The sequence below is a fragment of the Barbus barbus genome (genome assembly GCF_936440315.1).
Source record: "Barbus barbus genome assembly, chromosome: 15".
In the NCBI taxonomy this organism is placed as follows: domain Eukaryota; kingdom Metazoa; phylum Chordata; class Actinopteri; order Cypriniformes; family Cyprinidae; genus Barbus; species Barbus barbus.
Genome location: NC_136743.1, coordinates 32,055,976 through 32,200,154, shown reverse-complemented (window position 1 = coordinate 32,200,154; position 144,179 = coordinate 32,055,976). Strand labels below are relative to the sequence as shown.

At 39.7% G+C, this 144,179-nt stretch overlaps 3 protein-coding genes across 15 annotated transcripts in view; 1 reads left to right on the top strand and 2 right to left on the bottom strand.

The window, feature by feature from the left end:
- Window positions 1-33,036: 33,036 nt before the first annotated feature.
- LOC306881479 (cadherin-2-like) lies at window positions 33,037-109,890 on the bottom strand. 5 transcript variants are annotated; one of them, XM_079435600.1, is made up of 16 exons: window positions 109,692-109,890; window positions 108,551-108,647; window positions 79,837-80,057; window positions 68,096-68,248; window positions 67,236-67,391; window positions 66,293-66,437; window positions 66,041-66,213; window positions 63,527-63,664; window positions 60,622-60,807; window positions 57,586-57,839; window positions 57,196-57,338; window positions 55,271-55,504; window positions 53,046-53,279; window positions 52,449-52,588; window positions 42,880-43,041; window positions 33,037-35,188 (listed from the first exon to the last, which is right to left on the bottom strand). In XM_079435600.1, exons 1-16 carry the CDS (start codon window positions 109,746-109,748, stop codon window positions 34,982-34,984), a joined length of 2,700 nt encoding a protein of 899 aa, XP_079291726.1. In that variant the 5' UTR covers window positions 109,749-109,890; the 3' UTR covers window positions 33,037-34,981. The 5 variants fall into 5 exon arrangements, with proteins under 5 accessions (XP_079291726.1, XP_079291727.1, XP_079291729.1 ...); XM_079435601.1 differs by having other exon boundaries at window positions 53,046-53,204; XM_079435603.1 differs by lacking the exons at window positions 33,037-35,188; window positions 42,880-43,041 and adding an exon at window positions 45,105-45,869.
- Window positions 109,891-123,537: 13,647 nt separating this feature from the next.
- Window positions 123,538-128,927, top strand: LOC306881241 (zinc finger protein 830-like). The gene is made up of 2 exons (XM_079435239.1): window positions 123,538-123,949; window positions 126,737-128,927. The coding sequence occupies exons 1-2, from the start codon at window positions 123,592-123,594 to the stop codon at window positions 127,351-127,353; spliced, it is 975 nt and encodes a 324-aa protein (XP_079291365.1). The 5' UTR covers window positions 123,538-123,591; the 3' UTR covers window positions 127,354-128,927.
- Window positions 128,928-140,309: 11,382 nt separating this feature from the next.
- The window catches only part of LOC306880775 (EF-hand calcium-binding domain-containing protein 14-like), an 11,031-nt gene continuing 7,161 nt past the window's right edge, over window positions 140,310-144,179 (bottom strand). For 2 of the 9 annotated variants that reach the window (XM_079434530.1, XM_079434529.1), the window contains exons 7-10: window positions 143,888-144,043; window positions 143,759-143,810; window positions 142,851-142,931; window positions 140,310-141,464 (exon numbers count right to left, since the gene is read on the bottom strand). In XM_079434530.1, the coding sequence (XP_079290656.1) occupies window positions 141,460-141,464; window positions 142,851-142,931; window positions 143,759-143,810; window positions 143,888-144,043 (294 nt within the window). In that variant the 3' untranslated portion in view covers window positions 140,310-141,459. Of the gene's footprint in view, window positions 141,481-142,158; window positions 142,932-143,758; window positions 143,811-143,887; window positions 144,044-144,179 lie in introns of those variants that run through there. The other 7 variants (XM_079434527.1, XM_079434526.1, XM_079434524.1 and 4 more) reach the window with 6 other exon arrangements.

The window sequence follows — 144,179 nt, the reverse complement described above, 5'->3', positions numbered from 1 at the left end:
CAAATTTTGCAGGAAGTTGCGTCACTTGGCCCTCGACGACATACCGAGAGGGCTAGGTCGGGGGCCGCCAAAAAATATATTTCATTGCTCTCCATACAACTTTCTGTCTTACATAGACCTCTGTGTTGGAGGGCCTGTGCAGCAGCTACTTTCTCGGTGCTTTATTGGCTCGGGAAGCATCTGGGGCCACGAAACTCCAGGACCCGTGTCGGGGGGCCCTGGCGGTCCCCCGTGATGAATCTCGGGGCCCTGCGGCCTTCGTGACCCCTGAGTTTCCGATGTCCCACTGGCAACTTATTCAATGGAAAATTCATAGGTGGTGAGCGGTCAAGGGGGTCTTTTTCGGCCTCCCGTAACTTATTTGACGGGGCCTCCACAAGCTTTCCGTGGACAATGCATTAATAGGTCATATTTCATTTATTATTCATATTTTTATGATTTCATTGCTTAATATCTACAGTACAGTACTCAGGAAACACCCTCCGGCAGTTTCATGTGCATCCGAGCTCGTAAAATGGCTTAATTTGCATAAAAATGCACTGTCCACGGAAAGCCTGTGTAGGCCCCGTCAAATAAGCTGCACGTGGGCACTTCCTGTGATTTTGCCGAGTCATACAGGAACTGCCCACTTGCAACTTATTTGACGCGACCTAAATAAGTGTTCCGTGGACAATGCATTAATAGGTCATATTTTATAAATAAGATGATTTTATTGCGTGATACCGACAGTACAGTGCTCAGGAAACACCGTCAATCTGATTCGTGTACATTGGAGCTCGTAAAATGGCTTATTTGGCATAAACACGCACTGTCCACGGAAAGCATGTTTAGGCCCCGTCAAATAAGTTGCACGTGGGCACTTCCTGTGATTTTGCCGAGTCATACAGGAACTGCCCACCTGTAACTTATTTGACGGAGCCTCCACAGGCTTTCCGTGGACAATGCATTAATAGGTCATATTTTATTAATAAGAACATTTTTTGCATAAAATCTAAAGTACACTGCTCAGTAAACACAGAACAACAGTTTCATGTACATTGTAGCTATTAAAATGGCTTAATTTGCATAAAATTGCACTGTCCACGGAAAGCCTGCACAGGCCCCGTCAAATAAGTTACAGGTGTCACTTTCTGATGTTGGAATGCATTAATAAGTCATATTTTATTAATAAGAACATTTTTTGCATAAAATCTAAAGTACAGTGCTCAGGAAACACCGTCAAGTAGTTTCATGTACATTGGAGCTATTAAAATGGCTTAATTTGCATAAAAATAAACTGTCCACGGAAAGCCTGCATAGGCCCCGTCAAATAAGTTACCGGTGTCACTTTCTAAGAAAGTGACACCTGTAACTTATTTGACGGGGCCTCCACAGGCTTTCCGTGGACAATGCATTAATAAGTCATATTTTATTAATAAGATTATTTTATTGCATAATACCTACAGTACTGTGCTCAGTAAACACCGTACAACAGTTTCATGTACATTGTAGCTATTAAAATGGCTTAATTTGCATAAAAGTGCACTGTCCACGGAAAGCCTGCACAGGCCCCGTCAAATAAGTTACCGGTGTCACTTTCTAAGAAAGTGACACCTGTAACTTATTTGACGGGGCCTCCACAGGCTTTCCGTGGACAATGCATTAATAGGTCATATTTTATTAATAAGAATATTTTTTTGCATAAAATCTAAAGTACTGTGCTCAGTAAACACCGTACAACATTTTCATGTACATTGTAGCTATTAAAATGGCTTAATTTGCATAGAAATGCAACGCAGCACAGTTGCTGCAAATGGACCAATATTCAACCTAAATATGACCAAATCGCAACATATATTTTCTTCATAATCCTGGAAATTTTTATGCTATCATTAAATGCTTACCATTAATAAAAAGCTCCTATTTTTTAATACCAGATATGCAATAAAATAATAAAATATGACTTATTAATGCATTCCAACATAAGAAAGTGACACCTGTAACTTATTTGACGGGGCCTCCACAGGCTTTCCGTGGACAATGCATTAATAATTCATATTTTATTAATAAGATTATTTTATTGCATAATACCTACAGTACAGTGCTCAGGAAACACCGTCAAGTAATTTCATGTACATTGGAGCTATTAAAATGGCTTAATTTGCATAAAAATGCAACGCAGCACATGTGCTGCAAATGGACCAATATTCAACCTAAATATGACCAAATCGCAACATAGATTTTGTTCATAATCCTGGAAATTTTTATGCTATCATTAAATGCTTAACATTAATAAAAAGCTCCTATTTTTTAAATCCAGATATGCAATAAAATAATAAAATATGACTTATTAATGCATTCCAACATAAGAAAGTGACACCTGTAACTTATTTGACGGGGCCTCCACAGGCTTTCCGTGGACAATGCATTAATAATTCATATTTTATTAATAAGATTATTTTATTGCATAATACCTACAGTACAGTGCTCAGGAAACACCGTCAAGTAATTTCATGTACATTGGAGCTATTAAAATGGCTTAATTTGCATAAAAATGCAACGCAGCACATGTGCTGCAAATGGACCAATATTCAACCTAAATATGACCAAATCGCAACATATATTTTGTTCATAATCCTGGAAATTTTTATGCTATCATTAAATGCTTAACATTAATAAAAAGCTCCTATTTTTTAATACCAGATATGCAATAAAATAATAAAATATGACTTATTAATGCATTCCAACATAAGAAAGTGACACCTGTAACTTATTTGACGGGGCCTCCACAGGCTTTCCGTGGACAATGCATTAATAATTCATATTTTATTAAAAAGATTATTTTATTGCATAATACCTACAGTACAGTGCTCAGGAAACACCGTCAAGTAATTTCATGTACATTGGAGCTATTAAAATGGCTTAATTTGCATAAAAATAAACTGTCCACGGAAAGCCTGCATAGGCCCCGTCAAATAAGTTACCGGTGTCACTTTCTAAGAAAGTGACACCTGTAACTTATTTGACGGGGCCTCCACAGGCTTTCCGTGGACAATGCATTAATAGGTCATATTTTATTAATAAGATTATTTTTTTGCATAAAATCTAAAGTACAGTGCTCAGTAAACACCGTACAACAGTTTCATATACATTGTGGCTATTAAAATGGCTTAATTTGCATAAAAATGCAACGCAGCACATGTGCTGCAAATGGACCAATATTCAACCTAAATATGACCAAATTGCAACATATATTTTGTTCATAATCCTGGAAATTTTTATGCTATCATTAAATGATTAACATTAATAAAAAGCTCATATTTTTTTAATACCAGATATGCAATAAAATAATAAAATATGACTTATTAATGCATTCCAACATAAGAAAGTGACACCTGTAACTTATTTGACGGGGCCTCCACAGGCTTTCCGTGGACAATGCATTAATAGGTCATATTTTATTAATAAGATTATTTTTTTGCATAAAATCTAAAGTACAGTGCTCAGTAAACACCGTACAACTGTTTCATGTACATTGTAGCTATTAAAATGGCTTAATTTGCATAAAAATGCAACGCAGCACATGTGCTGCAAATGGACCAATATTCAACCTAAATATGACCAAAACTCAACATAAATTTTGTTCATAATCCTGGAAATTTTTATGCTATCATTAAATGCTTAACATTAATAAAAAGCTCATATTTTGTAATACCAGATATGCAATAAAATAATAAAATATGACTTATTAATGCATTCCAACATAAGAAAGTGACACCTGTAACTTATTTGATGGGGCCTCCACAGGCTTTCCGTGGACAATGCATTAATAGGTCATATTTTATTAATAAGATAATTTTTTTGCATAAAATCTAAAGTACAGTGCTCAGTAAACACCGTACAACAGTTTCATATACATTGTGGCTATTAAAATGGCTTAATTTGCATAAAAATGCAACGCAGCACATGTGCTGCAAATGGACCAATATTCAACCTAAATATGACCAAATCGCAACATAAATTTTGTTCATAATCCTGGAAATTTTTATGCTATCATTAAATGCTTAACATTAATAAAAAGCTCATATTTTGTAATACCAGATATGCAATAAAATAATAAAATATGACTTATTAATGCATTCCAACATAAGAAAGTGACACCTGTAACTTATTTGACGGGGCCTCCACAGGCTTTCCGTGGACAATGCATTTATAGGTCATATTTTATTAATAAGATTATTTTTTGCATAAAATCTAAAGTACAGTGCTCAGTAAACACCGTACAACAGTTTCATATACATTGTGGCTATTAAAATGGTTTAATTTGCATAAAAATGCAACGCAGCACATGTGCTGCAAATGGACCAATATTCAACCTAAATATGACCAAATCGCAACATATATTTTGTTCATAATCCTGGAAATTTTTATGCTATCATTAAATGCTTAACATTAATAAAAAGCTCATATTTTGTAATACCATATATGCAATAAAATAATAAAATATGACTTATTAATGCATTCCAACATAAGAAAGTGACACCTGTAACTTATTTGACGGGGCCTCCACAGGCTTTCCGTGGACAATGCATTAATAGGTCATATTTTATTAATAAGATTATTTTTTTGCATAAAATCTAAAGTACTGTGCTCAGTAAACACCGTACAACTGTTTCATGTACATTGTAGCTAATAAAATGGCTTAATTTGCATACAATTTGACCTGTGCTTTCTCCATTTCTAAACAGGCTATACCAACATATCATATATTTTTGGAAAGCTTAGATAATGAGCTTTACATTGATGGTAACCTTTTAAAATTACCATAAAGATTTCCTGAAATATTAACAAAAAGCTATTGTCAAATTTAAGCACTGCATTCAATAAAAAAAAGCTCTATTTGACCTGTGCTTTCTCCATTTCTAAATAGGCTATACCAACATGTCATATATTTTTGGAAAGCTTAGATAATGTGCTTTACATTGATGGTAACCTTTTAAAAATACCATAAAGATTTCCTGAAATATTAACAAAAAGCTGTTGTCAAATTTAAGCACTGCATTCAATAAAAACAGCTCTATGTGACCTGTGCTTTCTCCATTTCTAAATAGGCTATACCAACATGTCATTTATTTTTGGAAAGCTTAGATAATGAGCTTTACATTGATGGTAACCTTTTAAAAATACCATAAAGATTTCCTGAAATATTAACAAAAAGCTGCTGTCAAATTTAAGCACTGCATTCAATAAAAACAGCTCTATGTGACCTGTGCTTTCTCCATTTCTAAATAGGCTATACCAACATGTCATATATTTTTGGAAAGCTTAGATAATGAGCTTTACATTGATGGTAACCTTTTAAAAATACCATAAAGATTTCCTGAAATATTAACAAAAAGCTACTGTCAAATTTAAGCACTGCATACAATAAAAAAAGCTCTATTTGACCTGTGCTTTCTCCATTTCTAAATAGGCTATACCAACATGTCATATATTTTTGGAAAGCTTAGATAATGAGCTTTACATTGATGGTAACCTTTTAAAAATACCATAAAGATTTCCTGAAATATTAACAAAAAGCTACTGTCAAATTTAAGCACTGCATACAATAAAAACAGCTCTATGTGACCTGTGCTTTCTCCATTTCTAAATAGGCTATACCAACATGTCATATATTTTTGGAAAGCTTAGATAATGAGCTTTACATTGATGGTAACCTTTTAAAAATACCATAAAGATTTCCTGAAATATTAACAAAAAGCTGCTGTCAAATTTCAGCACTGCATTCAATAAAAACAGCTCTATGTGACCTGTGCTTTCTCCATGTCTAAATAGGCTATACCAACATATCATATATTTTTGGAAAGCTTAGATAATGAGCTTTACATTGATGGTAACCTTTTAAAAATACCATAAAGATTTCCTGAAATATTAACAAAAAGCTACTGTCAAATTTAAGCACTGCATACAATAAAAAAAGCTCTATTTGACCTGTGCTTTCTCCATTTCTAAATAGGCTATACACACATATCATATATTTTTGGAAAGCTTAGATAATGATCTTTACATTGATATTAACCTTTTAAAATTACCATAAAGATTTCCTGAAATATTAACAAAAAGCTACTGTCAAATTTCAGCACTGCATTCAATAAAAACAGCTCTATGTGACCTGTGCTTTCTCCATTTCTAAATAGGCTATACACACATATCATATATTTTTGGAAAGCTTAGATAATGTGCTTTCCATTGATGGTAACCTTTTAAAAATACCATAAAGATTTCCTGAAATATTAACAAAAAGCTACTGTCAAATTTCAGCACTGCATTCAATAAAAACAGCTCTATGTGACCTGTGCTTTCTCCATTTCTAAATAGGCTATACACACATATCATATATTTTTGGAAAGCTTAGATAATGTGCTTTCCATTGATGGTAACCTTTTAAAAATACCATAAAGATTTCCTGAAATATTAACAAAAAGCTACTGTCATATTTCAGCACTGCATTCAATAAAAACAGCTCTATTTGACCTGTGCTTTCTCCATTTCTAAATAGGCTATACCAACATGTCATATATTTTTGGAAAGCTTAGATAATGATCTTTACATTGATGGTAACCTTTTAAAAATACCATAAAGATTTCCTGAAATATTAACAAAAAGCTACTGTCAAATTTCAGCACTGCATACAATAAAAAAAGCTCTATTTGACCTGTGCTTTCTCCATTTCTAAATAGGCTATACCAACATATCATATATTTTTGGAAAGCTTAGATAATGATCTTTACATTGATATTAACCTTTTAAAATTACCATAAAGATTTCCTGAAATATTAACAAAAAGCTACTGTCAAATTTCAGCACTGCATTCAATAAAAACAGCTCTATTTGACCTGTGCTTTCTCCATTTCTAAATAGGCTATACCAACATATCATATATTTTTGGAAAGCTTAGATAATGATCTTTACATTGATATTAACCTTTTAAAATTACCATAAAGATTTCCTGAAATATTAACAAAAAGCTACTGTCATATTTCAGCACTGCATTCAATAAAAACAGCTCTATGTGACCTGTGCTTTCTCCATTTCTAAATAGGCTATACACACATATCATATATTTTTGGAAAGCTTAGATAATGAGCTTTACATTGATGGTAACCTTTTAAAAATACCATAAAGATTTCCTGAAATATTAACAAAAAGCTACTTTCAAATTTCAGCACTGCATTCAATAAAAACAGCTCTATTTGACCTGTGCTTTCTCCATTTCTAAATAGGCTATACCAACATGTCATATATTTTTGGAAAGCTTAGATAATGACCTTTACATTGATGGTAACCTTTTAAAAATACCATAAAGATTTCCTGAAATATTAACAAAAAGCTACTGTCAAATTTAAGCACTGCATTCAATAAAAACAGCTCTATGTGACCTGTGCTTTCTCCATTTCTAAATAGGCTATACACACATATCATATATTTTTGGAAAGCTTAGATAATGATCTTTACATTGATGGTAACCTTTTAAAATTACCATAAAGATTTCCTGAAATATTAACAAAAAGCTACTGTCAAATTTCAGCACTGCATTCAATAAAAACAGCTCTATGTGACCTGTGCTTTCTCCATTTCTAAATAGGCTATACACACATATCATATATTTTTGGAAAGCTTAGATAATGTGCTTTCCATTGATGGTAACCTTTTAAAAATACCATAAAGATTTCCTGAAATATTAATAAAAAGCTACTGTCAAATTTAAGCACTGCATTCAATAAAAACAGCTCTATGTGACCTGTGCTTTCTCCATTTCTAAATAGGCTATACCAACATGTCATATATTTTTGGAAAGCTTAGATAATGTGCTTTACATTGATGGTAACCTTTTAAAAATACCATAAAGATTTCCTGAAATATTAACAAAAAGCTACTGTCAAATTTCAGCACTGCATTCAATAAAAACAGCTCTATGTGACCTGTGCTTTCTCCATTTCTAAATAGGCTATACACACATATCATATATTTTTGGAAAGCTTAGATAATGAGCTTTACATTGATGGTAACCTTTTAAAAATACCATAAAGATTTCCTGAAATATTAACAAAAAGCTACTGTCAAATTTAAGCACTGCATACAATAAAAAAAGCTCTATTTGACCTGTGCTTTCTCCATTTCTAAATAGGCTATACCAACATGTCATATATTTTTGGAAAGCTTAGATAATGACCTTTACATTGATGGTAACCTTTTAAAAATACCATAAAGATTTCCTGAAATATTAACAAAAAGCTACTGTCAAATTTCAGCACTGCATTCAATAAAAACAGCTCTATTTGACCTGTGCTTTCTCCATTTCTAAATAGGCTATACACACATATCATATATTTTTGGAAAGCTTAGATAATGAGCTTTACATTGATGGTAACCTTTTAAAAATACCATAAAGATTTCCTGAAATATTAACAAAAAGCTTCTTTCAAATTTCAGCACTGCATTCAATAAAAACAGCTCTATTTGACCTGTGCTTTCTCCATTTCTAAATAGGCTATACCAACATGTCATATATTTTTGGAAAGCTTAGATAATGTGCTTTACATTGATGGTAACCTTTTAAAAATACCATAAAGATTTCCTGAAATATTAACAAAAAGCTACTGTCAAATTTCAGCACTGCATTCAATAAAAACAGCTCTATGTGACCTGTGCTTTCTCCATTTCTAAATAGGCTATACCAACATGTCATATATTTTTGGAAAGCTTAGATAATGTGCTTTACATTGATGGTAACCTTTTAAAAATACCATAAAGATTTCCTGAAATATTAACAAAAAGCTACTGTCAAATTTCAGCACTGCATTCAATAAAAACAGCTCTATGTGACCTGTGCTTTCTCCATTTCTAAATAGGCTATACACACATATCATATATTTTTGGAAAGCTTAGATAATGAGCTTTACATTGATGGTAACCTTTTAAAAATACCATAAAGATTTCCTGAAATATTAACAAAAAGCTACTGTCAAATTTAAGCACTGCATACAATAAAAAAAGCTCTATTTGACCTGTGCTTTCTCCATTTCTAAATAGGCTATACCAACATGTCATATATTTTTGGAAAGCTTAGATAATGAGCTTTACATTGATGGTAACCTTTTAAAAATACCATAAAGATTTCCTGAAATATTAACAAAAAGCTACTTTCAAATTTCAGCACTGCATTCAATAAAAACAGCTCTATTTGACCTGTGCTTTCTCCATTTCTAAATAGGCTATACCAACATGTCATATATTTTTGGAAAGCTTAGATAATGACCTTTACATTGATGGTAACCTTTTAAAAATACCATAAAGATTTCCTGAAATATTAACAAAAAGCTACTGTCAAATTTCAGCACTGCATTCAATAAAAACAGCTCTATGTGACCTGTGCTTTCTCCATTTCTAAATAGGCTATACCAACATGTCATATATTTTTGGAAAGCTTAGATAATGACCTTTACATTGATGGTAACCTTTTAAAAATACCATAAAGATTTCCTGAAATATTAACAAAAAGCTACTGTTAAATTTAAGCACTGCATTCAATAAAAACAGCTCTATGTGACCTGTGCTTTCTCCATTTCTAAATAGGCTATACCAACATGTCATATATTTTTGGAAAGCTTAGATAATGAGCTTTACATTGATGGTAACCTTTTAAAAATACCATAAAGATTTCCTGAAATATTAACAAAAAGCTACTGTCAAATTTAAGCACTGCATACAATAAAAAAAGCTCTATTTGACCTGTGCTTTCTCCATTTCTAAATAGGCTATACCAACATGTCATATATTTTTGGAAAGCTTAGATAATGACCTTTACATTGATGGTAACCTTTTAAAAATACCATAAAGATTTCCTGAAATATTAACAAAAAGCTACTGTCAAATTTCAGCACTGCATTCAATAAAAACAGCTCTATGTGACCTGTGCTTTCTCCATTTCTAAATAGGCTATACCAACATGTCATATATTTTTGGAAAGCTTAGATAATGAGCTTTACATTGATGGTAACCTTTTAAAATTACCATAAAGATTTCCTGAAATATTAACAAAAAGCTACTGTCAAATTTCAGCACTGCATTCAATAAAAACAGCTCTATGTGACCTGTGCTTTCTCCATTTCTAAATAGGCTATACACACATATCATATATTCTTGGAAAGCTTAGATAATGTGCTTTCCATTGATGGTAACCTTTTAAAAATACCATAAAGATTTCCTGAAATATTAACAAAAAGCTACTGTCAAATTTAAGCACTGCATACAATAAAAAAAGCTCTATTTGACCTGTGCTTTCTCCATTTCTAAATAGGCTATACCAACATGTCATATATTTTTGGAAAGCTTAGATAATGACCTTTACATTGATGGTAACCTTTTAAAAATACCATAAAGATTTCCTGAAATATTAACAAAAAGCTACTGTCAAATTTCAGCACTGCATTCAATAAAAACAGCTCTATGTGACCTGTGCTTTCTCCATTTCTAAATAGGCTATACACACATATCATATATTTTTGGAAAGCTTAGATAATGACCTTTACATTGATATTAACCTTTTAAAATTACCATAAAGATTTCCTGAAATATTAACAAAAAGCTACTGTCAAATTTCAGCACTGCATTCAATAAAAACAGCTCTATGTGACCTGTGCTTTCTCCATTTCTAAATAGGCTATACACACATATCATATATTTTTGGAAAGCTTAGATAATGTGCTTTCCATTGATGGTAACCTTTTAAAAATACCATAAAGATTTCCTGAAATATTAACAAAAAGCTACTGTTAAATTTAAGCACTGCATTCAATAAAAACAGCTATATGTGACCTGTGCTTTCTCCATTTCTAAATAGGCTATACCAACATGTCATATATTTTTGGAAAGCTTAGATAATGACCTTTACATTGATGGTAACCTTTTAAAAATACCATAAAGATTTCCTGAAATATTAACAAAAAGCTACTGTCAAATTTCAGCACTGCATTCAATAAAAACAGCTCTATTTGACCTGTGCTTTCTCCATGTCTAAATAGGCTATACCAACATGTCATATATTTTTGGAAAGCTTAGATAATGACCTTTACATTGATGGTAACCTTTTAAAAATACCATAAAGATTTCCTGAAATATTAACAAAAAGCTACTGTCAAATTTCAGCACTGCATTCAATAAAAACAGCTCTATTTGACCTGTGCTTTCTCCATTTCTAAATAGGCTATACACACATATCATATATTTTTGGAAAGCTTAGATAATGAGCTTTACATTGATGGTAACCTTTTAAAAATACCATAAAGATTTCCTGAAATATTAACAAAAAGCTACTGTCAAATTTCAGCACTGCATTCAATAAAAACAGCTCTATGTGACCTGTGCTTTCTCCATTTCTAAATAAGCTATACCAACATGTCATATATTTTTGGAAAGCTTAGATAATGTGCTTTACATTGATGGTAACCTTTTAAAAATACCATAAAGATTTCCTGAAATATTAACAAAAAGCTACTGTCAAATTTAAGCACTGCATTCAATAAAAACAGCTCTATGTGACCTGTGTTTTCTCCATTTCTAAATAGGCTATACCAACATGTCATATATTTTTGGAAAGCTTAGATAATGAGCTTTACATTGATGGTAACCTTTTAAAAATACCATAAAGATTTCCTGAAATATTAACAAAAAGCTACTGTCAAATTTAAGCACTGCATTCAATAAAAACAGCTCTATGTGACCTGTGCTTTCTCCATTTCTAAATAGGCTATACCAACATGTCATATAGTTTTTGGAAAGCTTAGATAATGAGCTTTACATTGATGGTAACCTTTTAAAAATACCATAAAGATTTCCTGAAATATTAAGAAAATGCTACTGTCAAATTTGCATTAATTAAAAACAGCTCTATATAACCTAAATATGGCCAAATCGCAACATATATTTTGTTCATAATCCTGGAAATGTTTATGCTATCATTAAATGCTTAACATTAATAAAAAGCTCATATTTTGTAATACCAGATATGCAATAAAATAATAAAATATGACTTATTAATGCATTCCAACATAAGAAAGTGACACCTGTAACTTATTTGACGGGGCCTCCACAGGCTTTCCGTGGACAATGCATTAATAGGTCATATTTTATTAATAAGATTATTTTTTGCATAAAATCTAAAGTACTGTGCTCAGTAAACACCGTACAACAGTTTCATGTACATTGTAGCTATTAAAATGGCTTAATTTGCATAAAAATGCAACGCAGCACATGTGCTGCAAATGGACCAATATTCAACCTAAATATGACCAAATCGCAACATAAATTTTGTTCATAATCCTGGAAATTTTTATGCTATCATTAAATGCTTAACATTAATAAAAAGCTCATATTTTGTAATACCAGATATGCAATAAAATAATAAAATATGACTTATTAATGCATTCCAACATAAGAAAGTGACACCTGTAACTTATTTGACGGGGCCTCCACAGGCTTTCCGTGGACAATGCATTAATAGGTCATATTTTATTAATAAGAATATTTTTTGCATAAAATCTAAAGTACAGTGCTCAGTAAACACCGTACAACAGTTTCATGTACATTGTGGCTATTAAAATGGCTTAATTTGCATAAAAATGCAACGCAGCACATGTGCTGCAAATGGACCAATATTCAACCTAAATATGACCAAATCGCAACATATATTTTGTTCATAATCCTGGAAATTTTTATGCTATCATTAAATGATTAACATTAATAAAAAGCTCATATTTTTTTAATACCAGATATGCAATAAAATAATAAAATATGACTTATTAATGCATTCCAACATAAGAAAGTGACACCTGTAACTTATTTGACGGGGCCTCCACAGGCTTTCCGTGGACAATGCATTAATAGGTCATATTTTATTAATAAGATTATTTTTTTGCATAAAATCTAAAGTACAGTGCTCAGTAAACACCGTACAACAGTTTCATATACATTGTGGCTATTAAAATGGCTTAATTTGCATAAAAATGCAACGCAGCACATGTGCTGCAAATGGACCAATATTCAACCTAAATATGACCAAAACTCAACATATATTTTGTTCATAATCCTGGAAATTTTTATGCTATCATTAAATGCTTAACATTAATAAAAAGCTCATATTTTGTAATACCAGATATGCAATAAAATAATAAAATATGACTTATTAATGCATTCCAACATAAGAAAGTGACACCTGTAACTTATTTGACGGGGCCTCCACAGGCTTTCCGTGGACAATGCATTAATAGGTCATATTTTATTAATAAGATTATTTTTTTGCATAAAATCTAAAGTACAGTGCTCAGTAAACACCGTACAACAGTTTCATATACATTGTGGCTATTAAAATGGCTTAATTTGCATAAAAATGCAACGCAGCACATGTGCTGCAAATGGACCAATATTCAACCTAAATATGACCAAATCGCAACATATATTTTGTTCATAATCCTGGAAATTTTTATGCTATCATTAAATGATTAACATTAATAAAAAGCTCATATTTTTTTAATACCAGATATGCAATAAAATAATAAAATATGACTTATTAATGCATTCCAACATAAGAAAGTGACACCTGTAACTTATTTGACGGGGCCTCCACAGGCTTTCCGTGGACAATGCATTAATAGGTCATATTTTATTAATAAGATTATTTTTTTCATAAAATCTAAAGTACAGTGCTCAGTAAACACCGTACAACTGTTTCATGTACATTGTAGCTATTAAAATGGCTTAATTTGCATAAAAATGCAACGCAGCACATGTGCTGCAAATGGACCAATATTCAACCTAAATATGACCAAATCGCAACATAAATTTTGTTCATAATCCTGGAAATTTTTATGCTATCATTAAATGCTTAACATTAATAAAAAGCTCATATTTTGTAATACCAGATATGCAATAAAATAATAAAATATGACTTATTAATGCATTCCAACATAAGAAAGTGACACCTGTAACTTATTTGACGGGGCCTCCACAGGCTTTCCGTGGACAATGCATTAATAGGTCATATTTTATTAATAAGATTATTTTTTGCATAAAATCTAAAGTACAGTGCTCAGTAAACACCGTACAACAGTTTCATATACATTGTGGCTATTAAAATGGTTTAATTTGCATAAAAATGCAACGCAGCACATGTGCTGCAAATGGACCAATATTCAACCTAAATATGACCAAATCGCAACATATATTTTGTTCATAATCCTGGAAATTTTTATGCTATCATTAAATGCTTAACATTAATAAAAAGCTCATATTTTGTAATACCAGATATGCAATAAAATAATAAAATATGACTTATTAATGCATTCCAACATAAGAAAGTGACACCTGTAACTTATTTGATGGGGCCTCCACAGGCTTTCCGTGGACAATGCATTAATAGGTCATATTTTATTAATAAGATTATTTTTTTGCATAAAATCTAAAGTACAGTGCTCAGTAAACACCGTACAACTGTTTCATGTACATTGTAGCTAATAAAATGGCTTAATTTGCATACAATTTGACCTGTGCTTTCTCCATTTCTAAACAGGCTATACCAACATATAATATATATTTGGAAAGCTTAGATAATGACCTTTCCATTGATGGTAACCTTTTAAAAATACCATAAAGATTTCCTGAAATATTAACAAAAAGCTACTGTCAAATTTCAGCACTGCATTCAATAAAAACAGCTCTATTTGACCTGTGCTTTCTCCATTTCTAAATAGGCTATACACACATATCATATATTTTTGGAAAGCTTAGATAATGTGCTTTACATTGATGGTAACCTTTTAAAAATACCATAAAGATTTCCTGAAATATTAACAAAAAGCTACTGTCAAATTTAAGCACTGCATTCAATAAAAAAGCTCTATTTGACCTGTGCTTTCTCCATTTCTAAACAGGCTATACCAACATATCATATATCTTTGGAAAGTTTAGATAATGTGCTTTACATTGATGGTAACCTTTTAAAAATACCATAAAGATTTCCTGAAATATTAACAAAAAGCTACTGTCAAATTTCAGCACTGCATTCAATAAAAACAGCTCTATGTGACCTGTGCTTTCTCCATTTCTAAATAGGCTATTCACACATATCATATATTTTTGGAAAGCTTAGATAATGTGCTTTCCATTGATGGTAACCTTTTAAAAATACCATAAAGATTTCCTGAAATATTAACAAAAAGCTACTGTCAAATTTCAGCACTGCATTCAATAAAAACAGCTCTATGTGACCTGTGCTTTCTCCATTTCTAAATAGGCTATACCAACATGTCATATATTTTTGGAAAGCTTAGATAATGTGCTTTACATTGATGGTAACCTTTTAAAAATACCATAAAGATTTCCTGAAATATTAACAAAAAGCTACTGTTAAATTTAAGCACTGCATTCAATAAAAACAGCTCTATGTGACCTGTGCTTTCTCCATTTCTAAATAGGCTATACCAACATGTCATATATTTTTGGAAAGCTTAGATAATGACCTTTACATTGATGGTAACCTTTTAAAAATACCATAAAGATTTCCTGAAATATTAACAAAAAGCTACTGTCAAATTTCAGCACTGCATTCAATAAAAACAGCTCTATTTGACCTGTGCTTTCTCCATGTCTAAATAGGCTATACCAACATGTCATATATTTTTGGAAAGCTTAGATAATGACCTTTACATTGATGGTAACCTTTTAAAAATACCATAAAGATTTCCTGAAATATTAACAAAAAGCTAGTGTTAAATTTCAGCACTGCATTCAATAAAAACAGCTCTATTTGACCTGTGCTTTCTCCATGTCTAAATAGGCTATACCAACATGTCATATATTTTTGGAAAGCTTAGATAATGACCTTTACATTGATGGTAACCTTTTAAAAATACCATAAAGATTTCCTGAAATATTAACAAAAAGCTACTGTTAAATTTAAGCACTGCATTCAATAAAAACAGCTCTATGTGACCTGTGCTTTCTCCATTTCTAAATAGGCTATACCAACATGTCATATATTTTTGGAAAGCTTAGATAATGACCTTTACATTGATGGTAACCTTTTAAAAATATCATAAAGATTTCCTGAAATATTAACAAAAAGCTACTGTCAAATTTCAGCACTGCATTCAATAAAAACAGCTCTATGTGACCTGTGCTTTCTCCATTTCTAAATAGGCTATACCAACATGTCATATATTTTTGGAAAGCTTAGATAATGACCTTTACATTGATGGTAACCTTTTAAAAATACCATAAAGATTTCCTGAAATATTAACAAAAAGCTACTGTCAAATTTCAGCACTGCATTCAATAAAAACAGCTCTATGTGACCTGTGCTTTCTCCATTTCTAAATAGGCTATACACACATGTCATATATTTTTGGAAAGCTTAGATAATGACCTTTACATTGATGGTAACCTTTTAAAAATACCATAAAGATTTCCTGAAATATTAACAAAAAGCTACTGTCAAATTTCAGCACTGCATTCAATAAAAACAGCTCTATGTGACCTGTGCTTTCTCCATTTCTAAATAGGCTATACCAACATGTCATATATTTTTGGAAAGCTTAGATAATGACCTTTACATTGATGGTAACCTTTTAAAAATACCATAAAGATTTCCTGAAATATTAACAAAAAGCTACTGTCAAATTTCAGCACTGCATTCAATAAAAACAGCTCTATGTGACCTGTGCTTTCTCCATTTCTAAATAGGCTATACACACATATCATATATTTTTGGAAAGCTTAGATAATGACCTTTACATTGATGGTAACCTTTTAAAAATACCATAAAGATTTCCTGAAATATTAACAAAAAGCTACTGTCAAATTTCAGCACTGCATTCAATAAAAACAGCTCTATTTGACCTGTGCTTTCTCCATTTCTAAATAGGCTATACCAACATGTCATATATTTTTGGAAAGCTTAGATAATGAGCTTTACATTGATGGTAACCTTTTAAAAATACCATAAAGATTTCCTGAAATATTAACAAAAAGCTACTGTCAAATTTCAGCACTGCATTCAATAAAAACAGCTCTATTTGACCTGTGCTTTCTCCATTTCTAAATAGGCTATACACACATATCATATATTTTTGGAAAGCCTAGATAATGTGCTTTCCATTGATGGTAACCTTTTAAAAATACCATAAAGATTTCCTGAAATATTAACAAAAAGCTACTGTCAAATTTAAGCACTGCATTCAATAAAAAAGCTCTATTTGACCTGTGCTTTCTCCATTTCTAAACAGGCTATACCAACATATCATATATCTTTGGAAAGTTTAGATAATGTGCTTTACATTGATGGTAACCTTTTAAAAATACCATAAAGATTTCCTGAAATATTAACAAAAAGCTACTGTCAAATTTCAGCACTGCATTCAATAAAAACAGCTCTATGTGACCTGTGCTTTCTCCATTTCTAAATAGGCTATACACACATATCATATATTTTTGGAAAGCTTAGATAATGTGCTTTCCATTGATGGTAACCTGTTAAAAATACCATAAAGATTTCCTGAAATATTAACAAAAAGCTACTGTCAAATTTCAGCACTGCATTCAATAAAAACAGCTCTATTTGACCTGTGCTTTCTCCATTTCTAAATAGGCTATACCAACATGTCATATATTTTTGGAAAGCTTAGATAATGACCTTTACATTGATGGTAACCTTTTAAAAATACCATAAAGATTTCCTGAAATATTAACAAAAAGCTACTGTTAAATTTAAGCACTGCATTCAATAAAAACAGCTATATGTGACCTGTGCTTTCTCCATTTCTAAATAGGCTATACCAACATATCATATATTTTTGGAAAGCTTAGATAATGTGCTTTACATTGATGGTAACCTTTTAAAAATACCATAAAGATTTCCTGAAATATTAACAAAAAGCTACTGTCAAATTTCAGCACTGCATTCAATAAAAACAGCTCTATTTGACCTGTGCTTTCTCCATTTCTAAATAGGCTATACCAACATATCATATATTTTTGGAAAGCTTAGATAATGACCTTTACATTGATGGTAACCTTTTAAAAATACCATAAAGATTTCCTGAAATATTAACAAAAAGCTACTGTCAAATTTCAGCACTGCATTCAATAAAAACAGCTCTATTTGACCTGTGCTTTCTCCATTTCTAAACAGGCTATACCAACATATCATATATCTTTGGAAAGTTTAGATAATGTGCTTTACATTGATGGTAACCTTTTAAAAATACCATAAAGATTTCCTGAAATATTAACAAAAAGCTACTGTCAAATTTCAGCACTGTATTCAATAAAAACAGCTCTATGTGACCTGTGCTTTCTCCATTTCTAAATAGGCTATACACACATATCATATATTTTTGGAAAGCTTAGATAATGTGCTTTCCATTGATGGTAACCTTTTAAAAATACCATAAAGATTTCCTGAAATATTAACAAAAAGCTACTGTCAAATTTCAGCACTGCATTCAATAAAAACAGCTCTATTTGACCTGTGCTTTCTCCATTTCTAAATAGGCTATACCAACATGTCATATATTTTTGGAAAGCTTAGCTAATGACCTTTACATTGATGGTAACCTTTTAAAAATACCATAAAGATTTCCTGAAATATTAACAAAAAGCTACTGTTAAATTTAAGCACTGCATTCAATAAAAACAGCTATATGTGACCTGTGCTTTCTCCATTTCTAAATAGGCTATACCAACATGTCATATATTTTTGGAAAGCTTAGATAATGTGCTTTACATTGATGGTAACCTTTTAAAAATACCATAAAGATTTCCTGAAATATTAACAAAAAGCTACTGTCAAATTTCAGCACTGCATTCAATAAAAACAGCTCTATTTGACCTGTGCTTTCTCCATTTCTAAATAGGCTATACCAACATATCATATATTTTTGGAAAGCTTAGATAATGACCTTTACATTGATGGTAACCTTTTAAAAATACCATAAAGATTTCCTGAAATATTAACAAAAAGCTACTGTTAAATTTAAGCACTGCATTCAATAAAAACAGCTATATGTGACCTGTGCTTTCTCCATTTCTAAATAGGCTATACCAACATGTCATATATTTTTGGAAAGCTTAGATAATGACCTTTACATTGATGGTAACCTTTTAAAAATACCATAAAGATTTCCTGAAATATTAACAAAAAGCTACTGTCAAATTTCAGCACTGCATTCAATAAAAACAGCTCTATGTGACCTGTGCTTTCTCCATTTCTAAATAGGCTATACACACATATCATATATTTTTGGAAAGCTTAGATAATGACCTTTACATTGATGGTAACCTTTTAAAAATACCATAAAGATTTCCTGAAATATTAACAAAAAGCTACTGTCAAATTTCAGCACTGCATTCAATAAAAACAGCTCTATTTGACCTGTGCTTTCTCCATGTCTAAATAGGCTATACCAACATATCATATATTTTTGGAAAGCTTAGATAATGACCTTTACATTGATGGTAACCTTTTAAAATTACCATAAAGATTTCCTGAAATATTAACAAAAAGCTACTGTTAAATTTAAGCACTGCATTCAATAAAAACAGCTCTATGTGACCTGTGCTTTCTCCATGTCTAAATAGGCTATACCAACATGTCATATATTTTTGGAAAGCTTAGATAATGAGCTTTACATTGATGGTAACCTTTTAAAAATACCATAAAGATTTCCTGAAATATTAACAAGAAGCTACTGTCAAATTTCAGCACTGCATTCAATAAAAACAGCTCTATGTGACCTGTGCTTTCTCCATGTCTAAATAGGCTATACCAACATATCATATATCTCTGGAAAGCTTAGATAATGAGCTTTACATTGATGGTAACCAATAAAATAATAAAATATGACTTATTAATGCATTCCAACATAAGAAAGTGACACCTGTAACTTATTTGACGGGGCCTCCACAAGCTTTCCGAGGACAATGCATTAATAGGTCATGTTTTATAAATAAGATTATTTTTTTGCATAAAATCTAAAGTACAGTGCTCAGTAAACACCGTACAACAGTTTCATATACATTGTGACTATAAAAATGGCTTAATTTGCATAAAAATGCAACGCAGCACATGTGCTGCAAATGGACCAATATTCAACCTAAATATGACCAAATCGCAACATAAATTTTGTTCATAATGCTGGAAATTTTTATGCTATCATTAAATGCTTAACATTAATAAAAAGCTCATATTTTTTAATACCAGATATGCAATAAAATAATAAAATATGACTTTTTAATGCATTCCAACATAAGAAAGTGACACCTGTAACTTATTTGACGGGGCCTCCACAGGCTTTCCGTGGACAATGCATTAATAGGTAATATTTTATTAATAAGATAATTTTTTTGCATAAAATCTAAAGTACTGTGCTCAGTAAACACTGTACAACTGTTTCGTGTACATTGTAAGTATTAAAATGGCTTAATTTGCATAAAAATGCAACGCAGCACATGTGCTGCAAATGGACCAATATTCAACCTAAATATGACCAAATCACAACATATATTTTGTTCATAATCCTGGAAATTTTTATGCTATCATTAAATGCTTAACATTAATAAAAAGCTCATATTTTTTTTAATACCAGATATGCAATAAAATAATTTTATTAATAAAATATGACTTATTAATGCATTCCAATATAAGAAAGTGACACCTGTAACTTATTTGGCGGGGCCTCCACAGGCTTTCCGTGGACAATGCATTAATAGGTCATATTTTATTAATAAGATAAATTACATGTCCATTGACGTACATGTCCATTTCGGGGCGATCTGACCTTCCTGTCTCACTGTCCGCAAAACACCTAGGAAAATGAATGGAATAAGTTGCGTGTGTCAATGGCTCCCGTTCGGCCCCTGGGGGTCCTAGGGGCCCCAAACTTCACGTGCTGGTAGCCTAGGGGCCCCCGAATACCATATTGAGAGGATGAGCCTCTACCCGAACGCCAAGTTGTTTGTGCACATTTTGGAAAAAATCTCTCATACAGGCCTGTTCCTCACGTAGGGCCTAAAACCCTTTTGATTTAACTGAAGTGACCTGACGTGAAAAGATTTATGAACTGCAGAAACACATGCTTAGAAGTCATCTATACTTCCGAAACTCTGGCCCCCGAGTCGGGGGCCCCTAAGCTACCACCGTACCGAATTTCGAGGTCCTGTGACCTTTTGACCCCTGTATACCCAACATCCCACTTGCAACTTATTTCAATGGAAACTTCATAGGTGGTTTGCGGTCAAGGGGGTCTTTTTCGGCCGATCGAGGCAGATACGGACACGGAACTCCGGACACTGTCCCGGGGGACCGTGACGTGACACACATGTAAATTTCGGGGCGATCTGACCTTCCTGTCTCTCTGTCCACAAAACACCTAAGAAAATGAATGGAATAAGTTCCCTGCGTCAATGGCTCCCGTTCGGCCCCTGGGGGTCCTAGGGGCCCCAAACTTCATGTGCTGGTAGCCTAGGGGCCCCTGAATACCATATTGAGTGGACGAGCGTCTACCCGAACGCCAAGTTGTTTGTGCACATTTTGGAAAAAATCTCTCACACAGGCCTTTTCCTCACATAGGGCCTAAAACCCTTTTGATTTAACTGAAGTGAGCTGACATGAAAAGATTTATGAACTGCAGAAACACATGCTTAGAAGTGATCTATACTTCCGAAACTCTGGCCCCCGAGTCGGGGGCCCCTAGGCTACCACCGTACCGAATTTCGAGGTCCTGTGACCTTTTGACCCCTGTATACCCAAGATCCCACTTGCAACTTATTTCAATGGAAACTTCATAGGTGGTTTGCGGTCAAGGGGTCTTTTTTGGCCGATCGAGGCAGATACGGACACGGAACTCCGGACACTGTCCCGGGGGACCGTGACGTGACACACATGTAAATTTCGGGGCGATCTGACCTTCCTGTCTCTCTGTCCACAAAACACCTAAGAAAATGAATGGAATAAGTTGCCCGTGTCAATGGCTCCCGTTCGGCCCCTGGGGGTCCTAGAGGCCTCAAACTTCACGTGCTGGTAGCCTAGGGGCCCCCGAATACCATATTGAGTGGACGAGCGTCTACCCGAACGCCAAGTTGTTTGTGCACATTTTGGAAAAAATCTCTCACACAGGCCTGTTGCTCACATAGGGCATAAAACCCTTTTGATTTAACTGAAGTGACCTGACGTGAAAAGATTTATGAACTGCAGAAACACATGCTTAGAAGTGATCTATACTTCCGAAACTCTGGCCCCCGAGTCGGGGGCCCCTAGGCTACCACCGTACCGAATTTCGAGGTCCTGTGACCTTTTGACCCCTGTATACCCAACATACCACTTGCAACTTATTTCAATGGAAACTTCACAGGTGGTTTGTGGTCAAGGGTTTTTTTTCGGCCAATTAAGTAGATACGGACACGGAACTCCACACGCTGTCCCAGGGGACCGTGACGTGACATATATATCAATTTCGGGCCGATCGGACACTGTCACATTTTTTGGAACAACGTAGAAACTCGAAACTTTGGATCTCACATCGGGGCCCCCTCGGCTACCCTTGTATAGAATCTCGAGGTTTTATGACCTTTTGAAGCCAAGATATAGATACATCCTGCTTTGACAAAAAAAAAAGTTGTTACGGGTCAAAAAAGGTGTTCCGTGGCACTACGGCGAAGTTTGGGTGGACAGTGGTCAAAATATGCACTTTGCGGTCATTTAGGTGGTTAGTGGTCAAAAAAGGCGTTCCGTGTCAATACGGCGAAGTTTAGGTGGACAGTGGTCAAAATAGGCCCTTTGCGGTCATTTAGGTGGTTAGTGGTCAAAATAGGCGTTCCGTGGCACTGAGGAAGACTATGGTGAAGTTTAGGTGGACAGTGGTCAAAATAGGCACTTTGCGGTCATTTAGGTGGTTATTGGTCAAAATAGGCGTTCCGTGGCACTGAGGAAGACTATGATGAAGTTTAGGTGGACAGTGGTCAAAATAGGCACTTTGCGGTCATTTAGGTGGTTATTGGTCAAAATAGGCGTTCCGTGGCACTGAGGAAGACTATGGTGAAGTTTAGGTGGACAGTGGTCAAAATAGGCACTTTGCGGTCATTTAGGTGGTTATTGGTCAAAATAGGCGTTCCGTGGCACTGAGGAAGACTATGATGAAGTTTAGGTGGACAGTGGTCAAAATAGGCACTTTGCGGTCATTTAGGTGGTTATTGGTCAAAATAGGCGTTCCGTGGCACTGAGGAAGACTATGGTGAAGTTTAGGTGGACAGTGGTCAAAATAGGCACTTTTCGGTCATTTAGGTGGTTATTGGTCAAAATAGGCGTTCCGTGGCACTGAGGAAGACTATGGTGAAGTTTAGGTGGACAGTGGTCAAAATAGGCACTTTGTGGTCATTTAGGTGGTTAGTGGTCAAAATAGGCTTTCCGTGTCACTGAGGAAGACTATGGTGAAGATATTAGGTGGTTATTGGTCAAAATAGGCGTTCCGTGGCACCGAGGAAGACTATGGTGAAGTTTAGGTGGTGAGTGGTCAAAATAGGCGTTCCGTGTCACTGAGGAAGACTACGATGAAGAATAAGGTGCCACGCAGCGCGAGGGCGCCCCCGGAGGCGTCCGTACAGAGCCTTTTGGTGATTTGGCGGCCTTATCAGCGTTTTCGTAAAACGTCCACGCCACCATTAGAATAAGCAGCGAGTGTCGTCCAAATAGTGAGCGCGAGCCCATGTCCAGCCTATGCGTCCGTTGGCAACTAGTTTGCATTGAAAAATTCCCACAAACAGCCTGTATGGCCTTACCCTGTTTCAGATGGACATTTTCATAAATCGTTGTCATAAACCATATATTTCTGATGGAAATTGTATTAAAAAATCATGTGTTTCAGATGGACATTTTCATGAATCATGTGTTTCAGATGGAATTGTTTTTTTAAATCGTGTTTTAGATGGACATTTTCATAAATCATGTATTTCACATTAAAAATTTTTTTTAAAAATCATGTATTTCAGAAGGAAATAATTCTCAAAAATCAAGCATTTCAAATTGAAATTGTTTTAAAAAATCATGACATGACATTTTCATAAATCATGTATTGGAGCAAAACCTGGACCGGATTCTCAGGACGACCGGATTCTTCGTCTCCTGGATCGGAGCAAAACCCCGACCGGATTCTGAGCACGACCGGATTCTGCGGTCTCCTGGATTGGAGCAAAACCCGGACCGGATTCCGAGGACGACCGGATTCTGCGGTCTCCTGGATTGGAGCAAACCCGAACCGGAATCCGAAGAAGACCGGATTCTGCGGTATCCTGGATTGGAGCAAAACCCGGACCGGATTCCGAGGACGACCGGATTCTGCGGTATCCTGGATTGAAGCAAAACCCGGACCGGATTCCTAGGAAAACCGGATTCGACGGTATCCTGGATTGGAGCAAAACCCGGACCGGATTCCGAGAAAAACCGGATTCTGCGGTCTCCTGGATCGGAGCAAAACCCTGACCGGATTCCGAGGACGACCGGATTCTGCGGTATCCTGGATTGGAGCAAAACCCGGACCGGATTCCTAGGAAAACCGGATTCGGCGGTATCCTGGATTGGAGCAAAACCCGGACCGGATTCCGAGAAAAACCGGATTCTGCGGTATCCTGGATTGGAGCAAAACCCGGACCGGATTCTCAGGACGACCGGATTCTGCGGTATCCTGGATTGGAGCAAAACCCGGACCGGATTCCTAGGAAAACCGGATTCGGCGGTATCCTGGATTGGAGCAAAACCCGGACCGGATTCCGAGAAAAACCGGATTCTGCGGTATCCTGGATTGGAGCAAAACCCGGACCGGATTCTCAGGACGACCGGATTCTGCGGTATCCTGGATTGGAGCAAAACCCGGACCGGATTCTCAGGACGACCGGATTCTGCGGTATCCTGGATTGGAGCAAAACCCGGACCGGATTCTCAGGACGACTGGATTCTGCGGTATCCTGGATTGGAGCAAAACCCGGACCGGATTCTCAGGACGACCGGATTCTGAGGTATCCTGGATTGGAGCAAAACCCGGACCGGATTCTGAGGACGACTGGAATTGGACTTTTTTTTTTTTTTTTTTTTTTTTTAAGCCCTAAATCTGTTTCAGATGGACATTTTCATAAATCGTTGTCATAAACCATATATTTCAGATGGAAATTGTTTTCAAAAATCATGTTTTTCAGATGGACATTTTCATGAATCATGTTTCATGAATCATATTTCAGATGGAATTTTTTTTTTAAATCATGTGTTTCAGATGGACATTTTCATAAATCATGTATTTCACATTGGAAATTGTTTTAAAAAAATCATGTGTTTCAGATGGACATTTTCATAAATCATGTACTGGAGCAAAACCCAGACCGGATTTTCAGGACGACCGGATTCTACGGTATTCTGGATTGCAGGAAAACCCGGACCGGATTCTGCGGACGATCGGAATTGGACTTTGTTTTAATTTTTTTTTAAGCCCTAACCCTGTTTCAGATGGACATTTTCATAAATCGTTGTCATAAGCCATATATTTCAGATGGAAATTGTTTTCAAAAATCATGTGTTTCAGATGGACATTTTCATGAATCATGTATTTCAGATGGAATTTTTTTTTTAAATCATATATTTTAGATGGACATTTTCATAAATAATGTATTTCACATTAAAAAATGTTTTAAAAAATCATGTATTTCAGAAGGAAATAATTCTCAAAAATCATGCATTTCAAATTGAAATTGTTTTAAAAAATCATGACATGACATTTTCATAAATCATGTATTGGAGCAAAACCTGGACCGGATTCTCAGGACGACCGGATTCTTCGTCTCCTGGATCGGAGCAAAACCCCGACCGGATTCTGAGCACGACCGGATTCTGCGGTCTCCTGGATTGGAGCAAAACCCGGACCGGATTCCGAGGACGACCGGATTCTGCGGTCTCCTGGATTGGAGCAAACCCGAACCGGAATCCGAAGAAGACCGGATTCTGCGGTATCCTGGATTGGAGCAAAACCTGGACCGGATTCCGAGGAAAACCGGACTCTGCGGTCTCCTGGATCGGAGCAAAACCCGGACCGGATTCCGAGGACGACCGGATTCTGCGGTATCCTGGATTGAAGCAAAACCCGGACCGGATTCCTAGGAAAACCGGATTCGACGGTATCCTGGATTGGAGCAAAACCCGGACCGGATTCCGAGAAAAACCGGATTCTGCGGTCTCCTGGATCGGAGCAAAACCCGGACCGGATTCCGAGGACGACCGGATTCTGCGGTATCCTGGATTGGAGCAAAACCCGGACCGGATTCCTAGGAAAACCGGATTCGGCGGTATCCTGGATTGGAGCAAAACCCGGACCGGATTCCGAGAAAAACCGGATTCTGCGGTCTCCTGGATTGGAGCAAAACCCGGACCGGATTCTCAGGACTACCGGATTCTGCGGTATCCTGGATTGGAGCAAAACCCGGACCGGATTCCTAGGAAAACCGGATTCGGCGGTATCCTGGATTGGAGCAAAACCCGGACCGGATTCTCAGGACGACCGGATTCTGCGGTCTCCTGGATTGGAGCAAAACCCGGACCGGATTCTCAGGACGACCGGATTCTGCGGTATCCTGGATTGGAGCAAAACCCGGACCGGATTCTCAGGACGACTGGATTCTGCGGTATCCTGGATTGGAGCAAAACCCAGACCGGATTCTCAGGACGACCGGATTCTGAGGTATCCTGGATTGGAGCAAAACCCGGACTGGATTCTGAGGACGACTGGAATTGGACTTTTTTTTTTTTTTTTTTTTTTTTTTTAAGCCCTAACTCTGTTTCAGATGGACATTTTCATAAATCGTTGTCATAAACCATATATTTCAGATGGAAATTGTTTTCAAAAATCATGTTTTTCAGATGGACATTTTCATGAATCATGTATTTCAGATGGAATTTTTTTTTAAAATCATGTGTTTCAGATGGACATTTTCATAAATCATGTATTTCACATCGGAAATTGTTTTTAAAAATCATGTGTTTCAGATGGACATTTTCATAAATCATGTACTGGAACAAAACCCAGACCGGATATTCAGGACGACCGAATTCTGCGGTATTCTGGATTGGAGGAAAACCCGGACTGGATTCTGCGGACGATCGGAATTGGACTTTGTTTTAATTTTATTTTAAGCCCTAACCCTGTTTCAGATGGACATTTTCATAAATCGTTGTCATAAACCATATATTTCAGATGGAAATTGTTTTCAAAAATCATGTGTTTCAGATGGACATTTTCATGAATCATGTATTTCAGATGGAATTTTTTTTTTAAATCATATATTTTAGATGGACATTTTCATAAATCATGTATTTCACATTAAAAAAAATTTTTAAAAATCATGTATTTCAGAAGGAAATAATTCTCAAAAATCATGTATTTCAAATTGAAATTGTTTTAAAAAATCATGTGTTTCAGAAGGACATTTTCATAAATCATGTATTGGAGCAAAACCTGGACCGGATTCTCAGGACGACCGGATTCTTCGTCTCCTGGATCGGAGCAAAACCCCGACCAGATTCTGAGCACAACCGGATTCTGCCGTCTCCTAGATCGGAGCAAAGCCCGGACCGGATTCCGAGGACGACCGGATTCTGCGGTCTCCTGGATTGGAGCAAAACCCGGACCGGATTCCGAGGAAAACCGGATTCTGCGGTCTCCTGGATTGGAGCAAAACCCGGACCGGATTCCAAGGATGACCGGATTCTGCGGTATCCTGGATTGGGGCAAAACCCGGACCGGATTCTGATGACGACCGGAATTGGACTTTTTCTTTTTTTTTTTTTTTTTTTTTAATCCCTAACTCTGTTTCAGATGGACATTTTCATAAATCGTTGTCATAAACCATATATTTCAGATGGAAATTGTTTTCAAAAATCATGTGTTTCAGATGGACATTTTCATTAATCATTTATTTCAGATGGAATTTTTTTTTTAAATCATGTGTTTTACATGGACATTTTCATAAATCATGTATTTCACATTGGAAATTGTTTTTAAAAATCATGTGTTTCAGATGGACATTTTCATAAATCATGTACTGGAACAAAACCCAGACCGGATTTTCAGGACGACCGGATTCTACGGTATTCTGGATTGCAGGAAAACCCGGACCGGATTCTGCGGACGATCGGAATTGGACTTTGTTTTAATTTTTTTTTAAGCCCTAACCCTGTTTCAGATGGACATTTTCATAAATCGTTGTCATAAACCATATATTTCAGATGGAAATTGTTTTCAAAAATCATGTGTTTCAGATGGACATTTTCATGAATCATGTATTTCAGATGGAATTTTTTTTTAAATCATATATTTTAGATGGACATTTTCATAAATCATGTATTTCACATTAAATTTTTTTTTTAAAAATCATGTATTTCAGAAGGAAATAATTCTCAAAAATCATGTATTTCAAATTGAAATTGTTTTAAAAAATCATGTGTTTCAGAAGGACATTTTCATAAATCATGTATTGGAGCAAAACCTGGACCGGATTCTCAGGACGACCGGATTCTTCGTCTCCTGGATCGGAGCAAAACCCCGACCAGATTCTGAGCACGACCGGATTCTGCCGTCTCCTGGATTGGAGCAAAGCCCGGACCGGATTCCGAGGACGACCGGATTCTGCGGTCTCCTGGATTGGAGCAAAACCCGGACCGGATTCCGAGGAAAACCGGATTCTGCGGTCTCCTGGATTGGGGCAAAACCCGGACCGGATTCTGATGACGACCGGAATTGGACTTTTTCTTTTTTTTTTTTTTTTTTTTAATCCCTAACTCTGTTTCAGATGGATATTTTCATAAATAGTTGTCATAAACCATATATTTCAGATGGAAATTGTTTTCAAAAATCATGTGTTTCAGATGGACATTTTCATTAATCATTTATTTCAGATGGAATTTTTTTTTTAAATCATGTGTTTTACATGGACATTTTCAGAAATCATGTATTTCACATTGGAAATTGTTTTAAAAAATCATGTGTTTCAGATGGACATTTTCATAAATCATGTACTGGAGCAAAACCCAGACCGGATTTTCAGGACGACCGGATTCTGCGGTATTCTGGATTGCAGGAAAACCCGGACCGGATTCTGCGGACGATCGGAATTGGACTTTGTTTTAATTTTTTTTTTAAGCCCTAACCCTGTTTCAGATGGACATTTTCATAAATCGTTGTCATAAACCATATATTTCTGATGGAAATTGTATTCAAAAATCATGTGTTTCAGATGGACATTTTCATGAATCATGTATTTCAGATGGAATTTTTTTTTTAAATCGTGTTTTAGATGGACATTTTCATAAATCATGTATTTCACATTAAAATTTTTTTAAAAAAATCATGTATTTCAGAAGGAAATAATTCTCAAAAATCAAGCATTTCAAATTGAAATTGTTTTAAAAAATAATGACATGACATTTTCATAAATCATGTATTGGAGCAAAACCTGGACCGGATTCTCAGGACGACCGGATTCTTCGTCTCCTGGATCGGAGCAAAACCCCGACCGGATTCTGAGCACGACCGGATTCTGCGGTCTCCTGGATTGGAGCAAAACCCGGACCGGATTCCGAGGACGACCGGATTCTGCGGTCTCCTGGATTGGAGCAAACCCGAACCGGAATCCGAAGAAGACCGGATTCTGCGGTATCCTGGATTGGAGCAAAACTTGGACCGGATTCCGAGGAAAACCGGACTCTGCGGTCTCCTGGATCGGAGCAAAACCCGGACCGGATTCCGAGGACGACCGGATTCTGCGGTATCCTGGATTGAAGCAAAACCCGGACCGGATTCCTAGGAAAACCGGATTCGACGGTATCCTGGATTGGAGCAAAACCCGGACCGGATTTCGAGAAAAACCGGATTCTGCGGTCTCCTGGATCGGAGCAAAACCCGGACCGGATTCCGAGGACGACCGGATTCTTCGGTATCCTGGATTGGAGCAAAACCCGGACCGGATTCCTAGGAAAACCGGATTCGGCGGTATCCTGGATTGGAGCAAAACCCGGACCGGATTCCGAGAAAAACCGGATTCTGCGGTCTCCTGGATTGGAGCAAAACCCGGACCGGATTCTCAGGACTACCGGATTCTGCGGTATCCTGGATTGGAGCAAAACCCGGACCGGATTCTCAGGACGACCGGATTCTGCGGTATCCTGGATTGGAGCAAAACCCGGACCGGATTCCTAGGAAAACCGGATTCGGCGGTATCCTGGATTGGAGCAAAACCCGGACCGGATTCTCAGGACGACCGGATTCTGCGGTCTCCTGGATTGGAGCAAAACCCGGACCGGATTCTCAGGACGACCGGATTCTGCGGTATCCTGGATTGGAGCAAAACCCGGACCGGATTCTCAGGACGACTGGATTCTGCGGTATCCTGGATTGGAGCAAAACCCGGACCGGATTCTGAGGACGACTGGAATTGGACTTTTTTTTTTTTTTTTTTTTTTTTTTTAAGCCCTAACTCTGTTTCAGATGGACATTTTCATAAATCGTTGTCATAAACCATATATTTCAGATGGAAATTGTTTTCAAAAATCATGTTTTTCAGATGGACATTTTCATGAATCATGTATTTCAGATGGAATTTTTTTTTTAAATCATGTGTTTCAGATGGACATTTTCATAAATCATGTATTTCACATCGGAAATTGTTTTTAAAAATCATGTGTTTCAGATGGACTTTTTCATAAATCATGTACTGGAACAAAACCCAGACCGGATATTCAGGACGACCGAATTCTGCGGTATTCTGGATTGGAGGAAAACCCGGACCGGATTCTGCGGACGATCGGAATTGGACTTTGTTTTAATTTTTTTTTAAGCCCTAACCCTGTTTCAGATGGACATTTTCATAAATCGTTGTCATAAACCATATATTTCAGATGGAAATTGTTTTCAAAAATCATGTGTTTCAGATGGACATTTTCATGAATCATGTATTTCAGATGGAATTTTTTTTTTAAATCATATATTTTAGATGGACATTTTCATAAATCATGTATTTCACATTAAAAAATTTTTTTAAAAATCATGTATTTCAGAAGGAAATAATTCTCAAAAATCATGTATTTCAAATTGAAATTGTTTTAAAAAATCATGTGTTTCAGAAGGACATTTTCATAAATCATGTATTGGAGCAAAACCTGGACCGGATTCTCAGGACGACCGGATTCTTCGTCTCCTGGATCGGAGCAAAACCCCGACCAGATTCTGAGCACAACCGGATTCTGCCGTCTCCTGGATTGGAGCAAAGCCCGGACCGGATTCCGAGGACGACCGGATTCTGCGGTCTCCTGGATTGGAGCAAAACCCGGACCGGATTCCGAGGAAAACCGGATTCTGCGGTCTCCTGGATTGGAGCAAAACCCGGACCGGATTCCAAGGATGACCGGATTCTGCGGTATCCTGGATTGGGGCAAAACCCGGACCGGATTCTGATGACGACCGGAATTGGACTTTTTCTTTTTTTTTTTTTTTTTTTTTAATCCCTAACTCTGTTTCAGATGGACATTTTCATAAATCGTTGTCATAAACCATATATTTCAGATGGAAATTGTTTTCAAAAATCATGTGTTTCAGATGGACATTTTCATTAATCATTTATTTCAGATGGAATTTTTTTTTTAAATCATGTGTTTTACATGGACATTTTCATAAATCATGTATTTCACATTGGAAATTGTTTTTAAAAATCATGTGTTTCAGATGGACATTTTCATAAATCATGTACTGGAACAAAACCCGGACCGGATTCTGCGGACGATCGGAATTGGACTTTGTTTTAATTTTTTTTTTAAGCCCTAACCCTGTTTCAGATGGACATTTTCATAAATCGTTGTCATAAACCATATATTTCTGATGGAAATTGTTTTCAAAAATCATGTGTTTCAGATGGACATTTTCATGAATCATGTATTTCAGATGGAATTTTTTTTTAAATCGTGTTTTAGATGGACATTTTCATAAATCATGTATTTTAGATGGATTTTTTCTTTTAAATCATGTGTTTCAGATGGACATTTTCAGAAATCATGTATTTCACATAAAAAAATTTTTTAAAAAATCATGTATTTCAGAAGGAAATAATTCTCAAAAATCATGCATTTCAAATTGAAATTGTTTTAAAAAATCATGACATGACATTTTCATAAATGATGTATTGGAGCAAAACCTGGACCGGATTCTCAGGACGACCGGATTCTTCGTCTCCTGGATCGGAGCAAAACCCCGACCGGATTCTGAGCGCGACCGGATTCTGCGGTCTCCTGGATTGGAGCAATACCCGGACCAGATTCTGAGGACGACTGGATCGGTTCAAATCCTGAACTGGATTATGATGGGTAACCCATGATTCTTTTTTCTCATTGAAAAGTAATTACGAAGAATATTTTAAAATCTAACCCTCTGAAGCTCCATAGAGTAGCTATCGCTAGGAGAGTGATATACGCTACACAATAAGGCGTGTAATCAGTGCAATCAGCTGTGTGTGTGTGTCATCAGTGCAATGGATGATGGGAATTGTAGTCTGAGGTGACGTGCAACAGTTTGTGTAGTGAAAGAGTCAATGTCAATTTCAGACTACATTTACTACATTTATAGCAGCAATTTTTGAAAGCAGTAATCTGTTTTTTTTAATGTAATTTTAGACCTAATAGGGATTGTTACCATAACTGAGAATACATTTATGTATTCATTAAGTGTGGGCATTAGTACAAAATAAAGCCACCAATTGAAAAATTCTACTCTCTCCCAGGATATAAGTTCATAAAACGTATTCAACCTCCTACAGGGAAAGAAAGGTGATAGAAAGCAGGTCAGGAAAGGCATAAAAGTTTTCAAAATAGCCATTACATTCATACTTCACTGCAACAGTAGGAAGAAAAGGAGATCTGGACACCAGTGTCAACTTGTTTTCCATCATTTTTATGTGAACTGGAATGTGTGGGTGATTGGAGGACCCAAATTAAAATATTCGATGTATCCTGCAAAATGTGAAGGACACGAAATGAAGGTTGCCTTTTAAGGATCCTCCAAATTGAGATGATCTTCAGCAGCGCTTGATGACGAGGCAACCGAGGACTGAATCCTTACAGATATGCACACCTCCGTTTGAGATGCAAACATAATTAAAATGAGAAAACAATCAGTTAAATATGAATTACATCCTAAATTATACTTAGCGTTACTGTGTTTGGAATTGGCTTTATAGTATGCAGAACCACAGAAAGGATTTAAAGCGATGACCAATCAGAGAACTTGCTACTTTTTGGGAAAACTGGAGGATCCTCTGCCTCAGTTTGAACATTAACAATCCATTAAAAACTGAAGTGCATGAAGACCTGAAGGGGTACACGTGTTTTTAGCTTATGTCTGGAACAGCTCCAAACCAGGCTCAGTGGAAATACGTGACTCGAATTTAAACACCCTTCACTGCAGTAGAGAAATGAACAGTAGAGACAGTCAAACACCAACAACTTTTGTTCCTTTTTACACAAATTATGATTCCATGGTCAGAGGATTAATGAGTAAAGGCTTATTTTTGCAAGTTCTCTGCAAAATACTATGTTGTGACCTCAGAACACTTTGACCATAGTGCATTATTTTTTTAACTAATAAAAGTCAAATTTGTATCACATTATCCAGCCCATATGTAAGGATTTATAGCTGGGTAGCTCACCTGATACAGCGTTGCATATTTTGCAGACACATTTTTGAAGACACCGTGCTGTTTCATAAACCTGCATCTGTAATAGAGAAATATATGGATGGATGGATGGATAGCTAATAGCGCCTCTTGAAGATGTATCATCTGAAAAGCGCAGCAAATTATGTATTAATGTATTCCAGGTTTTGCAGAAATATATGCAAAGTCACGTATTTCCAGCGAGCCTGGGTTCTGATTTTTGTAAGAATTTGATTACTTTAATATCAAACTGCAGTATGTAACATCTTTCACAAAACATTGATTTATCCTGGTCTCTTGTCATCATTTCTAGAAAACAATCTGCATATATTTTAAACTAGTAAATAATTACGAGGAAATAAAACTTGGAAATACAAGTGCTGTTAAAATACAGATGCTTGTTGATGTCCTGAGAAGTTCAGAATCAAATCATGCTTAGATAAAGCCTGCATGTTTTCACATACTCCATCAAAGCAAAATGTACACACTCAAGCAAAACTAATTTCCACGTACACATTTAAAAATCCATTCTGACATAAACCTTCCCACTGAACAGAATGCAGCAATTTAGATTGTTTAATGCATAAAGCACATTTTCTTTACTGTGTAGCAACAGCATGTGTACAATGCAACAGTAATTAATGTAGGAAAGTTACAAATGTTTAAGTTATATCTCTTTTTTATTTCAAACTATGTGCATATGTTAAATTGTTGTTGAACAAAATATTTTACTTAGGAATCTAGTGAACTGCATAGTGTACACTTTGTCTGTTCTGTCAGCGAATCTTCACTTTGTGACAAAAATGTGTTAAATAATTTTTTGGAAAAACAGTTTGTAACCAAAAGAGAAAAGCATGATCATTTGTTTCATAGCTGAACACATCCTGAAGTCTCAAATCACTCCTCAAGTCAGTATAATTAAAGCCTTGAACATAAATCAATCAGATCACAAAAATGTACAAAAAGGCACATTAAATCCCTGTGCTTCTATACTGTAAAGTTCAAGTATAGCCGAGCATGTATCATACTCTACAATCTATGTACTATTACTTTAAGCCTTGACATTTAGCCTTGGAAACTTGTGTTTGCTTGTATGATACATATAAACCCCTATCTGCAGCTGTGAAACGAGGAACAAAGCCGTGGCGCTCCTTCTGCTCGTCTTTCACTCGTCTGTTCCGCTATACATGTCAGCTAGTTTGGTGAAGCGAGGACCCCAGTCGTGGAGGTAATCGTAATCCTGGTCTCCATCACTGCTAGATGAGTTGATGGAGCTGAGCGATCCTGCAGTAGATCCGTTACCTTCGTAGTCGAACACTAAGAGGGAGTCGTACGGTGGAGCGCTAGGATCATTATCAGCAGCCCTCAGACCCTGCAAAGACAGTCAGTGTACACATTACACCATCCTTTCATCTAAAACACACAGAAAATGTTCAACTGAGTCCACTAGCAGTGTGTGCTGTAGACTGCGCTTCTGTAGCTGAATGATTTGAATCTGTATTCGGATTAAATCCGGTGCGGGTGGAGTTTAAACTGGAAGTTTGTCAAAACTACACAAAAAGCCCATTTTAAATGTAATCTTATTCCCTTCATAGTTTCCATATAGCAAATACATATAAGTATAAATCAGACAAGTATCTTTTTTATTACAAAAGTTCTGTGAACATTTTATAAACAACCTTCTGATGTTACTTGTGTGGCGGTCAAAAAAATATTTAAATGAAATGAATGTACTATATTTTACTTTGATAATGTTTTTTATTCTTTTTATTATGGGATTTTCTAGTACTTAATGATATTTATAGATCAGTCATGATCCATTTATTACCTGCTAACTACTTGGCTTACCATTCGTTTCCCATATCCAGTCCTTTTTGACTGTGAACAATACAACAATACAACAACCTTTTTTTTCATGACCATTTAACCTTTTCAAATAATGCACCAGAACTGAAGCAGAGGAAGCGTTGAGCAGGAAATGTGTCACGTATGATACGCATGCTGCTGAACATCAGAAACTGCAATGCAGCTATATGATCACGATCACAGAATCAGTCATTTTCAGACAAAGTCAACACTCATTCAGTTTATGCACTCATTATTGCATATTTACAGAGGTGGGTAGTAACGAGTTACATTTACTTCGTTACATTTACTTGAGTAAATTTTTTGAGTAACTAATACTTTTAGAGTATATTTAAAATTGGGTACTTTTACTCTTACTCAAGTACATTTTTAGTGAAAAAACGGTACTTTTACTTAGTTACTGTGGGTGACGCTCCTCTCGTTACTTTATCTTAATGCAATACGTAATAATAAAGACAAAAATGCTTCAATTTATTCCAAACGCGCCGTCTACCTTTCTCTGGGCAACGAGCGATGTCCGTTCGCGAATGATTCATTCTTTTGAGTCAATTCTGTTCGAAGGCTCGATCAACCCAGTTGGCAAACCAGTGAATCGGTTCGCGAATCAGTTTGAATGATTCGTTCAGTTCAACGACTCAGCACGCGCTGAGTCGCTGAAGCGGTTCTCACTCAGATAATAGAAAGTTTAAGAACATCAAGAGCGTTGAAGACGTGCCTTTGGATCTACAGTCAGGTGAAAGCAAATCTGCAAAGGCTATGGTTTGCTAGCTATGAAGATCTTCATTAGATGAACACCGCGTGTGCTGTCGGTTCCACAGGTATAGATTCGTTTACAGTACACAAACCACTATGACATTACCAATTTGTTGTAAATGTACCTTACATTAAATACAATCTAGAATTAATTCATTAAGTTACTAAGCTTTGCTTAGACACAATTAATATTGATATTTTCACAATATTTACGCTTGCAGAAATAAAAGCTACATTTGTTTACATTTTGCGGAACAGACGGAAGAAGATCCATCATATGCATTTATTTCGTTATGTTCAGATGTTCTGTAGCGGTCTTGTGAGGAGATTTCTCTCTTCTCCGTGTTAGAGGTTATATACATACAAAATACATAATTAATAATGAATTAATATACTTAATTAATAACATAATTAATATACTTTAAAATATAATTAATAATTCAGTGATGCAAATCTGAATTTTTATCAGCTGTTACTCCAGTTTTCAGAGTCATATGATCCTTCAGAAATCATTCTAATATATTGATTTATTATCAGTGTTGTTGAAAAAAAAACAGCATATGCTAGTTTGGTATGTTTTGAAGCTGTGATGCTGGTTTATGCTGGTCTTTTGCTGGTTTATGCTGGTCCTTAGCTGGTCATGTGCTGGTCTTAAGCTGGTCAGACCATTTTAGGACCAGCTTGAACCAGCATCCCATGCTTCAAAACATACCTATACCAGCATATGCTGTTTTTTTCAACAGGGTTTTGCTGCTGTTTTTGGAACCTGTGACATTTTGTTCACAATTCTTTTATGAATAGAAAGCTGAAAAGAACAGCATTGATAATAAATCAAGAAATTGGAATGATTTCTGAAGGATTATGTCACACTGAAGACTGGCTTAAAGGCTGATAAAAATTCATTTGCATCACTGAAATAAATTACATTAAAAAAACATCTTTTGAACGGCAGTTGTGTGTGTGTGTGTGTGTGTGTGTGTATAAATTTTATCTAAATATCTATACATCTAAATAAAAATAGACTATATTCAGTATATGATCCTAAGTAACTAGTAGCTAACTACTTGAGTAGTTTTTTTATCTGATACTTTTTTACTCTTACTCAAGTAACTATTCAGACTATTACTTTTACTTTTACTTGAGTAAATATTTCTACAAGTACTTTTACTTTTACTTGAGTACAGTTTTTGGGTACTCTACCCACCTCTGCATATTTAGATATTTATCTAAAATATTGTGCTATTACATCTAATCTGCATCTAACAATGTTGTTTTCCTTTTGTTTATAAGAATTCATCATTTATTTTGTATAAGAATTCATTATTATTTCTGAATAAGGCTTCGGGCACATCCCTACTATCCATGTTTTCAGGGATCATGCATATCCCAGTCACAATACAGAACAGCATTACACACACCAAATAAACTAATAAAAACTAACCTAATATTACTCAACATGTAATTGAAAACAGGTTCTCACATTTTGTTTCCATCAAGTCAAAATTATTTTCTTAGCTAGGGTACATTCAACCTGAGACTCTCCAACAAACCTGCCAGCCTAGCATTGCTGTCCTTAGGTCAGCAGCTAATCATAACTATAGACATTAACAGACTTACATACAACATGTGTGTGAAACAGAACGAGTCTTGTCTCTAAAAGCATTTCTCTAGTCTAATTTTAAAGAATGATTTAGGCAAAAAAAAAATCCATTACATGATTTAAACAGTAATATCTTAGTCTGAACCAAAAGCAATCTTGACAAACTATATATCCTTTGAAAGCTTAAAGACTCTAGTTTTCATATTTGGTGACGGATTTTTTAAATATTTTACAGGGCAACTGTAATTTGTTAATTTGTAAGAAGAGTACTCATCAGTCAGAGAGAGAGTTCTGACCTTTACTTTGAAATAGTGATACATATATAAAATCATGAAAAATCTCCATTCATGTTCATGTCAAGTGTTCAAAAGATAAAATTGATTCTATTTTTTGAGAAAAAAAGGTCTAAAAGTGTTTCGAATATAAAGAAAAAACAATAGGTTCTCAATTTTTGATGCAGTGTGAACTATATTGTACGTCCAGGGTTCTTGTTGCATGTCTTTTATGTGTTTTTTAGAGGATGAATTGAAATCAAATACTGCCATACCACCCTTAATACTTCTGAATGTGATGTCTACGTCATAAATATTGAGAAAAGAATGGAGAAAACATGTTTCAGATCACTCGAACCATATATGGAAATGGAGCCGCCCTCATATGGTTACTAATGGGGTTTGATGGTCATCTAGTGGAAAGGCTTGGTACTACGCCCAAACAAAATTTCACTGAAAGCTAATTTTTTGAGATATCAACCTCAAATTTGGAACACAACTTTTTCAGATTTTTGGTTTTGATTTTCTAGCTGTTTTAGAGTAAAACATGTTATGTAAAATATATATTTTACAAAAAATATAAATATTAAACATTTTACATTTTATATTTTCATAAACTTAAACTTCCATACCTTTTTTGTAATATAAGTTTTAGAACTTTTTTCACCTCTACAATAATCTGCTAAGTGTCTTCTTTAAAACGAGACCAACCTTAAGTATCTGCTCCAAACCATTCAAAATTTATAACAATTTAAGTTGGAAATGTCATTCTCAGGCCTATACTCAAAAAGTGGAACCGACAGTTAACAGGTTAATTCAACCTATCACTGATACGATGAAGTGATCTCCATCTTTTTAGGTCAGGCTTTACATTATGTAACATACTCTGAAAAAAATAAAAAAATCATTTGCTTTAACCACAGACCATGACAAGTTATCAGGTAAATGTATCAAAAATATCAAAAAGCATTTTCACAAGTCTCTTAATCTAAGAGAAACACTAGATAAAATAATTCATATTCACAGAAGCAAATACAGTATTTAAGAACTTATATGCGTTTGTTATTTAGAACGAATTCAAGCATAAATGTCAAGCCTGCGAGGCTGTGCTTACATTTTACTCTGTGCCGCACAGTATTACACTGTATTTTAGATTTTTACACATTTGCCACTGATTCTTGAGACATGGGACAAAACATGTCCAGCAATTGTAACTGCTATTAGGTTTAAAAATGAAAATGTTTTCAATTGTAAACGTTATGGGGATTAATAACGTTTACGCCATGGCAAGATAGCGCCGGTGAGATCGGCTGCCGTCACGACTGCTCCGACCAAACCTTGTCTTCTTTTGTTATTTTTTCGTATTGTAAACTATAAACACCGGTTTCTTTTTGTAAGATGGCCATTCTTACATACGACAGGGCCACTCTTATTTCTATTGGTGCACAATGCACTCACCTTTCGCCGTTTTTGAACCCGGACCCATCCTGGCCGAGCGAGATCCTGAGGAGGAACAAAGGACGCGACCCGTACCGGCGTCCTCGAGGGAAACGAGCCGGCATCATGAACAGGCTGAGGGCACGCGCACACCGCGCTCCCTTACCAAGTGTCCTGCTCGCCAATGTCCAGTCGCTGGATAACAAACTCGATGACCTCAGGGCAAGAGTCAAGTTCCAGAGGGACATTCGGGACTGCAAACTTCTCTGCTTCACCGAGACATGGCTGAACCCAGCGGTACCAGACCACGCCATCCAGCCGGCCGAGTTCTTCTCGGTTTACCGCATGGACAGAACGCTGGACTCGGGAAAGACTAGGGGAGGTGGAGTATGTCTGATGGTGAACAAACACTGGTGCGACAGCGCGAGCATTGTTCCCCTCTCACGCTCCTGCACACCGAATCTTGAACTTCTGACCATCAAATGTCGCCCTTTTTATCTCCCTCTGGAATTTAGCTCGGTCATCGTCAGTGCCGTTTATATTCCACCTCAAGCGGACACGGACACTGCGATATGGGATTTACATGAAACACTACACCTTCACCAGACACAGCACCGGGACGCCGCATTCATTGTTTTGGGAGATTTCAACAGTGCCAACCTTAAGCGTGCACTGCCGAACTTCCATCAGCACATCGGCTGCCCCACCAGGGGCGAAAGGACATTAGATCATTGTTACACCCCATACAAGAACAGCTACAAGGCACAGTCACAACCACCGTTTGGGAAATGGGACCATGCCGCCATCTTCCTCATGCCTGTTTACAAACAGAGGCTGAAACAGGAAGCCCCGGTGCAGAGGGAGGTCCAACGCTGGACGGACCAATCGGTGGCCGCTCTGCAGGACGCACTAGATGACGCAGACTGGGACATGTTCCGGCGCAGCTCTGATGACGTCAGCTTGTTTACGGAAGCGGTTGTGGGATTTATAGAGAAACTAATGGATGATACGGTGCAGAAAACCATCATCAGGACGTTTCCCAACCAGAAGCCGTGGGTGGATAAAACCATCCGCGACGCCCTGAGATCCCGCTCCGCTGCCTACAACACAGGGTTCATCACCGGGAACATGGATGACTACAAGGCTGCATCTTACAGCGCGCGCAGAGCGGTGAAGGAGGCGAAGCAGCACTACGGGAGGAAACTAGAGTCGCAATTCCAACATTCAGGGTCTCGCCAACAATCCTGAAAACTTTCTATTCAGGGACCATAGAAAGTGTATTGACTCAGTGCATCTCAGTGTGGTATGGAAACAGCTCCAATCAGGACTGCAAAGCACTACAGAGAGTTGTGCGCTTAGGTGAGCACATCTCAGGGTCTGCTCTCCCCTCTCTGCAGGACGTCTACCTCAAACGCTGCAAAAATAAAGCTGTCAAAATCATCAAGGACTCAAATCACCTTGGTAACCGTCTATTCACTTTGCTTCCATCTGGTAAGCGCTTCCGTAGCCTGATGGCAAAAACTGAGAGACTTAGGAGGAGCTTCTTCCCCCAGGCCATCAGGCTCCTAAACTCTAACTCTGTGTCATAACATCACTTGACTCCATGTAAATATCACCATATCAATAAGCTATTCATAATTTTTCTCTACCTCATATTGCTGCTATTTAAATACCCTGTGCAACTTTTTTGCACATTCCTCTTTATTACTATTTAAGTCAACAACATACTGACCAGAACATTTATATTTATATTTTTTATATTTTATTTTATTTATTTTTTTCTACTTTTCTTTTTCTTAATATTTGTATTCTATATAATTGCACTGTCCTTGGAGCGGACCTGACCTGCATTTCACTGCTGGTTATACTCTGTATAATTGTGTATGTGACAAATAAAAATCTTGAATCTTGAATAAAAACTTTATAAACAATCACATACTCACCATTTGTTGTTTTTGTTTTAATACAGTAAGTGATAGATTCAGTGTATTTGATAGTTAAAATGACTACAAATTCAGGTTTTCGTCTCCACCATCAGATGTGTCACCTCCGTCAGATGAATATGTTGATAATATTTGATTATGATATTTTATATTTGTTGAGGAATTGTTGGTCACATATGAAAGTGTAATCTGTCTGCTAACGTGAGAATGTGTTTTGAAATGTTATAAACATCTCGAATGCTGTTAAAGACAAGTTAAAGTTATATTACCCCAGTCCAAGGTAAAAAGCACATTTTGTTAAAAAAAGAGAAAAGTTGGGAGGTTGCATCAAAGCATAGCTCAGTAGCTTATTACATATAAGATACATAAATATAGTTTCATTTGTCTGAGTACAAGGTTTTATTTATTTCAATTTTGCACCCTGTTTTGTCCCACTTCTCAAGAATCAGCGTTAACAGTATTATTTTTATTATTATTACTATCAAATAGTGGTTTATCTTACATTGGGGCATTAAATGTTGTCAAGCCTTGTTTAATACACAGTTTTATACGTATAATGTTAATATTGTCTCATCAATTAAAATCATGGGAATAAAAACAATAAGCAATAAATACAATGATCTTACAACATTTTCTTATTTTGCAGACATTTCTCAGCATGTCATGCAGGACTCTAGTATGGGAATAAAGAATAAGTACTGACATGACCTGCTGAAATGCATCAGTGAATTATTAAATGTAAGTTTCACACCTTTTATTTGTAAACTGGCTAGTACTGTACAATAAAAAGTAAGCAAACTTCGAGCACCGCTGTAACTGTAATATTTCACTGTAAGTGACAGACGTCAAATAGCTGGAACATTAAGCATTTATATGATGAATAATTATCAAGATGAAATGTTATTATTGTTGTTAATACAAGTTTTATTATTTTATCTTAATTTCAATTCAAGCTTTTTCGAGCAATAGTATTAAGCATCCCTTTGCGCCACCTGGTGGTGATTTTGCCAAAGAGTTTCACACGTGACTGGGTTGTTTTTACTTTACTGCAAGCATTTTGCTTGACTACCTACTGTATTTATTCCTGGAGGGCCGTAGCCCATATGCAACATTTATCAACACATTAGTACCACCTGCTGTGTATTCATCTTTTAAACAATGATATTTTACAGTATTTTGTTTGATACTTCACCTCGCTAATGAAGTCTCCAATATCTCCAGGATGGGGTGCGGTGGATCTGACGGGGTAATGGGGCTCAGGGTGCAGAGGTCTCTCATCCATCCGACGTATACCGATGCCCTTGAAGCCATCAGCCTCTATATCTGGCTGCTGCAGCTGACTCAGGTCATAATCCTGTTTAGGTGCAGAAACAAGACTAAAAACACTGCTAGCATTTATAAAACTTCTATTGTCATACGCTGATTTTTACAAAGATCTTTTGCTCCTTACTGATGTGTCAAACGCAGCAGTTTTGAGTGAATGTCAATAACAGTAAAATGTTCTTGAATATGAGAGTCATATTTTAACAGGGACTGAGAAACGATTGTCGACCTGTGATAGGTAGTTATTGCCCATTTTGTTTAGTTGGTGTAATTTGCGGGCTGGGACATGTCCCCACCACTTTTTGACAAAAATCGATTCTGTCTGTCCTCACCAATTTTTGTGAAAACCGTTGAAACAATATAGGATACTTAATGCAAAGTAAAATTATTTCCAATCTGTTTCCAGTCATTCTTCATAATTACTTCATTCATGTAACAAAAAATGCACTTGCAACAATAGTGACCGGTGGGATAATACAGTCAATGCTTACAGATGCAGTTGTTAGTGAAGGTTGCACTAAAATGTTGCAATGACAAAATACTGCACTAGATTCAAAGTAAATTTTTATGATATATATTCCAATTTTAAAAGATGTTTACTGTGATCGACCTTAAATCACAATTTTCAAAAACTAATTATGTATTATTTTAAAGGGTTACTAATGACACATCAAGCTAAATACAAGCGAAATATAGGTGTGAACTGAGTCTAAAGTGTTTTGAGCACTTCCAGAGGTAGTTAAAAACACATTGGACCGGATTACGCTCGTAGTGTTGAACTCATGTGGTTGAACGCGTTCGATCAGCCGCTAAACTCTCAGCTGACTTACCTAATTCTTAAACATTACAATGTTCATTTCCTTTCCGTTAACCAACAAAATTAGAATGTTAAATTAGGTTTACATTAAATTACAATGTTAAAGTGTATATTTTGTATATTGAAAATAGATGTTTTTCTTTTCAGTGGTTTAGTTCTGCATGTGTATAAACAGGAGAAAACAGAAAAACAATAAAATGACAGAAATCGGAATAAAATAAATAGACCTACATGAAATATGTTTCAGTTAAATATTTGAAAAATCAAAACAAACGGAAGGAAAAAAGGTCAGTTTAATTTCATTTTTATGGCAGCACAACAAGTTTAAGAAAATATAAATGGCAAAGTGCGTCCTGTTTATTTTCTTGTTTTTACAAAGGCATAGTTTTTGTTTCTTACATTTATGCATTTAGCAGATGCTTTTATCCAAAGCGACTTACATTGCATTCAAGTTACAGTTTTTACATTTTTATCAGCTCTTGCTTTCCCTGGGAATCGAACCCATGACCTTGCTAGCACCATGCTCTACAATTTGAGCTACAGGAAAGCTTATTAAGCTTCTTATTGTGAATATACATAAAAGTAAACCATTTTCAAATGATGTCTTACAGCTATATTTATGACCAAGAATGACAGAATGTTTTCGTTTTTTCCCGCAGTGATTAGGACAATATCCGCGATTGCCCTCGAGCCTTTCTCAGGCACACATCACAGTCCTCTCATTTATAACATTGCCTATGTTGTTTATAATAAATCCAATTATAATTTGTGTTGTATTTTACATTTAGTCATTTAGCAGACGCTTTTATCCAAAGTAACTTACAAATGAGGACAATAGAATCAAAATCAACAAAAGAGCAATGATACACAAGTGCGATAACAAGCCTCAGTTAGCTTTACAGTAAACGAGCAAGTTTTTTTTAAATTACATAATAAAAAGAAAACCAATAGCTAAAATACAAAAAGAATAGAGAAGTTAGTTTTTTTTTTAAGAAAACAAGCAGTTAGTAAATGAATAGTGCAAGACTAAAAGGGACATGTTTTTTTTTTAAAGAATAGAAAGCACTAGAGTTAGAGGGTCAAATAAAGATGGAAGAGATGTGTTTTTAGCTGATTCTTGAAGATGGCTGAGGACGCTGGGATTGAGTTGGGCAGGTCACCAGGAGGGAACAGTTAATGTGAAAGTGATTTTGTGCCTCTCTGGGATGAACAATAAAGCATTGTTCACTTGCAGAACGCAAGCTTCTTGTTATGGAATGACACTCGGACAAAGGAATAAAAGTATAAGAGGTAAGTTTATTGTCAGCAATAGGTGTGGGTGCAGATGAAAGGCGAGTATCCTGAATAATGAAGGGTTTCTTGACTTGAAGAAACTTGTAACCTTGATTCTTGTTTCGCAGGAGATCGTGGGACGGAGATGGAATTAAGCACACACCTCTGACGATGAGCAGGGAGATGATCCACAATGCGATGGAGACTGGAGGGGATGTTGGAGCTAGGAGCAGAAGGTAATTTTGGAGAAGACACAACAGGTAAGTAAACAATGTAGGTATCTCAATGTATCGACAGGATATCATGGAGAGAGTCCACTACGTATAAACGAGATCAGACATTGAGTGAAGTGAGGTGTGTGCTTATAAGTGCTGGTTGATGAGGGAGTTGATAACTTGCAGGTGCGTGTAGTTAAAACTCAGGTGACAGAGTACGTTGTGATTGGGTGAGTGAGCCTGACCGATCTGTGACAGTACCCCCTCCTCCACAGCCCGCTCCTGAGGGCCGAGGACCCTGACGTCGTGGTGGTCTACCTCTCCCTCGGGGTCCTGGACGATCTGGATGGTTAAAGTGAAAGTAATCCAGTAGCGTGGGATCGAGGATGTCATTTCTGGGGACCCATGACCGTTCCTCTGGTCCATAACCTTCCCAGTCCACAAGATACTCTAAGAGACCACCACGGCGCCGGGAGTCCAGAATCTCGTGGACCGTGTAGATGGCACCTTCCTCCTGGATTACCGGGAGAGGGGGTTCCACTGTCGGGCCCGGCTCTGTGGAAACAGAAACAGGAGGGTGATATGGTTTGATTAGTGAGACATGGAAGGAAGGGTGAATTTTGTAATGTGAGGGAAGTTGGAGTTGATATGTGACTGGGTTGATCTGCTTGGTGATGGTAAAGGGACCAACGTATCTGGGACTAAGTTTCTTGCAGGGCAGGCGCACCCTGATGTCCCGGGTGGACAGCCAGACCTTCTGACCAGGTTGGTATGTGGGAGTTTCAGCCCTACGAAGGTCTGCAGTCATTTTGGTTCTGTGCACTGCCCATTGCAGCTGATGGTGTGCTGCATCCCAGACCCTCTTGCTCTCTCGGAACCAGTAATCGATAGATGGTACCTCAGACGGTTCCCTCGACAAGGGGAACAGGGGAGGCTGGTAACCGAGGACGCACTGGAAAGGAGTGAGTCCAGTGGATTGTTGATGAAGCGATTTCTGTGCGTACTCGGCCCAGCTTAGAAATTGGTTCCAAGAGTCCTGGTGGCTATGGCAGAAGGTTCGCAGGAATTGTCCGATTTCCTGAATCTTCCTTTCCATCTGCCCATTTGACTAACACCTAGGAGCGAGAAGGCCTTCCAGACTCTGGATACAAAGTGGGCCGCGGTCTGAAATAATGTCTTATGGAATTCCATAGTATCTGAAGATGTGGTTAAACATGATCTCAGCGGTCTCCATAGCTGTGGACAGGCCCTTGAGTGGGAGAAGTCAACAGGACTTTGAGAATCGATCAATGACTTCAAGGATACATGCGTTATCATCCGAGGCTGGCAGATCTGTGATGAAATCAACTCCTAGGTGTGACCAGGGGCAATTGGGGATGGGCAGCAGAAGGAGCTTGCTGGATGGAAGATGGCACGGACTCTTGGAGATGGCACAGTCGGAACAGCCTTGGACGAACCTTCTCCCATCCCTAGCCATATTAGGCCACCAGAAGCAGTCCTTTAGCAGCGAGAGGGTGCCGTTGGCCCCTGGGTGGCCAGTGCCCAGCGATATGCGAGTAGAGTGAATCAGAGGGGTGCGTTGTGCTCTGGGGACATACTGCAACCCCTGTGGACAGCCCGGCAGAGTGGCTCTGGAGGCATTGGAGGGAGAAGCTGGGCTGGAGGTCCATTGGATGGGATTGACGAAGATCTTCTTGGGAATGATGTATCCGGTTCCTCACTGACCTCTTCAGGAGCTTGCAGGCGAGACAGCGCATCCGCTTTAACAAAGCGCATCCAGGTTAATTCGCTTGGCATGTCGCAAGTATTGGAGATTCTTGTGGTCAGCGAGTACGATGAATGGGTGTTGAGCACCCTCCAGCCAATGCCTCCACTCCTCTAGGGCTAACTTCATAGCCAGGAGTTCTCTGTTGCCGATGCACTCGTGCACATCGGATGGATAGCTGTATGATTTCCAGATCATAGGAGTCATCGTAGGCTGTGAGTTGGAGCCGCAACCTTGGCTCGAGTCCTTGTCGGTAAGTAGTGAGGAGCAAGCGCTCATTCCAGCCGCTGGCCGCTGCAAGGGTTCTAAATTTCAGAGCATAATCATTAACAGGAAGGGAGCCTTGTCGGAGATGATAGAGTTGTTCACTGACAGTGGTGTCACGTGCCGGTCTGCCAAACACTTCTCTGAAATGAGCAACAAAATTATCAAAGGAAAGGGTAACAGTACCAGCTTGTGCCCAAAAGTTTTTTGACCATTGTAGTGCACGCCCCTTCAATAGGGAAATCAGAAATGCAATCTTGGCTTTTTCGGTTGGATACAGCTGCGGTTGTATCTCTAGGACCAGCGAGCATTGAAGCAGGAATCCGTTGCACTCCTCCGCCGAGCCAGAGAAGGGCGCTGGTTTGGCAATGGGACTGAAAATTACCGGAGGAGAAGGAATGATGTTGTTGGTGTCCGGAGGTACGGGTGATGGTGGAACTGGTGGTGGAGTGAGAACCCGCTGGAGGGCATCCACGATCTCCTGGAATGGGTCGGGTGCACTCATAATGCTGACTCCTTTGTAGGTCCAATCTTCTGTTACGGAATGACACTCGGACAAACGAATAAAAGTATAACAGGTAAGTTATAAAAGTATAACAGGTGCGGGTACAGATGAAAGGTGAGTATACTGAATAATGAAGGGTTTCTTGACTTGAAGAAGCTTGTAACCTTGATTCTTGTTTCGCAGAAGATCGTGGGACGGAGATGGAAGTAAGCACACACCTCTGGTGATGAGCAGGGAGATGATCCACAATGCGATGGAGACTGGAGGGGATGTTGGAGCTAGGAGCAGAAGGTAACTCTGGAGAAGACACAACAGGTAAGTAACCAAAGTAGGTATCTCAATGTATCGGCAGGATATCATGGAGAGAGTCCACTACGTATAAACGTGATCAGACATTGAGTGAAGTGAGGTGTGTGCTTATAAGTGCTGGTTGATGAAGGAGTTGATGAATTGCAGGTGCGTGTAGTTAATACTCAGGTGACGGAGTGCATTGTGATTGGGTGAGTGAGCCTGACCGATCTGTGACACTTCTAGAGGCACATAAGTCTGAAGAACTGAATTTAGGTAAAGGGGTGCAGAGCCAGTGCTGGTTTTGTAGGCAAACATTAATGCCTTGAATTTTACACGAGCAGGTATTAGTAGCCAGTGCAAACTGATGAACAGAGGTGTGACATTCATTTTATAATTGTATATAAAAAAATTTTTTTTACTAAAACTTTTATTGCTACTTATATTTTCTGATTTTCATCTTATTCTATTCTGAATACCGGTAAAATATCTCTCAGTGCAATTTGACTGATATGTGTAGCAGAATTTTTAAAACTTTTAAAAATAGCTTTGGAAAAAAAATGCATTTGGCTCAGAGGCCTATGTGAATTGTGCGAGCTTATTTCACAACATTAGATCAAAAGATTAAACTAAGTACATTGGCCCAAAGACCCTCCCCTCAAAAGAAATCAGGACAGAAGTGGTGGAAATTGAACAGAAGAGACAGATTAAAACAGCAGGTGTGAACGGGAACGTGTCTCCCTCATATACTTGAGATCCAACTGACCAAAACCCATCTTAATACCAGGTGTTAACAGGGCAACGCGATCTCTTACATCAAGTTTACGCTTTGATTGTTATAATCAGAGGATTCGCAAGTGTGCAGATCTCAGCACTGACCAAAACGAAGTGATTTCTAACTTTAACATCTCTGAATGGCCACACTCTTCACTGAGCGCTCACACAGACACGGGAGTGTTTGAAAGCCACGTCTATCAGAGGATCAAACATTTGAGCCGGGGACCTCTGGTTGAGCTGACACGGAATGACCCAGCAGTACTTTCCAATATTGCTTTGAAATGAATGTTAAGTAGAAACGGCGTGAAATCAGAAATTGTGAAGCCTTAAATGGAGTACTGTTATCAGTCCAGACACATGGGTTAGCGGCAGGCATTAATTAGTGATTCACTAAAACTGGGCTAATGCTTTTTGGCCCACTTGGCCACCGAGATCTGCTTTACAAAGGGCTTGTGTTCTTCCCTACATGACACCTACACCTCTCACAGCACTTTCAAGAAAGAAAAGCTATTGCTGACTGAAAAATCATCACATCTGTTACAAAATGTAATATGATGATTTGTAATATGAAGCATGAGTTTTGTGATCCTACGATGCTGTGAACGCTGCTCACGTAGTCAGTCACTGTCACGGTTTAGTTTACTTTCAGTTCTGTTTTGACCTTATTTGGTAGTTCCTGTTCTGGTTTAGTTAATTAGTAATCATCGTCTAGTCCTGTCACCTGTCTTCAGTTAATTATCTTGTTTGCTTGTTTGTTCCCGGTTTCTTTAAATAGTCCTGAGTTCTATCCTGTGGTTGTCAGCTCTTGAGTTACTTCAATGTATTTACGTGTTCGATGCTATTTAATAAAGAAGAAGCCTTTCTGTTAAACTCCTGGATCGTGTACTTGTCTCTACAACACCATATACTATAACAGAAGAGCTGACCTTAACTGAAGATGAGGAGGCGGCTGGTTTTGGTTCCTCACGGGGGAGGTTCGGGGATGTTCCGCGAACTTCCTCCGCTCGTGGTGAGGATGATGCCGCCGCCCACGATGTTTCCGCCGTCCAGGGCGATGATGGTTCCGCCCGCGGCGAAGACAGTTCCGCCGACAGAAAACGCAGGGCTACTGGATGAGGCTCTGCCCCCGGAGTTCTCGGCTCCCGTACTCTCTGCAGTGCCTGCTCCTCGCCAGTGCCCTCCAGTGCCTGCGCCTCGCAAGTGCCCTCCAGTGCCTGCGCCTCGCAAGTGCCCTCCAGTGCCTGCGCCTCGCAAGTGCCCTCCAGTGCCTGCGCCTCGCAAGTGCCCTCCAGTGCCCTCCAGTGCCTGCGCCTCGCAAGTGCCCTCCAGTGCCTGCTCCTCGCAAGTACCCTCCTTCTTCTCTGCTGGTGCCGCCCAGCTCTCCTGCGTCTTTGCTGGTTCCGCCCAGCTCTCCTGCGTCTTTGCTGGTTCCGCCCAGCTCTCCTGCGTCTTTGCTGGTTCCGCCCAGCTCTCCTGCGTCTTTGCTGGTTCCGCCCAGCTCTCCTGCGTCTTTGCTGGTTCCGCCCAGCTCTCCTGCGTCTTCGCTGGTTCCGCCCAGCTCTCCTGCGTCTTCGCTGGTTCCACCCAGCTCTCCTGCATCCCCGCTGGTCCCGTACGGATCCGCGCACCCAGAGTACACCCGAGAAGTCGCACTTCCAGAGCACCCCCGAGAATTCGCGTTGTCAGAGCGCCGCCAAGAGTCTGCGCTGCAAGAGCGCCCTCCTGCGTCTCCGCTGGTCCCGTCCAGCTCTCCTGCGTCTCCGCTGGTCCCGTCCAGCTCCGCGCCTCCCGAGCGCCCTCAAGTATCCGCGCTGCAAGAGCACCCCCAAGTATCCGCGCTGCAAGAGCGCCCCCAAGTATCCACGCTGCAAGAGCGCCCCCAAGTATCTACGCTGCAAGAGCGCCCTCAAGTGTCCGCGCTTCGAGCGCCCCCTACAGCTTGCTCATCCAGGGCATTCCCCAGAGCTCGCTCCTCCAGAGCGCTCCCTAGAATCCGCTCCTCCAGAGCGCCCTCCAGTGTCCGCTCCTCCTGAGCGCCCCACAGAACCCGCATCTCCAGTTTGGCCCCTTGAAGGGAACATTCCCAAATAAATTTTTTGGGGGGCTATATACCCCTGGCCTGCGTGGCCGGGCCGAAGGCAAAGGCCATGGAGCTCCCTGTGCTGTCTCGGCCAACCCAAAAAATAGTCCCTCCAGGGCCTCCCATGTCTCCTGATCCATCATGGCCTCCCGTGTCTCCTGATCCACCATGGCCTCCCGTGTCCCCGGATCCGCCATGGCCTCCCGTGTCTCCTGATCTGCCATGGCCTCCCAAGGCCCCTGATCCGCCCTGGAGGCTTCCCTGGTCTCCTCCCTGTCCTGGCCCGGCTCCAGCCTCCAGAGCGCCCGCCCCCCGCCCGTTATGTGTATCTTACGGTGCGGGACGCACCTTCCGGGAAGGGGGCGATATCTGTCACGGTTTAGTTTTCTTTCAGTTCTGTTTTGACCTTATTTGGTAGTTTCTGTTCTGGTTTAGTTAATTAGTAATCATCGTCTAGTCCTGTCACCTGTCTTCAGTTAATTATCTTGTTTGCTCGTTTGTTCCCGGTTTCTTTAAATAGTCCTGAGTTCTACCCTGTGGTTGTCAGCTCTTGAGTTACTTCAATGTATTTACGTGTTGATGCTATTTAATAAAGAAGCCTTTCTGTTAAACTCCTGGATCGTGCACTTGTCTCTACAACACCATATACTATAACAGTCACATGAACGTCTGCTAATTGTCTGTAAATAAAGCCTCCATTTAAACACAGCAAAACAGACATGTTGTAGTTGAAATAGTAAACAAAGCTGCTTACTTGATGTTTTAATGTATTTTTATATTGTATATAATAAATATTTTAAAATTGTATTGCATCGCTGCCATAATAACGGCCCATTTCAAATGTTTGCATGCTTTTTTTTTTGTTTCTTCTTGTTGTTCTTAAAAGCTCCCACTCGCTGTGGTGGAGTGATGATGAAATATAATTCCTGCAAATTCCCTTCAGCCTTTCAGTAATGAAAGTGTTCATCTTTAAAATACACGCTAATTACAGCGAAGTGCGAAAGGTAGTGTTCAGTGCTCAGCAGTGGTCATAAAAGATTGAAAGAGTAAATTTAAAATTAATGTCTTCTTGTAAACTCAGAGGTATGTATTCAGACGTCAATTAAATTGTCATATGACCCTGGTGTTTGTCAAAAAAAACTTGGTGTTTGAGAAAAGCACTGACATTCTGGAATCAGACAGCCATAAAATCATCGAATAACCCCTGTAAATCTTAAAAAATTACATCCCCATGAGAAACAATTACCATCCGAACAGGTCGTAAAGTGCACTGTGAAGAGAGCTGATGACATTTAAAATAAACTAATGCTGAAGAGTTCGCTCTGGTGTCTATCTTTACTGTACAATCTAAAAAAGGGGGCAACACATTCATTTTTAATTAAAATCCTAAGACAACGTTGAGCTTGTTATAGACCAATACAAGCTAAAGTTTGAGTTAAGGTTCTTGGACAGTACCTGGTCTTCCTCCCCTCCTCCCTCTTCATCATATTTCAGTATGTTGTCTCTTATGTCCTCCTCTGGGTCGATCAGCAGCTGCTTGGCCAGCCGTTCTTTATCTCTCCTTTTCATCCACATGACAAACAACAACACCAGGACTACACAGAGAGAGTTATTATTACGAATATAAAACGACCAGTTTTCCTTATCAGCACTGATTTCTGAAAGGGTCAATATCAAGAAAGGTGTTATGCAGGTACCTTCGGGAAGTATTCGTTTCTAGCCCTTACTGTTATTATCATAAATGTAAGACCAACTTTTACATGTTCAGATTTCATAAATCTTGTGTACAGTTCCAGAGGCTGCCATAGACTTCAAGAGCAGAAACAGAAGAAGAATACTGATACAATAGGTGCCTTTATTACTTTTGTGCTTGTTGCCTAAATAAAGGCTGAATAAACATTGCGATCCTGTATAAATACTTTACCATTTATATTTCCTTTTTGCATTACAGAAATGAGAATGAGATTTTTTAAAGAAAACTATCATTTGAATTCTCAACATTGGAGCATGATCTGGACATGTTCTTGAGATGGAGCTGTATATGTGACTCACTGAGGAGGGTGATGACACACAGCAGCAGGGTGATGATCGCTCCTGTGCCGAGTCCAGCGCTCATGATAGGCTCCTGATCTGTGCAGTCGCTGTTATGATCACACGGACACACCTTCACTCGCAAGTACGAGGTGTTGGACAGCGGCGTGTCACCGGAGTCTGTGATTATAATGGGAATCTGATAGATTCCACTCTCCAGAAAGTCAATCTTAAGAGAAAGTTGTGCATATTCACCTAGGAAATGGATTAAACACTATTAAAGCAATACTTAGAATTATTCACATGTATTTACCTGCAGGTGTGTGATTTGAGTTCTCGAATCAGTATGAAAATAAGAAATTTTAAGAAAGTGTAAACACTGGAAGTATCCAGACCACTGCAACAGTTTTTACTGTTTGGCAGTTTCACCGAAGTGCAATATTTATATAATTTACTTTAGTGTGTCTGTAGTCACCTGCGTGTCACTGAAGCCTGTAGTTGGCGCTAGTGAGCATCCGATATAATGTCACTTTTCAAGAGAAGTCAAGCTGTTAAGACTGTTCCAAAGTGCTCTGTAGCAAAATTTTAATCTCACATAATGTTTACTGATTTTGTGAGCTAACAGTGAGGTGTCATCGCAGACTGTGTTTTTCAAGTGTTTATGTGTGTAATCGCTTAGTTAGTCCAATTAACTCATTACCACACAAATAAATAACTTCAATGGCGCTCTCGCAGACGGTTCACACAGGTACTGCAAGTGTGGATGAACAAACACTCAAGTTACAGTGGGCTTTATCATGATATCAAAAATCATTTCTGACTGCTTATTAATACGTCAATGTACGGTAAGAATGCTTTCGGTCATTGATTAATTCATTATTACAAAATGGTTAAATTAGATAAAATGTAAATATTTAGGTGAATAGGGTTGGGTACCAAAACCCAGTGCCTTATTTTGGTGCCACATAAATGCCTGAGCAATCGGTTGAAATATTTGTCCTCTGCTTCTCTGAAACGGATGTAAGAAGCTTCATCACCATGTGTGTGAAAAATAATTTCCCGACTGAGAAAATGTATGTGAATGCAAGTCGGACAGCTCTATTAATACAATTCCAACAAATCTTTGTAGTAACACAAGTGTCCATGTAGTTGTCAGTCCTGTGTCTTGTTTCCCCCTCCTCTCGTGCCCATATTTGGTTAGTTCCTGTTCTGGTTTGTTCTCATTAGTTTATTAGTCCCCAGCCCTGTGTCATTAATTATCTAGTTTCTCCTGTGTTCATAAGCCCTGTGTTTTCCTGCCTCTGTGTTTGGTCTGATTGTCTTCATGTTGCTTTCCATGTCTCTAGTGATCCCTGAGTTTTGTTAAAGAAAAGTCTAAGTTGGTTGAAAGAAGTTCCTCGCCTCTGCGTTTCCCTTCTCCTGAGTGTGTTGTGACAGTAGTAGGGTATGTCTAGTCCACTTTCATTTTTAAAAAGTATCTCACGAATGATAAAAAGGTTGGAGACTCCTGCATTACATGCTGATTTCCTATACGAATGACCCTGAAAAGGTCGCTCGAAGCATACAAATAAGCAGACGCCTCATTACTGCGCATTATACTGCGCATATTGGGACTTTTTTCATTTTATTTCCTATTTACTTTGTTTTAGTTATGTTTAGATGTCATTCTGTTCCCTTCATACAAATTTCATGCAAACCACCTAGCAGCCCTTTTGCAGCCCTAGAGCCCAGCTGAAAACTCCTGTGTTGTAAGTTCTGCAAGCCTTTACCTCAGAAACTTCGTAAACATCAGAGAGAAATGGAACATTATTTTGCGCTGGAGAGACTCAACTTTTCCTCATTTCAAAGGTCTGTCACTGCTCGCAAAAGGCCAGCTGTGAGCTAGAATCTAGACTTCAACAACAGTAATATAGTTGAATTAGAATAGCAAAGTAATATTATTAGTATTATGCAAAATATATGGTTAAAAACTGATTGTATTTTAATCATCCAAAGACCAGAAACACCACAAGCTAGCTTTGATGTAACATTCAAATAGATTTAAAAATAAAATGCATGGCAACCAATTCAGATGTACTGAAATTCAGTATGTCAAAAAAGGAATGTGGAACCAGCTGAAGATGTGCTGTGATGCGTCGTGTGCTTGCAGTGTAGATGGTTAGTGAACATTAGAATGAAAATCTCATTGCACACATCTGGTGTTCAAGAGGCTGATGAGATATTTCTGCTTGTGTGTATTTTCTCACCAGTGAGACGCATGATTGTCCAGTTCTTCCTGACATCGCTGGGTTGTAAAGGCAGCTCAAAGGAGAAGGGTCCAGCATTGGGATCCATGTCTGCATCCAGTGCTGTGATATTAATGCCGTTGTTCTCAGGTTTTTCACACATCTCTGCCTCTGGCGGGAACACCTCCGGAGCATTATCATTTATGTCCAAGAGAAGGATCTGCAGAGTCCCGGTGCTGCTGGCCGGAGGAATTCCTGGAGACCAAACAGACTCATGATGAGCAACACTGAGAACAGGAACATCAACAAACTACCAGCAAACTCAAGATGCCATGCATATCAAGATAAGGAGGGTGACATATGTATTGCAATATGGGTCAATGCTGAACTAAATTTCTCCTCAGCAGTATTTAGTATAGTATTGAATATATATATATGGAATACACATCAGGGAATTAACTGGTTGAAACTGGTTCTTTAGTTAAAAAACTCAGTTTCGATTGATACTTAGACTTGAGAATGGATTCTTTCTATACAACACCAGCAGGGCTGTCAAATTTCTTTTTTTGAATTTCAGCTATTTGTCTAATTTAAAATAAAATCCACATTCAAATGCAAAATCGTTGCATTTTAATTTTAGGTGTGTGTCAGGCAGCTTTATCAGTGGCACACGAGATGCGACGACGATGTAGGTGTCATTGCATTTTAATGCTTTTGTTAGCATATGCAGTTAAACCCACCAGATGAGGCACTGCTCATTCAAAATATTGCAGAAAAAGAGAACATCAATGCGGAGATGTTGTTTACAGCAAAACTGGAACCAAGCCGTTCACACAGAATGCATACTTATTGCATGTTCTATAGAGACATCTATCATTGTTACATTTGTGTCTCGCACAAGAGAGCCACACGTTTAGAAAACCATATAACATTAATGTAAGTTCAAGGTAACACTTTATTTTAAGGTGTCCTTGCTACACACGTTACATGTACTTACTATTATATTAACAATAGGTTGTGCATAATTACATGCAAGTAACCCTAAGCCAAACCCTAATCCTAACAACTTAAGTAATTATATTTGATTCGTAAACATTATTTAAAACGTTATGCACTGTCCAAAGATAGTCACGTTATTTTATTGCTTTAATAAATGTGCATTGGTAATATTTTGCGCCCTTTTGTGGCCTCAGGAGAGAAGCCAAAGGCTTTTTTTCCCCCCGCAACTGAAATTATGCCTTTTAAATTCAAATATAATTTGAATATTGATAATATTCAAATACAAAATTCGGATTTATTGTAGTTTTCCAGCCGTTTTGACAGCCCTAAACACCAGTATCAACAATATTGATTCCTTTGGATCGATTCGTCCAGAATCACTCAATAAGAGCAAGAATATGAATTAAGAAAGTAAAAAGTCCATTCTGATTTCTTGTTTACTTTAAATGATGCCATAAAAATCAGTACATTTTCTTGGTGTGGGTTAGTGTTAAAAGTTATTACTAAATCAAATGAGTTGTTTTCACTATTCAACTGAAATATTCAACACAATGGTCATGTTAAAGTGTCATGAAACCCTGGTCATTCACACCTCAGATTTGAAAAAGACTCAAGAAACTGGAGTGGAGTAAAAAATATGGAAAAGCGGGAGTATAGAAGGTGGGAAACGTGGAAAAACTTGACGACAAACTTCCCAGCATTTTACTACTCCTACTACTTTAGTTTCATATTGACAGTATTCATGAAAAAAAAATCTAATTTTACCATTTATTATCATTATTTATGCAGTGTTGAATGAAAATATTTATTTCTAAACCTGCTTTTTGTAAATGTCTTTTCAATGCTTTTTTTTACATCTAATCCAATAATGACTTCATTTTTTTTGGGGGGGGGGGGGGGAATACAAACAAGAAAACAAATGTCATTTTGTCGGTCAGCAAACATACCGCTGTCAATGGCGAGGAACATAGCTGTGTAGATATTGTCTTGAACAAACGGAGACTCTCTGTCTAAAACAGCGATGGTTGTGATCTGTCCGCTCATGGGATCGATTCTCAGCCAGTTCGCAGGGTCAGACAGTGTGCTGTACCTAAGAAGAGCATAAAAGTGTTAAGATATACTAAAATCAAGGTTACATAAGATTTATATTCATTACATGTAATTTATATTACTGTTTTATACCAAAGTTAGTGTTGGTCCTTAAATGCGACTGGTTGGACACATCTATAAGATACCAAATTATCTCTTAAAAGAGGTGTACAGTTCTTGGTTATCTCTCCAGTATGTGTTGTTAATGATACTCGTGACTGATGCTTCACTCAGCGGTTAGTGTGCACCTGAGGCTCTGCTGCTCGAAGCGGTCTGGATCCTGAGCGGTGAAGGTCGTGATCTCAGACTCGGCCAGCATGCCCTCCTGCAGACGGAGCACTTTAGGGTTGGGCTGGAAATACGGGCTCTCGTTGACGTCCGTGACACCAATAGAGACGGTGGCTGAGGACTGACGGGGCAGACGGATGCCTTTGTCCAGAGGAACCTCATTCAGTGCCACCACCATCAGCACAAATGATCTGTTGATCTCATAGTCAATGGACTGAAATAAAGATGGAAAAGAATGTGTAATAAATAAATTGAATTGTATGAATCAGCAATGTAGTGTGTATCCATCTAAAATTTGGAAAATTATATTCTATTCTTGCCGTAGTTGTGTCACTTCTGAGAGTTTATGTCTAGCAGCTGACGCTCGTGCCATGGTTTGGTGTTTTGTGTCTGAGCACATGGGTTTTTCTAAATCCTGATCATGTGCTCTTGGTCTTGTCTTTTTGTAAGCAAACAGCAATTACACAAAAACATGAACTGTATCACTCACCATCTGTCCTTATGTTAATGCTGTTTTTATGAAATGCTCTGCACACCTAGTGAAATGACCATTGGTTCCACTGTATATGGCTGGAATGTCAAGAAACTCTCTTTTGGTTTCGTGTACCTTGTCATGTGCTCATAACTCTTATGTGTGTTAAGCTCATGGTGTTGAGATCCTGACACTTGTTTCGGTGTTTCAGTGTTGGGATCCTGACATCCGTGATCTGTACACTTCTGTCACTTTGTTTGAACACATAAATTATGCTAAACTCACCATCCCTCACCTGATTATTCGGTTTAATTATGTGTGGTTTTCTTGGATGTAAAACTGCTCTGATGGCTTTGCACAAATGGGGTACACATACAATTTTGTTTGGGTTGCCAATGTATTTACAGCTTTAAATTGCACACAGTTATATGCATCTTTAGAACCACAGCATGCAGTCCATTTAGCCTGCCAATGCTCAGCATACATGAACCATTCAAGAGTAAAAGTATGGAGATTGTGAGCCAGCTGTTTCGACAGTGTGTACATTTTTGGATGAAAGGGCAGCTCTCCACAAAACATAGTCTTTTCTATAGTCTTTGGTTAGCTAGCTGTTGTGTGTGTGTGTGTGTGTGTGTGTGTGTAGTTTAATTAACATAACGTTAGGCACTTACATAAAATACATACCCGCGATTGTACCGTATTTTTCCTTTCTGAAGTTGGCAGACACACACACACAAAACAGCTAGCTAACCAAAGACTATAGAAACTTGTAGCTAAGGTACTGTTGTCTAATCAAATCTATTCAGCGGTATCACCAACTACATACAGGCTTAGCTAACGTTATGTATTTAGGTGGGGGAGCATGAGAAGAGAGAATAATTCAGTTCACTAGTCACTGAATTTAAGATGTTACATTAGTTAACTAACCCAGTAAAGGAGCGGTTGCTGGCCATTGCTGCTTTTTTGTGTCATAACATCACTTGACTCCATGTTAACATCACCATATCAATAAGCTATTCATAATTTTTTCTACCTCATATGCTGCCATTTAAATACCCTGTACAACTTTTTTGCACATTCCTGTTATATTACTATTTATGTCAACAACATACTGACCTTGCACATTTATATTTTTTTTATCTTTTATTTTTCTTAATATTTGTCTATACAATTGCACTGTCCTTGGAGCGGAACTGACTTATATTTCACTGCTGGTTATACTCTGTATAATTGTGTATGTGACGAATAAAAATCTTGAATCTTGAATTAGAAGCTCACTCTTCTGTCAGACTGGCGTCAGTGGCTGGAAAGCGTAGTGGGCGTGGTCAACCTGTCACTTCAATCGAGAGTGGCCAATAGAAAAGGGCGTTTCATCCTGGTGCGTAGAGACCGCCCACTGACACACAGCTTCACTCGCATGCAAAACTTTTCAACTCGCAAACAAAAGTTTTAGACCCGCAAAAAAAGAAGGCAGGAAAGAGAGCAACATTTGTGGATTAGTGATGAAAAGTTTTTGAAGTGCACAAAGAAAAATATATATTTTTTAAAGATTTACACGCACTGCAAATTATTTTGTTTTCAATTACTTTAATTTTGAACCTTAAGAAGACTTTTTTTGCAAACTTTTATTTTTTAATTACAAAATAATTAGTTTTGCTCTCAAATACAGAATTTTTGTTTGAATAATAAAGACACAAAAATAATTCCATACTTTTTTAGTTTAGTTTTTTTAAACACCAAACTTCAAACTCATCTATGTCACATTGGTTATTTTTGAAGTAAACTTTTGCCCATTTGTTGAACTGTTTTAGACTGCCGCTTGAATTGAACTCAGCGTCCAGTATGTGTGTGTGAGTGTGTGTGTGTGTGTGTGTGTGTGTGAGTGAGTGAGTTGAGTGAGTGCGTGTGAGTGCGTGGTGTGTGTGTGGTGTGGTGTGTGTGTGGTGTGGTGTATGTGTGAGTCCATTTGCAGCTTGATGTTGTGTGAAGTGTTTAGTGGACTGTGTAAATCATCCAGCTGCTGATCTGTACTGTAGTGCACTGTCAAACATACAGATCTGCAAAGAACGCTGAAGACGTGCAAAGCCGCTCATCTATTCTTGTTCTGACCGAGATCTACTCGTTGAATAGACAGATGTGATCGTTATAATGTCTCTCAACCTTTCGTCCTCCACAATATGAACTGAGCTCTCCATTTAGCCACAGCTGGACTGGTGATTTGTCTATTGGTCTTTCTGTCATATTGTCAAGCGGGGTCTGTCACAGATGAAGCACTGTTTGTGTTAGCTGTATGCTTTGATTGGAAATGGTATTTCAGACTGCATGTACAACAGTGGTAAGTAAAAACCACAGAAGAGGGAGCCCTCAAGCAAAGATTTGTAATGGAATTGTCCATTCAGAAAACCTTTCTCAGTTTTTTTTATTTATTATTATTGCAGGCTTAGAATTAGATCATCTTCTTGGGAAATGTAGGTGATTCACAACTGTGTTTTTTCAAATGTGACAGTGCTCAGTATTCTCCTACCTTGACGACAGTCACCAGGCCTTCATTAGAAACGGGATCAGTGGGCACAGAGAAATGGCCCATGGGGTCACCAGCCGTTATCTTGTAGACGGTCTTCCATGCTCTTGTGTTGGGCTGGTCTTTGTCTGTTACTGTCAGGTTGGCCACAATAACATTGACCTGGTTCTCTGGTACCGTGCCAAAGAACTACATAACATAACATGTACATGACAGAGACAAAACAGAGAACATGTAATGTTATTATTTATATGTCATATGCTGATACTGCATTATTACTCAGTGGACCTCTTCTTCATCTGGCCAGGATTTCTACATTTGCAAAAATGTCCTTAATTCAGTTTTTGTTTCATTATAAGGTGCCTATAGTCTAGTACTCAATATTTGCATTGCTTTGACCAGGGGCGGAGCCAGACGATGTGAACATTCGGGGCTTAGCCGAAACCTAGGGGGGTCCGGGGGCATGCTCCCCCGGGGAGATGTTTTTCCATTTACGTCAGCTAAATGCACTATTTTTCAGGCTGTTTGAGATAATAGAATGCCTAAAAATCTATACACTATATGGGAAAATGATGAATGTTACTCAGTAAAATAAAAAATCACCCAGTAGAGCCTATAGCCTATTTTGTATTTAATTGTTCTCCAGCTGTAGTGAATCCAAAACACCAAAAATGTTAAGGATGACTCATTTTCATCCAAGTATAATTATAAACGCAGGGCTCTATACACTTATATTTTTGAAGGAGCACTTACAAATTGCATAAATAATCTTATGAGGCTAATGTATCAAATATAAAATTTGGAATACAGAAATATGAAATGATGAAACAAATTAGAATGGTACTTTGCCACTAGGTGGCGGCAAGCCACTGCCTTAATGAGTGAGTCAGTCAGTCATTTAATCAATCGATTTGTTCGAAACAGATGATTCATTCAGAAAAAAAGTAAGCAACTGTTTTTATGAATGGGTCAGTGAATCATTTACTCACGCAAATTTATTCAGTAAACACCGCTGTGTGTTGCTGCAGAGCACAACAACATGCTTTGTTTGGAACCATTTCCTTAGCGAAATATGTCTTTTTTTATTATCTTGTTTATTGAATTGTTGCCCTGACACGAAAAGTCTGCCACAGACCATGCTAACCCAACAATATAACCGCTCTGTGTGTGTGTGTGTGTGTGAGTGTGTGTGTGTGTGTGTGTGTGTGAGTGTGTGTGTGTGTGTGTGTGTGTGTCTTAAAGACTGTGCTGCGCAACCGTTAACTGTTAGATGTTCAAAATGTAACGTTAAATCAGACACAATTTAAAACCGAATAAGAAATATAATACTATGATTAAAAGTTACAGATACCTGAAGCTGTTGTATCTTGGCGTTCAAGTGTTGGCTGGGGGTGTGTTACTTCCTTTTTTTTTGAAGAATTTTGAAATATCCATTTTATTTTTCAAATAAATTGATCTAGTAAAATACTACACGCTAACAAACCGCCTGGCTCCAAAAGATCTAATTTCATTGGCTGGATCGTACAGACGCTCATCGATGGTTGGCCAGTTTACATGTCAGTCAGAAGCACTAGACTCAGTGGGCGGTTTTTGTCGGGTGTGAATGACAACGCGTAAATTGACAGACACTGTAGACGTGAGAGTCGAGAGATATTTATTTATTTGTTTATTTATTTATTTAAATTCTAATATAAATTACTTTATTGGGCATGGAAACTCATTGATGGCATAGTAATAAAAACATTCGGGGCTTTACTGAAAACATTCGGGGCTCCAGCCCCCTTAGCCCACCCCTAACGCCGCCCCTGGCTTTGACCCTCTCCATAATTTTGATTCTCTTTGTACACAGAACAGTAACAGTTCTACAGTCTACAAGTGGCAAAACATTTAAACTTGTCTTTTCCTTTGTTTTTAAATCTTTATACAAGAAATCTTGCGAGTCATAAAGAACATGGTGTTTTCCACCTCCACGAAGAGACGAGTGCAATCCATTACGTCTCCTCGTTTATCTAAATGTGAGGTACAGGGTAGTTTTCCTTGCTTCTGGATAAAAAGCCATGTGTTGACCGTGAAACACATTAGACTTTAAATTATATTAACCTATGGTGAAATTACTACATTTTCATGTCAATACATGTATATTTTAATGCGAACAATGCGCTGTAGCTTTAATCCAGCGCAGTACAGCACACCGAAAATAAAGTGTGTGAACCTGGCATCAGTACAATCGCCAAATCAAAGCGCAAATTTACAGAGGAATTGCACAAAAAATCCTAGTGTTAAATGTTATAAATATAAGGACTTGTTAATGTATGTTAGACATGTATACCTGTCATCTTGCAAAATTACTTTTTCCAGAATAAATTGTGTGTGTGTGTGTGTACCTGGTATTTATCATGTTATGGGGACCAAATGTCCCCACAAGGATACTAATACTGGTAAATTTTTACATTTTTTTTTGAAAATCTAAAAATGCAGAAAGTTTCCTGTAAGGGGTAGGTTTAGGTGTAGGGTGATAGAAAATACAGTTTGTACAGTATAAAAACCATTACGCCTATGGAATGAACCATAAAACATGGAAACACAACTGTGTGTGTGCGTGTGCGTGTGTGTTTTTGTGACAAATGAGGACATAAATTTGTATAATGACAGGTATGACACAGGTATTACAAGGTGAAGGTGACTTTTCAGGACATTGACCCATGTCCCCACTTTTCAAAATCATACAGAGTGAGTTTTTTGGGGGGAAAGTAGAAATGCACAAAGTCTCCTGTGAGGGCTAAGTTTAGGTGTAGGGTAGGTGTAGGGCAATAGCACATACAGTTTATACAGTATAAAAACCATTACGCCTATGGAGAGTCCCCACTTTTCACAAAAAACAAACATGAGTGTGTGTGTGAGATCTTACGGTCTCAGAGGTAAACTCCGGAGGGTTGTCGTTGATGTCTGTGATGGTGATAACAGCAGTTCCTGTGTTAGAAAGACCATACATGGGGTTTCCTTCCATGTCAGTGGCTTGAATAATCAGTGTGTACTGAGCCACTTTCTGCAGAGAGAGACCACATCAATGCTCACATTTAACTCATAAATCCAACTAATCATGGCTGAGAAAGTCAAATCTTTCTTGCAAAGGTGAATACTACGAAAACATTTACATTTCAGAAAATGGAAGCAGAGAATGAAGTGTTTTGCTTTCAGGGTCACGTTTTATTTCCACCTGTGTCTAATTCACTAATTAGCATCCTGTATGATTGTCTTTGCTTATGTTTGGGTGGATGATTATGTAAGATGGTGTTTCATTTCTACTGAATTTTTATGGTGATGTTCATGGTAAATGAATTAAATTAACTGCGTTGGAATTGATTTGCACCAGTATGTTGCACAATCTAACAGTGTCTTTGTGCACTTTCAGTCTGTTCCTGTTTCCCTCGTTACTGTCAGACTGAAAAATTGAAAAGAAATTGAAAGTGTTCGCATTCTTTAAGTGATTTTGGTTGCATTGCTCCAGCGATCAGACAAGACATTCGACGGTTGCACTCACACAGGAATTTCACATAATCACACAATTAATTAGTTAGCCAATTAGGTGAATGTGAAAATAAATAGAATTGTTTTTTTTTTTCACCCAAGTAGTCAGTAGGTTTTATGACTAGGAAAGTTTTGAGGAAAGGACTGTTTTACCTGCAAATGACTCAGAACTGAATCTTATTAATGAAGATTTAATGATGAAGCCCTTATGTTTTCTATCTTGATGTTCAGGTCTTGTCAATGTCTGGCTGTTTGTGAGGTGAGCTTAGCTCTGTTTCCAGGAGCGGCTCCTGAACATAAATTCAGGTGGGGCAGATTCTGGGTCGTAGCGCTAGTTCATAATAAACTGAAGCAAGCTCATAATCTTTATATTCTAATGGCTGAAAACATGCACACACACCTTTGGCAGAGATCTAATGTCCTTGTGTTAATCAGCCTGTGTATGGCACGCTAATGACAGGCTCGAAGTACACACACATAGAATGCTGTAGAATTATTGCCTTAATATTGTCTCTGAATATGGATGTAGAATGCTAAAAGTTGTAGAGGAAACAAAAATTATGTCTCATCTCAAAATAAATGAACAACTAAACTAGATAAAGGCTTTTCACATTAGTACATTTAAACTAAAGGATTAACACTTTTATTAATTTAAAACACTACTCCACATGGGAAAACCAGACATGCCAGCTAGTTTCTGACCTGATGCAGACACATATAGCTGAAGCTGACTGATATCATCATGGTCTGGAGCAAGATAAGGTGAAGTGGAAATAATATAAGCGGGGCAGTCTCAAAACAGCCCAAATGACTCTCAATTAGAGCATGCTGCAGTTCCAATTTTTGGAAACTGTTGAGCTCAGGAGGGCACCGGTGCCACTGCCCCACTTACTACATTTTACCTTGCGATGAATTTGAATACATCCTATGCCAGGGGTCACCAAACTTGATCCTGGAGGGCCGGTGTCCTGCAGAGTTTAACGCCAACTTGCCTCAACACACTTCCCTGGAAGTTTCAAGTATACCTAGTAAGACACCGATTAGCTGTTTCAGGTGTGGTTCATTAGGGTTGGAGCTAAACTCTGCAGGACACCGGCCCTCCAGGACCGTGTGAGGTGACCCCTGTCCTATGCACTTTACTACTTAAAATTGTCAAGGAAAAAAAGATGAGCCATGCCTGTCTGTTTCAGTTTTTTCATTTTGTTATTAGATTATTAAAGTCTGTGATGTTCAGTGATGTTTTCTAAAGCCCATGACTCTCTGAGCTCACCCTTGATTACAAATGATAAATTCTTAAAGTCAAGTAAAGTCACTTCAGTTTGGAATCCTTCTTGATAGCATGCTTTGTTGTCACTGTGTTGCTTCTTTTGAAATAAGTGCATATCTGTGTTCTCATATTGAGCTATAGTTCTTACATTAACACGTTAGTTCTGGTCCTGGAATCTGGTGGAGCGAGGTTCAAGAGTGCAGATGCAGATGTTTGACTGTTTGTGTTGTTCTATGTGTTAGTGCTAGGGATTTTACACTCTTTCTGCAGTTACAGCATTACACCAGCAGGTGGCACTGAGTGATAAAAAAAATAAAAACATTCATCAAGCAAAATGTTCTGTTGTGCTATGCGAAATTTATCATCCATTTAAACTGCAGAGAAACTGGGAATTTCTGTATGTCTAGTGTTTCTACAAAAGGGGCTTCTGAGCAGCCCGGGCCTGTTTGGGTTTTGTTTGTTTTGTTCCTTTTTGTTAAAGTTGTGATATAAGCTTCTTGATGTGTTTCTTAATATGAGATTTGGCCCCACATCTAAAAACTGTTGGGACCAGTTGGACTAATGAAGATTTGTTTGTAGAGGTCAAGGTTTATCAGTCAGATAATGTGGGACAGATGGATGCTGTACCTCTCGGTCCAGACCAGCAGCTACAGTGATGATGCTTCCGGTGCTGTTGTTAATGGTGAACATGTTTGGACTGGGGACCTCGGGGTTCTGAGACACAATCTTATAGCGCAGCTGGCCGTTTAGAGTCGCGGGATCATCCTTGTCCACCGCTGTCACGGTCATTACTGACGTGCCTATAGAAATCAAAGACAAAATATAAGACACTCAGCAAAACCCAGTTTTATTGAATTGAAAACTCTGAGATGGTTTAACCTGGTTTAGAGCCTTCAGGAACACTTCCGTTCCAGATCTGCTGGATGAACTCTGGTCGGTTGTCATTCATATCAATAACGTTGACTATGACATCAACAGGGTTTTCCACCTGATTACCGTTCAGATCCACAGCATGAGCCCTCAACTGATGCCATAACACACAGAGTACTGTATGAATAAACCAATAAATACAGGGCATGCACAACACATACTTCAATGAAGCAAGAAGAGTAATTACTTTTACTTTGCTCACTGACTTTATGACAACACATTTATTACATACATAGTATCAAGATTTTCAAAAGTAATATTTTAAATGTTTTTGAAACATTGACTGCATTTATTTAAATAAAAATACAGCAAAAGCAATGAAATTGTGAAATCTTATTACATTACAAAGCAGCTGTTTTCTGTGTGAATATGTGTTAAACTGTCATTTATTTCTGTGATCAAAGCTGTATTTTCAGCATCATTACTCCAGTCTTCAGTGTCACAAGATCCTTCAGAAATCATTCTAATATGCTGATTCACTGCTCAAGAAACATTTCTGATTATTCTTTTCTGATTTGCTTTTTTAAGGTGACAGTTTTTGTCTGGATTTGTTGATGACCATTTCAGACAAGTGAAAAACACTTCTGATCAGCGTCTGCATGACATGAACTTATTTCAGCTAAATAATACAGGGCTTAAGCTCCTGATTTTGGAAATATGTCGTTTTGCACAGTCTAAATAATTCGCCCTTTTTACAGTTCTTACAATCAAATGTTTCACTCAATCACTGTGTTTTATTACTCCGCATACAGAGAGAGATCGATACTTTAACTCTACTGTGAAATGCTTCAGCTGAATACAGTCAAACATGGACAGCTATTTCAGTTTCACAGAGCGCTTTCTTAAAAACAACAGAACATCTAGAGTTTGGAGCGGATGATGATGAACTCACGTTGAAGCTGGGCAGGTGCTCGCGGTCCAGGGGCTTGAGGACCGTCACGAGGCCTGAGATGGGGTCAATGGAGAAGACTCCGGTGGGTGGCTGGTCAGCACCGGGACCCGTCACGCTGTACCGCAAACTCACCTTCTCATCATTATCTGAGCGAATCTACACCACAGCAGAGAGCACAACACAAACATCTCAATGCCTGAACCGCAATTCAATTCAGTTCAATTAAATTCAATAGCTTTATTGTCTTTCTCCAAAGGGGATAGGCTCAAACACATGAACAGAACAAATAATCAGTCATCACAGCAACACATTACATACATAAAAAAAACACTATATTAATACATAAATTATTTTAAAGATCCTATTTAAAATACCAATCGAGCAATGTACTTGTGCAATAAACATCTGTCCTGACACAGAACTCTTAATTAAAATCTGAGAAGGACATGATTTACTCCAATGAATTTATTGGATGGTCAGAAATCAGAGTTTTCAGTTATTGTGTTAACAGTTGGCAAGATTGCAGAAGGGCTGCTTTATCAGTAACCTATAACACTGACTGCTTTTTGGCAACTGTATTTGGACATAAGTTGATATTAACCAATGGCTGATGTGAGATCAGTCATGAAGGAATGTCTATTCAGAGGCAGAACGGAAAAAAAAAGAGAACCAGAGAAAGAGAGAGAAAAGAGACCATTTTGATTCCATGTTAACACATGCTTTACCATCACAGCAGAATAATTCATATGCATAAGTATATTAATATTTATAACAAAATATTTAGAATGTGTGCATGTGCATACATATGGAATATTGTGAGGTCATATATTTCCGTAATTGTGTGTAAGTGTTGATCTTACCCTTGTCAGCTTCATTGGGAAAGGCCCTCTTGAGTTTTCTGGCACATTAATAGGAGGAATAACCCAATCTCTCCTGGTGCGTTTGAGAGACACGTCTATCTGACGGGAAGGAAACACTATTTCTGGCACATCTCCCCTGAGCACATCTCCATCCTGCAGATACACAGGTCACGTGAAGAAATAGGTTAAATCTGTATTACTGTATCGCGTTTCTTGTCAGTGTCTGCACTTGCTTGGCCATTTTTTGTGATAAACAGGAAAGTGGGTCCAGCTGAATTCAAATAGTGATTTGTTAGGTATAAAAAAGGTTATTATACCGTGGTAGCCGTCGTGTAAAGCCCTCCTCGTGTGAAGACCGAGAGTGTAAAGACCATTGACTCTACAGTGCGACTCAACCGGACAGGGACACCGGCAAAGGATATAAGTATCGCTTTTTAATTTTCCTACTACGTTTCACTTCTGTTTCAGTTTTTATGATATCTGTATAGGTTGTTTATTCAGTTTTAGCTTTATTTAAAATTTTAGTTATTTTAGTACTTCATACTATATGGAAATGAAATAATATATAGAATTTATTTTTATATGTATATGTATGTGTGTCAGGACACAGGCTAGGAGACACAGAGGTATAATCAGACAGGGAGCTTTATTGATGTAATCAGAGGTGAAACCAGGGAGTTACGTGAAGGCTGATCCAGTGGACTGAGTGCAGGGAGGCAGGCTAGCCGGTGCCTGGGCAGGTAAGGTGAACACAGGGAGGAATCCAAGGAGCGGTGGAACACAGGAGAATCATCGGGATATCTGAGGTGGGTAAATCACAAAGGTAAGTACAGAGGATCTGGCTTTGTTCCTGTAGTGAACGGTAGACCGGACGATCAGTGAGTGAGTGAAGCGTGGCTTTATAGGTGGTTTGATTGGGGATCGACACGTGCAGGTGATCAGAACACAGGTGAATGTGATCGTGGGTAAGTGGTGGCTGATGACTGCGGTGACTGGGACTCACTGACATTACCCCCCCCCCCCCTCCAGGGGCGGCTCCTGACACCCTCACACGACGACGGGGACGGCCACGGCCTCTGGGTGCAGGACGATTGGGGTGACTCCGATGGAACTCCTCCAGGAGTAAGGGATCCAGGATATCGTCCCGGGCCACCCAGGATCTTTCCTCTGGTCCGTACCCTTCCCAATCCACCAGGTACTCGAGCTGGGCGCCCCGTCGCCGCGAGTCTAGGATCTCTTGGACCAGATAGACCTCGGCCCCGTCTATCATCTCCGGAGGGGGAGACGCGTCCGGTGCAGTGTGTCCTGTGGTGGAATGAGAGAAGGGTTTGAGGAGTGAGACGTGGAAAGTGGAATGAATGCGGTACCTTGGGGGAAGCTGGAGTTGGTAAGTTACATCCTTAACCTGCCTCTGCACTTCGAAGGGACCTATGTAGCGGGGACTCAGCTTTTTGCAGGGCAGGCGGAGACGGAGGTCACGGGTGGACAGCCAGACCCGATCGCCTGGTTGATACTGTGGGGTGGCTGACCGTTGAGTGTCTGCGAAGTGTTTGTCTCCGCACTGCTCGCTGGAGATGGATGTGTGCCGAGTCCCATACCCTCTCACTCTCTCGGAACCAGTAGTCCACAGCTGGAACCTCCGAGGGCTCTTCTGTCCAGGGGAAGAGCGGGGGCTGGAAACCGAGTATGCATTGGAATGGTGTTAGTCCGGTGGTGGATTGACGAAGGGAGCTCTGGGCATACTCAGCCCAGGGGAGGAATCGGCTCCAGCTGTGCTGGTTGGAGGAGCAGTATGACCGAAGGTACCGCCCGAGCTCCTGGATCTTCCGCTCAGTCTGGCTGTTGGTCTGTGGATGGTACCCAGAGGACAAGCTGACAGTTACCCCAAGTAATTGGAAGGCCTTCCAGACCCGCGAGATGAATTGGGGACCCTGGTCTGATACAATGTCTTCTGGTAGACCATAATTCCGGAACACATGGTGGAAGAGACTTTCTGCGGTCTCGAGTGCCGTGGGCAGACCCTTGAGGGGGAATTAATTTGCAGGCTTTGGAGAAACAGTCCACAACCACCAGCACACATGTATACCCGGGGTTCGGTGAGGGTGGCATCCCGAAGGTGTTCTGTGAGGTCCCACTGTATGGGACTGACGACTAGGGCTGGAGGGAGAATGGGCTCGGGTTCGACAGGTTTGTCAGGGGCATGCAAGCGGGAGAGTGCTTCAGCCTTGGGGTTCTGGCTACCTGGGCGGTAGGTGATGGTGATGAAGGTGAAACGGGTGAAGAACAGAGCCCAGCGGGCTTGTCGGGGATTCAGCCGTTTCGCATCTCGGAGGTATTGAAGGTTCTTGTGGTCAGTTATCACAGTGAATGGTGAGAAAGATCCCTCCAGCCAGTGACGCCACTTCTCCAGGACGAGTTTGATGGCTAGCACTTCCCGATTCCCGATGTCATAGTTCTGCTCCGCAGGGGTCAGTTTCCACGAGAAGTATGTGCAAGGATGGAGGCGGGGAGGCTCGCCGTGATACTGAGACAGCACGGCCCCAACTCCTGTGGTTGAAGCGTCCACCTCAACCACGAAGGGGACCTGAGGATCAGGGTGACGAAGGATGGGGGCCTCTATTCAGGACAGAGACTTGGGCTTGCCACGCAGCATGGAGGTGAGGGGTGCTGCGAGCCGACTGACCAGATGGATGAACCGCCGATAGAAGTTGGCAAATCCAAGTATTCTTTGCAGTTCCTTCACCGATTCGGGAAGAGGCCAGTCCAGAATGGTTTTCTCCTTCCCCTGGTCCATCTGGATACCATAGGAGCTGATGGAGTACCCGAGGAACGATGCGAGCGATGGAACTCGCACTTCTCCAACTTCAGGTGTAGCTGGTGTTCTCTAAGCCGCTGGAGGACCTGCTTCACGTGGTGGCGATGTTCGGCCAGGTTCCGGGAGTATATTAGAATGTCGTCGATGTAAACGATCACAAATCGATGGAGAAACTCCCAGAGCACCTCGTTCATGAAGCCTTGGAAGACGCCATATGGCATAACCCGGTAGTCATAGTGGCCGGAGGGTGTGATAAATGCCGTCTTCCACTTGTCGCCCGCCCGGATCCGAACGAGGTTATAAGCGCTCTGCAGGTCCAACTTGGAGAAGATGCGGGCTCCACGGAGTTCCTCGAGGGCAGCCAGGACCAGGGGAAGAGGGTTTGGCAACTTGACCATCTGGGAGTTCAGGGCTCGATAGTCAATGCAAAGCCTCAAGTTTCCGTCCTTCTTGCCAACGAAGAAGCTGGATGTGGCAGGAGAAGTGGATGGTTGAATGAATCCTTGTTGGAGAGCCTCCTTGATGTACTCCTCCATGGCCTTGCGCTCCGGGATGGACAATGGGTATACTCTACCCTTAGGGAGTTTGGCTTCAGGCAGCAGGTCGATGGCACAGTCCCATGGCTGATGTGGTGGAAGGCGGGTGGCTGCCTGCTTGCTGAATACATCCTGGAACGCCTGGTAGTCAGATGGGATCGTGCATTTCACCAGAGGCTCAGGACTTTCGACCAGGGTGGAACAAACTTGGGAGGATACGAGTTTCTGGGGTGGCTTAGGAATCGATGATAGGCAGTTTTGGAAACAGGACTCGCTCCAGTGAGTGACTCCGCAGGGATCCCATCTGACCACGGGAGCATGTTGGTTGAGCCAAGGGCATCCCAGGATTATATCCACCGTGGGTCCCGCCAGTACCAGAAATGAGATCATCTCCTCATGTAAACATCCGACCCGGAGCCTTAAAGGGGGAGCTCGGTACTTAATCCTTCCACGCCCAAGTGGCTTTCCCTGAATGGTCTCGACTCGGAGCTCCTGGGGTTGCTGCTTCCATGGTAGATTGAGGTGGTTTAGGAGGGCTTGTGATATGAAGTTCCCCGAGGAGCCAGAGTCGACCAGGGCAGAGACTGAAACAGAGGATAGTTGTACTGGTAGTAAAGACAAAGAGGAAACATCGGGTTCAAGTTGGAGTGTACTCACTGCTGGGCGTGGAGGTCTCGTTGGGCAGTCACTGATGTAATGATCGGGGGAAGCACAATACAGACACAACCTGGCCGCAATGCGGCGAGCACGCTCCATGCGAGACAAACGGGCAGAATCCACAACCATGGGGTCTGGTACTGGAGGGCCGGTGGCAGGTGAGGCTAGCTGGGGTGTGGATGAGGCGGTGTCCTCGTCACACGCGGCGAGACGCTGTGAGATGCGAGAGGCGCGCTGCATGAAACTCTCTAATCCCACGTTGTTGTCTAATCCCACGTTGTCGTCTGAGCGCGTAGGCGCGGATTCAACCCCAGGCGATAGGCACTCAGCAGAGCGACCTCATTCCATCCGCTGGTGGCGGCAAGCGTGCGGAACTCCAGAGTGTAGTCGTCCACTGATGACTCTCCTTGACAGAGGCGAAGCAGTCAATCCTGTACTGAAATCTTTCCCACGGATACTCCGAAAACTTCTTTGAAGTGAATAGCGAAAGCGTCGAAGCAGTTGATAATGACACTCTGGGCATCCCAAATTGCCTTGGCCCACATCAGCGCTTTGCCTGCTAACAGAGAGGTGAGAAACGCTACCTTTGAGCGGTCAGAGACAAACTTCTGTGGTTGCACCTCGATGTATAGAGAGACTTGCAGAAGGAATCCGCCACACCCCGCTGCGTCACCCACGAAGGTAGAAGGAATGGCCATGGGACTCGCAGAGGCAGGTGGAGGAGCTGGCGCCGGCAGGAGGGAGGCGCAAATGGTGTTAACCAGCTACTCCAGTGTGTCTACAGCCGACGGCGGCCGGGGTTCCATGACACGCTGCTGTCCTGGTCCGGTCTTCTGTCAGGACACAGGCTAGGAGACACAGAGGTATAATCAGACAGGGAGCGGTGGAGATCGGGAATGGTGGAGAATCGTCGGGATATCTGAGGTGGGTAAATCACAACGGTAAGTACAGAGGGTCTGGCTTTGTTCCTGTAGTGAACGGTAGACCGGACGATCAGTGAGTGAGTGAAGCGTGGCTTTATAGGTGGTTTGATTGGGGATCGACAGGTGCAGGTGATCAGAACACAGGTGATTGTGATCGTGGGTAAGAGGTGGCTGGTGACTGCGGTGACTGGGACTCACTGACAATATGTGTGTGGCTGTACATACACATGTAGTTGTTTTTTGGTGTTTAGCTTAGTGTTATGTTAGAAGCATTATTATGCTCATACCTTTTGTTGTTTTAATATTTTGAATTGTTTTCATTTAAATGTTTAGTATTGAAATGTTGTTGTATGCATTTGTCAATTTTATTTAATTTCTTTATTTTCTTAAATGTGTGTATATAGTATTTACAGAGTTTTGACTTTTAGTTTTAGTTACTTTTTCTTATTTGTAAGTCGCTTTGGATAAAAACGTCTGCTAAATGACTAAAAGTAAAGTAAAAGTATATCTGTGCAACAATGAACTCCTGCATTTCACAGCCAATCACAGGCATTGATCAGTTATAATATCAGGAACGACCAATGGCAATGAAGCACCTGTTCAACTTTTTTTTTAAAAACATTTCTCTTTGTGTAAAACACCACAGTCTCTCTCCCCTCCAAATGTCTTTAGGAGTTCATCTGCTTTACATAACATTCTGAAAAACAATAAATCAAACAAACAGGGAGCGATTACTGAAAACACGCCTACATTGTTATCATTTACCAGCATGAACAGTTTCTAAGACAGAAGTCGTACCTTTTCTTTTTAAAGAATTTTATCTTTTTGGCACATATCTCTTCTTAATAGAGCCTTGACCGATGAGTATGAAACCTCTGGAGAAACACTTCTGCTGCTGTTTGTGAGGTGTTTTATGAACCGTACAGAAAATAAATGAACATCTATTGTGTAACTTCACCCATCTTGTTAACCCATTACTGGTTCATTTGCTCCACCTGCCTTCCCTCGTTACTCTCCTTGTTTGCCTCCCTATTTATTCTCCCATTCTTTTCTGCCCTTTGCCAGTGTGTCATCTAAATTTCCCTTGTTTTTGTTTTATTTTATTATTTAATTTAAAGCCCATAGCAGTTTCTGTGTTTGAGTCCTCACCTCATCTCTAACCCAAACATGATGCCTCAGTGTTATTTTCTTTGCGTTTATCAGATTCTGCAGCAGTCTGATACACAATGATATTTAACATTCTTCAGTAAGAATTACCCCCACAAAAAGAGTCAAACTGATTCAAGTATAAGCATACTTTTTAAAATGAAAATTTGAGAGTATACTTTGTACGTACATATCAGCAATAATTTTTAGGTATTATATTATCTATATATGAAGAGTTCATTTTTCAAAACCGATTTACATTTTTTTTCAGAAATCACATTTTTTTATTGCGCATTCCAAGTAATATCAATCAAACTGCAGTTGGGTTGTTTTGATTAAGTAATAATAACTAAAGAAATACAGGTAATTTACAAATTTAAAGTTCATTGAAAGTATGGGGTTTTTTACATATTAAAAGTTTGTTTTATAGCAAAAGCAGATAACTCCAACAATCGTTCTTGGCAAAAGCAGAAAACTGCCCAGATAGCACACGTACGTCTGCAAGATGTCTGTTAAAGATCTCTTGATCTGGAAAGCATCTGCTGTCTACAAACGTCTGGCAGACATCTTTCAGATGTCAGTTTTACATACATTCTAAATCATAAACATCTTAAAGACATCTAATAGACGTCTATTTGACATCTAAAAGGAAAGGAAGGTCCTATTAGGGCTGGGCCGATAAACGATATCATATCGAATCGCGATAAAATTTATGTCGATAACGATGATGAGGTCTGGACATTTTTACTCGATATGGATTGATCTAAGAGCCAATCACACAGCAGTAAATATGCGATAACAGCCAATCAGCGTGCAGCGTGCACGTCAAAGTACAAAGTCTATTTCCTACCGCACTTTGCGAAGCAAGCTCGACACGAGGACGACAAAAAAAAATGAGTGGAACCAGCGACAAAAGTGAAACTAACCTCGAGTTATTATCCAAAGATGATGAAATTGTTGACAAAAAAGGTAGCACGAATTCCGTCATATGGAAGTGGTTTGGCTATCTAAAAAGTGACGAGGAGTAGACTAAAACGATCTGTAAAATATGTCGTTGGTTTGTGAAAACCAAGACTGGTAACACAACCAACCTATTCCATCACCTAAAAAAGTATCACCCAAACGATCACACTGAAAGCATGAAAATGCGTGCTGATGCTACTCCGTCAACAAGCAGGGCTAGCATCGGGGCTGTACCAAAGCAGAAATCGATCGTGTCGTCCTTCGTGGCCATTACCCCTTATGAAAACTGTTCCAAAAGGAGCAAGGATATAACCAGGGCCGTTTCTTACTTTATAGCAAAAGATATGATGCCCCTAAGCACAGTGGAAAGAGACGGGTTTAGGAAATTAGTTAAAGTGCTTGACTCCAGGTACGAACTCCCTGGCAGAAAATACTTTTCCAAAACTGCACTGCCTCAGCTATATGAAGAGTGCCGCGGAAAGCTGGAAAATAATTGAAGGAATGTGAGATACTTTGCCACTACCACCGACCTATGGTCCAGCCGCACATCCGAGCCATATATGAGCCTCACCATTCATTACATCGACAAGGAGTGGGGTCTGCAATCAAGATGCTTGCAGACTGCATATTTTCCGGACGACCATACTGCGGAAATACTTTCTGCGGGTCTGGAGGATGCACTCGCATCTTGGGGCCTTAGCGAGGATCGTCATGTGTGCATCACAACGGACAACGGCGCAAACATTGTCAAGGCTGTCTCACTTAAAAACTGGACTCGCCTACAGTGTTTTGGTCACCGGCTGCATCTAGCCATTGCTAAGTTAAGCATCTAAGAAAAGGTCAAGTTTTCAGTGCTAAAAACAGCATATGAGGATTTATAACATATCCTAATAGATTTCACAGCATTTAAGGCTATCACGTTTGACTGCATAATTTAGAAAATGCTGTCGTATTCACACTGCCCTAACAAACACCAACTCGCATGTGGTTGTGCGCTGTATAGGCAGGGATAAATAAATAAATGATCGTCTAGCCCTATTTGATAAAAATGCATATTAAGCATGTTAAATGTCATTAATGTTTTAAAATGTGAGTAATGCATCTATTCCACAATAATAACGTGATAATTTCTCATAATTCATTAAATTTTGATTCAGATACGTTTCTGTCGGCATTGAAGTTGTCATGGCATGCTTAAGCCATTATGTCAGTTTATTGGGACAGTGTGAACTAGCCTTTAACTCAGAATTGTGGGATAAAAAGACAGCCCTAGTGTATGTAGTCTAAATGTAGTTTCTCATTATTGATTGAAAATATCATAACATTGTAATTTATCATCACAAAATACATTTTATCATCACAAACAAGTAATTTTTATAATCATCTTTGCCTTGTAAAGATTCTAAACATATGCCTACACTGTTTTCTTCATCATCAGAGGGGAGTATGAGAGATCAGAGAATCCAGAGAGCCATGGGTGTGTGCAAAAAAGTGGTCAGTGCTTTTTCTTTCTCATGGAAAAAGAAACGAGAACTAGCGGCCACTCAAGAGGAGCTCAAGCTGCCAAAGCACAAATTGATCACAGAATCACCCACTAGGTGGGGGTCACGCCATGCAATGATAGCACGAGTGCTAGAGCAGGAGAAGGCCATTGCAAAAGTTTTATCAGCTGATAAAAAAACAAGGCACTTGGCTCCTTCATGGCAGGACATTGACGTTCTGGAGTCTGTTTGCAAGGCTCTAAACCCACTTGCTGATTTCACTGATGCCCTTTCTGTTGAAGAATATGTGAGTGTTTCGTACCTGAAACCTGTACTGCATCTTTTCAGTGAGGAGCTCTTGAAACCTGTAGCTGATGACTCAGAGCTCACCAAGACTATCAAGGCTTCTGTCATCAGCTATCTGAATGAGAAATATGACAATGCTGCCACTGATGACCTTCTGAGCATAGCATGCCATGTTGATCCTCGTTTTAAGACACGCTACATCAAAGATGACAAGGTTGAGGCTGTAAAATCCAGAGCCGTGGCTCAGATGCTGGATGAATGTCAGAGCACATCGCAAGCTACTCCTGCATTCCCATCCACTGCACTGGGAGGAGGCAAAGGTGATGGTGCTGATGCTACACCAGCCAAATTGCAGAAGACGACACTGGGCAGCTTTTTCAAGAAGTCCTACACTAAGTCTGCTGCAACATCTGATCTCACAGAACAGCAGGCTATTGAAGCTAAACTAAACAGCTACCTGCAAGCTCCTGATGCAGACAGTGAGACCAACCCCCTGGCATGGTGGAAGATCAATTCAGCAACATACCCCAGAGTGAGCATCCTGGCAAAACGTTACCTGTGTATTCCTGCCACAAGCTCACCCTCAGAGCGTGCTTTTAGCACAGGTGGTAATATTGTATGCTCCAACAGGGCAGCTTTAAAGCCAGACACAGTGGACAGACTAGTCTTTTTTGGCAAAAAACACACAAAACAGAGCACCTGATGTCAAAGCAATTCCAGGTACCAAGAATTACTCATTATATAAATTACATCGTTTAAATGTCAAGTAATACCTGGTAGAGAATTACTTCCATCATAAAAGCAGTTTTTAAGACATACATATGTATTGTATTTTATATATGACTCACAGAGAGCATCAGAAATTACAAGCATAGGAGAAATTATTGTGAGGGACCTCCAGCCAATCTGATTGTAGAAGGCCGAGGTTTAATTGCAGGCATCAAGACCCTTGATCAATGTTACTAAAACCCTATTAAAAAAAAAAAGCTGGTGGAGGGTATAATTAACGAAATGTATGCTGCCTGTAAAGCCAAAGTAACGGCAACATTACAACAGGCAAAGCATGGGATTCTCACATCAGACATGTGGACCTCAAGCTCCACAGAGGAATATTTAACTGTCCTGTCATTTTACTGTCACAGCTGACAATACTAGTTTATAGCTGAAAAATACCTTACGAATGGGGCACAAATCAAAACACGCTTGCATTAGCCACAGTCACTGATGCTAATATGGTGTCTGCAGTGTGTAAGACTGTGCTTGCACACCTAGTGAACAACGATGCGATAAAAGCCTTCTGAGATCTTTCACCTGCTGGGAAAACGCACAAGATTTACATTTTTCCTCCACAGCACACAAGCCACAGAGAAGCTTAAACAGATACATAAACTGATTATTTCAGTTGAAACCAAGTGGAATTGCTTTCTACATGCTGGAGAAACTCTATGAACAAATCCAGTTAGCACAGTCTACCTGGGAAGAGTGACCCGTGCTTCACAAATGAAGAGCGTGTTTGCGTTCACACAGAGGGCACTCCGGCAATGTTCCGGTGTTCTGACGATTTGTGCTACCCTGGCAGATTTTCCTACCTCCCATTAAAACAGTAGGTAGTACAATTCGACAACGAAAAATGCTACCTGTTAAATTATGATTTATTAATGTCTACACCCACCACACCCTTAACCTACCCTTACAGTAGTGTATATACAGTAATTATGTTTTATATTCGCGGTTGTGGCTAGAAGGGATACAGCTACCGGAAACCAACAATAAATAATTTTTTCTACCTATTAGATTGTGTTTTATTAACGTCTACACCTACCCCAACCCTAAACCTACCCCTTACAGTAATGCAGATGCATTAAATATTGTTGTTCAGCGTGAGAAAAAGGACAAAATATTGATGTGCGCATGCGCAGTAAGCCCCGGTAGGAAAATCTGACGGGTAGGATAAAATGTCAGGACACCGGCAATTTTCCGGGACCAACATGCAGTGTGAAATGGGCTTTAGAAATACTTGACAATGCGTTGTGTGACGTGTTATTTATTTACAATTTTTTACAAGTTTGTTTGTTTACAGTTTTTCCCTTTTGTTTACACGTTTGCTGAATCTTTGGCCCATTGTCCCAAAACTTTAAACTCTAAACACAAAATGCACAACTCTACAAACTACAACAAACTACAAATCTCCAACAAAAGCAAACACTGCATCCAAAACTTTTTTAATTCTTTTTTTTTATTTCTGTTCAAAATAGTTTTTTGGCACCAAACTTGTCTGACTGAGAGTCACTGAGGGCCACTGATTACATATCTTCATCAGCCAATGAACAGCCCTGATTCTATACTGACCCGTCCAGTTCAGATAGCTTTAAATGAAGATCAGCTGAGGCAACAGCAGAAGCAACAAAATGGTGCCTATATCCAGGTCTCAAAAAGGTCTCATGCCCAATGTATAAATCTTCCTGTAGAATCATGCATATGCACAAAAGGCATAACAGCAGTGTATGCTCACAAATTTAGCAGATTTATAAAACAATACACCAGAATCTGTGCAAAATTCCATTCATAAATCCCAGTCAGTGCAAGATGCAACTTTATTTTACATAGACCGGGTCAGCGCATGAGGAGAGACATGCAGAGATCAAATGACCAGCTAATCTCTTCTCACTTCATCACAGCAGCCCCGTTAATGGATTAATCATTGCTGCTGCTGCAAATAGTGCATTTCTTACTGAAACCTTACTGCATCCATGCCACACTATAGGGCCAGATGAGCGTCAGCCAGAACAGACAAATATCTGTCTAAATGGACAACAGAAGCTCACTTAACGGCTACTAAAGTACAGTCCAGAAGAGAGCTCCAGTTTATACATGATCACTGTTCCAGCTGTGCCGTATGATGCACATGTCGTACCGTTGCTGGATGGTCTCTGGCTGGAAGCAGTCTGACCTGCGTCTGCCACTGTTGCTGAGTGGCTTCATCCTGGGCTTTGATGAGCAGAGGTGATGTCCAGGAGCAGGACCGGAGCAGCGGCCGCAGGGCGAACACAACCCCATCCATCGATATCCCAAAGTCTCCAGGCTGACTGCATTCAAACTTCACATGAGCTCCTCTGCCACAGTCCACATACTTCACTGCAAGACAAATAAAAACCATATCATATATCCAAGATACAGCCCAGAGGAGAGGAAACATAAAAAATTAGATCTCTTTGACATAGCATTTACATTTAGCAGACGCTTTTATCCAAAGCGAATTACATTGCATTCAAGTTACAGTTTTTACATTTTACCAGCTCTTGCTTTCCCTGGGAATCAAACTCATGACCTTGGCGTTGCTAGCGCCATGCTCTACTATTTGAGCTACAGGAAAGTCATAGCAAGTGTTTCTCCTAGACAGAAATGGTGTTTTTTTATTATTATTATTATTATTATTATTATTATAAAGTCTACTGCTTATTATATTTGTCTCCTTAAAAAATAAGGTCATATCTAGGAATGCACAATATTAGATTTTTGCTGATATATATATTTCCTATTGTTTTGAAACAACACCAAATCTCTCCTGGCAGAAATGATAAACCTTTTTTTTTTTTTTAAGCAAAAATATACTTGCAAAAATGCACCAGTTTGCATACCGGGAGAACAGATCAGCGGAGGATGCCATTGCTATTGTGCTTCACATACTTCTGGAACACCTGGAGCTCAAAAACGCCTATGCTAGGCTGCTTTTCATTGACTTTAGTTCAGCTTTTAATACAATCCGGCCAAACACACTCCTGCTGAAACTGAGCAATGTACTATGTAATTGGATTTTTAACCAATCGTTCTCAATGTGTGAAAACGGGTGAGCACATTTCAAACACCACATACATCAACATTGGTGCCCCTCAGGGTTGTGTGCTCAGTCCACTACTCTACACACTTTACACACATGACTGTTCTGCCTCCTTCCCCACTAGCCACATCGTTAAATTTGCAGACGACACAACTGTGCTCGGCCTCATAACAAACAACAAGACGGCATACAGGGAGGAGACTGAACTACTGGCAGAGTGGTGTAAAAAGCATAACCTGGCTCTTAACATTAAAAAGACTAAATAAATTATAGTGGATTTTCGTGGATTACATCATCCTGGACATTCACCTCTCTACATTAACGGAGAGACTGTAGAAAGGGTGAACAGTTTTAAATTCCTGGCTCTCACTGTGTCGGAGGATTTATCCTGGGGCAATAACATCATCTTAGCTGTAGGGAAGGCCCAGCAGCGTCTCTTTTACCTGAGGAAGCTGAAAAAAGCCAAATTGCCCCAGAACCTCATGTTTAATTTCTACAATTGTGCAGTTCACAGTGTGCTGACCTATGGGCTGCTAGTGTGGTTTTCCAGCTGCACTGCAGCTGAACAGCAGATGATTCAGAGGGTGGTGAAAACTGCTGGTAAAATCATCGGGACCGTCCTCCCGGAGGTTTCTACTGTGTATACCTCCCGCTGCCTGCGTAGGACACATAACATCATAAGAGACCGGTTTCATCCAGCACACTTTTTGTTCCACATTTTGCCCTCTGGTAAGAGGTACAGGTCTCTTAAGGCCAGGACCACCAGAATGGCCAACAGCCTTTATCCCCAGGCAGTTAGACTGCTGAACAAACACTGTTCCCCTCTCCCCTGACCACCCACTTAAATTTGGATTCATCATGTTCCACTCTTCAACAATAGCATTAACTGTGAACTGGACTTTGCATTGCTGCAGCACACACAACAATACACATCATTATTGGCTATTACTGTTTCTCTACCTCATACCCTTATTCCTTGTCAATGTCGTACTGTCCGGTTTACATACTGAGCTATTGCTGATCATGTTGGACCTTATTATGTTTACATTCTATGTATTTGCACTTTAAGAAACTGCACTGTCGATTGAGGCTCTAATGTAATCTCATTGTTTTACAATAATGACAATAAATTAAATTATTTATTCATCATTTATTCATTATTCGTTAAAACTAATAATCATTATTAAAGTTCTTTTGTTAATAAGAGTACATTGAAAACTTTGAAAATAGCTATAATAAAATCAATCTGCTGTTTTTTTCCCAGAAAAATGCAGTTGAAACTAATATTTTATTTGTGGATTTAATAGTAATAGATGGAATAAAGCAAAAGAGCAGTAAAAATTCTAAAAATCTTTTATCTTTTTGAAAAAAAATATTACATGTTAATTAATAAATCTGTACATATTAAATTATTTAATTTACAAGTTCCATGTTTATGATTTTATTCATGTAAGCTACAGATTCTGACTTTTAAATCAAAACAGACTTGTGATTTATGACATCAATTACTGATTTATTTATTCAGAAACACAAGTATCTTAATGTTATTTGTGTATTTTATTTTCATTTTATTGCAAGTAGGCCAGCAGCGCCACCTAAGTAAATAACACGCTTTACTGGACGGGCATTAGACTGGACCTGTGCTGCTGTTGACTCTGTTGCACACTGGACATGTCATTCCATTCATTCTCAAATTAAATGGGGCGATACAAAACAATGAAACTAATCCTCATTCAGGCAAAAGTTCGCTTCAAAAATGACCACACTGCCACACTGACGTGAGGTTTGATCATAGCCACTGCTCATATTGCGTTCCATATTGATTAGTTTTGTGTATGAATGACGGTACGGCAAATTTTCTGTTCATTTCATAAATGAGGCCCTATCGACATATAATATGTTGGACATGTGACTTCTTAAATTCATTTCCCCCTAAAAGGCAATAGCAAAATGTTTCACGTATTTCTAACATGCAAAAATGCTACTCATACTTTTACCATGAGCAGGGGCACAACTGCACATTTGCTGAGGGGTATGCAAGACCAGTGTGTATTCTAGCCCCTAACACAGAAAAAAATCTGTAAGTCAGTGACCATAAGCCCAATAACTAGCTTGTTGTAACGGACAGGGCATGACAATGGAGGTGTAGATCCAAACGTGAGCTTTATTGTACAGATCGTAGTCAAAACAGGCAGGGTCCAACACCATCAAACAACAGTATCCAAGGCAAGACAAAGAGTAATCCAAAAACAGGCAATAGTCAAGGCAGGCTACAAAAAATCACAAAAACAAGGAAACAGTCCAAGGTCAAAAACAAGACAAGGCAATGAAAACAAGGAGAAACGCTTAAAAATGTCCACTAACAGTGGAACAAGGCTTCACCAAGTGTGTGTGTGTGTTTGAGTGCAGCTTAAATAGTCCTCCTGACAGGAAACAGGGAAACAGTATGCAAACAGTTCCTAGGCATGGGGTGTTATGGGAAATGGAGTCCAAGAGATAGTGGCAAAGGTCTGGAATGGAGTGCCCTCTAGAGGAGCTCATGGGCACTCCAGCTGGACATCGAGACACTTGGAAGGCTTGCATGGAAGGACACAAACTTATATGGAGTGAAGAAATTCCACCCCCCCCCCCCTCCATTTTCAATACCACAGCAAAAACAAAAGCACGGACAGTAGAACACAATTTTTTCAAGCACATGTATTGCTCACTTTTTTAATTTTAATAGGAATTCATGTTACATTTTTATTATTTATTTGCCTCAAAGTTATTAATATTTTTATATAAAATGAGAACATTATATGTACATTTCACTTTAAAGAACATCTGCATTTTTAACATTTTTACTTATAGAGATAATTCATGGAAATTTTGCCATGCTTATGTGGAAGATTTCTGCAACCTGGTGGAAAACAAACACTATTAAAATGAAAATGTTATGATATTTCCATTATAACCATGAATAAATTTAAAGTTGAATAAAGTCATTATATTTGTTTTCTTTGTACACAAGAAGTATTCTTGTAGCTTCATAAAATTACGGTTGAACCACTGATGTCACATGGACCATTTTAGTGATGTTTCTGTGCCTTGAACGTGGTAGTTCTGTCTATGGAGGGTCAGAAAGCGCTCGGATTTCATCAAAAATATCTTAATTTGTGTTCTGAAGATGAACGAAGGTCTTACGGGTTTGGAACGACATGAGGGTGAGTAATTAATGACAGAATTTTCATTGTGTGAACTAACCCTCTAATAGATGATATAATCAGACTTTAGCTAGCATGTGTCATCACAAACACACTGAGCGATGAATGACAGGAATGGTGGATAATGTGAGAGAAATGCTTTCAGAAGGGCTGATACAGCAGCAGAGAGGATCCAGTCAGCAGAGAGACGCCACACTAATGCCTGAACCACACAACACATTACATCCACCTCAATACACCCATTCAACGCACACACACACAGACTACCAGACTACACACTACCACAGCAACCCCAGAGACAGACATGTACATCTAAATGTCTCTGGACAGAGGAAATTAAGGAGTCTGACTTCAGCATGAGCAAGAACACTGATATAGATAACTCAATTCAAGTTGTGAACTCAAGGGACAATTTATTTATCAAAAATATTACATGTACCTATAACTGTAATTGTCCACCGTCACACCAGCATCTCATGTTTGTCTCAGCGTGTAAAACACACCTTGCGCAGGTGAGCAGTGGAGCTGGATTTATTCAGCAGGGCTCTAACAGTCTGACAGTCAGTCTGGAACAAACACTGGAGTGCTTTTGATATCAGTACTCTTGGAACGCCGCTTCACCAATCAAAATTCAAGGGCCGAAACTGTTTTGTAATACAGCTGAGAATGAACACTGAACCCAGGCACAATGATTCGCTAAAACCAGGGGAAAGTACCAGCTGATGACCAATTAGCCATTGCACAGATAACCACCAAATAAATGCCTTTAAGTAATTTCTCCTGTGAGTGACTCTGGAGAGAGCCATCTCACAACAGCAAGCCTGCACTCTGTAATCATCAGTCAGCAGCAGCAGCAGCAGCAGGTGAAGATACAGAGCAGGTCACAGGTTAACCCTAACCCTGCCACCAATAATCATACTGGTCTCTGAATGTCAGGCAGAAAAAATCTCTATCATATTTCCTTTAAGAGAACAAGACACTGATGACTTTTTAAAAAAAAATATCTTGTAGATGAATAAACTTGTACTTCTAATAAATTTCAAATATGTCATCCCTGCCTATGACCTAAAATGTGGAGATCCAGCATGGCCATGACCCTACACACTGTAGGACAAGCAGTTTGGAAAATGGATGGATAGAAATATATTTATAGAATGTTTACACTACCATAAACTAGGGGTGTGCGATATTGACAAAAAATATAATCTCGATATTTTCTGGAATTTTATCGATAATGATAATCAGACAATATTTTGCAAGGTGTGTTATTGTGCTGGTATCTTAACTAAGGACTGCAGTGGACAGCTGACTCCTACAGTTGTTGATATTCTTCATATTCTGTGTTCTGGTCAGTTCACACTGATAGAAATTCATCTTTTACAACAAGTTTAAACTGATTTTTTTTACATTTTATGGCCATTTTTACCTTTATAAAGCCATTTTTTTCTAAAAGTGTCCATTATGTTTTGAGTTAAATTCTTACATTTAATCATTGAATTAGAATAATAAGACATTTGGGCTGTTACCAAGCAAATTAAATTAGTATCAACAAAATTTGCAATGCAGAGGAAACACAGAAGCTGCGTCTGAAGTGGCATTTAGATGTGTTTACAGACTGTTTAACGCAAGACATGAATGCATTTAACCTGCAATTACAAATTCAGAAATAATGTTTTGATATTAAACATAAAATGTTGAATACTGACATTTGAAATTATTTAAATAATAAAAAGAGAAATTAAAACTGCCAGTAGGTGGCAGAAAGTCACTGTTATTTAGTGAGTCATTGCAATTGAACCAAATCATTTAAACTGTTGATTCATTCAGGAACGAAACATTGTCATGTTCCTCAGAGACCCAAAACAGCGCTGTGGCTGTGTTTGGAATGATTTTTGTTGGCAAAAACAGGAAATACGGTGTCTAAAACATAAGTCTCTTAATTAACTTCTTGGTAATTTTTGGAGAAAACTCTTTGTGTGAAATGGATTAACTAAGCTATATAAAGTGGTATAAATATATACGTTTTCTGCCCCCATATCTTGAATTTGTGATCATTCTAAATGCATTTTATTAAACTGAATCATGCAGTGAAAGAAATGCGCACGCGCACTAGTCTAGACTTCACGTAATGTTTGTGTGCACTCTGTAGGGATGTTTTGAATGGGTTTTTGCAAAATACTCGATAATGTCAAATCGCACATTGTTAAAACAACAATTACGATATTATCGCAGATGATATATATCGCAGTCCTCACTAATCACCGTATGTGATTCTGTCATCCCTCCCCTGTCCAGATCCAGATGGGCTGTTTCTCTGAACACATAAAACCAGGCCCACTGCTGGCCAAATGGGTGCCCTAAGCAGGATTGTATTGTTGTTCCCCCTTCCACAAATATTATGGAAGTAAAAAAAAAAAAAGAACCTACTATAGGGCTAAAAATAGAACTTTAATAACATATAAAAGCAAATAAATAAATAGTAATTAAATTGCATTATTTACAAATTACAATTTAAGCTCTAGACAGTTACATATGGCTATTATTTTATTAATACAGTTGTCTGATTGATGTTATGGTCTCAAGCATTCAGGAATCACACAAAAGAAAATTAATCAGTTTTACTATGAAAACCATGGTTAATTTGTGTAAGGATTGTGATTTCCACATGTTTTTTGTTGAAGAAATTATAGAGGCTGTGTCATCTATAGCAAAAAGGTGGCCAAAAATGAAAGATTAAGTGAATATTTTAATTAAATGTTTGGTCAATAGCCTATTAAACAAAGATTTGATCGTCCTGTAAGTGTAACAGCAGCAATTACCAGGCCTTTGGCTCCCTTTGCAGGCATTTGTAATAACATGTCATGTTGAAAAAAACAATAGACACCATCACAAAATTTGTAATGGTTTTACTGGATGTAATGGAAACCATAATGGACCCTGCTGGTCTTTACTGGTAAATGGCCACCTTCTATTGGTGGCTTGTTAAAACCAATAAATCCTAAAGGAATATGTCCCATTTTTTAATGGTTTTAATGATTAAAAGTAGATGGTTTGTAATGTTTGTGATGGTATTTGTGATGGTATTAGAATTTTCTGTGATATTGTTTTTTTTTCAGCAGGGTTGTCTATATATAATGCATTTTAAGCTATTTTAAAGGCTGTTGTCGGCTTAGGTTTGATTTTATAACCACAAACAAATATTATCTTAATACTTCTTTGTAAATTATTATTTGAAGTCACAAAACCATGGTTAATTTGCGGTTACCATGGCTACAAGAACCGTGAATTGTGTTAAAACCATGGCTAACTTTTCTAAGTGAACACGGAAACTCAGAGAGAATATTAGATGCGTTGGACATTATTAACATCAACACCCAAAGAAGTTTCACAGGATAATGAATGTAGCCTACCTGAAAGTGATGCACAGGCTTCGTTTTAATCTTTTTTTTTTTCTTGGCTTTTCACGGGCATAGTTGTCCATCAATTGTGATCATTTACATTCAGCCGCAAACAGAAGGAGTGAGCGGTCACAGATGCTGGAATGGCGAGTCACTTTTTTTTTTTTTTTTTTGAGCAACTGGGATGGTGCCCCCCTGGGAGTTGGTGCTCTACGCAAACTGCATACTCTGCGTATAGGGAGCCGCAGTACTACATAAAACTCACTGCAATATATAAAACATGCACTGCTCACTTCTGTGAGTTGTGGCTCAGAGCAAAACAGCTAACACAAATATTACTTCTGCAGACACTGCGTCTCATTCAGTTCTCACGAAAGATTTCAAACTAATTCACAAAAAATTATTTGTCTTAATCGTCTTCCAGTGTTAATGAATTTGGAGTACTCTGAATAGCTTGATGTTGCTTTCTGTATAACCTTTCCGTTACAGACTTTTATGATTCCCAGCAAACATACACTGCTCTGGAAAGCAAGATTCTCAAGCAATGGCATCCTCAAAACCAGCTCAAACACAACAAACACCTGTAACACAGACATTTTTAAAGAACATCTTCCCAGCACTGGACCGGCCCTCATCCCTTGACTCCCTCGTACAGACCTTCATCTCCTCCACAAGCCTGCAGCACTTCACGGTACCATCAGAGACAGGCACAAAATCACACAACCTTCAACTTCATTCATCTTCTCTTAACTTAAGGATGCACCAATGTATAAACAGACTTGTACACATTTTCACAAAAAAATGACATGACACATAATTAAGCTTTAACATTATATGCACGGCATCGTAAAGCCACGACAGAATTTCTTGCATTAGGCTTTGATGCAGTAGTCAGTGTACTGCTGTTAAACTTGTACTCTTGTATGAGAATACTTGTACTCAAAAAAACTTGTGTATCAGACAAAATGTGACAATCTGAGAGCTATAAAAACACTGAGGTTCTTATTAATTCATTGTGCCTGGCGATCAGTCAGTCACCTGTTGATAATCTGGGTTTTCGTCAATGTTTTGGAGCTGAAGAATGACATTCGGACAGCAGTGAGTCCAGTGTGTCTTTAGCTCAGCGGCACATTGGATAGATGGCAATTTCACTCTGCGACAGGTCTTCAGGACACGGGTCAAGTAAGAGTGTGCATATTTGAGGAAGTGCTTGAGATAATTCCCAGAATTTCTGTCCATGTTGTGTTCTGTGATTAAGGGCATGGATGATGCTGAACTCCCTATTCTTTCCTGTGTGTGTGTGTGTACTGTGGGTTACTTTCTCATCTGAAGAGGTTGGTCGGTCAGTACTGGGCAGTTAATAAGCTATGATCTCTGCTCAGAAATATCTTTCAGCTGCATGCAGTAGTGTGGAAAGTGAAAGACCACTCAGTGTCATGGGTTCTGAAGGAAAGCACAAACAAACTCACAGTAAACCTGCAGACGCTTCTGTTCCTTGAAGAAACTGTCACTTACGTTTGAAAATGACTAATTAACAGGCAGTCTTCTATTGTCACGAAGAGGCTAGGAGACACGGAGGAGTATAGTCAATACAAAGGCTTTATTGAGTAGGTGCAAGTGAGAATACTGAGAGGAGAAGCAGGGGCTGGATCCAGGAGGCGATGTCGGCGGTGCGCACTGCCGCGGGGAGGATCAGGGCTTGGAAGTTCCAGGAGCGGTGGAGAACAGGAGTTCTGGATGTAGGCAACACAAGGTTAGTAGTCAGGCTAGGTTCGGGTAATGAACGATAGACCAGACGAGGAAGGAGTGCTGGCAGTGAGTAGATATAGTGCTGGTGATTAGTCGGTGACAGGTGCGGGGAATTAGAACACAGGTGACTGTGATCTGGGTAATGTAGGTGCAGATGACTGTGATTCGCTGACATCTATACTTCTCATCAGCAAAATTACCTTCAGAAATACTGTGCTAACTGCTCTAAGATCATCCTTAGCTTATGTACTTTAATTCCCATCAATATTTCCTGATAACAAGTATAGTATGGTTCTCCAATGATTACACACTGTGTATTATTACACTCTTGGATGTGATTACATTGTTGCACAGTCTTATGCTTAAGTATTTGTTCTTGTCAATGTTATGACAGGCAGATAAAAAAAACAACAACCATGTTTTTTTATTTTTTATTTTTTTATTTATTTATTTGCTTTCGAAACATGCCCTTGGTTTGGCAGTGGAGGTTATTAGATTTATTTATTAGGCTATTTTTGAGTAACAGTTGTTCATAAAATCATAATTCTTACTGTATTGCACAGGTATCTGTAAATCATGTTATCAGTACATCCCCATTTTTCATCTCTATTGTTTTCTATACTTCCATAATTTCTTCCTCTTATCTCTATTCTAGGCTGAACTCCTCTGCGCAATCTTGATATTACAGCACTTCTCGTGTTACGGACTCCTTAGGATGTTTTATATTCCTTTTTTGTAAGTCACCTTAAACAAAAGCATCTGGTTCCCCTTCTAAGGAACACCACACTGTGAAGTCTGAAGCACATGTGAAACCATGCCCATAGACAAGATCAGAAGTCCAGCATTGCTAACTGCGCCCCTCCTCCCTCTAGCAGTGGGCGAGGAAAGTCTACCGTTAACAAGGGAAGAGATGATCTCAGGGATGTGCTGAATAAGAGGCACAGTTGTCCTCTGCATCCTAAGCCCGACGCATGCTGATCATCTTTCTCCCTCAACTTTCCACCTATGGACCTATGTATCATGGCTATCTGAGGGTGGTTATATTCCAGTCTTTGCTATGGCAGGATGGGGCTTAATTAACTACAGCTACCTGAGGCTAGCTGTGTTTTACTGCAGTTGCACTGAGCACTCTCCTGGGGTGGTCCCCTTTCGAGCTATCTGAGGATGGCTATGTGCTAGCTCAATAGTTGCTCCCCTGTTCAGCGTTTAAGTAGCGGTCTTTGAGCTCTTACCTAGACAGTGTTGTCTCCCCTCTTTGGGTCGTAAGTAGACAGTCCACACTTGGTGGTCGGGGTAGTTTTTCAGTTGGTTCCCCTTCTTATACCTTCCTAAGTACATAGCTATCTGAGGATATCTGTGTGCTAGCTTAGTGACTACTCCCCTTTTTAGGGTCTTTAAGTAATGGTCTCTTTAAGCCCTTGTCTAGACAATGCTATCTCCTCTGCTAGGGTAGTAAGTAGATAGCCCACTCTCTGTGGTTTTGGCAACTCTGTAGGAAGGCTATCTAGGCGCTGACACGGATTTGGTGCCTCCTTAGTGTAGCCATCTGAGGGTGGTTATATTCTATCCATTGGTATGACGGGATGGGCTTCCTGGGAACATAGTTATCTGCAGAGGTGGGTAGTAACGAGTTACATTTACTTCGTTACATTTACTTGAGTAAATTTTCTGAGTAACATACTTTTAGAGTATATTTAAAATTGGGTACTTTTACGCTTACTCAAGTACATTTTTAGTGAAAAAACAGTACTTTTACTTAGTTACTGTGGGTGACGCTCCTCCCGTTACTTTATCTTAATGCAATACGTAATAATAAAGACAAAAATGCTTCAATTTATTCCAAACGCGCCGTCTACCTTTCTCTGGGCAACGAGCGATGTCCGTTCGCGAATGATTCATTCTTTTGAGTCAATTCTGTTCGAAGGCTCGATCAAACCAGTTGGCAAACCAGTGAATCGGTTCGTGAATCAGTTTGAATGATTCGTTCAGTTCAACGACTCAGCACACGCTGAGTCGCTGAAGCGGTTCTCACTCAGATAACAGAGAGTTTAAGAACATCAAGAGCGTTGAAGACGTGCCTTTGGATCTACAGTCAGGTGAAAGCAAATCTGCAAAGGCTATGGTTTGCTAGCTATGAAGATCTTCATTAGATGAACACCGCGTGTGCTGTCGGTTCCACAGGTATAGATTCGTTTACAGTAGAGGGCTGCATTGGGATTGGGACCCGCAGGACCCAACGCAAATCTCGCGGGAGCGGGCGGTTTGAACTTTGCTGCGGGCAGGAATGGGCGGCTTAAAAAAAAAAACACTGAGGGATCGGGAGGTAGCCTAGCGACATGATGTCATTGTCAACAAAATCAAAGTACTAGAAGTCTAAAGAAACGCGCGGTGGCCTAAGCGTTTTAGATGTCCCTGATAGCCCAGGCTATATTCATCTTCCCTACCAGTGCGTCAGAATACATGCAGGTCAGGGAAAGAAACAAACATGAATCTCTTTAATAATAGCAATACAATACGTTTTTTTTTTTTTCCTGCGGGACGGGAGAAGACACAAAATCAATGCATCTCTATTATCGTGCGGGAATAAATTCTCAGAGTTTTGCGGGTGCGGGCGGGAGTGGACATACATATTGCGGGAGCGGGTGGGAGTGTAACACACACGTTGCGGGAGCGGGCGGTAATGGTCAGAAATTTGGCGGGCGCAGGCGGGAGCGGGATGAAGAAAACAGTCCCGCGCAGGGCTCTAGTTTACAGTACACGAACCACTATGACATTACCAATTTGTTGTAAATGTACCTTACATTAAATACAATCTAGAATTAATTCATAAGTTACTAAGCTTTGCTTAGACACAATTAATATTGATATTTTCACAATATTTACGCTTGCAGAAATAAAAGCTACATTTGTTTACATTTTGCGGAACAGACGGAAGAAGATTCATCATATGCATTTATTTCGTTATGTTCAGATGTTCTGTAGCGGTCTTGTGAGGAGATTTCTCTCTTCTCCGTGTTAGAGGTTATATACATAATAATGAATTAATATACTTAATTAATAACAATATACTTTAAAATATAATTTAATTCAGTGATGCAAATCTGAATTTTTAATCAGCTGTTACTCCAGTTTTCAGAGTCATATGATCCTTCAGAAATCATTCTAATATATTGATTTATTATCAGTGTTGTTGAAAAAAAAACAGCATATGCTAGTTTGGTATGTTTTGAAGCTGTGATGCTGGTTTATGCTGGTCTTTTGCTGGTTTATGCTGGTCCTTAGCTGGTCATGTGCTGGTCAGACCATTTTAGGACCAGCTTAAACCAGCATCCCATGCTTCAAAACATACCTATATCAGCATATGCTGGTTTTTTCAACAGGGTTTTGCTGCTTTTTTTGGAACCTGTGACATTTTGTTCACAATTCTTTTATGAATAGAAAGCTGAAAAGAACAGCATTGATAATAAATCAAGATATTGGAATGATTTCTGAAGGATTATGTCACACTGAAGACTGACTTAAAGGCTGATAAAAATTCATTTGCATCACTGAAATAAATTACATTAAAAGAACATCTTTTGAACGGCAGTTGTGTGTGTGTGTGTGTGTGTGTGTGTGTGTGTGTGTGTGTGTGTATATATATATATATATATATATATATATATATATATATATATATATATATCTAAATATCTATACATCTAAATAAAAATAGACTATATTCAGTATATGATCCAAAGTAGCGAGTAACTAACTACTTGAGTAGTTTTTTTTATCCGATACTTTTTTACTCTTACTCAAGTAACTATTCAGACTATTACTTTTACTTTAGTAAATATTTCTACAAGGACTTTTACTTTTACTTGAGTACAGTTTTTGGGTACTCTACCCACCTCTGGTTATCTGAGGATTACTGTGTGATAGTTCAGTGACTGCTCCCCTTCTTAGGGTTGTTAAGTAGTGGTCTCTTTGGGCCTTTGCCTGGACAGTGCTATCTCCCCTGTTAGGGTAGTAAGTAGATGGCCACTCTCTTTGGTCTGGGCAGCTCTGTAGGGAGGTTATCTTGATATATCATTTTGGTCCACAAGTCTTCATAAGACCTTAAGGCATAGCTATCCGAGGATAGCCATGTTCCAGCTCAGCAGTTACTCTCCTTTGGGATCTCTGAGCTCCTTTGGAGGTTTTTTGTTAGCCTCTTCAGTGGTCTTGTGTATCCAGGCTAGCTCTGCACTTATAGCATAGCCATCTGTGATAGCTGTGCTCTTAACTTGGGTGGGATGCTCCCCTTGATCTATTCGGGTTCCCCCATCTCTGCCAAGCTGTGTGAGCAGCCCGTGGCATCAGTGGCATTTCCCCTTTCTGAGGAGAGGCTTGGCGTATGTATGTCGGTTCCGTGGTGCTCCTCCACCAGGTGGACAGGCATGTGCCTCGGCACGGCTTGGTTGGATTGCGTTCCCCATAGTGCACCCTAGGGCGTGCAGTGTGGGGTTCCCTAGAATGGGAACGTCTCGGGTTACGCATGTAACCATGGTTCCCCGAGAGGAAACGAGACGCTGTGCCCCCTTGCCGTGCCTTCGGCCGGTCTGTTTACATCTCCATCAGACAGCTAAGTGGATGACGTACTCGGCAGGTGCCCTTTTACACTTCCGGGAATCCCGCCTATGACATCATGGGCCAGATGGGTCAACAGATTGGTGTGGTTTCACACGTGCTTCAGACACTGGTCATGCAGACTGCATTCCCCATAGTGCTCCCTAGGGGGTGCAGGGTGGAGTTCCCTCTCGGGGAACCATGGTTACATGCGTAACCCGAGACGTTTTAAGTGACTATACATGAGAACAACTTTAACATATGTAACAATATCGCAACATTTTAAAAATTCAAATGTTGCCATATTTCCAAGGTAGCTTGAGGTTGGTTAAACAGAATGTGATTTTATGAGTTACAGAAAGTGTTTCTTTAGAATCTTTAGTTGCAAGAACTAGAGATCTTCAGGGATTGACTTTAGTTAGTTTAGGACATGAACGTGTATGTTGTTTTCATATTGACTAATGATTTGAGGTCTTCATTGTTGTATAGCCAGTGTAAAATGTAACAAGCCCTCAACAAATTATTCTAACTGCCTGAGGACTGACGCTCGCCTCCAAAGAACACAGATTAACGGATCACAAGTCTCACCAATGTGCCAAAGCAAACGAGCCAGACTAAACACTTCTCTCAGTCTCTCTTCTTTCTTTCTTGCACTTTTAAAACAGATTCATATCAATGAAAGTCTTCAAATTAGCAAATTCTGGGGCTAAAAGAAGTAAACGAGGAGAGGTTTAAATGCTGCTGTACAGTAAATCAGTGTCTCACACAGTCAGCCATGGATGTGCAGTGCTTGTGTCCTGTTAGCTGAGAAATCGCAGGCATTTGCAGCCTCCTGCTGAGAAGAATGTGGTCAGTTTGGTTAGAGCCAATGGAACAGCAGCAGCTCAGCTGGGGTCAAATTCTTCTGCTAATCCGCTGAAACTGGCTGGGTACTGTTATTCTCTTCCAAATCAGGAATCCTTCAGACTTACAGTAAGACAAGGGCATGAAACTGTTTCAATCAGCTGTCAATATAATAAAACAAGGATCACTGTCATAGTGACATGCTTTGAGTGGAAACAGCAATATGATAAAAGCACCAACATTTATAATGAATAATAAAGTGATGCACTAAATTGAAAAAAAAAAATAGCTCATGAAATATTCAGCAAACAGCAATGTGCTTATGAACACTCAACAAAGGACAAACTCTTTTTGTGGCAGGTTATTTAGTATCAGAAAGCCTTCTCACATGGGAGATGGTTTCTCTTGTTATTTACCATCAGCTATTGCGCTACATATACTCACAACACAACCATAACTTCTCTGAATCACTTCTGGCCATGTGAAAATAAATATGAACTAAATTTGCACTTTTGTCTACGTTGTGCTTCCCTCAGATTTCAGACTTATTGTGCCGCTCGATTCCTCCACAGAGCCACAGAGTCTGTCACATCAACTGTTAATGTAAAACTTTACATTTCTAAAGTTTCCTGTGACATTTAACACTGTTTCTTTCATATAAACAATTATTATAAATTTTTTTAGTGCCAGATTTACTAAACAGGCCAAATGAGCAGGAGAGTGATATAATCCCATAAAAATTCTGCTGATCTACTGAGCAAATTAAAGAACACAGACACAGATAATTTCCATAATGACCAACACAATCTACCAAGAGCAGCACAAATTAGTGTCGCAAATGAGCAGAGCCGGTGATAATCAGGTATGTGACCGACTAACAACACAGGTGAATGAGTTAAAGGTGCGGTAAGGCATTTCTGACCAATTCTGTTGAAAGTGGATCGGATCAAGCACAACACACTTGTGGCCAATCAGCAGTAAGGGGCGTGTCCTCTCATGATATGGGAGGTGTCTGTGTTGCATAGCATGTTCATAAATTTGGGGCGGAGCCATAAAAATGAGGTGTGATCCTTTTGAGTATAGGGACATGTTTTGGTGATTTGAAATATCAACTGTGTTTCTCAGAAATCACTTACTGCACCTTTAAGACATGCTTTTCTGGCACAAATCAAAGTAAACTGACTAGCACAAACCTTAGTAAATCATGATTGATTTAAATCCTCTCTTCACATTAATTTTGGCTCTGAAAGGGAAACTCCTACAAATGCATATGCAATAAAATCAGCCACTACAATAACTGCACATGCACGTCTTTTCATCGCTACTGTGTCACTGCATGTCTTCAGTCAATCCTGACTGTAGTTTCTTAAAACCAGAAAAGGTTTGCGCTGCTGCAAGCTTTTAATAAATTTGTCCCTTTGTCGTTTAAAGCTGCAGTATGTGATTTTTGCCTCTCTATTGGCATCTGTGTTTGAAAAATAAAAATGCAAGTAACTTGCAGTTTTTTTTTTTTTTTTATGATGAATCTGTGATCGCAGATCTGTCACTGCACATCATACATCTTTCTAGGAGTTAAAGCTGTTACAGTAATACAGGCTATAGTTGTCATGCTAGAAAATACACTGACATTACCTAACTCTCGTAACTGAGCTGAAATCCATAATGTTTGTAATACTGTCTGTCCAGTGTGTTATCAGAAGAAGTGATGAAGGTATGACAACCACGAGATGTTGTAAAGAGCAGAGTTTAATACAGTAAATGTTCTCGCTGTACCATATGACTGAATCTCTACTGTAACTGATCTGTTCAGATGAAGGGTTGGTGACCGTAATCTGTCAGTCTCCACCAGGCCTCTGTTTACAGTATGTGAGCTGTATTTGACTCCATATGTCTCCCTTCTTCTCATGTATCTCTGAATTGTCTGATAGACATACAGTCACTGACTGTTTCCTCCTTCTCCATCCTGCTCTGTTAATAAATTGCAAATTCTTTCTTTCTCTTTCTTTCTCTCTTTCTCTCTCTCACACACTTTCAACATTGGTTATTATTTGAAACAATTTGCTTTTTAACAAGAAATCAATGTGGGGCAGTTGTGGCCTAATGGTATGAGTGTCAGACTTGTAAGCCGAAGGTTGTGGGTTCGATTCCCAGCACAAGCAGGAATGAACAGTGCTGTCTTCCACCTTCAGTACCGAGGAGCTGTGTGTGTTCACTTGGATGGGTTAAATGCAGAGGACAAAATCTGAGTACGGGTTAGCATACTAGACTACATGTAACGTTCATTACATTTGGTTATCTGTTACTGAAATGGCAAACAAGCTTTATAAAGTACAATAAATTGTGTTACTATGTTGAGTAGCCATCAAAAAAAATAGAGAAGTTACACAATTGAGCATTTAGAGTTGTAAAATATCCAGCATCCTCTGTTTCAGGACACATATGTATGTACTCGTGGCTCACCTGTGTGACTGACCAGCAGGAGCTGGCTATGGTGGAAACGGTCAGGAATGACATACGGCTGTGTGAAAGAAAGCATGTTATCCAGGAGAGCAATGAAACACAATCAGCCTTCTGAAGAACCACCAGGTTTCTATGAAACAAAGCCATGCTCAGTTTGGACGACTGTGTGCAGAATAAGTTCAGGTACAACACTATGAAAGAGGAAAGGATGGTTATTTCACCAGGGTCAAATACTATCAGCCTTTCTCTGATTTGCCACAAAGCACACAACACACGTCACGTCTGGAGGTGCGACTCTGATGTATTACACCGGTCTCTGAGCGGCTAGGATCCTAAACTCAGAGACAGGCAGTGCCAGCCATGAAACCTGACACCACGCTGAAATAACACACAGCCGTGCCAAGAGGACCCACACCCTCCAGCATCAGAGAAAACAAAGAGAGATCTGACGGACAACAGTGGGCCTGCTGGAGAATGTGTTTTTCCGTTCTCTGTGATGAATATGAGGATGATTCTCAGTGCATTCGGCCTCTATAATGAGCAAAACAAGCCCGGGGGAGAGACAGAGAGCGAGGGAGGACCAGGACTCAATAAAAGAGGTATTGAATGCTGCTTAGTGAACTGGCAGCCCGAATACAAACAGGCCCCCCTTTGTAGTGAGAAAGACAGTGATCCACACCTCAAATTCCACCAGAAAGGGAAGCGAAAAATTCAAAGAGAAGAATAAAGACAAGAAACGGCAGGGATGATGTGCACTTCACACTGTACTGATGAAATATTATCTGTCAGACACACACTACTGCTGTAAAGCAAGGTTAAAACCAGCAGCTGTTAAAAGGTACTCTAGGGTTAGACTTGATTTTATCTGTAAGAAAATGGAATGTGAGAAGTATGCTAACAACTGTGCAGGAAAATTCCCCTCCTGAACACCCACAAGAACAATTAAAGTTCACATGAACATTTTTTTTGGCTGCTAGTATGAATTTGTTAGTTTTAAGGTTTTCTATGAGCTAGTGTGCTCCAAAACAATAACAAAATTCCCATTTAGAAGCTATTTGCATTCAAACATACAGCATCTTTCTAACACCATGCATTTTGATGACATCACAAAAGGTTAGACATCCTCAACATTATCACAGTCGAATAGAATAGATAACAGCAGTGCCAACATAAATTACATGCTTTCAAACTACACAAATGACAAACGCTCACTGTTTTGTTAGTTTCATATCAAATCTATAGGCCATAGGCACAATTTAATATATTGATGCACCAAAATAAAATATTAAGTGACGGAAGAGCATGGTGCAAATGGCTTTGCACCAATTTGACTTTCTTCCACCACAGATTCAAATCCCAGTTTGACAGTGTAACAGCTGAGCCCAAGCCTCCGTTACTTATTCCAAAACATCACTTTAGAACTAGTAATGAAGGAATGTTGAGTTTCTTCATTAAAAGCTTGTTGTATTACTGTATTAAAAGCTGTGTATTATGTGTAGTAGAAAAATGGACTAAGCGAGTGTGATTACCTGCATCTGATACAGCATTCATTCTTTTGCGCTCAATCTCATATTCACAATAAAACATTCGTTTGAATGTCCGCTGAGGAAAGCAATATCTTTGTCGTACTATCCTTTTGTCTGTTAAACATGATTTCCGATGACAGCGCTGCTCAGTGCATTTGCTGGCTGTGGACAAGCTGTTGTTGAAAGTAAAAATAACTTCCTTGTTTACAACAGTGTTTCAGTCTCTTTCAACATAAGTCTATAAGTGTCTTTCAATATAAGGCAGAACAATGCAACTAAAAATCACCATCACAAACACACACCTAAACACTAATACTAAACACTATTATTAAATGCTACTATTATTTATATAGAAGTATTATTTATTGAATAATAATATTTAATACAAACAACAACAGCCATCATAAATGTTGTGAGGCAATTCAGTTGAAAAAAAGTCCCCATAGTCTTTGGTCAAAAGTACAAAGGCAGTGCTCTGATATACAGCATTAAAGTGATATAAAATATAATGTGATGGAATTTTGCCCTCAGCCAGAACTATTTGCTCTGGATCAAATAGTAGATTAATGAGACCAAAGACTGCTCATTAGATTTACCCATAACAAATTATCCACCATGACACTAACCCTAACTGTGAGAAATACTGCAAACAGAGTGATACATGACACAAACGGTGAAGCGATTCTCATCACCATACTGGGAGAATATCTCATCAAGAACCAGAAACAACTGTGTGTGTGTGTGTGTGTGTCAAGAACTTTGAATCTATTAGCTTTGTCGTCATTTATACTGTACTCCTGAAAACCAGAGAATAATATTACTTACTTTAACTTTTGTCATTTAGCAGACGCTTTTGTCCAAAGCGACTTACAAATAAGAAAAAGTAACTAAAACTAAAAAGTTACAACTCTATAAATACTATATACCCACATATTAAGAAAATAAAGAAATTAAATAAAATTGACACATGCATATAACAACATTTCAATAATAAACATATAAATGAAAAAATTAAATAAAAAGCGATACTACTATCCCTTGCCGGTGTCCCTGCCCGGTGGAGTTGATGGTCTTTACACTCTTCGGTCTTCACACTAAGAGGGCTTCACATGACGACTGCCGCGACCGCTGCCGCGGTATAATAACCTTTTTTATACCAATCCAACAAATCATCATTTCAATTCAGCTGGACCCACTTTCCTGTTTATCAACTACAAATGGCCAAGCAAGTGCACACTAGAGATGGGGAGTCGACTCCAAAAGAGTCGATTCCTCGACTCTCACTAGCCCTAGTGTCGGAATCGACTCCAGGTCAGGAATCGACTCCCAGTGTCGAGTGTTTTTTTCAAGTTCAACACAGCAACAGTTAATTATAACGAAAAGATTATAATGAATGTAAAGATACAGAAATTAAAACAAAAAGATAAAGAAATGAGAGGAAAAAATAAGTAATGCCAGGAAAACAAAGAACAATAATGTAGTTTTTTTCTGTTGGGTCTGTTTTGCGGCTCAATCAATCATGATGTGGTTCAATACAGCCAATTGGTTGTGATTTGACTGTATTGAACCGAAGACAAAACTAAAGTTCGTTGTGATATTTGTAAACGTTGTTTAAAATTCAACAGTTCAACGTTGTGCATGTGGAAACACTTGAAAGCGTTTCATCGAACAGAAGTCGCATATTTATGAATAATATATGATGTATTATAGTATGTGTAGCAACGCTGTGTTTATGAAATGCAAAAACGGCAATAAAACTGGTAATGTGTTGCAATCAGTCATTAAATATACTTTTTATTTCATATAGGCATTCTTAGAGGTGATTTTTGTTTCTTGTCTGTGTTGATTAATTTTTCAATATTAAACATTTTAATAATGACCTTTACTTATTTGTATACAAAATTAGACGTTTTCTACAGAAGAGCTTTGATATCTATAATTTCCAGGTAATGTATGTAATCATGTAGGTTATCCCTAAATAAGACATTAAAAGACAAGTGCTGTGTAAATAAGAGTATAGTGTTTAGTGTTGTACTTCTGAAAACTGAAGGGAGTAAATTAAGTGTATAACAAAAACTATGTAATGCTTTGTGTGCTTGTCAATTCTTATATATGCATCCTTGTTTCCTTTCCTCTTACCTCCATCCCCTTAGGATGCGAGGATGGAACATTAACATTAGTGAAATGGCATGTACTCACTCTATATGAAGTTCATTTTCTATTATTAAATGACAAGTGCATTAAAAACTATTATTAAACAACAGTTATTATTGGTAATAATATAACTAATATTTTTCAATGTTAAACAAAAAAAGTTAAAAAATAAAGTTAAACAATGCTTAAGCTAAAGTTCATAGCTTCACTACATTAAAATTATATAAAATAATATACAAAATAAATAGATAAATACACTGTCTAAAACAAGTCTGCTTTTACAAGTTTAATGATTAATACTAACATATTGCACACTTAAATATGATTTGAAGAAGCTGCGATGTGAAAAGGAGGGGGATTTATAAGGTTTAGTTGATTAAACATTTTAGTATAGGAAACATTTGTATCCTCGTTCTGGACTCCTCAGGAAGCCTCCTCGTTCCTCGCCCTCCTCCCGGTGGAATTAAAGAATTTAGATGTCCTACATGAGAGCGGAGCTCGATCGGTTTCAGGGTCGTAGGACATATGAGCGAGAAGTGAGGAAACGAGGAAGCATATTGAGACGCACCTTCTGAATCCTGACCCTATTTTAATTCAAAGTAAATGGAGTCGAGGAGTCGATTCCACCGACTCCAAAATTAGGAGTCGGGAGTCGGAGTCGACTCCAAAAAAACCGGAACCGAACACCCCTAGTGCACACACTGACAAGATACGCGATACAGTACGAGACCAAACGCGATTTCAGCAACTCTCACCCCAGTAAACAAAATAAGCGTTTCCTAGCAACGGCAAATGCGCTAAACACTGAGACAAGTAAACACACTTACGAGCTGATTTTAAACTTCCGCTGATAGACTGCTTCTCTTAAAGACCACTTCATTACACTGCCTTCTGCTAGTACTTTCCTGTTTATCAACTACAAATGGCCAAGCAAGTGCACACACTGACAAGATACGCGATACAGTAAATAAATCTCATAACACATAGTAATATACAATATAGGCCTATTACATTTCTAAATAAAGCTGTAAATAAAATGTATACCACCCCAAATGTATGCCTAAATGTGCCCTATAATCCATAAAATATATTGGAATCTACAAAACTACTAACTTTAGTAATGTAATGTCAGTATCAAGACAAGTAGGCCTACCTTGTCTATTAAAAAGAGTCTGGTAACATTTATAGTAATAGTGTAATTACTATGTCCAAAATTCCCCACCACAGTTCTAGGCTGTTATGAATGGTTGTTATGCAGTTGTTGAGTAAAGCTGAAAGTGTTACTAGCTGTTTAAGCTGGTCAGAACTATTAAGGGATCAACTTTGTACTTTATCTACTGTTAAAAGGTTGAAAATTAGTACCTTAGAGTAGTAATATGTACCCTTAAGATGCTAATATAAACCATTCAGGGGTGAATAAGACACAAAGTTGTCCCTTAAACGGATCTGTTGTGCCACTAACGGTGAAGCTGTTGCACTTCCTGACCTTCAGGTCTGTGGATGTGACTCAGGTTCCTCATACAGTGTGTGTCTGTGGGGGGTATCAGCTGTTTTTTTTTTTTGGGGGGGGGGGGGGGGGGGTATTTTATTGAAAATATATAACAAATGTATATATTTTATTATTTATTTATAATGATTAAGAACACTTCTAGCACTTTAATTTGGTAGGATATTGGTAAGATCAGTTTTCTTATATTTGTTTGACAGATAGGACAACTGGTTGATGCAGGGAAGAGCAGAGGCAGGATCCAAGTGCAAGCACTGTAGTTTATTAATAAAACATAGGGTAATCCAAACACAGAGAGCACAAAGTAAACACAACCAAACCAAAGACAACGACTGACAAAGGCTGACTAAGGCTGCGTTTACACTTGGCATTAACATGCGACCTGTATCCAGATGCGGTCCACATACACATTGAAAAGACAAGTGTAAACGTGCTTCTGATAGGAATGATATCCATTCAGCGTGTCCTGGTCCAGAGGTAGTCGAGGACGCATTGTGATTGGATCTCAGTGTAATGTAAATGCAATCAAGCCATTGTGCCTGCATTGTGCAAAACTCTGCCCCTCTCTCGTGAACTGACAACACAGCGGTGGTCTCTTATATCAACCACCAAAGAGGTCAGCGGTCGCACCCCCTGAACAGGTTGGCGCACAAGATCCTTGTGTGGTCCCAGGGCAAACTTCTCTCATTAAGAGCAGTTTACATCCCTGGCCATCTCAATGTGGGAGCAGACATCCTGTCGAGACAGGGGCCGTGGCCCGGGGAATGGATGCTTCACACCGAGGTGGTGAAGCAGATCTGGAGAGTGTTTGGCCAGGCTCAGGTGGACCTCTTCGCCACTCAGGAGACAGTGCAATGTCCCCTCTAGTACATCCAGCTCCACTGGGGCTGGATGCCATGGTACAGAGGTAGCTGAGGCTTCGTATGTACGCCTTCCCCCCCGATTGCTCTGTTTCCCGGGGTTCTGGAGAGAGTGCGTCGGGACAGGGTCCGGCTGCTGCTAGTAGCCTCCGTTCTGGCCGGGCCGAGTATGGTTCTCGGACCTGATTTCCCTCCTCGACGGCTCTCCATGGGAGATTCCCGTCAGGAGGGATCTCCTCTCACAGGCAGGAGGCACCCTTGTGCACCCCCGCCCGTAGTTATGGAGGCTGTGGGTGTGGCCCCTGAGGGGGCACGGCTCATAGCTTCCGGTCTCTCAACCGAGGTTGTTGAGACCATCCTCCAATCCAGAGCTCCCTCAACGAGGAAACTGTATGCCCTGAAGTGGAGACTCTTCACTTCATGGTGCAAAGATCGCCAGCTCGACCCAGTTAACTGCCCGGTTGGTACAGTGCTGGAGTTCCTGCAGGCTCGACTCTCCGCAGGGTTAACCCACTCCACCTTGAAGGTCTTTGTGGCGACGATTTCGGCATACCACGCCTCTCTTGGTGGACAGTCAGTGGGTAGACACCCCCTAGTTACATGTTTCCTCCGTGGTGCACTGAGGCTAAGGCCCCCAGTACGGTCCTGGATTCCTCCTTGGGACCTGGCTGTGGTGTTGGATGCTCTCTGTAGGCCTCCCTTCGAGCCTATTGAGGAGATCTTGGATCGCCATCTCACCCTGAAGACTGTGTTTCTTCTGGCGATTTCTTCTCTGAATAGAGTTGGGGATCTGCAGGCCCTGTCAGTGGCCCCTACTCACTTGGACTTTGCGCCTGGCATGGCCAAAGCCTTTTTGTACCCTCGTGCAGGGTACGTCCCCAAAGTTCCTTCCATCACGCCACAGCCTGCAGGCCTTCAGTCCTCCTCGCTTTTGGGAGCCTGACCAGCAAAGGCTTAACTGTATGTGTCCAGTGCGAGCACTGGACGCATACGTCCACAGAGCTGCCCTGTGGAGAAGGGCGGACCAACTGCTGATTTGCTATGGTCCCCCTAAGAGAGGTCTTCCTGCTTCAAAGCAGGCCCTCAGTCGGGGGATTGTCGATGCCATTCACATTGCCTACGAGTCATCTGACCTCCCCTCGCCGATGGGAGTCAAGGCTCATTCCACTAGGAGTGTGGTGGCCTCCAAGGCCTTCCTCGCAGGTGTCCCAATACAGGACATCTGCAACGCTGCGGGATGGTCTACGCCCCTGACCTTTGTCAGGTTCTATGGCCTGGACATGCGGGCCACTCCAGGCTCTTCTGTCCTCTTGCCCTAGATGTGCTCCGCATAGATACACACTGGGCAGGGATTGGTAAGTCTGGCAGCGTGGATATCTCGTTCCCCAAAGCGTCTCCAGACGCAGCTCGAGTTCCTGAAGAGGAAAGTCTTAGGTTATGTATGTAACCCCAGTTCCTCGAGGGAACGAGACACTGCGTCTCGAGGCCACACTTCCGGCATCCCTGCCAGCACTTGCTTCATTCTAGAAGCTGATACCGGTTTCACCGCACGTGCTTTTATACCAGCTGGTCATTACGTCACCTCGCCCGTGACGTCTCTCCCATCCTTTGGACAGATTTCACTTGTATTTAGAGCAGGTTAGGCTGAAGGCGTTCCCCAAAGCGTCTCCAGCCGCAGCATCTCGTTCCCTCGAGGAACTGGGGTTACATACGTAACCTAAGATGACTCCTACACTTATGTCTTTCATTTGTGAAATGTCCCTCGACTGAACATGGTTTTCAAAAGAAAACCCAACACTTCAGGTTGACTTTGCACAGGGGCCATTCTCTAATTTATTTAAATATTGCGCGGGAAAGACCGATCCGATTGGTTATCCAGATACAGAAGTCAGTTGATGTTGCCAAGTGTAAACGCTCCGTGTCCTGATTGATCAGATCACAGTGATCACATGTTAATGCCACGTGTCAACACAGCCTAATGCTACATTCACGCCATATCATAATTACTGTAATTTTGAGATGACAACACGTGACGTTCTACTCTGATCTGTTCACGTCCTCGGACTTATGCTTTTCTATGGCAGCACTATCAACGCCTAAACAGAGCCTGCGGTGGTCATGTGGTGCAGCGGTCACGAGGTACAAGTCGTAGCTCTCAGAAAACTCCCAGTTCACAAGTTGTAATTACGAGTTCTACGAGGACGTGAATGCTTTTTACAAGTTGGAATCTTGTAATTACGGGAATTCCAATATGGCGTGAACGCACCTTTAAACACTGGGGTATTTAACTACAGGGATGCTAACAAGCTAACAAGACACACCTGAAGAAACAAGCAAGGGGACCAATGAATCAACAAGACTACAGATTGACTACAAATGGCACACGAGGCAGGAAATGAGACAAAAGTCCAAACATAAGACAGGTAACATGTGACAGGTAGGGTTTTGTCTTTTTCTCTTCTTCAATTGTGTTTGTGAGGGGCTTGTTTTCAAAGCACAATAACTGGGGTTTCTGCATGTATTCAGACTGCCCAAGTGAAAAAACAGTGCACTTCCATAATGTACTTAAAGTGCTCGATTTTTGTGCAATAATTTTGTCCTTAATATACTAAAAATTATTCTTTAGTACTTCTTAAAATAATCTTAAGAACACCAAAGTGTACTCAACTGTGCTATTTTAGGACACAATGAATATAAACTAAAATGCACTTTTAACACTTTCTATGCATCTAAAAAATGTATTTAGTTACCACTTGTAGTACACTTGAATTTTTCATACACTAGTGGGTTCAAGTGTACTACAAGTGGTGACTAAATAAAAAAAATTAAATATGGAGAAAGTATGTTAAAATCACATTTAAGTTCATATTCAAGTTTAACTTGAGAAGTACTAAAGAATAATTTTTAGTATATTGAGTGGAAAATTCTTGGCTATACAGTATATCACCACAGCTGTATGCCAGCTCATTTCTGATGAGTTTAGCATGTTCCACCACAGAACGCAGCAACTTCACCAAATCTCAAATCACTGATACGGTGCGTTTTTGTCAGACATGTAAGATATGTTTGTATAATAGCCTGAATGAATGTCCGCGTCTGCACTGATACCAAGGGCTCTTCTTCAGACATGGTCTAGGCAAACACACTGAATAATCACTCTGTGATATGTTTTGACATTGGCTAGTTGGCATACTGCCTCCCTCACAAAGAGAACAAGAGACCAATTAATGAGGTGACCACCATGCTGGGAGAAGTAAGGATTACTGAGGAGATTTGAGGAAGAGAAAAGGAGGAGAACAGCTGCAAATGAGATAACTGGTCACAATGATCTCTGTATAAAAGTGTAAACTGTGAGTGTCCTGCCAGCAAACACACTCTCAGTTGGTCGGGTCTTTAACAGGAATAGTAGTGGAATAATAGTCCGACCATCCTGAGAAATACCGTAACTCCAGCATCTCTGTTTGATTCAGCGTCACATTTCACTCTCGTGTCCACCCACACCCACTTACTGAGAGCGCTGCGTTATCAGCTCCGTGTCAGATTAATAACCACCTCTCTGCGATAAACTAATGAGCCATTAGATAAGCTGTTATTTCTGAGACTGACCAGCACATTCTCCAGTGATAGCACACACGGCTGCCACATATTTATAGAGTCACGTCTCACTGAGCACATGAACATGGAGTGAGACTCAAAAAACCACAGCAGGAATTCATCAGACCCACTTTATTAACGTCCCTCGAGCAACAATTAAACAAACAAACACAAACAGACAGGACCACACATGCTCAACAATCCTGCAGTGAAAACCAGCTTCACCTGCGGTGACTATCACTGCATCAAATTATAGAGCACAGACGCAGATCATTCCCATAAACACAATCTACTGAGCGTGGCAAACGAGCATAGCCGATGATAATCAGGTGTGTGACACAGACGCAAATAATGAGCTAAAACATGCTTTACTGGGCTTTAAATAATGACACAAATACTAATAAACTGACTAGAGTAGACCTTAGTAAATCACACTGTGATTGATTTAACTCCTCTTCTCTCATAAATGCTGGCTCTGAAAGAGAAACTCCTACAGATGCATATGCAATAATATCAGCCACAAAAATAACCATCGCTAATGTTTCACTGCCTTTAGTGTGTTTAGTCAATCCTGACAGCAGATGTTTAATGCCAAAAGAGGGTTTGTAAGCTGTTAGTAACTCTGGCACTAATCTTTATGATTGATCACTGCTGTCATTTACAAATACTCACACCAGTTATGTCACAATTTCACAGGTAATGAGTTCAAAATAGTACGAGTAGCATGCAAATATGGAGCATACAGCCAGAATTTTTACCAAAAATCTGAACAGAAGAAATGCTGTGTGTATGAAAATAATGTCTATTCAGAGAATACAGGTTTACAGATGAGACACGACAGACTCATAACGTCCAACACAATCACTCAACGGATCCACAAATCCACTCGAATCCACTCGAATGAACACATGCAGCAGATCCACACATGCACTCTGCACTGAAAAATAACTCAAATATTATCTAGAAAATACTATTACTAATGAAAAATAATTATTGATCATTGTTAAAAACTATATAGATGCCTTCACAATAAATATGAATCCAAAGAGTTTTTTTTTAAATTTTCCTTAAAATTTCCATGCACCTCCTAGAATCAGCCCACTGGACCTGAAGCCCAGTTTGAACATCCTTCATTTACAGGAGACAGAAATAAACATAGCGTCACTATCTATTACTATATAGACTATTATAGAGGCATTTATATTTGAACAGATCCAGTGAACCACAGCTATTTCCACGACTGTATGCAGAAGATACCACAGCATGGTTAATAAGAGTGTCTACACACTTCCAATCTTGTGTTCACAGCAGACACTCATATATGTTTGCATTGCAAATATAAATCCACAAGAAACATCTATAGAGCAAAATCAAACTCAGTGACTGTAAAATCAGTGATGAACATAATAAATTAGAAGTAAATTACTGTAATCAGGTTGATCAAATGCTTTTATAAAGCAATAGCATTAGCCAAACTACAGTGTTGTTTAGCCACTTAATCACATGAAACAAAACCCCACACACACACACACATACTCACTCACTCACATGGTGCAAACACATTTGTATACGGTAGATATCTCGTCCTATAGACAGTCACCCAGAAGCAGATCACAGTTTCTGAACTGAGAGCGTCTGACACCCTACAGTATGATGTGAGATACTACAAACTACAAAAACCGTTTGCTTGAGAAAACAGATCCCAAAAAAAAAAAAAAAACTAATACATTTGAATTTATTATTTATATTTGTATTTCTGTTTTTCTATTATTTTAGGAGCTGCTTTTCCATGTATAATTTGGCAGTTTTAGAATTCATCATTTTAATTTTTTCTCTACATTGTGTTCACTTTGGCACTGAGTAAGCATGCAGACAGTGTTGTGTGTGAGCGGGTCCGGATCTGTACCGGTAATCAGGGGCCGGCCCGGCAGAACTCTCTCAGGCATCACTGCGGTGTAAAGGTCCTCGGAGAAGCCCGGCCTGCAGACGCTCGCTGAGCCCGACTGCAAGACCAGAACACAAGCATCAGCACACACAGAACCACAATCACTTCCACACACACACACACACACACACATATGTTGGTTTTTGTGGTTTATGGGGACTCTCCATAGGCGTAAAGGTTTTTATACTGAACAAACTGTGTGTGCTATTGCCCTACACCAACCCTACACCTAAACTTAGCCCTCACAGGAGACTTTGTGCATCTTTAGATTTTCAAAAAAACACCATTTAGTATGTTTTTTAAGCCTTTTGAATTACGGGGACATAGGCAGTGTCCTCATAAACCACCTTCATATTGTAATACCTCTGTCATACCCATGTCATTTTACAAATTTGTGTCCTCATAAACCACATAAACATGCACACACACACACACACACACATACACACACACACACGCCTTAGTCTCTGCTGTTCACCTACTCCGTTATAAACACAAAGACATTAAACAATATTAGACTACCGCTCCTGCTTCTGGATAAAGTAGTAAATAAATGAATATAGGATCTCCTTCAGACCAGCAAACTTGTTTTTATTGAATAACTGACTGTCTGAATGACTGACTGATGACAGGTTTTCTTTTCATCACTTTGTTATAACAGCATTCTCATGTAACCTGTGACAATCATTTCTGTCACGTTAACTCCAAAAAAAACACTCAAGTAATAACGATTCAAAGTGCTTGAAAAATGTGATAAACTTGAAAACGTGATTGTAACTGATTTTACGTTCAAATTTTCAGACAGCAATGAAAGTAAAGGTACAGTTTACCAAATCTAAAATGACCCCAGATCTACTCTAAGCCTGATAAATGTGACGCGAATAAGCTCTGGAGGCCCAAACCAGCGGATGTTTCGCATTAAAGTGAAAGAACTGATTTCAGGGTAAAGTGCGGATCAGATGTAAGTTCCGCACTCTTCTGATAATAATATTTCCACGAGGAGATAATAACCGAACTTCCCTCAGCGGTGTCTGTCGGTCCTCACGGAACAGCACCGTCACTAACGCTACACGCGTGTATCTCTGCGTCTGTGAAGCGTTACCTGCGGAGCCTCCAGCAGCAGAGCCAGCAGCAGAGCCCGGCTCAGGAGCAGCAGCATCGTGTCCGTGTCAGCGCTTATACCGGGGTCTCTGTGGAACACTGCAGCAGTGCTGTGTGTGAGGACTGAAGCTCAAACTCGCTCAGAATCACTCAGTCTCTCTCTAACTCTCCCTACCGGCCACACCGAGCACATCTTCATCAGCAGCAGCATCATCAGCATCATCATCATCATCCCGGCACAGAGAGCTCAGGCTTACACTTCAAGCGCTGTCCAGGGAAAAATTATAAATGGGTCATTCTTCATTTGTGGTGGCCGTCTGCTTTACAACAGTTGAAATAAACTTTAAATTCCAATAAATCATAAAATGTTGTGTTTGTGTTTTACTAAACACAATTTGTGCACTGTTAATAGTTTCCTTTTTTTTTTTTTTTTGCTTAAAATACATTTAATTGAGTTTTAGAGATTGCATTTGTAACAAAATATGCATGTTCCCACCAGACCTTAGAGAGGTATCATGGAATGTAATTGCAACAATATAAAATTTTTAACACAAATAAAGTGGCTATATTGTGAATATAGATTTCATTTAACATATACAATTTTATTAAATTATAAAAAAAAAAAAAAAAAAAAATTAAAGTTGTGTCCCCCAAATTCATGTCTGTGGTGTTACAACAATGGATGTTGCCTCTTTAAGAAAAGGGGGGTAATTATATTTGGACTACTTCCTGTGTGTAAAGGTCACTGCAGGTGCTGGCTGATCTGAGGGGTGCATGGGGAGTACATTCAAAATCTTGATAAATACATACTTATTAATATTTCCAAATTGTCCCCTGATCTTGAAATCATCATGATGGCAGCCAATATTTGAGAAAAGTCTGGATTTAGGCTGATTGTTCTGTGGTGTTACTGTCTTTCCTGGTAACACCTCAGAGCCTATAGTAACTTGCAATATAAAGTCTGTGGTGGTATCTGAAATTTATTTCCTTCAGAGCCATTTAATCTAATAATCTAAAGTTTTTAGACTATAAAGTGTTTTAATCGTTTAGAATAAAGACTATAATGGTACCACAGACCATTTTGCTGTCTTTTTTTGTATGTATATCCCATTTTGTTTTACAAATAAACTATTCTCCTTTGGCGGAAATAGGGGCCAAGATGAACAATTGAACATTTATTTTAAAAACTGAAATTTAAATGATCATTGAAACTGATCCTTAAAGTAATTAATTAATTTATGAATTATTACCTAAAGTTGCATATCCCTGCTCATTTTAGAACAAACCAAAAATTTACTTCAAATATTAGACATAAGTGGCTGTCACCAGTGTTTGATTGAAATTATTTAAAAATCAAAATGTTTTTAAGCTTCTATTTTAATAGATATAGCATATTAAACTAATTTTAAATGCATAGCAATAACTTTTATTAGAAAAAAACAAACAAGCATTTTTACAAATTCTGCCTCTCATTTGCCACCCCAATTGAAGAATGACCCAAAAATAAAAAACAAACAAACACCGTTTCACAAAAGCAGGCCAGGCCAGACCAGACCAGATCAGACCTCCAGCACCGGCCAGCCCAGCAGGAAGTGGACTAGAACAGGAAGTTAAAATCAAAGAAAGTAATGAAATAAACAGCATGAAAGTTCATGGGTTTTCTCCATGACAGATCTGCTCTAATGACCATCAGGGGTTTTTAATGAACAAGACGTCCAGCTATGAGTGGTCTATATCCATACTGAATATAGTGGTCTATATTCAAATTCAAGGTTCCATGAAACAATAAAAACTAAGACATTATTTTATGTTCACTATGGAACAAATAGATCATAAAGCAGCCTTCACAGGTCATGAAGCACTCGTAGACCTCGTAGGACAAACCCTGCCCTGCCGTTTCAACTAAACTGAAGATGAGATCTCCAGATAAACTTACTGCTATCAGTCACTTCAGAGTCTTTGCTGAAAAATTGCTCATTTACAGCAAGTCAAACAAAAACCAGGGAGAGTTTTCTGAATCTGTCTGAATCCTAGATGTTGGATGGGTTGGCATCAGTCTGTCCTGGATGTCTGGACTTCTTTTACTGCCCTTGTCAGACACTCGAAGCCTCCAGTGATGACCAGAGGAACTGCATACAGAGACTGACAGTGACCGGAGGAAAGTCCAGGATTACTCTGAGACCTTGGCTTGATGTGTGATAACAGTCCATCGGCTCTGAAGAACTCTTCTCAGAAAAGAGCAGTCAGGGTTTAGCATCATTTATCATCAAACTCATCCAGGGGAGAAATGTTCAGATCAAACCCTAAGATTTGTTCCATTATACAGAGATGCCCTCCCTTTGAAACAGAGACTCACAGGATCTGTTTTCATTTGTGTCCTGAGCAGGTCAACAGAAAATCAGAATTTGAAACCCCTTACGATCTGAATGAAGACCTTTCCTGAATGTGAAAGTCTTCTGAACGGCATCATGACTAACAAGAGCTCTGCGCTTCCTGATCCAAACATTTCGAGTTTGATGATGAACAACCACCAGTTTCACTGTTCATCCCAGAGAAATATGTAAGTCCTGGTCAAGACATCAAGTGCACTGCACATCTTCAGGACTACACAACCGCTAATAACCCCGGGACCAGCCGAGGACAGAAGACATATGAGGAGACAGGCATAAACCCATAACAAGACACTTTCTGTGACTCTGTGGAGCTCACCAACTTCAAAACTGAAAACTGAAGCTTCAATGATGAATGTGTCAGAGGACTACAGTTGAATCATGTGCCTTTACTGAGACATAAAGATTGTTCTGACTAAGTGCTTTATATATATCAGGGCGGTGTTGTCTGAAAACCTTAGGTTCTTGTATGGATCTTGTTTCAAGATTAGGAGCAGAGATGCAGAACAGACAGTCATATGATAAAATGTTCCAGGTGGGAGCATCATGATACTGTTTTTTCATGGGATAACAATTCAGAAATACTATTTTTACATGTCCCTATACTCAGATGGCTTTTCCAGGTGGCTATCTGAAGTCCAAAGGCCGTCTCATCACTGGATCATATACATGATATATGAGGAACTTCATGAATCTAAGATCAAAGGATATTCTCAAAAGAAGCTGGTTCCAGAGCTACAAGGTTGCCTGAATAGTCAAACTGCAGTTTTTTGCAAGCTTACAAAAGAAAGAAAAAAAATGCTTTTTCCTCAACTATATGGCAGCTTCGACCTGTATCTTTATGATTTGCAACATCATTCATCACAAGAACACACACCAGAAGCTTCTAATGTGGTCATCACAGTATTGTGAATATGATCCTGTCTGAATCTGGACAAGTGGTCACACTTTATATTAGGTGGCCTTAACTACTGTGTACTTACATAAAAAAATAAGTAAAATGTACTTATTGTGTTCATAATGTATTGCAAAACACTATTGCGGTTATTGAGGTGGATGCGGGTGAGGTTAGGGACAGGTTTGGTGGTATGGGTAGGTTAAGGTGTAAGGGATGGGTCAACAGTGTAATTATAAATGTAATTACAGTTGTAACTACATATAGGTATGTTTAAAAATAGAGTATTAGAGTAAAGTAGAGTATTTACAGTACATGTTTTGAATGACATCTTCACAATATCCTTCAGGTCACTTACAGAGTTGATCTTAATGTTGTCCTGAGGTTTCTGCCATCAGACCGCTGATCGATTGTTGAGTTTACCTGTGAATATATGCTGTTCTGTTCTCTGTTATGATGCTTGCATAAGTTTTCTGAAATGAAGATTCTCATTAAAGCACAGTGACTGCAGCACACTATCAGCTGTGTGTGTGTGTGTGTGTGTGTGTGAGTGAATAAACAGTGTTTTCTTATCATGAATCACACATATCACATAGCGCATATTATACCTGTATACCGAATTTGTCCTTTTTATACAGTATCACTGTAAGGTGTGGACTGAGTTTAGCTTTTTAAAATTATTTCTTAATCTTTAAATTTTCATTATAATGGTTTTCTATGGGAGTAAAATGCTTAACATGTTGTTTAGCATGTTTGCATATATATTCTGGTCTCAGCTGCTTGCAACATATTATATTTTATTAACAAGCTGTATACCGAATTTAGTTTATTAATTTATTTGGTCTTTATCACTGTCTTCCTCCATTCATTAATTGCACCATATTAAATGTTTTTATATTGCAATTAGAGAAAATGAAATTCAGCGTGTTGCATTCATGTTCTGGGTTCATCTGCTTACCTGTACATACATAGTAGGCCTATATATTTTTATAAACCATACCAAATTTGCCTTTTCATATCACAGTTTTGTTTTATTGCGATAATAACAAACAAATATTACAGTATGTATAAAACACACAGAAAATACAGTACGTACATAACATACTAAAATCCTTTCAATAATAAACGAGTTATGGTTTAATAGTTCTTTTTCATATCAATGTCTTCATTCAATAAGCGACTTACGTTAAACTTTTCTTTATAATGTTTTTTTATGGGAGGAAAATACATAATGTGAAAACTTTGAGCGTTGCTTTCATATTCTGGGCACATCTGCTTACTTGTATATCTAGTTTGCAACATTAATAAGGTGTATACTGAGTTTTGTCTTTTAATATTACGTTCTTAATTTATTAAGCCACATTAATTATTTTTATAGATCTTTTCTTTGTGAGGAAAATACTTAACATGAAACTGTTTATTGCTTTCATGTTCTGGGCTCCTCTGCCTGCAAAGTCCTTTTAGAAAGGCAAATAATATCCACGTAGCTTTAAGGTGAATATAATATTAGTCATAACATTAGTATTGTTAATTTTTTTTTATTGTTGTTGGTCATTTAAATTTATGTTTTTTTACATGACAAGTATCGGAATCGGTATCGGTATTGGCGATACTGGCCCTGTATTTACTCGGTATCAGATCGATACCAAAATTTGCAGTATCGCACACCCCTAGTGAATGGACTCAAAAGTCCAAGTGGATCATATATGGAGCTTACAATTGACAGTAGGTCTCTTCCGGTGTGGGATCTGCACTTAACCGTAATATTGAACTTAAACATTCTCCACGCACCACAATAATCCAAGTGCTCTTTCAGTGGGAAGACTTTCCCTGTCAAGATCCAATTCCTTTACATTCTGAGCTCTGTCTTCCTTTGGAATATGTGCAAGCACAGTGCGACTGTTACTCACCCATTTTGTGAGATGGAAACCTCCTGTTTGACAGAGAGATGTAAGGTCTTTTACCATCTCTACTGCTTCATGCTCTGTTGGAAGTGATTTTAAACAATCATCCACATAGAAGTTGTTCTCAATAGTGCTTGTTACCCTAGATCGAAAACAGTCAATGTTATCTTTGGCTGTTTGTCTTAGAGCAAAGTTAGCACAACTGGGGGATGATACTGCCCCAAAAAGATGTACTAGCATCCGATGTTCCACAGCAGGCATACTGGCATCACCATCTGGCCACCAGAGGAATCGCAAAAAGTCAAGATCTGCCTTTGACACTCTGACCTGATGAAACATTGCTTTAATGTCTGTCATAACTGCTGCAGGTTCTTGGCGAAATCTGGTGAGGACATCAAAAAGTGTGCTGGTCAAATCAGGACCCTGAAGAAGTTCTGAGTTGAGGGATTTACCTTGAAAGTTAACACCACAGTCAAAGACAACTCTTATGGTCTGTTTTTGTGGATGGTATACACCATGATGTGGGATGTACCATAATTTACCGTCTGTTCTTTTCAACTCTTGTTGTGGTACTACTTCAGCATAGCCCTTATTTATGACTTCAGTAAGAAATTCAGTATAGTCTGTTTTGAATAGTTCATTCCTCTTGAATTTTCTTTTCAGACTTTGAAGTCGCTGTTCTGCCACTTGGTAATTGTTAGGTAACACTGTGTCATCCCTCCTAAACGGTAAATCAAGAGTGTAATGTCCATCTTTCAACTTGATTGACCGTTCTGCAATCTTGATGAACCTTTTGTCTTCTACAGACATTTCAGCCTTGTCTTCTCTTGACCTCTCATTGAAATCATGGTTGTATTGTTGTTTCAACATTTCTTGTAGGTTTGAGACAGAAATTCTGTTAACAAAAACAACATCACAGCTATACCTGTTTGTTGTGGCTTTGCCTTTTAAAGGACCATTAACAACCCACCCTAGCAGGGTCTTAACTGCATATGGCCCATCCCCTTGGCTATTAAAGACTTCCCAAGGTTCAATGGCTTTGGGAATATTGCCTCCAATCAGCAGCTCCACCTTGGATGGAATCCTAAGAATCTGTACCTTATTCAGGTAAGGCCATTTAGACAGTTCTTCCTTTGTGGGAATGTTAGAGGTGTCGACGGGCATGCTCTGTTGTGTGTAGATTTCTGGCAATGGAATAAAGTCATTTTCTTCCAGTGAAGAAACTTCCAACCCACTGACAATATAAGAGGGCACAGACTTATCCTGGCTCATCGTTTGAAGCAGAATGTTAGTCTTTCTTCCAGTAATGTTGAGCTTCCTCATAAGCTCCTCTGTACAGAAGCTTGCCGAACTTCCAGGATCAAGAAAGGCATGTGTGTGCAGAATCTTACTTCCTTTTGAGCTTTTAATCTGGACTGGTACAATCAACAGCAGGCACTCTGTGTAGCTCTGTGGTTTCCTGACTCCTGTATGCTTACCATCATGAAGAGATACCCGTGTGCTACTCGCAGGCGTTTTCTTAAGTTGTTTGGATGATTCTGGTGGTTTGATGTGTAGTACACTCGGATGCTGCTTGTTGCATATGGTGCAGGAAAGATGCTTTGTGCAGTCTTTACTCCCATGTCCTTCTTTGGTCAAACACCCAAAGCAGATTCCATTCTGTCTTATGAAATTTATCTTTTCCCTGTGTGGCTGCTTTCCAAATTGCAAGCATGACATCAGTTCATGTGCATTGTTACAGTAGAGGCATGATGATGAGGGTGAACCCGTAGTTTGTGTCTGTGGTTGTTTCACTTGCACATTGGTGGCAAAACTGCCTTTGGATTTGGGTTTCAGTAACACTTTGAGCCCTCCTTTACTTGGGCCAGAGTCTTGGATATCACCAAATATTGGGTCTGAGACAATGTTAGCTTGTTTTTCAATAAAGCTGACAAGATCTACCATCTTTACCTTGTGACTCCTTTGTTCTTGTAATTCGAATGCCTTTATACACCACCTCTCTCTGAGCTTGTATGGGAGCTTGAGAGCGATACTCCTCATATTGGCGACTGTGTCCAATTCTCCCATGAACTGCAAGTCTTCCATGCCATTGCAGCAGCTTCTAAGAAACAATGCGAAGGCTTGTAAAGCCTTTGGATCCTCTGATTTAATTGAAGGCCAGGAGAGTGCTTTCTCTATATAAGCACATGAGATTCTATATTCGTTACCAAAGTGTTTTTTCAACAGTTGCTTTGCCTTTTGGTAGCCTCTGCTTGGAGTCATGTGTTGGCAACTTCTTACAAGTTCCTGTGGTAGCCCTCTTGTGTACTGACTGAGAAAGTACAATCTGTCTTCATTGTCATCCGTTTTACATTCTATGATGTGCTCAAAAGAATGAAGGAATGCCCTGTACTGCAAAATAGCTTCATTAAAAACTGGAATTTCTCCCGTTGGTAACGTGGAGAGAAGTTGTTGTTTCACAAGCATGTCTGTCAGGTTATTTTGGTTTTGAAAAATTGTAGCAAGATCATGCCCTTGAATGATACTAGATGAAGACGATTCTCTACCTCTAGCTGAATGAAAGATTTGTGCAGATGATTTGGAATCGATATTCACAGTAGTGGGTTGTTGAACTGCATTATTGTTCTTTGGATAAGAATGTCTTGAAGTCACAGTCACACTTGGTGCTGTTGGTGCTGTAGAAAGTTGTGCATGAGAAGTCTCTTTTGGCCTTACTACCTGTGTGTTTGTAGCACTTAGTGGGGTTTTATTCAACATTTCCTCACAATACACATTCATGGGATCTTTGGTGACCACATTGTCATTTGTTACAGAGTTTTCAGCATTCTTGAGATACTCAATTTTAGCTGTGGTGGCTGCAATTTCTGCTTGAACTTCCCATACCTCCTTCATCTTCCTAACTTCTTCCTTTTCTATAGCATGCTTTCGTTGCAGTTCATTGGCTTTTGTAAGTAATGCTGCTCTCTCTGCCTCTGCAGAAATACGTGCTGAAGTTGTTGACTCGCTTGTTCTGCTTGATCTTGATCTGCTGGACCTGCCAGATCTACTACTACTCACAGACGAAACCACTGAGGCATTATCTTCATTTAGCTGGTCAGACACCTTTGGAGCAAAAGAAACTTGAGTACTTGATTGAGAGTCAGGTTCTTGAACATTAGACATCCACCTTTCAACAGTAGAAACAAACGCATCAACTTGCTTCATCCTTGGTTCATACCAGGTTTTCAAGTCTTCAGCCTTATCCTCTTCCCTTAACACTTGAACATAGGACTCTTGAAGAGACTTGAATTCAACAAGCTGTTCACTGAACTTCAACATGTTCCCTTTTACTTCTCCCAAATATTCAGCATCAGCCATCAAAGAATTAACAATATTCATTCGCCTTGTAAGATGTGCCATCTTGCCTGCTCTGGAGGCTTTTAAACCAGCAGCAACCTCATTCCCATCCTTCTGAGCTGAGCTAGGGGCTTGTTCTACATCAGACTCCTCCATTTGCCTCAAACAAGCCAATATCTTCTTTTCAAAGACAAAACCCCTTTTTTTCAAATCTCCTCTGATTCTTCTTTAAAATCACACACATCAAGATCTTTAAATTCTTCACTGTCTGCAGTACCAAACTTGAAAGTCTTTCCAATAACATTCAAATTTAACTTAGCATTAGCTCAGCTAATTGCATCCTCAAGCACATACCTCTTTGAGAAGTTTTCTTTGTTTGCTGCCTAAAATGCCATGTGGTCTCAAACAGTCTATCCACTCCAATATTAGTCCTCTTCTCAAACAAATTCCATTTTCAAAGCAAAGTCTTTCGACATGTTGTAGTGGTTAAAAACAAGCTTCAACTTTCCAATCTTTGTCCCTTGTTTCTTGGCCACTGTAGGAGGTGTTGATACAACATTCCGACGCGTGCAGAGCACAATGGATCCAGAAAGACTTGTTGAAGTTCCAAACAATAACTGAAGTTTCAAAATTAGCTTGAATTGTAACATTAAACAAACAACTTAAAGGCTAATTGCTGGCTTGTTGCACCATGCCGTCTTAGCTCCATGCGCACGGTCGAAAGACTGTATGCTCTCGCACCAGCGCCCCCCTCCTGTCAGGGGTGGTATATCCTTTTAAACATTCTCCCTTCACACCTATAGAGGGCACACACTCAGAGAAATAAACATTAACAATAAAGTAGCAAACTAACATTTAAATGAACATAGAAATATTAAATAAGATTGTAAGCATGGCTCCTACACAGTCTGTCTGGAATGACATGAAGAAACAGAATAAACTGAGACAGACTAAATCCAGAAGAGCTGTGTCTCCAAGATGCTTCTTGTCCTCCAGAGAGAAGAGTCTGAGTTTATCGCAGTGTAAGCTGCAGATCTCCTCAGATCCTGATGAATGCCGCTCGCTTCTCTCCTTGAGGAACGACTCTCACAGGTTTTTAACACCAGATTCACTGGAGGATCGTGTTTGAGGATCTTCTCCTGCAGACGGGACACTCCTGAGTTCTCTTGGTTCTCAAGAAGCGCTGCAGACACTACAGACGCTGTGACTGCAGGACAACAGAACCAGAGCCTTGAAGATTTCACACGGGGCAAGAAACACTCTTCTGCAGACACATCTCCAGTGTTTGAGCTCTAGCTATCCAAACTGATCTTTCACTTTCTGAAGGATCAAGAATGAATAATCACGTAAATCACAAACATCTGTCATCTGTTCTGAAACAAACATCTCAAATCCCTCTTAAAGATGTTTCTCTTCATTCTCAACTGATTACTGATCCCCTTTTGCTTTAGTCTTCATAAATAATAATCTGTCAGTCACTTCCTGATAGAAACAGAGTACTTCCTGTAGCTTTGCTGAAGAATGATCACCTGTCATGTCTTAAACCTCCGTGACACGAGACATGAGTTCCTGGCAATCAACACTAAATATCTGAACATCATTCTCTCATGCATTTCTACTCTAAAATCCAACAAGGTCTTTTGTAATTGTCTTTAATTACTTCAGTCATTCATGAGCAGAAACAGCGATAAATTCTGAATCAAACAGTTTAGTGTGTTTAGACTTGAAATATAAAGCTGACAAATAAAATCAGGAGCACAGGTGATAAGGAGAATAAATACATTATATTTATTATATTTATTTACATCTAGGCTACTGATGTTAATAAATCTTAATGAAGAGGTGTCCATATAAAGGTTTTTCAGGATTTTCATCACAACTAATCAATCAATCAAAAAAAAAACAAATAAATAGCACCATTCTGTTGAATTACAGCAGGACAGAGAGCGGTACAGCACTGTCACGAAGCGCTTCATCTTCGATAAAAACATTAACCCATCTGAAATCACCTTCCTCGACAGATCAAATATAGATCAAATACAGATCAAATATAGATCAAATACAGATCAAATATAGATCTAATACAGATCAAATATAGATCAAATACAGATCAAATACAGATCAAATACAGATCTAATACAGATCAAATACAGATCAAATACAGATCTAATACAGATCTAATACAGATCAAATACAGATCTAATATAGATCTAATACAGATCAAATACAGATCAAATACAGATCAAATACAGATCAAATACAGATCTAATACAGATCAAATACAGATCAAATACAGATCAAATACAGATCTAATACAGATCAAATACAGATCAAATACAGATCTAATATAGATTAAATACAGATCAAATACAGATCAAATATAGATCAAATACAGATCAAATATAGATTAAATACAGATCTAATATAGATCAAATACAGATCAAATACAGATCTAATATAGATCAAATACAGATCAAATACAGATTAAATACAGATCAAATACAGATCAAATACAGATCAAATACAGATCAAATACAGATCAAATATAGATCAAATACAGATCAAATACAGATCAAATATAGATCAAATACAGATCAAATATAGATCTAATACAGATCAAATACAGATCAAATACAGATCTAATATAGATTAAATACAGATCAAATACAGATCAAATATAGATCAAATACAGATCAAATATAGATCAAATATAGATCAAATACAGATCAAATACAGATCAAATATAGATCAAATACAGATCAAATATAGATCTAATACAGATCAAATATAGATCAAATACAGATCAAATACAGATCAAATACAGATCTAATATAGATCTAATACAGATCTAATACAGATCAAATACAGATCAAATACAGATCTAATATAGATTAAATACAGATCAAATACAGATCAAATACAGATCTAATACAGATCAAATACAGATCTAATATAGATCTAATACAGATCAAATACAGATCAAATACAGATCAAATACAGATCAAATATAGATCAAATACAGATCTAATACAGATCAAATACAGATCTAATATAGATCTAATACAGATCAAATACAGATCAAATACAGATCAAATATAGATCAAATACAGATCAAATACAGATCTAATATAGATCAAATACAGATCAAATACAGATCTAATATAGATTAAATACAGATCAAATACAGATCAAATATAGATCAAATACAGATCAAATATAGATCAAATACAGATCAAATACAGATCTAATATAGATCAAATACAGATCAAATACAGATCTAATACAGATCAAATACAGATCTAATATAGATCAAATACAGATCAAATATAGATCAAATACAGATCAAATATAGATCTAATTGGGGTGGTGATGGCGCAGTGGATAAGACACATGCCTTTGGTGTGAGAGACCCGGGTTTGAATCCACTGTGAGACACCAATGTGTCCCTGAGCAAGACACTTAACCCCTAGTTGCTCCAGAGGCGTGCCACCTCTGACATATATAGCAATTGTAAGTCGCTTTGGATAAAAGCGTCAGCTAAATGAATAAATGTAAATGTAATGTAATGTAAATGTAGATCTAATATAGATCTAGTTGACAGTCAGGTATTATATTTCTGTAATACAGCCAGAGGAGAAATGTCCAATCACAAAAAACAGCGTAAACCGTTCATAAACATCATAAACATACAACCTAGTTTCATCCCTTATGTGGACGCTCTTCACTGTTTGATCTGTGTAAATGCTATAAATGAAGAGTTTATTTGCAGTTAACTACCTTTTTAAAAAAATTCTAAAAACATATTTGTATTGTTTTATTGTGTTAGTTAGCTGTATATTTTAAAGTTATTATTAGTTTATTCAAAACAACCCAACTGCAGTTTGATTGATATTAATTGGAATGCAGAATTTAAAAAAAACAACAAAAACAAAAGAGTTTTGTGTTTTTGCAAATAAACTCTTCAAATGTTTGCGGCGCGCCGGGTGAATCAGGTGGCAACAACTTAAAATGGTTTACTGGGTATCAGTAAAAGGACAGAAGAGTAGTCACCCTGTAAAAGAAATCCTTAAGAATTGTTGGGAGTATGAACATATAGCAGTTTTGGGTGGGAGGCTAATGATGATGCAAAGAAGAGTGGAATCAATGATTATGAAATTAGTCCAACAGTAGCCATATCAGCTATATCTCCCTGGTGTTTCCAGATGCCTTCAGTTAATTTGCAATTACTGGAAGAAATTAATAATCTTCAAAGAAGGATATCAAAAGATTTGTTGGTGAATCAGTATTTACATCAAGAGTATCAGAAATGTACTCAGATATATACTGATGGCTCAAAAGATCCGGAATCTGGGAATACAGCTGTAGTTATTCCAGAATTGGACGTTAAAATAAGTAAAAGAACATCTAACTTTTTATCTGTGTATTCCTCTGAATTGATTGCAATTCATCTGGCTCTTCAATGGGTAGAAGAGGCTCGTTTAAATAAAGTTGTTATCTGTTCTGACTCTTTATCGAGCCTTGTTAGTTTAAAAAATGGAAAATCTTATTCAAGACAGGACATTCTAATAGAAATATTCCAAACTCTGTACAGAATTCACCGCCTGGGAGTTGAAGTATTGTTTTTATGGATCCCTGCACATGTGGGGGTTGTGGGAAATGAGATAGCAGATGAGTTGGCAAAGAAAGCTCTTAAGTGTTCTAGAATAAATGTTAATGTCCCATTGGGGAAATCTGAAATGAAGGGGTTAATTAAAAAGATAGTAAAGAAAAGATGGCAAATGATATGGACTCAGGAAGAAAAGGGAAGACATTTGTTTGAAATAAATAACGAAGTAGGAAGTATGAGAAATGTTTGTGGCAAAAGAAGGGCTGACACAGTAATTTCACGCTCAGTATTGGGTTAGCTAACTGCATTAAATCAATCACTTCTTATAATTGGCAAACACCATACAGGTTTGTGCAATATATGTGGAAATTATGGTTATAATGAAGAAAGATCTCAGCTTATGGAGGAAATTAAGAAAGCAGGAATCAAAGAGTTAACATTAAAGAGCTTGCTAGATGGTATTTAACAATAATTAAAGCGTCATTAGAGTATTTAAAAAAGACCAATTTAATTAGACGAATTTAATCGATGTAGTAAATTTAAGAAATGTAGGAAATAATCTTAGTAAGAAAAGGAGGTGTTTTTTTTGTTGTTGTTGTTTGTTTTTTCCCCTCCTCCTCTCTGTGTGTGGTTTATTTATTTCCTTCTATCACTGCCTCACACTCCACCCCAGTAGGTGGCGGAAATGCACCAAAGCTGGTTTGCCAACCGCCATTAAGTTAAAGAAGAAGAAGGCGCGTCGGGTGTGACGTCACTCTCCCGCGACGAAGATGGCTTCGCAACAGAAGAGGAAGAAGGTGGTGAATCAAGAGGATTTGCGGCGCTTAATGAAGGAGAAGAAGCAGTCCAGCGAGCGTCAGAAGCGCGTTGATTCTCCGTACGCCAAATACAGCAGCGAGGGTCAGCTGAGCTGCGCGCTGTGTAACGCGCCGCTGAAGAGCGCGCTGCTGTGGCAGACACATGTGCTGGGAAAACAACACAGAGATAAAGTGATCGAGCTGAAGAGCAGAGACAGCACGAACACACCTTCCTCCTCCTCCTCCTCCTCCTCCTCCTCCGCGCTGAAGAGGCCCGCGGCGGACAGCGCGTCTGTGTCCGGGAAGCGCGCGAGGCCGGCGGTCAGCGCAGGTGTGTGTGTGTGTGTGTGTGTGTGTGTGTGATGACTGTGAGAGGTGTGTGTGTGTGTGTGTGTGTGTGTGATGACTGAGAGGTTGTGTGTGTGTGTGTGTGTGTGTGTGTGTGTGTGATGACTGTGAGAGGTGTGTGTGTGTGTGTGTGTGTGTGTGTGTGTGATGACTGTGAGGTTGTGTGTGTGTGTGTGTGTGTGTGTGATGACTGTGAGGTTGTGTGTGTGTGTGTGATGTGTGTGTGTGTGTGTGTGTGTGTGTGATGTGTGTGTGTGTGTGATGACTGTGTGTGTGTGTGTGTGTGATGACTGTGTGTGTGTGTGTGTGTGTGTGTGTGTGTGTGATGACTGTGTGTGTGTGTGTGTGTGTGTGTGTGTGATGACTGTGTGTGTGTGTGTGTGTGTGTGTGTGTGTGTGTGTGATGACTGTGTGTGTGTGTGTGTGTGTGTGTGTGATGACTGTGTGTGTGTGTGTGTGTGTGTATGTGTGTGTGTGTGTGTGTGTGTGTGTGTGTGTGTGTGTGTGTGTGTGTGATGACTGTGAGGTTGTGTGTGTGTGTGATGACTGTGAGGTTGTGTGTGTGTGTGTGTGTGATGACTGTGAGGTTGTGTGTGTGTGTGTGTGTGATGACTGTGAGGTTGTGTGTGTGTGTGTGTGTGTGTGTGATGACTGTGAGAGGTTGTGTGTGTGTGTGTGTGTGTGTGTGATGACTGTGAGAGGTTGTGTGTGTGTGTGTGTGTGTGTGTGTGTGTGTGTGTGTGTGATGACTGTGAGAGGTTGTGTGTGTGTGTGTGTGTGATGACTGTGAGAGGTTGTGTGTGTGTGTGTGTGATGACTGTGAGGTTGTGTGTGTGTGTGATGACTGTGAGGTTGTGTGTGTGTGTGATGACTGTGAGGTTGTGTGTGTGTGTGTGATGACTGTGAGGTTGTGTGTGTGTGATGACTGTGAGGTTGTGTGTGTGTGTGTGTGTGTGTGTGTGTGATGACTGTGAGGTTGTGTGTGTGTGTGTGTGTGTGATGACTGTGTGTGTGTGTGTGATGACTGTGAGGTTGTGTGTGTGTGTGTGTGTGTGATGACTGTGAGAGGTTGTGTGTGTGTGTGTGTGTGTGTGTGTGATGACTGTGAGAGGTTGTGTGTGTGTGTGTGTGTGTGTGATGACTGTGAGAGGTTGTGTGTGTGTGTGTGTGTGTGTGTGTGTGTGTGATGACTGTGAGAGGTTGTGTGTGTGTGTGTGTGTGTGTGTGTGTGTGATGACTGTGAGGTTGTGTGTGTGTGTGATGACTGTGAGGTTGTGTGTGTGTGTGTGATGACTGTGAGGTTGTGTGTGTGTGTGTGTGATGACTGTGAGGTTGTGTGTGTGTGTGTGTGATGACTGTGAGGTTGTGTGTGTGTGTGTGTGATGACTGTGAGGTTGTGTGTGTGATGACTGTGAGGTTGTGTGTGTGTGTGTGTGATGACTGTGAGGTTGTGTGTGTGTGTGTGATGACTGTGAGGTTGTGTGTGTGTGTGTGTGTGTGTGATGACTGTGAGGTTGTGTGTGTGTGTGTGATGACTGTGAGAGGTTGTGTGTGTGTCTGTGTGTGTGTGTGTGTGTGATGACTGTGAGAGGTTGTGTGTGTGTGTGTGTGTGATGTGTGTGTGTGATGACTGTGTGTGTGTGTGTGTGTGTGTGATGACTGTGAGGTTGTGTGTGTGTGTGATGACTGTGAGGTTGTGTGTGTGTGTGATGACTGTGAGGTTGTGTGTGTGTGTGATGACTGTGAGGTTGTGTGTGTGTGTGTGTGTGTGTGATGACTGTGAGGTTGTGTGTGTGTGATGACTGTGAGGTTGTGTGTGTGTGTGTGTGTGATGACTGAGAGGTTGTGTGTGTGTGTGTGTGTGTGTGTGTGTGTGTGATGACTGTGAGAGGTTGTGTGTGTGTGTGTGTGTGTGTGTGTGTGTGTGATTGTGAGGTTGTGTGTGTGTGTGATGACTGTGAGGTTGTGTGTGTGTGTGATGACTGTGAGGTTGTGTGTGTGTGTGTGTGTGTGTGTGTGTGTGTGATGACTGTGAGGTTGTGTGTGTGTGATGACTGTGAGAGGTTGTGTGTGTGTGTGTGTGTGTGTGTGTGTGTGTGTGTGTGTGATGACTGTGAGAGGTTGTGTGTGTGTGTGTGTGTGTGTGTGTGTGTGATGACTGTGTGTGTGTGTGTGTGTGTGTGATGACTGTGAGGTTGTGTGTGTGTGTGATGACTGTGAGGTTGTGTGTGTGTGTGATGACTGTGAGGTTGTGTGTGTGTGTGTGTGTGTGTGTTGACTGTGAGGGTGTGTGTGTGTGTGATGACTGTGAGGTTGTGTGTGTGATGACTGTGAGAGGTTGGTTGTGTGTGTGATTGTGTGAGGTGTGTGATGACTGTGTGAGGTTGTGTGTGTGTGATGACTGTGAGAGGTTTTGTGTGTGTGTGTGTGTGATGACTGTGAGGTTGTGTGTGTGTGTGTGTGTGTGTGTGTGTGTGTGATGACTGTGAGGTTGTGTGTGTGTGTGATGACTGTGAGGTGTGTGTGTGTGTGTGTGTGTGTGTGTGTGATGACTGTGTGAGGTTTTGTGTGTGTGTGTGATGACTGATGTTTGAGTGTGTGTGTGTCTGATGAGTGTGTGTGTGATGACTGTGTGAGTTTGTGTTGTGTGTGTGTTTGATGACTGATGAGTGAGTTTGAGTGTGTGTGTCTCTGATGAGTGAGTTTGAGTGTGTGTCTGATGACTGATGAGTGTGTGTGTGTGATGACTGATCTGTGTGTGATGTCTCAGGAGCTGCAGGAGGTCATCGGGAGCAGTCTGGAGGTCTGGGGCTCCTCGCTGGACACTATGATGATGATGAAGGTGGAGACTCCAGCTGTAAAGCTGAAGACGCTGCTGGTCTCCCGCTGGATTTCTTCGATTCCTCGGCTCCGCCGACCGTGTCTCACTCCGGCTCCGTCTCCAAAGCGGACGAGGAGGAGAGCGCAGCGGAGAGGAAGGACAGCGCGGCCGAGGCACTGCCCGAGGGCTTTTTCGACGACCCGGTGCGCGACGCTAAAGTGAGGAATGTGGACACACCGCGGGATCAGATGGACCGGGAGTGGGAGGAGTTCCAGAAGGAGCTGCGGCAGGTTAGCAGCGCGTCAGAGGCCATCGTGGCGGAGGAGGACGAGGAGGGTCGGCTGGAGCGGCAGATCGACGAGATCGACGAGCAGATCCAGTGCTTCCGGCGCGTGGAGGCGCTGCGCTCCAGACAGGAGGAGGTGAGGAGCGTGATGATGAGAGCGAGACGCCGGACAGAGGAGACGCAGACACACGCCAGCGCGGAGGAGGTGGATGAGGAGGAGGAAGAAGAGCTGGTGCATGTGCTGACGCAGGACTGGAGGGCCAAAGGAGCTCTCGCCTAACACTGATCAACAGACGTCCAGCTGTGTTCGACCACAAGAGCTTCTCTCGTGTTTGTTTGTTTGTTACTGTCATTTCTGTAGAGAGTTATTAAATCAGAATGCTTTCTGAACTTTTTCTAAAGTACATCTGGTTCCCTCGGTCTCTTTAGTTGGTCTGTAGTTCTGCAGGTGGTTTTTCTCAGATTCCTCACTGTTGTAATTGTTTATAATCCTCCTCTGACGCTCTACAGTAAGCGTTCAGTCAGCTTGATTTCCGTCGCTCTTATTTATGACAGGAATTCATGATGCTCATGTATATTATAGCTGTCTAATTAGCAGCTCAGAGCTGGACAAGGACAGTTCACAGTTGATGTTTGAGGTGTGCAATGAAAGATGATAAAACAGAAGACTTATGTATACACATTTCATATATGCCATTTGTTTTATTTAATTGACAGCCTGTACTATACTGTACAAACGGTGCATTAAGAAACGGGGGTTGTAAACTTTTGAACAGGATGATGTGATCATTTTTCACATTTTGTTTTTTAAAGATACTTTTCATGCAGTTCTGCCTTTCAAAAGACCAACTTGCATGTTTCACAAAAGACAAAAAGGCCCAGTGTTTGATTAAAAACAGATCTAGACTTACAACCTGAATTCCGGAAATGTTGGGACGTTTTTTAAATTTGAATAAAATGAAAACTAAAAGATTTTCAAATCACATGAGCCAATATTTTATTCACAATAGAACATGGATAACATAACAAATGTTGAAACTGAGAAATGTTACCATTTTATGCACAAAATGAGCTCCTTTCAAATTTGATGCCTGCTACAGGTCTCAGAATATTTGGGACGGGGGCATGTTTACCATGGTGTAGCATCTCCTCTTCTTTTCAAAACAGTTTGAAGACGTCTGGGCATCGAGGTTACGAGTTTCTGGAGTTTTGGTGTTGGAATTTGGTCCCATTCTTGCCTGATATAGGTTTCCAGCTGCTGAAGAGTTTCCATTTCATTGTCCTGCTGAAATACACATCATCTGGAGGGGAGCATATGTTGCTCCCAAACCTGTACATAGCTTTCAGCATTCATAGTGCCTTCCAAAACATGCAAGCTTCCCATACCGTATGCACTTATGCACCCCCATACCATCAGAGATGCTGGCTTCTGAACTGAACGCTGATAACATGCTGGAAGGTCTCCCTCCTCTTTAGCCCGGAGGACACAGCGTCCGTGATTTACAACAAGAATGTTAAATTTGGACTCGTCTGACCATAGAACACTTCTCCACTTTGAAACAGTCCATTTTAAATGAGCCTTGGCCCACAGGACACGACAGCGCTTCTGGACCATGTTCACATATGGCTTCCTTTTTGCATGATAGAGCTTTCAGGTTGGATATACTCTGTAGATATACGTGTCCCTCAAGATCTTCAGGTGTTTATTAAGGGCTGGAGGAAAGCAGATCTTCAGGAACAGGTAAAACTCCTGACCTGTGATTATTTCCCAGCACAGTCACTAAATGTGATGAACCATTTCATGCTTTGAAACTTTGTTAAATAAACAGTCAGAAGCTAAGAAGAATGATCACCAAACTCTGTGTTCCTCAAGTTCTTCCTCGGTCTCTCTGCAGGGTTCTACATCACTCATGTCTTCACACTCCATTTTAATAAACATCTTTACAATAGTCACACATGTATAAGTTATTAAATCCGGAGTTTTCCCAGAGTTTAAAGTCCAAAGACAAAAGCTCAAACAAATCCAAACAGGTAATTTTGATGTGAGAGACAACAGCAGATGCACTTTTTCACTGGAGGAAGAGTTATTATAGATTATGTACTCTATGGTATTTGAGTTAAAAACGTCTTGATGGATGTGTTTCATCTTTAGTCTTCTCCAGATGTTATCTGATGGACTGGAGTGGTGTGGATTATTGTGATGTTTTTATCAGCTGTTTGGACTCTCATTCTGACGGCACCCATTCACTGCAGAGCATCCATTGCTGAGACACTGATGCAGAGACACATTTCTACAAACCTGATGAAGAAACACTCATCCTGATCTTGGATTTTACATTTTTAATGAACTCCTCTTTGTAGGATATTAATGCAGATATAATGTTATTTAAATTAAATATTCTAAAAGCATCCATGCAAGAATAGTGACATTCACTTCGTCAGCTTGGGACAGTGCTTCTTCTTATGAGTGAGCAGCGTACTCAACACAGTGGGTCCTCCTTCCTCGAAAAGAGAGACTTTCTCATACAAGAAAGCTCACAGTGCACACAGATTGCCCCTCGAGGACATCGCTCCTCGTCCCAACAAAAGACACAAAGATCGTGTGTGTCATCAGGTGTCAAATAACGAGGACACGGATGCACACATCTCTTAAACGCCTTGCTAGTGCTCGTCATGGTAAATGTAGAAAATCGTTCTTACCACTGTAATGCACTCTTCAAACAAAACAGTCACTGCCGGCGTTATGGATCAACTGGGGATCGTGTTAACTGGGGACATGCGCGTGCACGCTAATAGTTTTACCTGAGTTTCCAGCAGACGTTGGACCTCCACAGATTCGTCACAGGGAATTTTCAACGGAACAGATTTCAAAGCTTTCCACATTATTTGTGAATGTTTTGTATTATTGTATTATGTTCCCCTGTCCATGTTAAAATGTATCTGACGCGGTTTAAGGGAAGTCTTAATGCGTTTTCAGGTCACGTCTCAGACCACGCCCAGATTAATTTGTTTAGGCTATCTTAAATTCGTTTCAATATATATATATACAGTGTATATATATATATTCTAATGACAATTGTACATTCATTAAATAAGGTGTTACTTTGTTTCTTTGCAACGCGTGTGTAGGCAGTTGTTCAAAAATATTACTTAATTTGTGTAAATGAATTCGAGCATCAATATTGCTGTGGTCAAAGGAATGTCAAGCATTTCATTTTCTTTCTTTTTATATTGCTAAAGAATGAGCGATAAACAAGCTATAGTTTTGCATTATGCATATAATTTCGAATTAGTGACAGATAAAAATGCAGTGAATTATGCTGAATAGGGAATGTTCAACAAACGTATATACATAGTTAGGTGTTGAGGCAAACACACACACACTTTTACATTTATTCATTTAGCTGGCGCTTTTATCCAAAGCGACTTACAATTGCTATATATGTCAGAGGTGGCACGCCTCTGGAGCAACTAGGGGTTAAGTGTCTTGCTCAGGGACACATTGGTGTCTCACAGTGGATTCGAACCCGGGTCTCTCACACCAAAGGCATGTGTCTTATCCACTGCGCCATCACCACCCCACTTTTAATAATACATAGCTTAAAGCATCTTTACATAAAATGCTTTTTCTTTTTTTTTACTATGAAGAGAAATCTGCTGTCAGAAATGACTGTTGATGTAATGTCCATATTGCAGAAATGTACAGTTTTATAATAGAGGTCTGTCAAGTCAAGTGAGGTCACCTTTATTTATATAGCACTTTATACAATACATATCGTGTCAAAGGAGCTTAACAGTGTTAAATACTGAAATAGTGTGTCAATGCAAAGAAAGTTCAATTCAGCTAAAGCAGCTCTAATATGAGGACAATAGTAAACAGTCAGTTTCTCAGTTAAAGTCAGTTCATCGTTGATTCAGTGCTCAGTTTAGTTGTGCTGATGACTACCGAGGTGAAGAGGTCTTCGCAGGGGATCTGTCTGTAGGGCACATCTAGTTGACATGGTCTCCACTGACATTCAGAGATGTCGTGGTCTTCTCTAGGAGCTGATCCACCATCTGGACTGGAAACGGGCTGGATCTGGGTAGTGAACATCATTCAGTTAAGCACAAACATGTTTAGGCAATGATTGTGATCATAATGATTGCAATATAAGGATAATTTAGCAGTTTTGCATGTTGATTCGGAGTTGGGATCATAAGTTTTTTTGCAGGGGTTGTTATCTCTTCACAGGTGTTAGTGTCATCTAAAATCTTCAGAAAGGCTGAATCCAAATGTTAGTGAGGTTCTTACCACTGAAATGAAGATAACTGGCATAATTCAAAATTATGTATATATATATATATATATATATATATATATATATATATAAAGAGGCCCACACTCATTATTTATGAAACTGACAGACTTCTTTGTCATATTTTTAGTTCAAGAAGTCTGCAATAAAGTAAATATTGGTTTTCCTATTCTAAATAATGTTTGGGAGAGAGGTATCATATTTGTGTACGATGCCAAATGATTATGAGGTTAGTGATGTATACTGTCTTTTGCAATATTAGCCATATATGTAATTATTCATCATCAGAGTATCATGCTCTGCCTGTCAGTCATGAAAAAGTTGTGGCTGTTGAGTGATTGTCACAGGACTTTCATAAAAAAGACAGTATGGAAAATAGAAAAATAAGATATGAGGCAGTAAGAAAGATCCTACAGCATGGCTCACTTTTATTAGACGCCTGTCAATCACTTTGTCACCTTAAAAATGTAAACATTCCATACATGTGACATATCGCTCACACATATTGTGGAAAAATGCCTTCCTGTGTTCATCACACATACAGTATTAAAGAGTTTGGCTTGAATCCTGCTCTGCTCATAACATGTTTTCTCTACGGTCGGAAACACAAGCATAGTCTGGCAAGAGACCAGGCCTATATGTAAAATGAAAAGCAGGAGTCGTGAACTTAGAATTAACTTTAGACAAAGTGTTCTCTACATGTTCAATGAAACAGAGTCACAACATTTATATTCAAACACCTAACTGAGCATAATATACAGTACAGACAAACGTATATAAAATGAAGTTAATTTAATTGATTATATTACTATAAGAAACTGAATACAGCATTGTTCTGAAAAGAGTTGTAAGCCAATGCAAAATGTTGATTTCAGATCAGTCACAAATCCACGATGAAACTTTATGTCCAGGGAAGAGTATACAGAGGCACCAGAGCTGACTGTACAAGAGATCTCAGATAATAAAATCAGCAGAGCAAAATCACACAAACTCAAGCCAAAGTAGCTTATCTCTGTTTTTTTCTTCACACCCCTCCCCCCTCTCTATATAATCACTCAGAAAAGAAATAATTTGATTAAGAACAATCGTAAACTCAATGAACAGGCTTGTCAATAAAAAAAAAAAATATTGACTTTGCAATTCATGTTTGTTTTAGGTCTACTGCTAATTTTAACTTAATCTAGGCCCATATCTGTTCATTATAACACATGACAACACACTACAGACACAATGTGATCCAGTAATATTGAAAAGAAAATACTTCCATTTGTATTTCAGTTCGTAGTAGAGTTTGATCATCCATTGAAACTAATGTCCCATGTTAAAGTGGGCGTGGTTGTGAGCGTGACTCCGGAGCATGGTAAACTTCCCAAAAACCGCGGGACATACACAGGTACGGACATCGCGGAATCAAAACGCTTTATTATGCTTGATGCCAATGTATACAACTGGTGAAAAACGTTTTTTAGTCTATGATCCGTAGAATATCTCAGTGACGAATCTGTCGCCGTCTAACATCTGCTGGAAATCCAGGTAAACATTTTAGCGTGCACGCGCACACCCCCAGTTAACACGATCCCCAGTTGATCCATAACACCGGCCAACATGTGGTGTTTTTGTATGTATGCTTCAGACACAGGTCACGCTGACGGCGTTCCCTCATAGCGACCCCTAGAGGACGCAATTCAAAACTGACGTTCTTCAAAAAGTTCAGGAGATGGATCTGAAGCATACTATCAGTAAGCGCTATAGAGTTAGATATTTCTTTAAGACGTCTTTTCTTCTCTTGATTTTTATGGGATGAATAAGAAATTATTAGACCACGCAAAAAACATTTCAGGCATTCCCAAATAGTACAGTATGGCACGCCTTGCGTATTATTGACCTCCATAAAACTTGATATATTGGAAGAGATCAATTCAATCAAATCCTTGTCAGATTGGAGACCTGGATTAAGACGCCACTGACCGTATTTAGGTGTTTGATATGGAATCTGAAGATCTAATATAATTGATGCATGATCTGAAATTACAATACTTTGGTAAGAACAGTTCTGTAAGTATGGAAGAAATGTATGGTCCATCCAAAAAGAAATAATCAATGCGAGAATACATCTGGTGAACATGAGAAAAAAAAAAAAGAATACTTCCTTTAAGAGGGATGTAAATGACAAAATGCATCACATATACCATACTTTTGCATGAATGAGTGGATAACTGAGGCACATTTTGATAGAGCTGTGATTTTTGGCAGTGGTGGAAAGAGCGTACTGAAAAATTGTACTCAAGTAAAAGTACTGTTACATTGCTGAAATAATACTCAATTACAAGTAAAAGTACTGGTGTCAAAACGGTACTTAAGTAAAAGTACAAATTACTCAAAAACTACTCAGAGTACTAGTTACTAGTTACTTTTTACCAAAAAATATTAATTCATATCTTCGCTTCTGGGTCCTAACGCTCTGCTACAAACTGTGCTAATATACACCCACGATGTCATGTAATACTGAAAAATGATAACCCTGTCCCTAACCTTTATCTCCATACTGAAACCCCAGATGGCCAGACAGTGATTCAGCTAAAATATTCGTGTCTGAGACACTGTGAGCACAGCTGTGAGACTGTAGGGTGCACAGCACATTTTTAAATATGTAATATGAATTAAATAGTGCTCATAAAGGGCTGTTGAGATAGTATTCTCAAACGAAATGAGTAGAGGCATGGACCCCAGAAACAGCAGTCCTTACATCAGACTTAACAAGAGGATTCTCCCCAAGCCTTCAAACTGCTGTCATCAGAGAGAGAACGCCATTCCAGAGCGGAAGAGAAGTTTCAATTTTTTATTAAATATGACAGCAGACTATTTTTTCCCCAGTGTATTGACTTGCACGGTTTAATTATTCACCACAAGACTAGTCATGTGCACTAAAAAAGTAAGTAGGGTTGTTTTTGATTTCATGACGACTTCATGACATCATTTTCAATACCATTGGCAAAACTACCACACTGCCATATATTTTAATATTTCAAATTGTTTCGTCCATCCATTTTTTCAAGGCAAGCATTATTTCAAGCTTTGAGTGGTTTAATCCAAGTCTTCTAAAAAAGACACGTTCGTTTTATATGATGAACAGATTTTAATACAGGCTTTTATTTACATATAAACATATAAACATTGATTAATTACCATTACAAAAATCTCAATCTTAAACATTTGCTCATACTGTGTATTTGTGTCTTTAAAACAGGGTAACTTTGTTGCAAAAGCTCACAGCACAAGGAAGCTTGATTTCAAATTTGATTTCAAACTGAACTGAATTTACAAAAAAAAAAAAAAAAGCAGTCAGTAATAAAATTCTAAAACAGGCTATTCGAAATATAACGCTATATTTTCATAAGCAGTGATTTAAGTGCCATATATGTTATTTATTTAGAACATCAGATGGCTTGGACCTGTACTGTCTGTACAATGTAGTGATGCAGTTAGACAGACCAGGATATTTATACAAATCAGACAAATATCCCATTCCCAAACATGTCTAGCATAAACTTACATTGTAAAGAAATTAAAGTTCCATCTTTCATATTGAAAGACTTTCTGGTGCATTTCACTTACAGTCAATAAAACTTCCAGTAGCATATTCATCAGTCAGGCGTGGATCTATTCTGAATGATAACTTTTGACAAAGTTTAATCTAGGAGCAAAGAGAAATAATTTCTACTTTAAAGCACGGAGAGATGGCGATTGCACACAGTCTGAGAGGACAGGCAGCTCATTTGTATAAGTCAGGCCTATTTGAGAGCTGGCATCCAGTTTTCTGCGATTACATGATTGTGTTGTCATGTTACAGAAAAGCACTCGCCACATTTGCACAGGAACGATTAAAATTAAACGGAATACATTCAGACTCTGTAACTGACCGGAGGCCATGCGTGTATCGGCAGGCTATATACTGCGGGAAATGAGTAATGGAACCGTGTCAGATATTTCAGTATCAAAATATAGATATTTATGACAACACTACCATGTTGTACCAAACTTTGACTCCAGTCACAGCTCTTCACCTCTTCACGTCAGATATCAGGGCTTTTATCGGTCCGTTCATAATCGGATCTCTTTATTGGCTACTGGTCAAAGCTTTTTGTCAATTCAAATTGGCCATATTTCATAACTAACTATGATTTAAATGTAACCAAGTAGATTATTTTGCTTAATTTGTACTTAAGTACAAGTAAAAATACAGCTTTAAAAATTTACTCAAAAAAGTACAAGTACCTGAAAAAACTACTTAATTACAGTAACGTGATTAGTTGCAATTCGTTACCTCCACCACTGCTTTCTGGAAGATCTATCAGGAACAGGAGATATAACGCAATTAAAGTCCCCAGCCAAAATAAGTGGGTGTGAATGAATATTAGAAATACACGACAAAAAAGAGGAAATAAAAGTAGGATCATCGTAATTAGGAGTGTAAACATTTGCAAGGGTCAAGGGGGTCGAGAAAAGTGTTCCTGATACAATAATGTATCTTCCTTTATGATCTACAATAGTATCAGAGGCTACAAGCGGAACAGATTTATGCTCTAAAATTGCACAACCTTTAGATTTAGAGTGAATTATTGAATGGAAAACCTGTCCAACCCAATCCCTTTTTAATCTAAAGTGCTCAACAGAACAGAGATGCATTTCTTGCAACAAAAAAACAAACAAACAAGGTTTGCCCTTAAGCTCTTCTGATGGTTTAAGACTCGGTTGCACTTAACAGCATCGTTGATAGCCTTACAGTTCCAGCTGACATATCTCAAAGAGTTTACCATATGAGAGTGTTTGTTACAAACTTTTCCTTTATAGTCTAGAGATAGAAGTAACATTGAGATTGTGACCAGCCTTGTGGCAATGCAAAGCACCACCAGAAGTATCAATAGAAGATAGTTTATTTTACAAAATGAAGGAAAACGTAAATATTACTGTAAATATAAACAATATTAATGGCAACAACAATAATATAATTAAATATAGATAAGTTATGACAATAAAGAAAACAGAATAAACAAAAACCCTCAGAGGAGAAAAGGACACAAGTGGCGCTAAAGAAAATAAAGGAACAGAACAAAACCAATCTAACTCAAGATTTTTTATGTCACATATACAATTATACAGAGTATAACCAGCAGTGAAATGTAGGGAATACTCAATTTCAACCTCTAACCTAACTAAAGAGAAACAAAACACTGAAAGCAAATCTTCGGCATTTACACGCCCTTACTTTCCTACCCTGGACTAACCAAACAAAGACATACATGAACAGCGCTCACTTCTAACCTGATGTATCTATACACTGGGATCAGGTGTGTGTAGAGTGTACGTCACGTGACATATTACCTGTCCGGCGAGCGAAGGTTGTCATCAGCTAATAACAAAGCAAGCTAAAGGAAAAGTAATCACAACAGTTAACAAGATGACACCTTAAATAATAACAAGAAAAAAAACCAAGAGAGGCAAATTAACAATCACTAAACCGGAGCGGAAAACCAAAAGTTGCTTCTGCTTGGCGTTCATCTAGACGTCTCTTTTAAAGACTAGCGATGGCCCGGATTGGCAGCGAAGGCCATGACGTCACTTGAGTTAATGAAGATTGACAGCCTCCTAAGCCAATAACAGTCCCGAGGGGTTGATCCTAAGAAAATGACAGGGAGGGAGAGAGAAGCGAGAGAGAAAAACGAAGGCACACCTGCCGGGACGTAACAGTGTTAAATGGAAGGTACATCATATTTGGAGAAAGAATGAAAACAACAAAAAAGAGCCCAACAAAATGTAAAATGCAAAAAAAAGAAACCACCATGAAGAATGAATGAACTTATAAATGAACTCAGCTTTGAAACTGAAATCCAAAGCCTCCCTCCCTGCCCACCCTTACTTCCCTGACTCACTCTTACTCCCCTGACCCACCGACCCACCCTTACTCTCCTGGCCCACCCTTACACCCCTGACCCACCCTTACTCCCCTGACCCACCCTTACTCCCCTGACCCACTCTTACTCCCCTGACCCACTCTTACTCCCCTGACCCACTCTTACTCCCCTGACCCACCGACCCACCCTTACTCCCCTGACCCACCCTTACTCCCCTGACCCACTCTTACTCCCCTGACCCACTCTTACTCCCCTGACCCACCCTTACTCCCCTGACCCACTCTTACTCCCCTGACCCACTCTTACTCCCCTGACCCACCGACCCACCCTTACTCTCCTGACCCACCGACCCACTCTTACTCCCCTGACCCACCGACCCACCCTTACTCTCCTGACCCACCGACCCACCCTTACTCCCCTGACTCACTCTTACTCCCCTGACCCACCGACCCACCCTTACTCTCCTGACTCACTCTTACTCCCCTGACCCACCGACCCACCCTTACTCTCCTGGCCCACCCTTACACCCCTGACCCACTCTTACTCCCCTGACCCACTCTTACTCCCCTGACCCACTCTTACGCCCCTGACCCACCGACCCACCCTTACTCTCCTGACCCACCGACCCACCCTTACTCTCCTGACCCACTCTTACTCCCCTGACCCACCGACCCACCCTTACTCTCCTGACCCACCCTTACTCCCCTGACCCACCCTTACTCCCCTGACCCACTCTTACTCTCCTGACCCACTCTTACTCCCCTGACCCACCGACCCACCCTTACTCTCCTGACCCACCCTTACTCCCCTGACCCACCCTTACTCCCCTGACCCACCCTTACTCCCCTGACCCACTCTTACTCTCCTGACCCACTCTTACTCCCCTGACCCACCGACCCACCCTTACTCTCCTGACCCACCCTTACTCCCCTGACCCACTCTTACTCCCCTGACCCACTCTTACTCTCCTGACCCACTCTTACTCTCCTGACCCACTCTTACTCCCCTGACCCACCGACCCACCCTTACTCCCCTGACCCACCGACCCACTCTTACTCCCCTGACCCACTCTTACTCCCCTTACTCCCCTGACCCACCCTTACTCCCCTGACCCACTCTTATGCCCCTGACCCACCGACCCACCCTTACTCCCCTGACCCACTCTTACTCCCCTGACCCACCGACCCACCCTTACTCCCCTGACCCACCCTTACTCCCCTGACCCACCGACCCACTCTTACTCCCCTGACCCACCCTTACTCTCCTGACCCACTCTTACTCCCCTGACCCACTCTTACTCCCCTGACCCACTCTTACTCCCCTTACTCCCCTGACCCACCCTTACTCCCCTGACCCACTCTTACTCCCCTGACCCACCGACCCACCCTTACTCCCCTGACCCACCAACCCACCCTTACTCTCCTGACCCACTCTTACTCCCCTGACCCACCGACCCACCCTTACTCCCCTGACCCACCGACCCACCCTTACTCTCCTGACCCACTCTTACTCCCCTGACCCACTCTTACTCCCCTGACCCACCGACCCACCCTTACTCCCCTGACCCACCGACCCACTCTTACTCCCCTGACCCACCCTTACTCTCCTGACCCACTCTTACTCCCCTGACCCACCGACCCACCCTTACTCCCCAGACCCACAGACCCACTCTTACTCCCCTGACCCACCGACCCACCCTTACTCCCCTGACCCACCCTTACTCCCCTTACTCCCCTGACCCACTCTTACTCCCCTGACCCACCCTTACTCCCCTTACTCCCCTGACCCACCCTTACTCCCCTGACCCACTCTTATGCCCCTGACCCACCGACCCACCCTTACTCCCCTGACCCACTCTTACTCCCCTGACCCACCGACCCACCCTTACTCCCCTGACCCACCCTTACTCCCCTGACCCACCGACCCACTCTTACTCCCCTGACCCACCCTTACTCTCCTGACCCACCCTTACTCTGCTGACCCACTCTTACTCCCCTGACCCACTCTTACTCTCCTGACCCACTCTTACTCTCCTGACCCACTCTTACTCCCCTGACCCACCCTTACTCCCCTGACCCACCGACCCACTCTTACTCCCCTGACCCACTCTTACTCTGCTGACCCACTCTTACTCCCCTGACCCACCGACCCACCCTTACTCCCCTGACCCACTCTTACTCCCCTGACCCACTCTTACTCCCCTTACTCCCCTGACCCACCCTTACTCCCCTGACCCACTCTTACTCCCCTTACTCCCCTGACCCACCCTTACTCCCCTGGCCCACTCTTACTCCCCTGACCCACCGACCCACCCTTACTCTCCTGACCCACTCTTACTCCCCTGACCCACCTTTACTCTCCTGACCCACTCTTACTCCCCTGACCCACCGACCCACCCTTACTCCCCTGACCCACCGACCCACTCTTACTCCCCTGACCCACCGACCCACCCTTACTCCCCTGACCCACTCTTACTCCCCTGACCAACTCTTACTCCCCTGACCCACCCTTACTCCCCTGACCAACTCTTACTCCCCTCACCCACCCACCCTTACTGTGTGTGTGTGTGAGAGAGAGAGAGAGAGTGTGTGTGTGTGTGTGTGAGAGAGAGAGAGAGAGTGTGTGTGTGTGTGTGAGTCCTGATCAGCCTCTTTTTGCAAATCTCCATATTGTAAAAAACTTCCAGCAGTTTAGTGACTGTGTTCCTTTACTATTATACCAATAAATGTTAACCATTTTCTCTTGTGGTATAATGTTCTTATGATAGAATGTCTTCCATTTTATATTGATTAAAACGGTATATTATACAATCTGATCTACAATAGAAAACATTTATGGCCATTTAAGTTCAAGCAAGGCAAGAACAAGTGAAACAAACAATATTAACATCACACAATATTTAGTGTTAATATCCTGTTCAAGATTTATTTTGTGTTCTTGCCTCTCAGCAAATCGAAATACAAGAGAAGAAATGAGCAGAAAGGCAGAAATATGCAGATGGGACGCACAAGATTCACACAAACACAACAGAAGCTTAAATAAAGGAGCTTTTATTCATGTTACATTAAAGGAAACATGCAAAACTCACATATACAGATGGCATTTCATCATCATACTGCTTAAAGTTAGTTACATAGAAATGTCCAATTCTACAATATGTACAGCTTTTATCTGGTTTCATAAAGCGACAGTAAAGTTTGAAACATTATTATCTCCAAAGGGCTGTGAGTGCAGAAATACAGATATATACACATGAACATTCATCTACAGATCAGAAACTACCCTCGGGTGTGCTGAACCAATCTTTCAATCAAAAACTAAAACAAGCAGCCGAGTGCACTGCATTATATTATTAAATAGCTGATGATTATATTCACTAAAAGCAACCGTATGGATCATATTATTGCTAGATCTGACAGTAATGTAGTTTAAATTAATCTTCATTTCCCACAGTTCATACAGACTTCAAAATCATTTCTGAGACAGATAAATATTTATACATATAAGAGTGAGTCTCATGAAATCAGGTCACAGTTCACCCAGAATCATGGGAGCATTTGTCAAAGAAAACGAAGCCGGTTTTTATTAAAACCATCTGCATTGTGACAATCTCTGTAAAATAAGCTCATTAAGCTCTTCTCCCTGATGAATCTCATCACAGTAACATATCAGTTCACTGCATTATTCTGGAAAACAAAGACTGATTTAAATCAGCAGTACAACAAAAACCAGCATGATTTATTTTAGTCATTACAGGAATGAGATTCAGGCTAAAACTGCATTAAAACAACGTCACAATGCAGAAGATCTTCAGTATCTTCAGGTAAAATATGATTCCTTTGATTTGGAGCAGATTTCTGGCCTGTTCCTGACAGGTCTGAGATGAAGCAGTGGAAACACTGAACAGGTGAGTGTGATAATATGACAGTCCGGCGGGTTACGGGTCACATTACGGGTTTCAAGCTACTTGTGGAGCTCGGCTGAACAGAAGGAACAGATGGAGCGGCTCTGAGCTCAGTCCGCGTGTGAATCAGTGAAGGGCCTCGCACTGACCTCCGCGTCCTTCAGAGACGCACGCCCCGCTGGACCTGCTCCACACCTGACCGCAGAACAGAGCAAGCACCTCAGTGTTCACAGATCCACAGCTGAACATCACAGGAACCAGAACTCAGCTCACGGTTAACCTCAAAACACAAGAAACTGACATAAACACATCATTCCTCACGGCCATCTATAGTGTCTGACATAAACATGAGCTGAACAATCTAGTTTAGATAAAACAAACAGATGCAGTCAAGATTGTATTTTTATGAGGGCCATTGATGTAACATGCTGTTTTGGTGGATTATGTAAAAAATAAGATGTTAAAATGATTGACTCATTAAATGCAGTGCCCTGTCCAGACCTGTGTGATCTCTCACTGATTACTGATGATCATGACACAGGACGACTGACGGTGTGATATATGGTCTATAACTGCAGCTATAGGAGACTCAAGTGAGTCAATGATTCAATGACTTGTTCATAAAGAGTCACTTGCTTCATTTCTGAACGAATCAGTTGAATGATTCACTGATTCAAGCCTGGTTCAGACTACACAAGTTTTTTGTTGGTTATGATGGTCACTGTGCCAGATTACACAATTTTGACTCCTAAAATCTTGTGTGGTGAATAAGAAACATGTCAGACTACACGATGCTGCCCGATCATTGGTGCTGACATGAGCGTAAACAAACCATGGCTAGCAAACAGCATGTCTTGTCGTCAGAAAAGCCCAAAAAAGAAAGAAAACCTGACAGTGGACACAAATCTGGATTGCATGAAGAGGACAGTATGGCAAAAGAACTGAGGTAAAATAGTTTTTATTTGAACTTTTTTCACTCTGTGGTGGTAATCATCATAAATGCAGGAGTATTATTGTAAAAGTCCACCTAGCAGGACTGATAGCGGTGTCTCTCGTTCGTTTCGGCTTGTTTGAAAGCACTTCTGTGTTTCTATTGGTCTGAGTCAGAACTCGTCGTGGACGATGTGGAAAAATTAAACACGCTAGAGTTTCTGTGTAGATGTGGGTTGTTGTGCACTAGGACACACTACACGAGATGAAACGACTGAGTCTTGCGTCCCGATGCCCATCGACGTTACGAATCCCCAGACACCCTGCTTCCAGCAGATCGTGCCAAAATCAGGCTAAGATCGTGTATTCTGAACCAGGCTTTAGACAGGGACTCATTTTACTTTTATAAGAATTTCAATATTCAACTTAAAACATGACTAGCCATTCGTTATTCTTTATGCAATGCTGAATCAAAATATTTCGTTTCTAAAGCTAGTTTTTTGTAACGTCTATTAAACACTTTTCTCAAAACATTAATGACATCAAATGGTCTTTTTTGGGGTGATTTCTGATGTGTGATTAATCAGATGAATTAATCGGCACATCATGTAATTAGATTAAACTGTTAAGCTCCTGCCAGCTGTAGATTTGATCTTGTGTTCAGGCTCAGTCCTTCAGTGGATTTCTGTGAACGAGACACTATTAAGCAGCAGTGACTGATAACATGTTCACGCACCTCTCTCAGGAATCAGCGTGCTCTGTCCTCGTTTATACCGTCTGCGGGACAGAGACCTGGGTCGACGGGACGGAGAGGAGCCTGCGGATCGGAGGAGACACAGCGCTCATGAGTCAGCGTAACCTCTGGCTATCCGAGCGGACCACATTAGAGCTCTTCAGGGTCCACTTGGATCCAAACACCCGAGAGGTTTCGGTCCAAAACTTCTACGAGTGCCTCAAACATGGGTCGGGTTCGGTATTAGCAGCCTCGGGTCTTGGGTAATTTAAAATAAACGTGCTTTTCCAAATGGACCCGATAAGACCCGAATTCTTTTAAACGATCCTGGTTGCGAATTTGTGCGTTCGTGTTAAGTTCATTTTTGAGAAACACACAGAAAAGGAACACAGCCTATGTTTGTGATCTCGAAGCCCATCTTACAGACGTGAGATCAGGAGAATTCATGTGCTCATGCAGCAGGGCTTTCCTTTTTAGTGTGCAGGCGCTTCACTGGAGATTAAATAACTAACGCTGTTAAATACATGAGTTATTAGGCTATGGATTTACTTCTTATCAAGCTATCACATTTATTTTTCAAATCCGGTCACAAAAGCCAAACTGAGAAATAACATGTATCCAGCAGGCAGGCAAAACTATAAAGTAATAATAGGCTAAATAAGGAAGTAAATAAATGAAAGTAATGGAGCAGTGGTTAAATCAGTGGGGATTTCTCCTGACTGACTGCAGGCTGTGTCCACGCCGATGCTGTTTACACTCGGGTCCAGTCGGGTTTGAAAATAAATGGACTCGGGTCTAATTTCATGGGGTCTGTCTCAGGTCGGGTCTTTCTTTTAAATAATAATTTATGCCTGTCGGGTTTGGGTAAGAAGTGATTCAGGTTGGGTACAGATGACCTCTAGAGCACATACCGGCGTCTGCGGGGTCAGCAGCGGCGGGGGGGTCTGCAGGGGTCAGGAGCGTCTGCAGGGAGACACACAGCAGTCAGTCATCTGACAGATAAGAGCTCTGTGAGGCGCTCACGACGCTCCTGATCTCACCGTGTCTCCGGACTCACTCCGGCTCAGCGCTGACACCCGTCTGCTCAGGTCAGACAGCACCGATCGCACGCTCTGGATCTGCTCGCTCGACCTCGACTCCTGCAGCAGCACAGAGCTGTTCAACTCCTTCACGCCGTCCTGAAGATGCTGCAGGTCCTGTCGAGACAAGCCACAGACGTCAGAGAGATAACTGTGGAGTCGGCTCAGAGACAGCAGTGTCACGATCCAGATCCTGGAAGCAGGGTCAGTTCAATAACAGTGATAAGAGTGCTGATGGTGCAGGATGTGATGG

Coding starts and splice junctions, on each gene's coding strand:
- LOC306881479 (XM_079435600.1), bottom strand. CDS start 109,748: ATGCTGCTGCTCCTGAGCCGGGCTCTGCTGCTGGCTCTGCTGCTGGAG. Junction 80,058..108,550: donor GGGCCGGCCCCTGATTACCG/GTACAGATCCGG, acceptor TTTGTCTTGCAG/TGAAGTATGTGGACTGTGGC. Junction 66,438..67,235: donor AGCACCTGCCCAGCTTCAAC/GTGAGTTCATCA, acceptor TTATGGCATCAG/TTGAGGGCTCATGCTGTGGA.
- LOC306881241 (XM_079435239.1), top strand. CDS start 123,592: ATGGCTTCGCAACAGAAGAGGAAGAAGGTGGTGAATCAAGAGGATTTG. Junction 123,950..126,736: donor GAGGCCGGCGGTCAGCGCAG/GTGTGTGTGTGT, acceptor GTGATGTCTCAG/GAGCTGCAGGAGGTCATCGG.